Genomic DNA, 136291 nt, shown 5'->3' on the forward strand with positions numbered 1-136291 from the left:
TGACTGCTGTTTAGACGCTTGTACCCAGGACTCTGGCTGTGAAATGCTAAATCATGCATGTCTTCCTGGCAACCTCCCAGTCAGAGCATGGGGGGGGGAGGATTTAACTTTCCTCAGAGACCCTGGACAGGGCCTCATAACAACCCAGGAATAAATGCTGCCTCTGGCTCTCTGCAATTTTTGAGTGCTTGCCAGCTATGCCAACCCGAACATTGCGTGTCTGTCGCAAGCTTCTTCGCGCCAAGAGGCGTCGCGAATTGTTGAATTGCTGAATACAGTTGAATTAGCATGGCCTCCTAGAACCAGATTCGACACACCAGAAAGCACTGAGACGCCTGGCTCGGCACTGTTGAGCCCCAAAAAGAAGACATTAAGATAGCTACAGTGGCTCTCTGCCCTCAGCCCTGTACAATGTGCCTTAGTGAGAAGACCCCACTCCCTACCTTTTTTTTTTAAAAGCACATTCTTAAAACTGCCTGCATACCAGTCTCCATACCCAGAATGCTTCCTTTTCACCAGAAGTCTGCATATTCTGTCTGTCACTGCAGGAGTGTTTTGTTAGTGTTTTGTCTGTACATTTAGTTGGATTAAAGGTCTAGTATTTCCTTTTTTACAGACCCTTGATTGGAAATATTTTTTAATTTTAATAACATAGTACTATTGGTGTATGGAGGTTTCTTTGGTAACTCACACGCCTCTTGAAGCGTATAGCTGGCCCTCAGCCCATGCTACCTTAAAGAGCAGAAGGAAGTGTACCATTCCTGTTGTGTCTGTTTCACCTTTATGATGGAGATCACTATTGGTTTAGAAGTAGTATGGGACTGAGTAGGAGTTTAAAAACAACTACTCATCCCTTTATCTCTGCAGAGCCATAGTAATTTCGTCACACATTAAAATCAACTCTGAAGGAAGCTACACATTTAGATCAATCCCAGTTTGTATTGAGGTCTCAAAAAACTATGTGCTGGATTTATTAACTTCATCCATAGATCTTTTCAAGCCACAGGATGCCATTTATGGAAGCAGAGGCACCACTTGAAGATCCTAAAGCTTGGAGATACACTTCAGATCAAGTGGAGCTGGACAGAGATGAGCATACTCACAAAAGCCCCAGAAATGTCTGTACAATTGCTGCTTCATTTGAAGCTCAAAGTGGTCTACATCTTTAGGCGAACGTTGCGCTTAATAAATTACGAAATTACGAATACACCAGATCCCTAATACATGGTCAGGATAGAATAACCTGGGAGGCCACGGTGGCAACCAGGCCGGTTGTCTCTGGTTCTGGATTCAATCCTCCAAAATCCTGGTTGCCAGGCATGCTCATGTCAGAGTTGTGTGGATTAAAGGAAAGCTCCAGCTGCGATGCCGCAAGCACTACAACTCCCAGAGGGCTCTGTGAGGGCGCGCGTATGCACGGACAGGAAATGGGTTAAAAGGAGTTTGCACCCAGTCAAAGGTGCGATTGTTCCTGTTGCACGTCTGAGTTGGCTTTTCATGGCTGGGAAGAACAGAATCCAGGCACGGCGGTGAATGCAGGGAACTGTAAGGAAGGCATGGTATCAACAGTAAGACAGACACAAGTGACCACAGTTTAAGGGTGTTTACTGAACTTCAAAAAGGGTTGAAAACGCCTATCTAAACCTAAATCTAAAGATGGGAGTAAGCTACGACCATCAAATAATGATAACGCAGTCCTAGTGGTGTCTTGTCAAAATAAACATATTGCCAATCATTACCTCTGCAAATAGGGTGGAAAACAGTTTTAGCACAAAATTATATGTCAGGATGTTCACGCCGTTGGCCTCCCTTCCCCACATTTTCAGCACGGAACAAGGCAGTTCACTCGAGCGCAGCACAATCTCTGGCTTCTTTAGCACAATGATACAGTTCAATCATTAGCATCAGGGCCTTCTGTGCCCAAGTCTCTTTGCCTCTCAAAGCCTCTTCATGCAGAGGGCCTGATGCAACAAAACAACATTATTTTCACAAATAAGCAATTCAGGTGATTCACTACTCAGCCGGGCTCAGATCCTCTTTCACTATGTTTATAGGATATTATTTCTCGGGTGACTGACTGTTCACCCCGGATCCCCCTCAGCCGGGCTCAGATCCCTTTTTCAATTTACATCAATTATCAAAGACTTTCGAATGTGCACAGGGGTTTGGCTTGACCCGTTGCACGATCACTTCGATTTTACAATTCCTTGACTTTACCTTTTGTCACTTTTAGGTTGGATACCTAACAGAGACTTTCGAATGAGCACCCACGTGGTGCCAAACCACTCTGTTAATGGTATCAAATCTTAGCTTCTAAGTTCAGTCACTCGCTACTGTTTTAATTATATTTGCGTCGCTTGCCACATACACAACACACACTGTTCTCTTCAGTTTTCTCTATACAATGTTGCCACTTGCAACCTTGGTTCAACACAGCTCAGCTTTGCACAAGTTCTCTCAACACACCGGCTGTCTGGAGATACGTCTCCCTCGTCATGCTACAGCCTCTCTCGCTCTGAATTGGCATTTTGGCTTTGCGTTCTTCTCCGGTCTCTCAAGGCTTATTTTTATGCACTGTGGCTTTCTGGCTCCTCTCTGTATTACCGACTTCTCCCCAAAAGTTCTTAGGATTGTCCCTCCATCGGGTTCAGACCCCTCCTCAATGTTTTACACAAAGGTCTCCGTGAGCCGGGCTTGGACCACTCTCAGTTTTCACAAAGAACCTATTTTTTGGACTTCCAGTCCCGGAATGCATTGTGGTATATTTTGCTCCCACTTCACAGCTCCCCAAAATGGCATTCTATGGCTTTGGGAGCTGCAGGGGTTTCAATGGGGATGTGTATTGAGGTCAGGGTCTCATCGCTTACCTCTCAAAGACCTGGGCTCGCCTGCTTGTAGGCCAGGGTTTGATGCTGGAAATGCATTGGAGGGACAGGGCCTCCCTGTCCTTGTCCTGTAGTCCTTTTTCATTTGTGTTCTGTATGGTTTTCTGCCCAGGAGTCCATGTGGGACTCCTGGCATTGTAGCTCTTCCTGTTTTTGTTTGGTGTACAGACCCGTGGGATACCCTTATGGCAGCCATGGGTGGGGGTGCAACCCTGTGCCCCTAGTGTATGTTTTTGGGCACCTGTGTGTGGCCCACAGAGCAGGGTATGGGCTGGTGGCAGCTCCATGCTGAATTTGACAGGTGCTCTGAGTATCCTCCATTTTGGGATACCCAGGCCCTGCCTTTGAAATCAGTTGATTCCTGATAGGAAACAAGATGGCCCCTGTGGCCTTTTGCTTTCTAGTGCCCGTTACCTTGTTTTCCCAAAGTCCTGGGAAGCCCTGACTCTATCCCTTGACCCTGACAGGCTGTTGGGTAGAAGTTCCATATATGGTATTGTTGTGAAGTCCAGGCCAGACTGGCTGCTGGAGCCTTCCCAGTGACTGTATGTTGTGGGTACACCCTGTGGGCGGGACCTGGGTGAATGGAGTGTGTGACCAATATGCACTTCTTGTTGTGGATGTCTGGTTTCTGGCATGAGAGACAAAGACTGAGACAGTCCTGCCCAAAACTGGCATGAATGCAATGTGTAGTGTTGAATGGCTGTGTACTTGTCCCAATCCACATTCCTTGTTGTGAGTGTCTGAGAGGGAGGAGTATGGCCTGAATGCACTGTATGCCTGATTGGCTAACTGAATGCCTGAATGCTCTTCTGTACGATTGGCTGCTGAGCGTGCCCAGCAGTGTGGATGAGAGACAGAATAGTATATCTGGGGCCCTCTCACCACTGGAAATTGTTCAGAAGCTGAGTTGACACTTGAAGAGTAACTAGAACTGCTTATCCTCGACGCCCAGCTGGAAGAAGAAGAACTGCTGCTGCATTTGCTTCAACCTGATCCGAAAGCTGTCGATTTCATCGAGGACTGATCCGAGAGAGGACCTGGTTAGGCACCCTCTTCCCGTGCTCCGAGGGACCATCGAGCACCGCTAACCTTCGCCGAAGCTTCCTGGAAGTCAGACCCTTGAAAGGCTGCCGACCGGAGACGGGGACGGCCGAGGATGAACGAAGTAAAGCACCCGGACATCGACGCCGTCGAAGTCCATTGCCATCGACCAGGGTTTGGAGTATCGCTGTAAACGCTGGAGGCCCGTCGAAGCAGCGTTGCCCAGAGGAGGGGACCGCTTGACGCCGCACCGCCGACGACCAGAGCTGTCCGCTCCTTTGCATAAGACTGTTGAATCGAAGGACTCCCTTGTCCGCACCGTCGACCGCTTTATCCTGCCGGAGAAAGTCAAGGATGCCGAGGCGCCGAGGAGAATCCGCCGGTGGGTTTCCCGCCACCCAAAGACCACAGACTTCGACGACTCGACACCCTTGTCGGGCCACAGTTCTTCAGAAACTCTTTGCGGTCCTGAACTATCAATCGCTGAGGTGCCCCACACACCGCATCCTCGCAGGACGTCGCCGATGAGCACCGACTGGATCGACGCCGTGGTCTCGGTACCCTCAAACTTTTCATCAATGCCGTCGACGCCAAGTTCACCTTCTTCGACGATCCGTGGCTCCTGCATTAAAGGGAGTCACTCAAGAAGGATCCATCGACACCTCTTCGAAGAACTCTGCTCTACCAGGTACATTGGGGGGATAGAAACATTATAGAAGGAACTAAGACTTATAGAAAAATATATGGACTGGGCTTGTGTTATATCTTTATTTTACAGGTTTCCCAGGTGGGGGGAGGTCACCACACAGAACTGTCTAGTGGTAGGGGCCAGTATTCTGCCAATTGTTCTAACCAACTGCTTTCCTCCTATGTCTATTGTTGGTTGCCTTTATTAAGTGATCTGTGTGGCATTTGACCAGAGTATAGTTGAGGCACTTTAATGAGATCTGATAATAATTGTGGTACCACTTTAGAACTGTATATATTTACCATTGTTGATTTTCTGAGCACAAAGTGAGTTATTGTGATAGTGTACATAACCTTGAATATTAATTATATAAAGACTGTTTTAACTAATACAGTGTGAGGACATTCCTTTGTGGGGGCTTGGGGACTACACTGTACTTAAGAACCAGCCTGCATCAACCCCTGAGAAGCTAGGCCTTGATTGCTCGACTACGTTACCAATAATAGAGAATCTTGGCTGGGGTCCTCTGTGTCTCTCCTCTACCTTATAGAGAGCAGAAGTACAGACACCCCCACCAGTCTTTACACAGGGGAGGAGCTCTGCTGTGGGTACCGCCGGGCAACCCAAGCTGCCCCTGGTTTTGCCTTCTGGAGGTACAGTACCCTCTCCACACTGCAGCCTCCCCTGTACTCTGAGGGCCAGTGTCTGGGCAGTTTCCTCCTCCTCCAGGTCTCCCAGGGTGACTCACTTGGTCTTCCTCTGGCTTCTAGGCACCTTCCAGCATCCCCAGCTCGCTCAAAGTGTCCTCGCCTGCCCCGCCTTTTATACTTCCTGAGAGAGTAAAGTGGAGTCAGGTGTGAGTAGATGAAAAGGGAGGCCTGACTTTGCCCGGCCTCATTACCAGGACAGTCTGCTGTCAAAAAGGAAGAGTCTGTTTTCTGTGTCTGACTGTGTTTTCTGTCAGTAATCTTCATCCTCCCAGTCCGTCTCTTCCTTATCTCAGTGTTTACATGGAAAGGGGATGTGGGGGGGATGGGTGGGGCAGGGGAGGGGGTAGTTAAGTCAGCAAATCTTGCACAGTAGGATGGGGAAGAGATCTGAAAGGAAAGGGGTTACCTCGTCTAACCATTGGGTGCCTCTACCCTAATTCCTGAGGATCTCTCGCCCAGGTGATTGTGCCGCACTGGTCCACCTCCAGGAACTGGGATGCAACAGTGATGGCCGTGTCCTGGCCCCCTGGATGACAAATCCCCAGGGATCGGTATGTGAGACACGATCTGGTTTCTCACAGAACCCGGGCACATCGCTGAAATAGGGGTCTTGACAGCGGTCCAGGCCGGTGACTAATAGTGCCTTCCCCTGGGAGAAATAGGCAGCGGCGACTAGTGAGATCCCTGCATCAAGCGGATCAAAGCAGACTCAACTTGCACGCGGATTAGAAGGCCACAGACAAGTGCCTATGAATTCACATTATTCGTGGGAGGGAACACGCATGCAGAAGAACTTTTGATTAAGTCTTCATTCGGTTGTTTCAGTGACTGGAGTACTGCCATAATGTTTCAATGGCCATGATGGGTGTTACAGCCTCAGGTGATGCACATACCCCTGTACGAGCATGCACGTATTAAGTTCTAATAAAAAGGCTTCCCCTGCAAGATCTGGCTAGCCCCACTAACCACATGAGCCTATAATGTAGAGACAGTAAAGTGCATTCAAGAAATACTAATTCGGAAGCTGATTCGAATACGACTAAAAGGGTTCTGAACAAGAGAGCCATAGCATTGTTAGTGACCCTAACTGAATATCTCCTGATGAATGTTCGCCATTTATTGCAACACAAACAGAATCCTGTTGAGACGTAGCCAACGCCCAAAAGCGGAGGCAATTGTGTTTAAAACGCTAACCACACAGAGTTATTTGTTTCTCCTAGAGTCTGTAAATAATGTACACCCTACCATTCTACCTGGCTCTACGTAGAAGAGCTAATCCAGCCTAGATAGAGAATTAGTCCCTGTACTGCAACTAGCACAATATTAGAGTATTGCATTGTTGTTGTGTATGGTCTCTCCCTACCGAGAGGTATCTATTTTGAACTGTGATTGTCTATTGAGTTTTGGTATGTATTGATATTTATGTATTTTAATTAGTTTAAAATAAAGTGAATTTTTGGTAATTTTGTGTAATGATTCATTGCACCACATTATAGGCTATGGAAACGCTCTACCTCACTGTTTAATGTAATGGCTGTGGTTATAACAGATTTCGGATTGACCTCACAGGTCACACCAGCAAAGTGGTGTAAAATGTCCCTCACAATAAAAATGAGAACGGCAGAGGGTCTCATTATACCCAGATTGTTAACTAGATATATACACATAAAGCGTGTCCCACCATATTGACCTTTATGAAACACTGTGAACCTTTATTATTGGACGCAAGCCTTTTGCCTCGGGAATGCGTAGGAATTTTCGTCTCAACAGCATCGCGCATTATTTTTCGATTTTGATTAAACTTGATAAATACATACAAAGTCATGGCAGCGTGACACGGAGTGAGGCAGACCTCTGGTCCAGTTGGCTGTACCATAATAAATATGCTGTGGAAAGTCTGAAGCACTTCAGATAGATAGTGCCACTATGTGTCCGCTAAGAATGTGGTTTTATTTATTAGGACCAAATGAAAGAGGCCTTCTGTCAACGTGCGAATATGGGACAAGAAATCTTTAATATTTAGCTGTGGCAGAAACCTCTGGGAGACTAATAATCTCATTGGATGACTGTAGCACTGACACAATGGTTTACGCTTGACTTGACTTCTTTCTATTTCACTTTTATTTAATATTCAATTAGGCATTTTTTTTATTAACTTTTTTATTGTCCTTTTTACTGATCTACTGTGAAAGATTTGAATAAAGCAGAGACAAAAACGCCCCCACAAAAGTATAATTCTACTTGCATTAAGCAAACAACTTCTGCTATGACATGTTCTTCTCGTTGAAGAAATGTTCAAGGTTGATGTGCGTTTATTGTGAAGTCACATCTGCATTTACCCCCTACAATGAATTCCTTCAGGTTTAGGGTGTCGGGAATCAGCTACAGTCAAAACGAAGAACCCCAGATAACTCGGCATGATTCCATTTTCCTAGCTCCTCAAGGTCTATAAGAACGTCAGTGCGGCTTGCCTCGGTTTGAAACATTTTTAATGTGGCACAGAATGTCATTTCAACCAACACAATCTCATTCTCTAGCACCTCAGGGTGTTCCAGCATCTCACGTCAGCACACATTTCTAGCTCCTGTGTGTATGCCCATAAAGATGTATTCTCACAAAGGTCATTTTTCGCAGAAACATGCTGTTGTAGGTCGAAAAATGAGAAAATTGGATACCTGCGAAATCTGCACAATTCACAAGGTATATAAAAGCGCGTCCAATTATCTGAAAAGGCGTACCAAAGTGACTGGCCATGGCCAAAGGAGTAGCCAAAACAGGCAATACAAACGTAGGCCCCACTCAATTTTCTGTCCAGTCCACAAATGGCATGGTGATTCACAGAAATGAGTAAATCACTTGCTCATTTCCCCGCCAGGTCAGAACTTGCACCTAGCCTGGCATATGAGTTTCACGTTTTCCCTTAATAGTGTTTCACTTCCCCAACAGTTTAAAAAGTAGACAAGCATGTGAGAAAAGTAAATGTTTCGCATGCTACATTCCGACTGCATAAAGAATTGAAAGGACCCTTTTCCCACGATTGCACTGGGAAAAGTTATGTAAATTGCTATTCAGGCACATATTTGACTTACTTAAGAGGCATGAGCAATTGCACCGGTTGCCTCTTGAATCTTTTATCATATTTCTTTGAGAATCAGGACCTTATATGCTATTCGCCTCATCACATTGACGAGGCTTGGCATCTTTCAGTAACAGAAATATTGTTTACTTTCCATGGAGCTGAAAAGTACAGCCATTGTACTGGCACAGTCACCCTGTGGACACAATTCTGAAAGCTTCATAATTCCAGATAAAGCATAATATTAAAGATATGCCTTTTCCATATCTTCAGTTGACCTTCAAATTGAGGACAGAAAAACATTTCCATCAGTAGGACAACATTATGGTAGACTTCAAAACTGATTGGTGCTGTACAACGATAACCAGTATTACCAATAAATAATGTCATAAAAGTATATTTATTTCTCTTTTGTGCAAAGAAATGTGCAAATTCTAGCCCTCAACCCCAGAGCCTCTGGTCATATCTTGGATTTTTCTGGAGCACTTTTACATGTTTTCAATTTTCACCCATAAAATTGCAAGACCTGGAATGCGGGTACATATACCTGTATGCACAATTTGAATAACACCCTTGCTGGTTCCTTCAAACTATTCACTAATGCAATAACTATGCAGAATAAAATGATCATAATTGGTATCCAAGGGAAAATCTGCAATGAAAATGCAGTTTGACAAATGTTTTGAAAATAATGTAAGCTCCAGGTTGCAATATATTCCATATTTGGGATAAAGAATGTGGAACTATTTTATTAATAACATTTATATATTTAGAAACCACGTGCATTTAGTGGGCATGGTCCTGCAACTCTTTGGTTACAATAGAGAATGTCAGTTATTAAATGCCGTTGCAATGTCTCACTCAACAAGTTTAACTTTGTTGGGAACATACATAAAATTGAGGCAGGTTCGAGCTTTCCAGGTGCTGTATACAAGTTACCCAGCCTCACAAACCCAGAAAGATGTGAAACATCGATTCTTTTAATAGATTTAAAACACATGCTGCTTTGATCACTGAACGATTGTTGGTGGCAGTGTTTCTATCGGAACCTTCAAAGTGTATCTTTTCAGTTTAGGACAGTTCATCAGGAAAGCTTCCAGCACATCGTGTGTCACCATACAGTGACAATGGACTTCTTCCAGGCCTGCACATCTTGTGGCAAGCTCAATCAAAGAGGAGTTAAGCTCAGTTGTTGGAATGGTATACAAAACCAGCTTCTTTAAAGTCTGATTATAACTATTTGCAGCAAACCTCACCTGGGCCGCCATGCAATTTAGCGAATTTAATTCTAAAGTGGCAACAGGGATATTTTGTTTGAGAATATTGGGATTTTTCCAAGCAGGTCTTGTAGAGGCCAACTCCAGGTCCACTATCAATAAGGGATGATGAAGGGATAAAGAACTCCAACAGGCATCTGAAATGACTGGAATGTACTTATCCCAGCGCTCACAGAAAATGTCTAAATGGGCGAGGCGAGCTCTGTCTGGCTTCAGTAGTTCTGTGAATACATCCTCTGACAAGCTGGCATAGAAAAGCCCCAATGAAGACAATTTAGGGCAAATGGAAAGCACCTCTTTGATGGTTTCTGGCCTCACGTTACAAACTAGCGTGCGGTTGTTGATGAACAAGCTACGAAGGTTTGGGCTGCCGGTGGCGATCAGCATAACAAGTGCATCATCCAGAGTGATTGGCATTTTCCGTAAATCAATGTGGTGAAGGTCAATTTGATTGTCCCGCCGGCACACTTTTTTTATGCTCACCATGATATCTTGGCCAGAGTAGAACAAGGGGTTTTCTCCCTGGCATATGATACTAAAGCTCTCCAACATCTGGCTTTCATTCGCTAAAGTGTCTAAGACCCGAGACATGTTTCTTCGATTGCTCTCCTTGGACTGATCAAACAAAATCTTCAGATGCTTGACATGACCCAAAAATTGATACAACAAGACATCGTCTTCATCAGAGTCACAGCTGAAAGAAAGAAAGAAAAGAGTAAATTAGTGCAGTAAAACTATACTTTTAAATATTTCTATTGTCAAATGAAGGAGGACCCTGATAGCTTTCTAATGTTACTGGTGTTTTGGGGGCCATTAACATAATTGTTATGTTCCAAATTCCTTATAGATTAAAAGAAAAGGGTACGTTAGTTGCCATCTGCTCTTTAGCTAGAGTATTGGTGAAATATGAATAACATTGAGTGGTCGAATAGTCAGTTTAATGTTGTTTTTTCTTCATACCAGTCACTCCTTAATCCTGCCATAGCATAGGCCATTGACTGGCAACAAATATTTCTCTTGCCAAATCACTAGCACTCACAATTTACACGAAGACAGTTAACTGAAAATGAAATCGGAAAGGAACGTTCAAAATGTTACACATTCTAAATAAATCTCATCAATGTTGAATGTTTTCTCAAAAAGCCTGAAAGTCTCTTAAGCTTGTACAGTGTGTTTCGGGACCATGGTCCCTTTATCAAATGCTAGAAATAGAAAAAACAACGTTAAGTACATTACAACTACATTAAGTACTCTTAAATGAACATACCACTAAAAAAATGCTAAGACAAACAGCAATTCCAAGATCAGAAGGACAACAATACTGCTGGCCAATCATTAGATCATGGTAAAAAGCTCAGTTTTCAGTATTGAACACAAACCAAAGAACAACAGGAAACCCCTGTGAGAAGCATGACTTCAATGTAAAAACCTCTCATGAAAGGCTCAGGACTATTTGATTCCCAAAAAGCAGGGCCAATGTAATTGTTCATTCACGGCCCAGGAGAAAGAAACATTGTTTGTGTATGGGTTCCATTGGATCCTTTCAGCGATTATGCAGCATTCACAAACTCGCAACTCCATACTATGACAACACCACAGTGAAATAAGAAACTGATCTGTCACTTCCTTGAAGTCAAACACACATTCCGGTAGAAATGCTCGGCAGGTCCCTTCACACACCACTCTGACACCTCGCAGCAGTCAGAGCCCACCTCCAACCTGCCTACAGCACACAGGCCACACAGAAAGATCCTGCCAAGAAAAGACCCCATCTTTCTTTGAAAACGTCAAATATGCTGATAGAAACCCATATACAACATACAATTGTACATGGGTGACTATCAACCAAGGGGGAAAATGTCCACCTGAGGGTTCAGAGTGACATCATAGACAACTCGAGCTTCGCTTTTGTTGTCTAGCAGATGTGCCTTTGAACCCCTCAGTGGCAAACGTTCCCCTTCGACGATAGTCACCCACCCATGTACAATTGTATATGAAGTAATATATCCAAAATACTTCTCTTTGTGGTAGTCTATAAGTCATCATATTGAAGAGAGCCAATCTATTAGCACCTAAAATGAAGTGGAGGAAATGGGAAGAAACTTACTAAACTGTGCTTTGACATACAGCCCTGTGTCACATCGAACCTTGACCAACATTATAGGGAGGCTGAGAGTTGTTTTTGTTTGTGCTCCATATGTTGCAGTTTTGTAAGAATTGCTGTTTGTATTATTGAATTAGATTTTATTATTGATTATTATTATTGATTAATTATTATTGATTATTATTATAGATTTAGAAGTCATTTAACATTATATAGCACCAGCGGGTTGCCGCTAACCTCGTAACACCGTTTCCGGCACATTACAAGTCCCGGTGAACTGGGAAGTCAGGCGCTGCAAAATGTATTCCCCATTCCCATGGAGTACCATAGGACTCCATGGGAATGAGGACTCGGAAGCACCGGCACCGTTGCTGCCAGTGTTTCTGTGACAAGTCTGCCTACTGGGGCTGCTGTGCCCGGCAGGGTCAGACCTGTCGGGCGCAGCGGCCCCAGCCGGCAGACTCGTAGTGTGGAGTTCTCAAAACAAGGTGTCGGTAAGCTTACAGGCACCCTTGTTTCCGGACTGCCACACTTGTAATGAGGCCCAATGTGTTAAGTTGTTTTTTCTATTTATAGCAATTGATAAAAGGGACCAAGGTACTGAAACATTTCGTTCAATCTTAAGAGCAGCCCTACAAATAAGGGGTGTATTGGCCACTTTTACTCCCTAAAAATAGGCAAATACTCCCTAAAAATAGGGAGTACAATTACTCCCAAAAAATAATAGGAAATAGACACGTAGGACCTTGTGCCCCAGCTTTCACTCACACAGCTACATGGATATGTTTGGAAGAGTATTGCGCATAGTGCCACAGGAGGAAACTACCATCATAACTACCTGATTGGAAGAAGTAAACTTGTATCTTTTAATATGTATGAATAACTAGGTGCAAAGTAATTATTATTGTGAAAACATTTCCGTTTTGCAGTGAAAACATATTGCTTATTTGTCATGCCTGCGCCATGGGCGCATTCATTGGCGATCAATATGGAATAATTATTATTCATTTTTCTGCAGAGAACTCTTGGATCAACCGTTGTTCACTTTTTGGAACTTATTCCCCATTTGTGAGACTTTGGTGCTTTTTTATTTTACCCAACTAACTACACCTACCACAATGCACTTGGCGATAACTATCTATTCCTGGCCATTCCTATTCGTCATCATCAGAACTACAATCCCCAGAAGCCCTAGAGATCAGCGCTGCTTTCACCAGCTCAGGAACAGAGAGGGAGGAGGCAGATTGTATTCAGGTGTGCTGATCCAGGTGCGGCCAATTAGCCTGCCTCTGTGCTGCGCAGGGCGGTATAAAAGCTGCTGCCTGCAGGGGCTCAGTCTCTTGCATTAAGAGTCCTTCCAGCACCTTTTTGCTTCGAGCTACGAATCTTTGTATGCTGTACCTCCTTACTCCTGCTTTTGATTCCAGTGCCCTGCCGGGCTCTCTGCATTGCAGCCGATCACGCTCTGCTGCTTTCTACCCTCTGCCTTTGCCCTTCCGGGCTCCTGCTTTGCAGCCGATCACGCTCCACTGCTACCTTCCGCCCTAGTCTTCCAGGCTCCTGCCTTGCAGCCGATCACGCTCCACTGATACCTTCCGCCCTAGTCTTCCAGGCTCCTGCCTTGCAGCCGATCACGCTCCGCTGCCTTCTACCTATAGCCTTCGTCCGCTGGGCTTCCAGCCTTGCAGCCTACTTCAGTCCTCTGCAGCCTTCTACAGTCATCGGCCCTGCCCCTCTGGGCTCACTCCTTGCTGCCCGGCCCTTCTGGGCTCCTTGCCGTGCAGCCTGCTTCACTCCGCTGCCCTAAGCCCTTTCCCTCTGGGCTCCCTTCCTTTCAGCCCTGCTCCTTTGGGCTTGCTCTTTGCTGAATTGCTCCTCTGAGCTCTCTACCTTGTACCCTACAGTCCTCTGCAATCCACAACAGTTTACCTGCATTTATTACTTTCAGTTATTGCAGTCCCCCTGTTTTCCTGACTGCTGCTCCCTTGCTTTCTTCCTTGTTTTGAACCCTCTGTTCTTTATCCCTGTCCAATTCAGTTATACTGCTTTCCCTTCATTTCCTTCTGCTGGTTTGCTCATCGACTTCCTTTTTTCCTGCATTTGTCTGTTATTGTCTTCTCTTGTATTGTTTGTAGACCCCTTTGTACAGAGCTTGTCTGTTGGTTTCCGGCAGGCAACCTCTGCCCCTTCCCTTGTCTCGTTTCTGTGTTACAGACACCCACAGCTGTTGTTCCCAGCCAGGAGCAAACAGCGTGGGCCTCTGTTATAGCAAACTGTGCAGAAAGCTGGAGTTTTTCCTAAGGTCCGTGGAACACTCTTTCCCATATCTGCATACACCCCAAGAGGGAATCCATTCTGTTGTACCTTATTTCCTTGCTACACTTGCCTACTCTTTGTTCTCTTTTACTTTCAGCTGTGTGTGTACTTATCTGTCCACCTTACTTCGGCACAACCACCCAAACCCTACCTGGGTGCCCTGTGCCACTCTTAACAGAGTGCCATCCTTGACATTATTAAATACTCCCATTGGGAATTGGACTTTTTTACTCCCTAAAAAGTCATTTTACGCCCAACTTTAAAAATAGGGAGTAAAATACTCCCACTTCAAAATCTTATCTGGAGCACCGCATAAGAGAGCATGAAGCTTTTTAATAAAACCTAGAACATTAATGAAATGTATTTATAAACATTAAAAAAAACATCTTGGAAAGCAACTATCCAATTGCTATTAAGGTGTGGTAAACTATGCTACAAATCCCACCATAATCTTGCAGATAGCTTACCAGCTCTATAAAAGTACATGCTGCTGCACTTTAGGATTTTAGTAACAAAGGCTCCTCAAGAATTGATTGTGCCCTTCGCATATGTTATTCGTTTTTTTGAAAGGCACAATGTTCACCAACGATGTAGCTCCTTGGTGCACAAGGTATTTTGGTCAACTTAGGTCGTACTGTCCACCCATTTTGGATGGATGAGCCAAATGTGTATTGGACAAGGGCAAATAGCAGCAGTTCTCCTCCAAGCAGTTGGATGTTGCGTTACAATGAAAGGATACATGCGAACACTGACTAATCCCCACCCAATCCACCAAACCTAATCTTAAAATATGCAGGCTTACCTGATCTCTGTAAAGTGCCAAACAGAGGAAGTGAATACTGCTGCTGCCCACTGCAAGCACACCCGAGAGGCTGCATGTCTGTCCCTCAGTGACAAAGGACTAAAGATCTGGCAAAGAATTTCCTGAGGGACGCAACTCCACAGAACTGCCATGGAGTGTCATGCAGGCTTCACGGTAAACAACGTACTGAAAGACTTCTCTCGAAGACGTCTTACCCTGTTCAGAAATATAAATATCCCAGAAAGATAAAATATTTAATAAATAGCTACATTCATGATCAAAGCAACCTTTGCATCCACATTTACACATGTTGATGGTAGAATTCCCATTGTTCGGATGTTTCTGGCACATGAAGCACAGCCCAGTCTTGAAGTGCATCTGGGGACATGTTCTAGATCATTTCTTCCAGACCATAGTCACATCAGTAGCAAGATAATTATTCTTGCAGTAATATACTAGAAACACTATATATTTTCTCATCCACATTTGCTCCAATGGATTTGGTGATTGATAGACGCAGTACGTAAATTCCAATATACACAATTTACAAATGAAAAAGCAGTCAAACAAGACCTGCATTACTCACCGTAATAGCATTTCTGATTGTATCTGCTTAAATTCACATGCTGTGCATTTAGTGCAGCATCTAGTAGTAATCGCAGAGTATTGTGAGCACCACACAATGTGGGTAATAATAAGCAACGCTCAGATGCTTGAGGGTTCGTAACGCTATATAAATGCTAAATTATTATTATATCTTTCTTTCGAGGATCGAAAGCAGACGTCGACATGGGCGTGACTGTAACACTATCCCTAATGTGACGTGTAGTGTACCCAAAACCCCTCACACAGTGCACAATCTTTGTTCCGCCTCCCTCAAAATGATCAATGGTATCAGAGATGCCTTTTTTGAATCCTATTGATGCTTTGTTTGGTGTGACGGTCTCCAAAATTTGCTATATGCATATATGCAAGGAAGGGATCCTTTCATCAACAGCAACTTTGCCAATTTCTCTCCCTTCAACTCAACAAAAAAGGTGGTGGGACACACCATCAACAACTCTACCCCTCTTTGATTTCACACCATCCTTCTTTGACCACATCTCTGTCCAACTTCTCGTCTCCACCCCTCTTACTATCCCTCCTCATTTACCGCCCACCGAGCACTGTGACGAATCTGGACTATTCGTCCCTTCTTACCACAGCGGAATGTGATGGGTCAGAAATGAAAGCCGGACACAAAGTGGTCATGGTTTTGGTTAAGGACTTTTATTAACGTAAACTGGCTGGGAAAAGGCCCCTCTGGCCCTTCTCTAAGAGGAGTTTCCCTACCTAAAAGCAAAAACGAAGGATCTGTCTTTGTCAGGATGTTAGAAATCAAAAGCCATCCTTGTGTCCAAATGTTTTATCCTGACTCTCACACTATAAACAAAATGATAATGTTATATGGGGACTGTCTTTAACCTGATATTTGCAAAAAGTTGTCTTAAATAAAAACAAAATAGCTACAATGTAATGTTCTCCAATATGGAAAAGACCTTTGTTTCAGAGGGGATTCCCTTCCTCTGGATTCTTTAGTGGTATCACAAATGTATTTTCATCCAACAGTTCTGTGGGTCTTTCCTGGCCCACAACAATCCTGTTAGGTCAAAACTGTTTAGCCTTGTAAGTTCTTCTTTAGCAAAAAGCTCCTTCTTTAACACAAGTTACCTCTTTGTTTAGCAAACAATGTCTTTGCCACTCCTTGCAGGTTTGCAATTTGCTTGGTATACTCCCCTGCCAGGACTCTTTATGCACCTCCAACTGCCTGGTGTACTCCTCACCTGCCAGGACTTCTTTTGCACTCACAACTGCCTGGTGTTCTCTCTTGCCAGGACTTCTCTCTTCTCTTCTTTCAACTGCCTGGTATACTCTTGCCAGGACTTCGTCTCCTTCTTTCAACTGCCTGGTATATGCTTACCAGGACTTCTCTTGCCTGATATACCCTTACTAGGACTTCTCATATGTTACAGTTCCTCTTCATCTCTAAGCAGTATATACTGTTCTCAACTTGGTATATCTACTTATTTCACTGTTCTTTTAAGCTTTTCCCCTTTTGCATTTCCAGCATTCATTTCTTACTGGGGGTCAGGTTGGCTCTCTGCCCTTTTGATTCACAATCAATCTTCTCTTTATTTCAATTACTGCAATTTCATAATTTTCAAATTGTTTTTGCCATGATCGCCGAAACGCCCCAGTGTCCCCACTCTGTTCGGGCTGAATCACCGGCTCTATGTAGCGTCTTCGGTGTGACTCTCACTTGTGCGTCTTACCGATGCCGCTTCCCTCCCACTCTGGGCAGCTCCGACACCTCCTAGGCTCAGCTGCTTCACACCTGCTTCAATTCAGTTCCCGATAAAGACAACCCTCCTTCACAGAGTTGCCGGTTGCCCAGGAATCCTCTTGCGGCTCCTGGCGTTTCCACATCACACTCTGCTCTCACCACGTTACTTTCCTTTTCTACTCTGCCACAACAGCTCGTGACACCAGCCTTCGCTTGCCGTCAATGGAGATCTCACGTCTTCTTCCAAGCTCCCTCCCACAGTTTGGTTACCATTTTTAAAGGTCCTACACACAGGTGTCCTCACCAAACAACTAGCATGCTCACTGAGCTTGACGCTCCCGTTGCTCTGCAACAGTCCCTTCATCCTCCTCATCTCATTAATTAGGGGTTTGTGGGAATTGTAGTCCATTGATGATTCCAGATGCACAGCACTTGGAATCTTTCTCAATGTTTCCATTTGGAAGATGTGGGATGTATCAACCCACTAATCCAAGCCCTGCAACATTACTGTGCATTGCTGGCAGCAGAAACATCAGAAATGGCCACTGGAAAGCATGCTGCTCGCTAGCAATCACCAGAAAGTGCGCAGTGAAAAAGCTAAAAAATAGGCCGCCATCCACTTTTGCCTATGTCAGTGGTAACACAGGAGATCACTGCCAAAACCCATCATTTGGCTGCCCACAGATCGAAATCATTGCAAAAGAAACAAAGCTGTTTTCAAAAATCTGTTTTTATTTGTTGTCAAATTTGCAAAAATCATGGCTCACAGACCACCCAAAAAGATCCAACCTCCTTGTTGGATGGTCAACATCATTCTCCTTCAAGAATCTACATAAATATAAGGTCCACAGATGTGTTATCTGAACAAAGTCCACTTTTGAGTTTTGCTTGCTGGAAGAAATCTGTCAAAAATGGGTGTAATACCGTTACTCACCTCTATCAGAAGCCGGCTATTTAAAACCATCATGTGTAAAGTTGTACATTGAGCTCAAACTATGCCAAAGAAAGACTTGCTATCAGAATCCTAAGAGGTGGATACAATTCAAAACTATATTCTCAAAAGGCTTGAAGTAAGAAATTGTTTGATGTATTTGTGAAAAATGTGAGATATTTTAAGGCAAGACAATTTTTAGACATTGGGTTTAGGAGTTAAAGTTTCCCACACTGTGCTTCAAACAAATTCCACACCTCTCCCTGAACAAAGGAAACTTCCCCCTGCCCTTGGCTAAGAGAGTGACAGGCTGTTGTGAAAGGGAACTAGGAGGGGCACCCTGGCCTTCTGCTCTCAGTGCAGACAAAGGAATCATTGGGCTGAATAGAAATGCTAATTCGGGTGTGACTGACAACAAACTGCTGGCAGGAAGAAGGACATGTGACCTCTGAGTCAGCCCAGCTTTGGGGACGGACCAAACTGAAATGTGGATTTAACATTGGATTAAATATATGTTTTAGAAAAATGCTTATAACAAATTGCACTGAACTGACAAAAATGTGAAACTTTGAGATTGTTAAAATGAAAAATTTGCTCACAGTTTAAGACTAAGCTGGAATCCGTGCGATGTTCTGAGACTAAACCCCGGAATTTATTCATATTGTAGCTACTGTGTTTATGCTAGGAACGTGAAAAATTACAGAAATATGCCCAAATGGGATATGCATGCATGTATAAAAATTAGTGCAGAACTAATATTGAGAAACCCACCAAAAGCGCAAAAAAGTTGTCATTTACGAACCAAAGCTCATAGGAACATGGGACTTGAACAGAGACGTGCCTTAATTAATCTGTGATGTGTATATGTAATATTAACAAGTTGTGCATATTGTAAATGTTTTTTATGAAAAATAAGATATGCTGTACAGACACAAATGGGAGGGTTTCTCCCTAAGCCATAAACATGACACAGGATGATGCACTGCTCCTTTCTCAAATCAGGGGACAGGAAATTCCCTGACCTTTCAGATTCTTAGAGGGTTGGGCATAGAGAATCAGCCTCCCCACCCACTTCGGAAATACATAAATAGGGACTGCCGAGGACAGGGAACACACTCTTTCCACTTCTCAACTGATTTCTTGGCGAAGCAGCCTGCAGGAAGATCCAAGCTCCAGACATGGACCAGAACTTACAATCCAGACTCCAGAACTTTGAAGCAGAAAGGGCCAATCCCAAAAGCTGAACCCTTTTCAGCAGGCCTTCAGAATCTTTTTGCAACCTGATTCTAACCCCTAAACTTCCACGGGGCCTAACCAAACCATTCAACAGCCGGGTGTTACGCTCACCTGGTATCCACAGGGACGCCACCCAGCTGAGTTACTCGCTGGTATGCTTCTCAGCTTTGCCCTGATGTGGTCTGCGAAGAAGGTTCTGCCTGAAAATACAGGAGGACTGTGTTCAAGACTGACCGACTGGGGTAACTATCCTCCCTCCACCCCCGTATGCTTTCAGTCCCTCTTGTGCCCTCTCCTCACCTTGTGGTAGAATTAGGCATGCTCTCCGTCCTGCCCTCTTTGCAGGGGCGCGTTGTCTTTCATGGGCGAGTGCGGTCCAGTTACTTCACTGATATTGTTCAGGTAGGTCTTATTGCTTTTCTTTAGTTTTGTTGCTATCCTGCATGCCTTTCTTTGTTTTAAATGTCTCTTTTTTTCTCCCTTAGGTATGCGGAGCTTCAGCGCGGCGAACTGGCTTGGTTGAGCCCCGCTGGTAAATGATGGCGCATTAAGAGCGCTATGATGCGGTAAGTAAGCGCTATGCGCAGCGCTCCAAAGTCTTGCCTTTGCTAACCTGTGTTTTCCTTCCTTGTAGGTCGCGGTGTTCTTCAGCGCGAGTGGAATGTCCAGAGTGGTGCCTGCCGAGAGGCGACCAGCCAGGTAAGCCTTTTGAGCAGTTCGTAATTTGTAAATGTCTCTACAGCTTTCTTTAATGTTGCCTCTATCTTCCTCTTTCAGGTCGTTCTGTCCGGGAGGCGTGCAGATTCGAGGAAGCTGTTCTCAGTAGCTGCGAGTGTTTAAAGATGAAAACTGCAGGTAAGATGCTGCTGCTAATGATGTTCCTTTTGTCTCCTTGCCGGTTCTGCTTCTCTGAGGTTCGAGGGAATAGCTGGACACAGTGAGCATCACGTTGCAAGCTGCAAAGTAGCACGAATCATGTTCTGCAGTCAGGGTGTGGTTTATATAGCCCAGGGAAAGTAGTACCAGGGAAAGTAGTTCCAGGCCTGCCACACCCAAAACACTAGACCGAATAGCTTGGTTCTTAGGAACCAAGCTATGTGGATGCCTCAATGTTGGCTGACAATACAATAAAGTAGTTCCCAAGCACATTGTTGTTCATGGTGTATGAGCCTGGCGCCATGAGGGCTTTCAAAGAGGATGCCAGGCTCTAGAGGCCTGAGTCCTGACTCCACCTGGTCAATGGGTTTGCCAGAGGGGGGTTTGGGCGAGGGTCGTGACACCGGGCTGTGCTGTTTTGCTATTCTAGCCAAGAACCTTGCTAGAACCCAAGATCCAGATCAGTCCAGCAGAGCTGTATCCAGAACCCGTCAGATCCAATCCAAGAGGCTGCGCAGACCAGAGTGCCTGAGACCTGTCCAGTGGCGAGAGAATCCCAGCCAAACCCTTGACCAGATCTTTGACGGGGCCCATTCCACTCCATTCCAAGCCATAGGAGTCAGTATCCAGTCTAGAACTGTACATAACCAATCTCTTAGTTTAAAGTAACCCAATCTAACCATTTCAACCTATTCAGAACTGCCTTATAGAATCTTTTGTCCATCCTGAATTCCTCTCATTATATTGTCTGTGATAATTGTAGCAATAATCATCTTTGCGCTGATATTCTTCTGAAGAGGGACAAGTGTTTTGACGGACAGAGGTCAGGGCGGAGGCGCCGCTGTTCTGGTGGCTGCCCGTTGAGTGTCTTGCTTCTTCATTGCCCCTTAGTATAAATCCATATTGATTCCTAATCTTTAAAGCACAATCTTTCATTTTGAAATCTTGACTTTATTTCTGAAAAATCTACCTTCACAAAAACCTCTAACTTTTGAACCGTACGTCCTAGAACCGAAATTTAACTGTCATTTTGAAGCTAAGATCCCATTCCAATTCGTTATAGTTTTTCCGTAATCGCGTTTCCCGCACGCGGAAAACTTGCAGCGAATTGCGATTTAGCTCAATTTCACCACTTGTCAAAATAGCTGTTTCTTGTTTTCAACTGCTGAAATTCGTTTTCAATCTGATAATCATTCATGAATCATTGCTAGTGTTGACCTGAACCAATTCAAAGTAACTCTCACTAGTGCGGATTCCCATTTAGCAAATTAAAGTCATTTTTAGCATTTTTCACATTCATTGCAATCCCATTCATAAGCATATTGACCTGTGTAAATCATACCTGTTCTCTCTAAGCTTGCTGGGGGACCTGGGATTGAACTGCATCACTGATTGTATTCCTGAAACCTGTGTGCCCTCATTTCCATCTCTTTATATCTCTTTATATTGCATAGGGGGGGGGTGAGTAATAACAGGGGGAAAAAGTGATTATATTGTCTTTTGTTGAAATCATATCAAGTTTTATTTCTGTGTTGCATTCTTTCCTATCTTGCATTTCCTTGAACCCATACAAAGTATTCTCTGCTACCTTATCCTTCCTATTCCTACTCCTAACTGATTAAAGAGATTGTTGATATTGGAATATTACCCATTGCAGCTCATTGTTCATATTCATAAGTGTGCTATTCAGATATTATTCCTATTCGTAAAAGTGTGATATATATATATATATATATATATATATATTGTGAAATTCTTCAAATAAACCTTTTAATTTGCAAAACAAACCTACTTCTTGGCTCAGTGAGGTCGGGGAGATCCAAAGAGAGGGGCGTTATATAAGGGTTCATCATCCAGATTGAAAGAACGTTATAAGGATTTCTATTGGGCATCCTATACTAGGCATTGACTTAGTTGGAGTGCTGGATTGAAGTCACTTACAAAGATCAATTATATATAAAGAAAAGACAGATTATGGATGGGAGTTTGGCCTAAAGGGTGTTGGAAAAAGGTCTTCCTCATGGGGAAAATGGGGGATATCGCACCTCATCCAATGAAGCTATGACATCTCCCTGTTGGCTGTCTCCTCCCATATGATACTCCCTCATACATCCACCCGCAGGGACAGGATCAGGTTGCAGCTGCTGTCTCCTGGCTACATGGAAGGAGGTCACTGCAGGAAAAGAGTGATGAGTCGATCGGATTTATGACAGGAGCCACCCCTTTGAGGCTAGGGAGGTGAGCCCGCTCAGCAAAACCCTCCCTATGGGTCAGGGCAAGTGGGACCTCACTCGGAGTGTCACCCCTTCTTGGCGACAAGGACTCCAATTACGTTAAGGAACTCCCTGTTCAGAACACATCTGCCTACATGGGAATCAGAAAGACTGTTAGTTCTGTTTTGAACTCTTCTAATATTGACATTTCCTCAATCTCTTTGGCTTCAGGTAATGCTCTATCCTGCCTGAGGGACTAGCTACATGGGAAGACTTGTTTGTGAATAATAAGTTATTATCGTACTCTGAACTCAGTGACAACTGGGGAATAGATAAGGGTAATTTTCTCTTCTATGTGGAACTTAGAGGCAGGGCTTGAAAGATCGGCATGGGTCTGCCAGTAGAGCCAGAGTGCGGCCCCATGCTAACAGGGCTGCATGGTGTGTTTGAGGTGCGCCAATCTGTCGGCACTATATACAAACTGTTACTGGAGAACAAAAAGAAATCAGCACTTGAATTTTATGATTCGGAAAAAGAACTGAGAATGATAGTGGAATATAAGTGGGAGGAAGCGGTTACCAGTCAATTGGTCGAAAACATTTGGTCGACACCATTTGGTCGAATGCCAAATGGTCGAATTTTTTTTTTTTTTTTTTACCCCTTTTTTGGTTTTTTTGGGGGGGTCCCCCCCCCCCCCAACCCCCTTTTTTTTCTTTTTTTTTTCTTTCCCCACACGAAAACCCACAAAAAAAAATATAAATAATAAAAAAAAAATTCGCCCATTTGGCATTGATGTTTGAAAATCTTCTACAAGGGGAAAATAAATAGTCTTTAGGCTGCTTTCCCACAGGCCTGTTCAGCTCTCGTGCACAATTTTCTAGAACGAAAAAAAGCACAGCGTGTTCCAAAAATAAAGTTCAGCTAACTTTATGCAAGACGTGCCTTCTTCTGTCAGTTCTTTATTTTTATTAACCTTTCCTGTTCTGTAACAGATTTGATCTAGTGAACAATTGTTTAATTAATGTTCTTCCTTTTGTCTGGAGCAGACTTGGTTTTCCTTATTACCAAGTAATGCCAGTTTTGGTTTCCCGGAATCACTAAGACAAGGAAGTCATAGTCTGCAGGCTATCTGCTGTCTTTCTCTGTGAAGCTCCCAGGGAGAGCCGCGTTGGTTGCTCCGACACATAATTCACTGTCTAACGCTTCATGTGGCATAAGCGACACCAGCCAAAAAGAGTCTCTGCTCTCCAGACCTCCCCTTTTTCTATATGTCAGGTACTCGCTCTACCTCCAGGTACCCGGCCTCTGCCGTCCGATGTCGGTCTGAGGTGTTGCCGCAAGCGCCCTCCATGTGCAGACCGCAAGTTCCTAGTTTCCAGGGATACCACTCTGTGTGTGTCTCTGTTTTTCTTTATAAAACAGAGGCGGCGCCACTGAAGGGAGCCCTGGTTTCTGCTGGCTCTTGAGCTTCCACAGTGGTTTTCTGCCATTCTCGGTAATGATGTAACCGGACTCTCTTCCAGTCTCGGTTCTTGTTCACTCGGCTTTCCCTGCTTCTCCTGCCATTTCTTTCTCTCCACATTCTACGGGTCCAGCTTCTACAACTCAGTCCAGCACTGTGACTGCCACCACCACTGCTGCGGCAGCTACTGCTACTACTTCTGCTGTCACTTTTGTTTTGTCCCTCTTCCGTTTTTATTCCCAGGCCGGCTTCCTTCACAGCCAAACAACTGGAATGTTGCCCATAGTTCTCGTGTTTCTTCTGTGCATCCACATGGGGACTCCTCATCCCAGTACTACATGAATTTATGACTGGTGTTATTTGGGTGTCCAAAGCAGGGAAGTTAGAAAACCCGTTTTGACTTAATCAGCTTTAAAGATCATAAGTACCTAGACAAAATTGTCGCTGAAATCTCGAATCAGGATGATCAAGAACTGATTGCATCAAAAGGAGCTCAACTGCTCAACCTTGGGTTCAAGTGCTGGGCCACCACAACAACAAGGAAACACCCGGCGAGAAACCATAGGTCCGCTCGCACAGACGATCATCACGCCAACAACGAAAAAAGGATCAGAGATAAAAGAGCAGAACAATGGAACAGTCATGATCAACCCTTTAAAAGGATATACGATCTAGAGCTTTCAACTACAGAAACCATCTCCTCAAGAAATTCAGTCTATTCATATTCATAATAATTAAACAACACAAATTTTACATGGTCACTTTGTTCATGGAACACAAGAGGGAATCTTCACTTATACACTCAGCCATCAACTGACCTTGAGAACTTTCAAATTATATGTCTACAAGAGACCTGGATCACTGATACACCAGCATGCGACGGCTTCCTTGTTTTCCTAAATCCTGCCATAAAAAAAAAACAGGGAAGGCCAGCATCAGGTCTCCTTACCCTAATCAAAATAAATCCCTATTGGAGGGTACTGACCACCGAAAATATAAACCCTTGGATACAGATGACCATAATAACAACAAAAACCCATCAAGACTAAAAAGAAAATGAAACAAAAATCGCTATATTGAATCTTTACTGGAATCCTGCAGCCATCACAACTAATGAATTCATCGACGCTGTATTCATTACAGTCGACAACCTAGCTGACACCCACAGAAACTTGGAACTAATACTCTGCGGAGATCTAAACATCAATCTCGTCACACAAACCGGTGCCCCACGACCATCTGAACACCTATCGGCTAAAGCGTCAAGATGGATGAAAGAAATTCACACCCGAGATCTCAGCCTGCTAAACCATGCGAAAAACAACTCTACGCCCTTTATGCCAACATGGAGTAGAGCTTCCTCTGCAGCAATTATCGACTATATTTTTCTCTCCCAAACCCTGCAAGATTCGGTCGACATTGCTCAAACCATAGTTTGCGACAACAGCGATCACAACAAGCTAACAGTCCAGTCATACTTTACCAGACAACAAGAGGCATCTCTAGTACAACCTTTACTTGAACTGGACGGTACATCATCAAGACTCCGCATTCCACAAACAGCACTACCATTGCTTCCAAAGAAACTATTAACCTCTAAAAAAATCAGTCCTGGAAAAATTGAATTATGAATGGATTCTGCTCCCGTTCCAGCAAACAGTCGAAAATCGCTCACAAAGAACTCATCTGCACAGCTTCAACGAGGAAATAGCAGCAAAAAAAAAGGAGCTAGCGAAACGGATAAGACAGCTCAAGAAAAATAGACAACCTGAAAACATCATCCAGATTGCCAAACTAAAACAAGCCTACAACAACTGGAAAAAATCTCAAAAGGCAATATTACTACAAACAGATGCAGAAACAATAATGAGAACATACCGGACGAATAATACCAAAGAACTCTGGAATCTCTTGAATGAAAATCATCAAAAACAACAAAAGCTAACAGCCAATGGACCAAAGGAGACATGGGTCAGTCATTTTTCAAATATGTATGCAGCTCTACCTGATTTAGCTGAACAAGATGAAAGTAAAAAAAACACAAAATGGTCAGTACTCATTTCATATGAAGATCTTCTATCCATGATCAACCGACTTAACACCTCAAGAGCTCCGGGCCCTGACGGACTTTCGAATGCCATGCTTAAACAAGACCCCTCGGCATGGGCAAGCTTTCTGCACAAGATAATTGACATTATAAACTCACAAAATCAAATTCCTAGTACCTGGAAAACGGCAACAATAGTCCCCATACACAAGCAAGGCTCGCGCGACAATCCACAAAACTTCCGCCCCATTGCCTTACTGGACCCTTTAGGGAAACTTTTTGCATCAGTCCTACAAAAACAACTCACTGCCTGGGCCAACTCGACCGGCAGATTCTCAACACGGCAAACCGGATTCACTCCTAATCTTGGAACGAACATCAATCTCCTTCTACTCCATCTCATTAAACATGAAGCGATTAACAGCAAGACCAGGATATACGCCGCGTTCATCGACTTAAAGATGGCCTTCGACGCGATATCTCGGCAAAAACTATGGGCGAAGCTTAAGGCATGGAACTGCCCTCCGAACATTCTTGAGCCCATCAAACTACTTTACTCAGACACCTCAATAAAAGTCAGGCTCACAAAACAAGGAATGACTACTAAACCAATACCAACATCTAACGGACTAAAGCAAGGATGTCCTCTGGCAGCGACTCTTTACAACCTCTATACATCAGATATTGAACAACATCTGGAAAACAATAAAGTAAACTCCCCAAAAATCAATTCAACGCCTGTCTCCATAATGGCATATGCAGACGACATTGTCTTAATGGACAAAACTCCATCTGGCCTACAACTTTCACTCACAGCCCTGAGCAATTACATGACCCAAAATGATCTAACAATCAATATCACTAAAACAAAATCTATGCAATTGACGAAATTTCAACCTAAAGCAAAGCACCAACCCAACTTCAATATCAATGGAAAGCAGTTGGAAAACGTGACAACATTTAAGTATCTTGGTATCACGATTAACCAATCAAATACAGAAGCAGAATGGTTGGACAAAATTGAACAGAAGGCGCAAGCATTGGCACGCCAAGGCTGCATCCTACACAGAAAATTTGGAAAGTTTTCATTTAAACCGATAATTGCATACTACAGGCAAAAATACATTCCAATAATAACTTATGGCTCTGAAACAATGCTGAACGCACAAGAAGTAAACTGGATGAAATTTGAGTCCATATTCTGGCGTAAGATTCTATCTCTACCGAAATCGTACCCCATGCCACGAATAAGGTACGAACTTGCAACTCAATCTATCGCCTCCCTGGTACGATGGAAACATCTGGATATCTATCGCAAACTTCTGTCTGACGATAAGACGCCGGCAATCCAAATTTTCAAAACTAAAACGGGGAGCTTAAATATCACAGTTCTATCAAAATGGAAAAAATCTATTACTAAGGAAATGGAACAAGAAGAAATATCTCAAGAACTTTTAACGAAGCGTCCCCAATATGCCAAGGTCAAACTTACAAAATGACTGGATCAAAACCATTGAACAGAAAAACTCCTACAAGCGGACGCTACACTGCAACAAAGACAATAGAAAACTAAATGAACCACAACCGTACCTGCGAATATTTCCCGATCCAGTGATTAGATCAATATTCCTGAGAATTAGATTGAATATCCTGCCGAAAAACTGCTACTTAGCCATAACAAACCGGATCCCTAAAGCAAAGAACTACTGTCGTTTCTGCGAAATTGAAACCATACCAGAGACCATATTCCACCTAGTCATGGAGTGTCCGGCGCTGGCAGCTCAACGCATGCAATTTGGATCCCATTTCGATCTGGCTTCACAAGAAATGAACACAGATGAAAGATGGAATACTATCCTCAGCGGAACTAACAATAAATACATATTCACAGTTGTCCTTTTAATGTCTAACATTCTTGACCTCAAGTAAAGAAAATTGTAAAGCCCTTCTGACATCCTCTTTGCTCTTGTACAAGATTCACAATGATGCAAAAGTTTATCACTAAACTAAGACATCAAAAAAAAAATTAAAAAAAAAAAAAAAAGGTCAGGTTTTAGGAACTAGGGCAGTGCTTGCCGGTTGGTAGAAAGGTACATAATCTCAGAGTTCTTCACACTTCGTTTAACCCAGAGGGTCGCATGTTCTCAGACTGGAAGAGAGATTTACCTAAGTGGGCCAGGGAAGAATTGGCGTCATTGATAAGAATAGAAGCGGTATACACCAATGTAAATATGTCAAACCAAACAGAGTGGGCAATATTGTTGAACAGGTTACTGTACCCATCAGATTACATGCTGCTCCCATGACAGCTTTGTTGAATGTTTCTGTTCATTTGATATCTGTGATTAGAAGTGAGAGACTCGTCTGCTTGTAACGATGAAGTTGCGGATAGCCATATGCAGACCCCTTTGAGTAGTTTATATATTTGTTTGAGGTGTATCTGGGAAGGTGAAGGTGTAAGGAAGGCATGGTGTCAGAGCAGACAGACACAGTTCAAGGGTGTTTATTAAACTGTAAAAAAAGAGTGAGATAAACGCCTAATCTAAACCTAAATCTAAGATGGGAGCAAGCTACGCCCATCAAATAATAATACAGCCCTAGTGGAGTCTAGTCAAACAGAAAGGTCCTATACTAAGAAAAACCTATTGCCAATCCTTACCGCTATCCTACAAAATAGTGTGGGATAATGTTCACAAAGAAAGAAAGAAGTGTTCTCAAAATGATAAGTCAGGATGTTATGGCCGGGCTCTCATTTCCCCATGTTTGAAGCACAGAACAAGGCGGGACTCTCTAGCACAGCACACTTCTGGGCTTATCTGGCCTGAGTTTACACTTCCTTTTCCAATATTAGGGCCTTCTGTGCCCAAGTGTCTTTTATGCAAAGCCTCTTGCTTCAGAGGGCCTGATGTATCACAAACAAAAGTTCCTTCTATTAATCTTCACGTCGGGCGATTTGTCTTCACCCAAGGATCCCCCTCAGCTGGGCTCTGATCGCCTTAACAACGTCAGCCTCCCTGTGGACATCCCTCAGTCGGGTTCACGTTTGTCACCACAATGCAGTTCACCTAGCTTTTCAATTCACAGCATCTTGTAATATTCAGGAATCTTAAATGTCTTTTTAAACAATCCTCCGGGTTACCTTCTTCACTTTACTTGAGCCCCCCTCGTTCAGGCTCAGACCTTCCTCCCAAAGCATTTGCCTAGTCACAGAGAGACTTCCGAAGAGTGATTACGTCTTGCTGGGTCACTCTGTGATTCTTTGGTAAGTTCAGTTTTCACACGATCACAATTTCATGCCGTTCCCCCTCAGTAACACAGTTCACTTCACTTTCACAATGTGTCAAAGACTTTTGACTGTACAAGGGTTTTGGCTTGACCGTTGTATGACCACTTTCACTTCTCACGCCAGCCTCCCCTAAGGCCTCTTGGTTCTTATAGTTTTTCTCAATTCAACATTTCCTCCATGTTCCGGAGCGGGGCATTCGTTAGAGCCTTTCAAATGAGCACCCACGTGGCACTGGACCACTCTAACCACGATACCTCGTTTGTTCACAAAAGACCTTAGTCTATTATCTTCTTTTCTTTACCCAAATGTTGCCACTGCCACCTTGAGCTTAACACAGGCCAGTCCAAAATCAGTTTCTTCCGACTCACCGGCTGTGCTGAACTCATTGGCTTTTCTTCCACTGAAGAAAAGGACGATACCACAGCAGCAATCTCTTTTCTCCACCCCAGCTATCAGTGTGGGAGGGTCCTGTGTACGGTTGACATCTGTCACACCAATCGCCAGGTGCAATTCCTGGTCTTACTGTTCTTTTATCGAAGGCTTCACGGTTCTGGGTTGAAAAGGGCAAGCGCAACTCCCTCCTTGCCGTCCTTTCGGTTTCCACCGCCTTTCTGCTTCGTTTGAACTGCCGTCCCAGAAAAGCTACTTCCTTGTTCGTTCGGCCTCGTTCAAAGTGTGCTCTCGTGCTCCACCTTTTATCCCTGTGGGTAAGGGAAAGGGCCGTCAGGTGTGTGTATTTATCGGCAATTGCCTGAGGGCAGGGAACCTCTTTCTTTAGGATAGGGCTAGAGAGGGGTTATTCAGACCTGTTGTGTGTTAAATATAATACCTGACTCAAACTATATGAAACTAAGAGTCAGTCTGTGTTAAGTAGTTAGCAACCTAAAACCTGTCCTTGTGTCCAAAACATTCTAAACTGCCCCTCACATAAGAAACAAAAAAAAATTAAGGGTGCAAGGAAATGTCTCTGACTTCTGATTAGTGTAAATTGTTCAAAAACAAAGATTCATCCAAAAAGTGTTTTCCAAGGAGAAACCCTTGGAGCCAGGGCATGTTAACTTTGTTTTAAATTTGAAGGATTGTCTGGTATATTCCTTCACCAGAAATCCTCTTGTGGGTTTTTCAGGTTTCCTAGTATACTCACCTGCCAGGTATTTCCCAAGATGTTCAGAGATCTTTTACAGATTCAAATGCTTGGTACATTTGACTATCAGGACCTTTTATGGACTTGTTAGATCCCCTGGTATACTCCCCTGCCAGGTATCTTCCCACACTATTAAAGTATTTGCTCAACTTTGGTGGATTGCCTGGTATACTCCCCTGCGAGGAATCCCTCTCTGGGGTTTTATAGATCCCCTGGTATACTTTGCTGCCAGGTATCTTCACCCTTGAATAGCAACTGCATGGTGTCTTCTCTTTAACAGGACTTCTTATTGGTTTCATTGTCCCTTTCAATATACCACATCAGCACCTGCTTTGCTCTGTTCAATGTATTTACTTGGGGTAACACTTGTTTCAGGTGCCCCCCACATTGACATCTCATGCATAGGTATTTGATCAATTTTCACTGTTGCACTTGCTTTTGTCGGTATTCAAATCGGTTTCCTTTCAAGCATCGATTTAGCATTAGGTTTTGTCTGTGTTTAAATTGCCTTTGAGCAGTGTACTTAATATCAATCTCACGTACTTCATTCACTTGATTACATGGGTGTCGGTACGCCCCAGGGTCCCCAATGGCTCTGGGCAGACTCACCAGTTGTTTGCAGCGTCTCAGACTTATGGTGTGCCCTGCGGTAAAGCTCCCTCCCTGGGTTGGCTTCTGACACAAGGCAGACGTCTCCCTAGTGTTTCCTGCGGCACCGCATTCACTTGCCGATTTCCCTCTGTGGTCTTGACTGGAGATGCTGTTTCCCGGCACAACCGTACCTCCAAGAGCTCTGCTGTCTATCTTGGTGCCCCACAGTCCTTCAGGTATGGCTGCTGCACTTTCCTCCTTCACGCCACGCCGGTATGTGTGACTTGCGTTCACGAGCTGCTGCACAGATGTGCCAGTCTTCTCTCTGTCGGCTTTCTCCTGCACGGTTGTGTCCCGCACTGCTCTGCTTGATATTGCGAATGCCATTTTTAAAAGGTCCCAGGCACTAGTTTCAACAGAACAACTAGCCTGCACGTTAGTCTTTGGGTTCGGGTTAGTTTGCATCAACTCCTCCCTCCTCTTCTTCGTCGTCTCAGTACCTGAGGCTTTATGGGAGTTGAAGTCCATAGATGTAATTGGATTTCTAAACTGATGTTCAGAAATCCCACATAAACAAATGCCAGCAACAAAAGATGTTTTATGTGTGTTGTGAATGTGTGAGATGTACATTGAGTTTTGACTAAATTGACAGTATGCCATTAGAAGTTGGGTATCATAGGGTTTTCTTTGAGGAAAAGAGGAGCATGCGGTGTCTCATCTAAATTGAGTCATCCCTTCTCCTTGGTAGTCGTCACCTTCCATGTGATCCTCCCTCATATACCACCCCCGGGGTCCGGATCAGTTGGCGGCTGCCGTCCCCTGGCCACATGGGAGGAGGTTACAGCCAGGGAATCTGTGATGGCTCCACTGGATTCATCGCATACCCTTCCCCTAATGTCACTGGTTCTCACAGCATCATTTGGAAAACAGGAAAGGAAATCTACATTGCCTTGTTCTTTTCCTTTCCTGTGCTCCACAGAGAAACAATAGGGCTTTAAATCCAGGAACCACTGCATGACTCTTGCATTAGTGTCTTTGTGGAGGCTCAACCAAATTAATGGCGCATGATCAGGGACGAGTCGGAATTTGAGGTAGATTATAGCCCACTTAATGGGCAGGGTTTCAAGTTCAAGGGTTGCATAATTAATTTCTTATGGAAACTATTTTCTGCTTATATAGAGGACGTGATGATCTAGACCATCATGGTTCTGTGAGAGAACTTCTCATAAATCTGTATGTGAGGCATCCGTTTGGAGGATGAACTCCCAGTTGAAGTCTGCCACCTTCAACCCAGGCTCAATACACAAAATGTGTTTGAGTTTGTCAAAACACAATTGATCTTCAGGATGCCATTTAATTCTCTGGGGATCAGCATGTTTTAGTTTGTCTGTGAGAGAGGGTGTTAGAGGAGAAATTAGGAATAAACCGTCTATAATATCTTATTAAACCCAAAAAAGCTCTCAAATCTTTGTCTTTGCAGTAGGGGTTTTCTTTACTCCTTTAACCTTTTTAGTTTGTGGCTTAACTAGTCAATTTCCTACAAAGAACCCAAGATATTTTACTCCAGGTGACATTTCTTTGGGTTTGCTACAAGTCCTGCTATTCGTAGAAGTCTAGTATCCAAATATAGCTGGTATACATGGTCCTTCCAGGATTTGCTATGGGCGATAATGCCATTGATATATGCTCCACAGAAAGAGACGTAGGATCGGAGAATTTGTTCCATCAACCTTTGAAAGGTACCCGGGGGCCCCATGTAAACCAAAAGACAACACTTTGAATTGAACAAGTCCTAAAAGTTGAAAAAAGCTGTTTTCGGTGTATGTGCTGGATTAACTGTATTTGCCAGTATCCCTTAATCAGATCGTGGAGAGATAAACAGCAGTTCCCAATCCGTCAATAAGATCATCAATTCTAGGCATATGATAACTATCAGATTGGGAAACCTTGTTCACCTTTCGAAAAACAAGGCAGAAGCTCCATGATTGATCTGGCTTTGCGACTAGCACAACTGGGGAGAGCCAAGGGCTTTGAGAGGGCTTGAGAACATGAGCCCTTAACATAGTTTCTAACTTCTTGAATTATTTCCTTTCTACTGTCAGGTATCCAATAAGGTTATAGATGAGCAGCTTTTCCTGGAGGGGTACGGATATAATGATACATCCCTTTTACTCTTCCATGTTCTGTTCGATCAACATCAGGGAACTGTTCCAAGAGGTCTGTTAAATGTTTTTTTTTTATTCAGAGCCAAATCTTGAGTAATTAAAGTGTTTCCGTTGATTTAATCAGTTAACAGACTAGTTAACATCACTGAAGTGTCTTCAATGGGATTTTATCTACATTCTTTGAGAAGATTCACATGACAATTGTGAGTCTTGATCTTTCCGTCTGGTTGTGAGACTTGATTGCTAGGTCTGGTCTGTTCTATAATCTCATAGGGACTGTGCCACCTAGAGGGCATTTTATTTTCTGAAGAGGGGATGAGGACTATGACCTTTTGACCGATAGAAGAAGATCTTAACAAAGTTTTCTTATCATGATACTCTTTCTGTTGTTTCTGGGTCTTGTTCATGTTAGTCTGCACTATGGACCAGACTGCTGCCATATGCTCTTTTAACATTTGAGCAGTTTGAGATAATGGTAAGGAGGCTTTCTCTTGTTCTTCCCATGTTCCACGCAACATAGCCAAGCCATCTCTTGGTTCTCCTCCATATAAGAGTTTGAATGGGGGAAATCCTGTGGAGGATTGTGGTGTTTTTCTAATGGCAAAAAAAGGGACAATGGTGTCATAACATCCCAATTTTTCACATCCACTTCAATAAATTCCTTTAAGAAATGTTTTAGGGTCTTATTGAATCGTTCACCTAAATGATCAGTTTGCAGGTGATATCTGAAGAATCTCCTTTAACTCAGACATAAGCTTACTTATAAAAGTAGATCCCTGATCTGTTAAGACTTCCTTTGGAAAACCAACTACTATAAAAGTTGAATTAAATGTTTTAGAATTTGTTGTGCAGTGTTGTTCTGCAAAGGAAAGGAAAGGCTTCAGTATAGCAAAAGGCGGAGGGCAATATTACCAATATGTATTGGTATCGGTTGCATTTTTAAAAGGTCCCGGGCACTTCAGTTTCAACAGAACTAGTCTGCACATTAGTCTTTGGGCTTGGCTTAGTTTGCATCAACCCTTCCCTCCTCTACTTCAACTCAGTACTTGAGGCGTTATGGGAGTTGAAGTCCATAGATGTAATTGGATTTCTAAACTGATGTTGTTCAAGAATCCCACAAAGAAATGTCAGAAACAAAATATGTTTTATGTGTGTTGTGAATATTTGAGGCATACATAGAGTTTTGACTAGATTGACAGTATAACATTAGATGTTTGGATATCATAGGGGGGGGGTTTTCGGGAAAAGGGGAGAATAACGCGTCTCGTCTGATGGAGTCATCCCTTCACCCAGGTAGTCGTCCCCTCCCATGAGATCCTCCCTCATATAGCAACCCCCAGGGTCAGGATCAGGTAGCGGCTGCCGTCCCCTGCCCACATGGAAGGAGCTCACAACCAGGGAAACTTGGGCATACAGGACAAAAAGGATTGACAAAATGCAATCAGGTTTCCGTAGAAATGTTATAACTTCCCTGAACAGCCTGGTTATTACAATATTATGCCAAGATACCTGCCTAAGGAAAGGCACTCTATATGCAGCTTTTAGTGACCTGACAGTCGCTTTCGATAAAGTAAATAAAGGCTGTGGCAAAAACTAAAGACCTGGGGATTTCCGTTATCAATCCTAGGTTCCATTATGGACCTTCACACGGATACATCACTTTACGTGCATTTGAACATAGAAAGCTCCCTTTCTAGTAAAGTATCCACCTGTAATGGTTTACGGCAAGGGTGTGTTCTGCCCCTTTTTTGTTTAGAGATATATATATATATATATATATATATATATATCAGATATAGGAGACATTTTAAATAATAGAACAGATTTTCAACCCAAAATAGGCAAAACTCTGATTCATTGGCTACTGTATGCGACAATCTGGTTATCCCAGGCTTCATCCCAATAGGATTAAACTGATCATTTAAAGCTGTGAAGCAGTTTATGGAATTGAATGATATGGAAATAAATGAGGGGAAATCCCAAAAACTGGATTTCCAATGGTAGAAAGAAGATCATGAAATACCCCTTTGAGAGATTAAGACATAGTAATTTGCAAATTGTTGAGGAATTTAAATATCTAGATTTTCTCATTTTAGGAACTCCTTCCTCTATTCCATTCGAACAAAATTTGATGTTGTACCTAAAAGTCCTTGTGCCTCCCACATGTTCCCTGTATGAGGATATCAAATTGGGCTATGCACGATCCATCGTCTAGCTTTTTGCGTAGTTGGAGTCAAACCATATGAAATGAGGTTGACATATCTCTGCATATATGTAAAAATAATCAAATTCTAGCTAATAATGTTTTGATTGGTTGAATACATTATCAGAACCGAAAATGGTTGATGTGCAGTTAATGTTGGAAAGAGCATCTGATAATATACATATACCAGGATATCTTTTAAAATTTCCAGATCGAACTTAGAGACGTAATTTTATGAAACTACGTTTTAACTTGTATCCAACACTAGAATTTCTGAGAGCAAGATCGAGGATTAATAGAGCAGACAGAACATGTAGGGTATGTCAAGAACCCGAAATCGAGACCCTGAAACACCTTACTTTAGAATATCCACCGCTATCACATCAAAGAAATGAGTATTTTGGACAATTTGTTCATGATGTCAATAGAATGTATTGAAACGTGTTCTGGGCTCGGATACTGGAAGAGTTCCCCAACTGCTTTGATATTGGCAGCGATTTGTTATATAGTATGGATTTTTACAGAGAATGAACCAAACTTGAATCAAATTTTATAGTGATTGAAATTTAAATGCGATTTTTTTGTAATCTTTCCAAATTTTAGGTAAAATGTAAATGTTATGTACTGTAATTGTATAAGGTTTGTCTTGTGTCTTGTGTAAACCAATTCACAATAAATACAATTTTTGATGGCAGAGGTGAAGCGTGACCTAAAGAGGTGGTCGGATTTGACATTGTCATTGACAGAGAGAGAATGACAGTGGTAAAAATGAACGTGCTTCCAAGGTTTTTATTTTTATTTCAGATGCTCCCGACCATTCCCCCTGAGGGTTTTTTGAGGGAAGTTCAGAACACGTGTATTAGTTTTGTATGGCAGAACAGTAGTGCGTGGATAGCAAGGCAGACTATGTGTTTACCAAAATCACAAGGGGGGTTTGGATTTCCAGATTTCTTCCTGTATTTCAAAGCGGCGCAATTAAGAGTAATGTTAGAGCACATGTCGGAATCGTTAAGAACGTATTGGTCATATTTGGAAGACTGGGCCACCTTCCTGATGAAAGTAAGGGATCTCGATGGGGGGCACTAGAGAGCCCGAGCAAGTTGGCAGCAAAATAAAAGAGCTCCTGTGGGTGGAGACGAACGCAACGGCTCTCTGCCCAGAAAAAATGCATACAATCGCTTACAGAAGGGGGTAATACCCGGCGGAACATATGAACAACAAATAAGGGAAGTTTGGAGGCGATATTTGCAGCAGAACCGGAGCAATGTACAGCCGAACTCCAGACCGCTGTAGGTGCCGCGACCGGCTCCACTGAAAAAAAGGTGTGAACGCCGCAAGTTGGATGCCGGAGACCCTGCCCGATACCAGCCCACGCCAGCCGGGCCGCTGTACGGTGAGTAATCCCGGCTGCATTCTGGGAGCCCATCGCTCCACCAGGGACCGAAGCCGCCCTCGAACCGGATCGCAGAAGGCGGACGAGCCCTATGACCCGCAACCCCCAGGTCATGGAAGCGCAGACAGAGGCGGAATCGGAGACTTTCCACCAGCGGCGTACACTCCTCCGAGGAACAGGCGGCTGCCACTGCGGAGGCCCGCTGAGCTGCCCAGGGTGCCACATCTCATCACCCGGGCTGGTGTACAACGCACCGCCAAGTGGACTGCAGAAGTAGATAGTGAAACGTGAGCAGCAGCACCTGCCTGGCAACCGTAAGCCTAACCCAGTCGGGGTCTGTAGACAACGCTAAGTAAGTCAATGGTACAGTATGACGGGGAACAAAACGGTGGATCTGTTGCAAGACAAGCCCTACTGGAGGGCCAAGGATCGGGCCCAAGATCCTAGAATGCTGAGGTGCGTAGTGCAGCAGCCCCAGACAACAGCATTGCCATTTGTGTGTCCGTGCCAGTACCCCAACGGCAGACACTGAACGCACGCCCCGACCGGGCTGAAGCCAGTTAGCCCAGAACGGTGGGCACTTCGCGGTCAGGGCCCTTCGCTGTGGGAAGCACAATGACCATTTAGGCCTTCACCGGCGGCTGGTGGGCCCAAGCTTTGGGGGGGGGGGGCCACACACCCTCACGCTGCTTTCTGGAGGAAAAAGAAGAGGTGGACCTGACGCCACGACTCATTGGTAAGGTCACCAGGCGGGGCCTATATCTCCCACCCCCTCCTTATCCACCACCGCAAGAGCTGGGCAGGGGAATAAACAGCCTCACTTGCTGCAACGCAGCTCACACCTCAACAACTGGGCCATCCCAATCGAAGAACCATACAACGGGGGGGACCAACACTTCAGCCCTGAACATCTGCATGAGGGCCCCCACCCAGGCCTCAAATCTATTGGGAAACAGATCACAGGGGTTCAAAGCACGTGCAGAGGGCATGTTGAAAACAGAACAAATGCATCCCAGACCTAGCGCAAGAGAAAACATTGGCCCCCGTACAGACAATCTACAGGCCGCTCATAGGGAATAGGACTGGCGCAGCTACCAGTCAACAGGCAAACAACAGTGCCTGGTGAACACGTCGCACATGGAAGCGTGAGGAACCAAAGGCAAACAAAAGACCAGGAAAGACACGAAAGGTAAAGGGCCTGATAACCGCGAGAGCCGACCCCCTTGAATCTCCCTAAACGAGGTGCATGCAAACACCCTATCGCACTTTCGAAGTTGCTACCAAGGCCGCCCTTGCAACATTGCCGTACATGGAAACAGGCGCTGAAGGGCATTCAACAGGCTGCACAGAACACAGAGCCGAAAAATCACGCAGACAATGAAAAGCCAGGAAGTCTTCCACGGCGTTCAGCGCACAATAAAACCGACATGGATGTCGAAGTGCAACTACAGGCTATTCTAGCCGAAATGGAGCTAATCAGCCAAAGGACAAAAGAAACCAACAGCATGGTCCAAGAGATCAAAAAAGACCTCCAAGATGTTCAAAACCAGCTAGCCACACAAGCGGAACGGACCACCGACAATGATCAGCGCATAAGCGCGCTGGAAGACAACCAGGTAACAATGGAAACCAACTTGGATGGGGTCATGCGGGAGGTGAAGAGACTGGGTGAAAAGTTGGAGGACCAGGAAAATCGCTCCCGTGGGAACAACCTAAGGGTGGTCGGCATTCCTGAAAACACATAAGTCGCAGACTTGGAAAGCTACATCTACGACCTCTTGCAAAATGATCTCCATCTCCCCAACGCTAGAGACCTTATAGAAAGAGTCCACAGGGTGCTGATCCAAAATCCGGCGCCAAATGAACGCCCCTGAGTCATCACCATGAGGCTCTTGAACTTTCAGCACAAAGCCCTCGGACATTAAGATATTCAGTGATTACTCAATAGAAGTGTCTAGATGAAGGAAAAGCTTTAATCCCATCTTTGAGGCGATAAAAACAATGGAACACGGACACGCCTTGGGATTTACTGCAACATGGTGCATTCACCTAGAAAGACAATGGCATTCATTTGAGGATCCGGAGGCGGCATGGCATTTCTTGCAACAACACAACATAGTGACGGTGGGAATTTCCCTCATCTGTATCGGAGGAGACAAGGTCACCACGCACCATGCCATCCCAAAAGGACCAACCAGGACCCAGGGGGTGATGGCAGAGGGCAGGTAGGGGACCAAGAGGCTGGAATCCGGACCATAAGAATCGCACCAACAGAACATGAAGGGCATCTGGCAAGGCCCTGAGGAGAGAATACAAAGTAGATTCCCCGGTACCATAGGACCTGGTGCAGAAGAAACACAAAAACAAAAACAAAAAAATGAAGGTAAAGAGACCACCGAGAGCTTAACAATAAGGGACTGCACTCGCGCTCCAAAGTCAAGAGAATCCCCCCCATCCAGCCGCAGGGGCAGGGGGCAGAGCCGCAGTGGGAAGGTCAAGTGCCTCCACACCCGTTGAGCTTGCGCTCCTTGCCACCCCTATACTGGTTTCATATGACATATGGGCAACGGTGACGAGCCAACTGCTCTCACCTGTCTGCTCCATATATGGGTAATTCAACCCAGTATTGGATGCGGGCCGAATGGCAGGCCTACCCAATGTTTTAGCAGGTTATAGTTTGGACCAAGGTTCTGTTGTTCAGGGGGGGGGCAACACCCCTACAAGTTAACCCTTACGAACCCCACACATGTTCCAGATAGCGATACCAGAGGACACACAAGGTGCTGATTGCAGGGCATGGCCCACAAGACAAGCCCCCTCCAAGACAAATGGCTAAAGTCACCCTGGCGACCCTAAACATACAGGGTCTGGGCCACCCCATCAAACGTATGCATATGCTAAATTTAATGAGGAATATGCAGGGAGACATCGTCTTCCTGCAAGAGACACATCTAAACAGAATAGAAGCAGAAAAACTAGCTCTGGGATGGGCATGAGCAGCAGCACACTCAGCGCACCACTGGAAATGCGGGGTATCAATCCTGATCCACAAGCGGATTCCGCTACAGATTCAACATACGGTCAACGATAGAGCAGGCTGATAAGTCCTAATCCAGGGCCAGATATTTCAACACCCAATCACCCTAATAAACCTCTACGCACCCACTACAGACTCACCATCATATTTTGGGGATACTTTCGCAGAATGCGCCAAATATATGAGCAACCTAACTATCATAGGGGGGGGATCTTAACCTGGCCCTAGGGCCAGACAGAGACCGCAAAGGACCAGGACTGGCAAAAAAAACTAACACAAAAAAAAGACTAGCCCTAAACACCCTAATGGCCGACTTACACCTGGTAGACGTTTGGAGACACTCCCACCCCAACAAATACGACTACACTCACTACTCACATTCCCATGACAGCTACTCCCGCCTGGACTATTGGTTAATGCCCGCTAATACTACTCATATCGTCACAAACTGAGAAATACAACCGACCACTATATCAGACCATTCTCAGATTACACTTTGCCTCACGCTCCCGGAAAGCCCGAGAGGACTTCACCTTGGTGACTGAATCTTAGAATGCTACAATACCCAGACATAGTGGAACACCTGACGGATGACGCTGATAATTTTTGGACTGACAATCTAACACTGGAATATACACCTCACAGATGCCGGGATGCCTTCAAGTCCTTCATTAGGGGGCAATGCATCTGGCGCTGGGCTCACAGACACAAAGAATGGGGGGAAGAGGGAGGCCAATTTAACAAGGGAACTCAAGCTGCAAGAGGGAAGTCACAAGGTGACGCAGGACCAAATGCTCCGACCCCAGATAGCAAAAGCAAGGAGCAAGATTAAATACATCGCCACAGATGGAGCACAGAGAGCATTTACCAGTTGGGCACAAAGCTACTACCTGGAAGGCAACAGACCCTTACGCAGGATGGCACTCACCCACAAGCAACGCCAGGTCACGCAACAGATTACCGCCATCAGGAATAATGCTAGAATGTTGGTAGAGGGGGATGAACATATAAACGCTAGGTTCGCCAAGTTCTATAGCGAATTGTACACTGCCACAGACACATGCACGCCTAAAATAAAATAGAAGCATTCTTGGACTCAGTGTCCATACCCCGTATCACTGTGAACCAAGCAGCAACACTGAATACTCCCATCGCACTTGAAGAAATCAACCAAGCTATTCAATCCCTAGCCAAAGGGAAAGTGTCAGGTCCTGACGGAATCCCGATAGACCTATATAAATGCCTTACAGAGGAAATTGCCCCGAACCTAGCAGCAGTATTTGAAGACGCGTTAACCCACAATCACCTACCCAAATCCATGCTATGTGCCAACATTATAGTATTTCACAAAAAAGGAAAAGATCCAGAACTGTGCGGCTCCTATAGATCGATCTTGCTAATAAACTCAGACACCAACATTTTGGCTAAGTGTCTGGCCCAAAGGCTAGAAATTTCATGCCACAGTTAGTGCACAGAGACCAGACAGGCTTTATTAAAGGGCGACATTCCAGAGACAAAATTTGCAGATTACTACATATAATCGCAGGAGAGAGGGACCCCTATGACGCTATCATAGCGGTAGATGCAGAGAAAGCATTCGATAAGGTGAGTGGGAGTTCATGTTCAGAGCCCTCCAAAAATACGGCTTTCCTGTCAGACTGATGCAACTAATTAGACTCCTCTATACGGAACCCACAGCAACCGTGGTCACGAACGGAGTGGCGTCAGAGGAATTCACGTTACAGTCAGGCACACGCCAGGGCGGTCCATTATCGGCGCTCCTGTATGCTCTGTCTATAGAGCCCTTGGCAATAATGATGCGCACAGACCCAGCATGGTCGGGGATCCATCAAAGTCCGGAAGAACATAAAGTCTCATTATACGCGGACAACCTCTTAATCTACATCAGTAACTGCCCTAAAACATTCCCATACGTTAGATCCCTACTACAAAATGTTGGCCCGATGGTGGGCTATAGAGTAAACTGGAGCAAATCCAAAGTTATGCCCCTCCGGCGGGACATACCATGGGACCCCTGTGGTGCAGCACCGTTCACGCTCCAGCCACACTCCTTGAAATACATAGGGATTTGAATAAGTGCGTCAATAACGGAACTCAGAGATCCCAATTACCCCCAGGTGCTAAATAGCATATGGAAGGACCTCAAAAGGTGGGATACACTGATGCTCTCCTTGCCAGGAAGGATAATTGCTTTAAAAATGAACCCTAAGCTCATATATATCGCAATGATGCTGCCAGCCGAACTGACGGCACGCATGTTAAAAGACACGAACAAAGCCATCAGCATTTGGCGAGGCAAGAAAGCCTGGGCCCGGCTCTCAATCCTACAAGCCCACAAATCTGTGGGAGGGCTGGAGGTTGCCTCTCTCAGGGCATAATACCAAGCAGCCCAACTGGTATGGACGAAACGGTGGGTCAGTATAAACAAAGACACCAGCTGGCACAATATTGAGAAGTCCTTAATGGCCTCAATTTGCCCTACCGAAATCATGGCGACATTGCTCCCAAACAACATCAAGATGCACCCTATTTTAAGACCAACCGTTCAACAGTGGCACAAGCTTCGGGTGGCACAAGGGGCACAGGTGAAATACCCACCAGCCTGGGCCAGTATAAGATCGATCCCGATTTATGGAGCGACGCATGCATTGCACCACCACTGAGCAAACCCATGGGCCAACGTTTGGTTAATGGACATTATGGACGAAGGAACACTAGCGGGATTCCCGGAATAAACTGGGGATGGGGCCGGGTGGCTGGTTAGATTACCACTCTATCCAGGAGGTGATACTTCAACATACCACAATTGAATGCAGACTGCAACCCCCCACCCCATGCGAGCGGGAAATGGACCATAATACTGATGCTTTCCCATGCATCCGCACCTTCTATTCGATGGTAATACCAAATCTTCACAGACTGAACGCATTCGCGGCAGCATGGACGGAAGACTTGGGCACCCCGGTGAGCGCATCAGACATTCAAAGAAGCTTTGCAGCTATTCCAAATGCCTCTCTCAATCTCAGAAATAGGGAGATTCAATTTAGAATACTACAGCGACTATACTATGCCCCCGATAAGCTACACAAAATGGTAATCCGGACCACAGACCTATGCCGGAGAGACTTCAATGGCACTGGGACTATGGACCACGTGCTTTGGTCCTGTCCTTTCGTTGCTGCGTATTGGCAGCAGATCTTTCAAACTTTAAGCAGCATTGAAGGAGCCAACATCCAGTTCAACCCGCTCGCGCTGGTATTGGGAGACGATGGCACTGACTGGCACGAGGACTCGCTGACCCGCAAACTGATCTCCCTCATCATGTTTACAGAGCGGAAACTCCTGATCATACACTGGAAATTAGCTACACCACTGACAGCCGCCAAATGGTCACAGTCACTGTCCAAGACCTGTCAACTTGAGCGAGCAGCCTTTAAAAGACAAATGGTCTCTAACCCCAGTAGAGAACACCGCTTCGAGGAGATTCTGGAGGCATTAATTTGACTTATCCAATCCATCCTACACCGATCAGGTTAAAGCACCCACTTGATCGACCCTATCCAAGTATGCTTCTGCATCAGGGAAGCGAGACAGGGGGGACTCCAGACATGGGTGGAAAATGAGGCTCTGGTAACTAACTCGGGGAACGATGGGGTAGGGACAGAAGGGACTCAGAGGGAGGGGGCAATGGCCGGTCCTCTGTATGAACTCTTGAACATGTGGACATCATGCGATATGGACTCCCGGTAGTGGGAACATTGTGGCCGGTTGTCTTGTATGTATGTTAATGCGGTTTGTAAGGTGGAATTTATTGATGTTTGGTTTATGTGAGGTTTCCTTGTAAACAAATATTTGAAAACAATAAATAGACGTATTCCTATGGAATTGCTAAACCACCCTGCGCTAGGTATTTTGTGGATGCTATGGTCAGACTTGAAGGAGAAAAGGGAGCTATCCACATGGCCCTCTCCTTTGAGGTCATTGTGTGGTCACCCCTATAGACTGGGAGACTTGCACTTTCGGTGAGCACAGAGATGGTCTGACCTAGGCTTGGAGAGGGTTGCACACCTGTTACAAGGGGGAAAATTCAAGGAGTTCGAGGAGCTGACAGATATGTTGGGTAGAGAGAACTTTGGAATTTTTGAATATCTCTGACTCAAGGCGTTAGTGATGGACCCAAAGTGGAGGAGTAAAGCGGCCAGAGACCTTACACCGTTTGAGTCGGTCTTAGAGACAGCGGGGTCGAGAAAGAGCATTATCTCAAACCTGTTTAAGGCTCTTATGGCACCCTGCATGATTGTCATGAGGACCTTTAAGGGTTATTGGGATAAGTTACTGGGATGCCCGTGCAGGAGAAACTTTGGGATAAAATATAAAGAGTAACATTTCACAAGAATCTTTCTACCCATGCCATTGAGCATAATTGTAAGATCCGCCATGGCTGGCACATGGACCTGGTTAGTGTCTAAAATGTTTCCTGGAGTGTCGCTGCAGTGCACAAGTGGATGTGGGGAATTGGGTATGCTGTCGCACATTTGGTGGGACTGTCCACCTATTAAGTTCTTTTGGACTGAGTTGCTTAGTTGGATAAAGGATATTATGGGGAACCTATACCGTTGGAGCCCTTGGCGGTACTCCTAGGTATTCCCCCAGAGAGCTACTCATCCTATAGATTGGTTGTAGGTCATTTGGTCGAATCAAAATGGTAGACAGGACAAAAATGGTCGACACCAAAAGGTCGCATTTTTTTTTTTGTTTTTTCACATTTTTTTTGGGGGGGGGGGGTCCCCCCACAACCCCCTTTTTTTGCTAAAAAACCCTTTTTTTCCCCTAAACGAAAACCTAAAAAATATATATATAAATTAAAAAAAATTCGATCATTTGTCCTGTCGACCAAATTGTGTCGACCATTTGGCTAGACACCCTATAGATTGCCTAGGATGTGGAAAGCCCTGCTCCGAGCAGGGAGAATAACAGTAGTACAGAATTCGGAAATTGCCTTCACTCCCGGGACACAGGGACTGGCTTAGGAAAGTGTGGGAAGTTTTCCCGATGGAGAAACTCACCTACATGGCTCATGATGAACTGCCAACAATAACCACTTGCTGGTAAATGTGCCAGGACACTGCCAGTAATGACACAGTAGTACAAAATGAATGCTCTTCAATTTGCCAGGATTGTGCCGGTAACACTGGGATGCAGTTCAGTGTGCTAGGTGGCCGAAAAATGTTTGAGTGTTGCTCAAACATATCTGAATGCTGCTTAAAATATACATGGGGTAAAGTCTGGCAGTATCCAGGGTGATGCAAAGACGATCAATGGGCGGCCAGCAACACCAGGGTTTTGCACCATATGTTAGAGTGTTTTAGTAACACGGTTGCTTATATATAGTAGTGTTCATCAACACCTGGTGATGCTTAAATATAGCAGTGCTCATCAACTCCAGGGCACTGATAAACAGAACAAGCAGTGGCAAGTCTAACAGTTTTGCCTTTTGCGCAGGAAATGGACAGGCATTTCCCAGGCACTGCCATATGGTGCTACCTGTCCATAAGATGCAAATAGCTGCCAAATGGTGTTAGTAACTGAATATTAGGTCAGTGCCAGGCAAGTGCCTATCTAATGCCTATGCAAGAGCCAAAACTGTTGGCTTTTCCACTGCTTGTTTTGAACTGGAATTCAAAATAAGGAACAGGTGCAAGGACAAATGTGCAGGAACAATGCACATATATGCAAATTAATGTTGATGGGAAATGGAAACGTAAGTGCATTTAAATGTAAGTGGAAGATATAGGCAGAGATTTTTAAAACAAGATTAGGGGGCTCTTTAATAGTGTGGCGGTAAAACACCTGGAAAAAGACCATGCGGAAAATCTAGGCACATCGTACGATTACGCCCTTACCAACATCAATGTGGTAACAGTATTTACCTGGAGTGCTTTACCACTTACAGTAATATCGATACCGGAACCAGAAATGCACCATTCCAGGAAATAAAACGCGTCTGTGTGGCCATTACTGCTACTCAATCCACCATGTATCCAAGTTCAAGTAGGTCGGCCGTAATAAATGAGCAGCAGACAGGAATCTGGGGACCCTGCAGGTGGAAAGGGAGGTGGTGGGAGGCACAGGAAGCTCAGAGTACTTGCCAAAAAGAGCCAAAGAGGTGCTCAGGCCGGTGAGGCACCTAATAGGGAAAACTGCCCCAGCCAAACCTCTCCAAATATCTTGCTCTTTGGGATCGTGTGCATGACAAAGTTAAAGAGTGCCTAGGTTTGCTTGGCTCCTCAAGTGCTTATTGAGAAGGTTAAAACCCTCCTTAGTGAGGTCCTAGGATCTTCGGCCCTTTGCATTGAAGTCACTGTACTGAGAATGTTCTAAACATCTGCTGATAAGGGGACAAGGTAAGAGTTGGGGATTGCTTAGGGACTGTGTGCTGTTCACTCCTGTGTTCACACTGCAGTCCTGCTATTAAAGATTTACCAATCTCTAACCTCACCCGAGATTCGAGTCAGGCATCTATTTTATCCAGCAACACAGATTGGATATGTTTCATGTGGCTGAAGAGACATTTGGTTAAGACATCTTTATTACATCAGGAGGTGGTGCACAGCTAAAATTAATCCATTAAAGAAGACAGCTTAGATATAACTTCAGCATACCCTTAAAACATAGAGCTAGCTCAAAAAGAGCTAGGGTGGGGCAGGGGTGATTTGGATGGGGAGGGACAAGTAGTAGGTGGGAATGATCAGAGGGACTAGTATGGCAAAAGACGTATTATGTGCATTTGCCTAAACTGACTCACTGCTTGTTTTCCTCTGCTAATTAGTGCCTTCCTTAAAACTGCTCTCTAAGCTTGCATTACATCAGTGCACCCTCCATTTCTGTACTGCATTAGCACTTTTTGGCAACTTCAAATCTAGGTGTACTTTGCTGCATCCTCCATTTTGTGCTGTATTTGTGCCTTTTGGGGAAATATTTTCAATTGTGTACTGTCTTCCTTTGCACACGACCTCCTCTTCACCTGCATGGCTGCTAGGCTGCTAGGCCACTAGGTGAGTTTGCGTGCACTGTGCAGTTCCCCTGCTCATCTCTCTCCCCCTCCACTCCAATGGCACTCACCATCTCTCTTATTTATTCCAACTGCTATTCTATCACTTATCTTACCTCTCTCACGAAGCCTGGAAGAAATAAACTGAAAAAAGCTCTACTGGACTCGAACCCGGGCCTACCAATCTCTGACACATTACATTACATAATTTGTATAGCGCACTGTGGACCCTGAGGCATAAAGGCGCAGACATTTGGGACAGACACAAATACATGGAACAAATTATTTTAATCGATTTGTTTGTTTTCCTCATGAAAATTGAGGGCTCTAAAGCCAGCGTGCAATATGGGGAGCGCTTGACTTATTCAAACAGGTAAGTTTTAGTTTTTTCTTAAAGGCCTCCATGGAACATTGGAATCTTAGAGTAGTCAGTAACTGGTTCCGCCGTTTTGGGGCAACCAAGTGGAAGGCCCCCTTATCTGCTTAACAGTTCTACTTCTAGGGACTAAAAGCAGGTTCTGTCCACAGGATCTCAGAGCTCTGCCATCGACTTTGTCGATAATATAGTCCTGCAATTATAAATGGCATGAGGCCTTGTCTGCATTTAAAAGTTATGGTAAGAATCCTAAACTTAACCTGTGCTTCTATAGGGAGCCAATAGAGCAACCTCCTAGTTTGCGTAACATGATCTTTGAGCGACAGGTTCATCACAACTCCTACAGCCCTATTTTGTATGGTTTGGAGCCTATGCACATCATGCTTGCTAAGGCCCGCCAATAAGCTACCACAGTAGTCCATCTTTGCCCCGATGATAGCTCTGGCTATTGTTGCTGCACTATCCTGTGTAATTAGAGGCCTGAGATGATAAAGCAATTTCACATAGTACAAGGATGCCAAAACAACGCTAGTAACGTGAGGACTCATCGATAGCGACTGATCAAGGGTGACCCCCAAGATCTTAAGTTTAGGAACAGGGATGATATGTTCCGCCCCTAACCTGAAGGAACACAATGTACTATCCAATTTGCTGAAGGCAGCTGGACTCCCCACAATCATAAGTTCTGTTTTGCTCTTATTTAGTGCTAAGTTATTATTGAGCATTCACTTTTCGATGAGGTCAAAGACTCCATTTAGCTCTAGTTCATCCTATGAGAAGCAACCTGAGAGTGGGATGACACATTGAGTGTCATCCGCGTAGTTTGAAAATATAATCCCCTCTGACTCCAAGTCAGAAAAACAGGGGGCCATACAAATATTGTAGAAGCACAAAGACGTGTTAGCTCCCTGTGGAAAAAGACGTGTTAGCTCCCCAAAAAGAACTGGGATGGAGGAGGCCTCTGCTATATCAGAGCAGACTCTACTGTGATTACTCTCCAGAAAGGATGCTATCCATGTAACCACCTGAGGTGAAAGATTAGCCACTTCTGATAGTCTAGTCATCAAAATTGAATGGTCGATCAAATCGAACGCCGCCGATTGGTCATGAGAGATTAGCAAGGATAATCACACTTTATCTAGGCTATCCAACAGCTTTGACTTTAACTCGAGAAGAGATGTCTCTGTGCCAAAGTTTCCCCTAAAGCCTGATTGATGCGCATTAAGGATTGGGTACCGATTTAGGAGTTCTGCAATCTGACTGTCTGCCACCTTGTCTAATATTTTTAGTAGAAAGGGAGTATTAGAGATCGGGCGATAATTCAAAGGGTTATCCGTAGCCAGCCCTACTTTTTTCATTATAGGCGTGACCATGGTTTTTTCAGATTCTCTGGAACATTGCCTTTGCTCAATGATACACTGACAAAGCAGCAGATTGCCTTTACAAAAGGTGCCGGGGGGCAGGTTTTTATTGTTAAAGAAGAACAGGAGTCCCCTTTACACTGATTAGCTTTTAATTTTTCTATAACTTTTTGTAGAATCTCCTCAGTAATTGGGTGAAAGGAGAATTGAGCCACCTTAGACTTGCACCATGGGGGCTTCTTCGGCTTACTGATGGTCGTTAGAGGCAAGTCCTTCGGTTCCATGTGTTAGACTCACTGCAAAAATGGCTGTGGACACAAAATATCGCAGCAAATAGGCTGTGGTTTTGCCGCCGCAATCCATGTAAAGGATGCGGGGGATACCCCCCGCAACCCACAGACCCATTATACCATTTAAGGGGAGCGGGGCACCCCCTCGCTCTCCTTAAATGGTGTAATGGGGTACACCTTTAACGGGTCAAACCACAGTATTTTTGCCGCAGTTTTTTGTACAGGCGACATTTTTGCTGCAATTTTATCACTGCATACCACTCCTTCCTGCGTTCCAACATTCCTGCCCTTATGCCTAGTAGTTTATTTTGCATGCCGTCTTGTATACACTGGCACCAGGTGGTATCTCTTATCTCCAGTTGGTCAGATGGAGGAGGAACTACCTCCTGTCCCTTAAGGATTTTAAAGATTTTCTTAGCATCTGATGCAACGTCATCTATTCTAATGTTATGGAAATTCTGCTTAGCTTCCAAGATTGCAGTTTTGTAGTCTTTAACCAAGATTTTGTAGGATTGCAAAAGGGCCGGAGAGGGCCCTGCTTTCCAGGAGAAAAAAGCCTTAAGAGTTAAGGCTTTTAGTTTTCGTAGTTCAACCATAAACCATGGTTGACTTTTAGTTTGTGTTTCTTTGTGTTTTTTAGTGGTGCTAATGTGTTGGATATACTAGCTAAGCTAAGAGCTAACCCTGAAGACATTTCTTGGCTCGGCATGCCTAAAGGTAAACTGATATTACTGTCTAGTAAAGACATTATATTGTCCAAAATAAGGCATTTCAAATTCCGTGACAAAATGTGGCCTTTGGCCAGATTCCGCAATTTCACAGGAAACAGAACAGTAAGTGAGAAATGTATAAAGATGTGATCTGACCATGGGCAAGAGATAATGGAATTCTGTTGTACCTATTACATATGTATACTCAGTACACCATATACTTTTAACAACACTTACTAGGGGGCCGTCACTCAAAGGAGGGATATGGGACCCCTAGTGTAGAGGAAAGAATAACGGTGACTAATTCCGCTTCTCACAAAGACAAAACACAATTGTTGAAAATCAGACTTAGTGTTTTAATAACAACAATTAATGAGAACAATTTAGAAAAAAATGGGGCATTTTACATTAGATAATGCCCGATTCTAGATCTTTTTAGGGCTTTCTATGCATAACGTTGTGTATTGTTTTATTTAATTAGACAGCGTGATGCTAGCGCCTATAAAAATCCTACACCTATTACTGATATAACACACTTAAGGATCCTTACCAATAAGGTCCTTACATACATATAAACACAATAAAACAGACCTACACCTCAGGTCACTTTAAATTCTTATTGACTATGTCAAATTGCTTTATAACATAGGTCATAAAAAAGCATGAGACCAGCTCATACTATGATAAGGTCGACCGGTTTCATAACCACACTTGTTTAGGTCATCTTCTTCAGGACGTATGTTTCAAAAGGGGGTAACTCCCTGATGGAAAAACATTTTCCAAGTATGTGTGTTCTTACTCCTACAGGAAGTGAGAAAAAAGGGGATATATCACTCCTCTAGTCCCTTAATTGCATTTATGTGCTAATTTCCTCTCAATACAGTGCTTGAAAAAAGTATTTCTCAAAATATTAGCTAAAAGGTCAATTTATATACTAAAGCTGCTGTTTAGAATTCAAAACGCCACCTTAAAAGGCACTTAACAAGGGAAGGGGTGGGGAAGGGGCGTGCCCAGAGGTGCTCCTTGTGATCCGATTCATTCATGCATAATGGGCTCTTGTTGGTACACCTTATAGCCCTATTGTGCAGCGAATTACAGATATTTTTGTCTTACCGCCATGTTCAAACTTATGGCGCTGACTTATATTGCCTGTCCATATGCGCGTTGCGCAATTTGTCTTGATCCCTGCAGCCAACAAGGAAAACAATGGAAGGATCAACTTCCATACAGCACTTTAACTGTGTCATAAATCGTGTACTTATCGTTAGCACAAATAAATTTAAAGGATATGTTAGGGGTGCTTACCAGTTCTTTTTTTGTGCTTCTAATACGCGTTTCTCATCATGTGCAAAAATAGAAGGGTGAAAGCGCCGTGGGATCGACTCGGGTAGCGGCTGTATTGCTGCTTTCCTAAAAGGAAGAAAGCCGCGGGTACGCCAGCGTTATATGTAGCTCTCTGTTACAGGAAAGTGGTTCTGTATTCATGCCATTGTGCTGTCTCAATGGGGCAGCAACAAAAGAAAAGAAAAAGGTGCAAGGGCTGCTAATTCATACCTTAGATCCTAGCGTGTGTGAACACTGTCGGGTCCGCTGCTCTGGTCGCTCTGCAGCTGCTGTTTGTAACGGGCTGTCTAGGAGCAATCTCCTATTTTAATTACTTGCGTCCATAGCCTCTCTATGGTTACGACGCCATGTTGGACAAGGTGGACTCAGTCGCCATCTTCAGTCAGGCAGCTCAAAAGTAACCGGTATGTTTGCAAAACTAATTGAAACCTTGTACGCTTATTTTTCACAATGGAATGTAGATACATTTTTATGAGGACTTCCTGTCTTTTCTACTCTATTTTCTTTTTTCCAAGCAGATAGTACATGCACACAAATGGCTTGTGGACGTATACTGGCGACCCTGTCCGGCCCATATCCCAGTGTTCAAACATTTATCTGTACAAAAAGAGATGAAGTAATGGCTAGTTCTGTTTAGATAGACAGACCCTCGTCATCGGACAATTTTGACAACGGGCCTCATTACAACTCAGGCGTTAAGGGTTAACGCCGTCGTTAACCCTTAATGCCTGATTCTGATTTTAACGGCTGCTTTTAGCAGCCGTTAAAATCCATGGCGCTAAACCGCCTTGGTGCGAATTACGCCACCGTAATTTACGGTGGCGTAATTAGCGCCTTCCCCACTCCCATTATGCCCTATGGGGCAAAAATGGGAATGGTAAAATGGGAAATGGGGATTTACCGCCCCACTCACCTTGGAATGGGGCGGTAAATCCGCCATCCACCATGGTGTAAACATAGTTTACACCATGGTGGTAAAGTTGGCGTACTTACCGCCTGGGTCGTAATGACCCCCAACATCTTTAAAGGCAATAATATACATTACGTATTCAATAGTGTTTAAATTAACAAAGGATTGTAAGTGATACGTAACGGACAAACACATCCTGGTTCCACAAAGAGTTAAACATATTTGAAAGGGGAAAAGGGGGAGGGGAGGTGGGGGGTTATTATTTGGATCCACCAGTCCTATTTGGTAGGACATCCACTCATCACATGGTACCATCTCAGTGGCCAAAAATTGATACATTGACACATAAACCCGTATTGCAGCTATTTTAACAAACAGTATGTTTTGTACATCACAGAGACACAGTGGCAAACTCAGGGGATCAATTGCTATCATTAGGGGTGCCTATCTTCTAGAAACTGTGGCAACTGCTATACCGGGGGGGTCAAAGACATAAGTGTGTCCGCAGGAAATTGTAATGACATTACCAATGAATCAGCGTGGGAGAACTGCCAACTCATTCCATTGGATTTGTTCATTCAGACCGCTCTTATGCGTATTAAGTCTAAAAATCCAATTTTGTTCCCTCCTCAAAAGGATGTTATGGTAATTCCCACCTCGTTTAGGAAATTGTATTTTTTCAATGACTGTCCATTTAAAGTCTTCAGGACCATGTTCTTTTATTATAAAATGGTTGACCATTGGAGCTGTGAGTTTTTTAGTTCTAAGGCACGACCGATGTTCTATCATCCGTTTTTTAATCGGTCTCATTGTCATGCCCACATACTTCAAATTACATGGACAAACTATCAAATAAATCACTCCTGATGTATTACAATTGGTAAGATGTCGTTGTACCCAGGGAGTACGTAATCCCAGGTCTATCTCTTTTGTGCGTGCCGTTTGTGGGCACATGGAACATGACCCACATGGGGAGTGTCCTGTCGGATAGCTACTTTGCCAAATAGTTGCAGTCTGTTTTTCTTTATCTTCACGTAGTGTGGTTACTAGTTTGTCTCTAATATTAGTTCTTCTTTTTAAGGCAAATGTTGGTTCTTCCAAGTTGTGTTGTCCAGTATTCAGAATTGGCCACAGATTCTTAATTTCCTTTTTAAGTTTATTCGCCATAGGTGAATAACTCAGAACAGCCATTATATTATCCTGTTGTGGTGGTTTAGGATGTTGCTGAAGAGTAGTGCTCCTAGGAATATTACGGGCTCTCCTATAGGTAGAGTCAATGATCCTCCTTGGGTAACCTCTATTGGCAAGTTGTTTTTTAAGGTTTTTGCCTTGTTCTTCAAAATCAGTAACTTGAGTGCATGTTCTTCTGTAACGAAGAAATTGGCCAAAAGGCAAATTGTCTTTAAGTGCCTGAGGATGGTAACTTGAGTATGTCAAAAGTGAATTTCTGTCTGTTGATTTTTTATAGACTTTGGAACATAACTTGTCTCTATTACCATAATGTCAAGATCTAAAAAATGTATTGTTTTCTTGTTAAATTCCAACGTGAATTTTAAGTATGGATTCTGTACATTAAGCCAGGTATGGAACTCTTGGAGATCTATCTCTGAGCCTGTGAATATCATGAAAATGTCATCTATATATCTTTTCCAGAGTTTGATATTTTCTAGAAAAGGATTGGAGACTGGATAGATGGCATCACATTCAAATGAGTTAACGTATAGGTTTGCTAGGCTAGGCGCAAAAGTCGCTCCCATTGCGGTACCAGATATCTGCTGGTAAAAGATATCGTCACATATGAAGAAATTCCTGGTCAGGGCTATTTCTGCCAGTTGGATTATCAGACCTGGTGGTGTATTGTGTAATGCAATACCTGATTCCAATAACTGTTGGACCATAGAAAGAGTCGCTCGTTGTGGTATTTTGGTGTATAGTGACTCTATGTCCATCGTAACCAACCACTCCGTTTCCTGGTTGAATACAATGGTGTCAAGTAAATTTAGCATGGAAGTCGAGTCCTTAATGTATGCTCGCATTTTTGGAACTTCTTCTTTGATGAAATAATTCACAAACTGCGAAGGAGGTTCCAAAATGGATTGTATCCCAGACACAATAGGTCTTCCAGGTGGCGGATTAATACACTTATGTATTTTAGGGGTAGCATAAAATGCTGGTATCCGTGGGTGTGCTGGTGTTAAAAAAGCAGCCTCTTTCGCACTTATGTATCCCTCTGCTTCCGCTTCCTCGATGATACTGTTGATTTGATTTTTCAATTGATTAGTTGGATTTCCTGGCAGGACACGATAACTTGGATGATAGAACATCGGTCGTGCCTTAGAACTAAAAAACTCACAGCTCCAATGGTCAACCATTTTATAACAAAAGAACACGGTCCTGAAGACTTTAAATGGACAGTCATTGAAAAAATACAATTTCCTAAACGAGGTGGGAATTACCATAACATCCTTTTGAGGAGGGAACAAAATTGGATTTTTAGACTTAATACGCATAAGAGCGGTCTGAATGAACAAATCCAATGGAATGAGTTGGCAGTTCTCCCACGCTGATTCATTGGTAATGTCATTACAATTTCCTGCGGACACACTTATGTCTTTGACCCCCCGGTATAGCAGTTGCCACAGTTTCTAGAAGATAGGCACCCCTAATGATAGCAATTGATCCCCTGAGTTTGCCACTGCGTCGCTGTGATGTACTTAACATACTGTTTGTTAAAATAGCTGCAATACGGGTTTGTGTCAATGTATCAATTTCTGTCCTTTTTTGGCCACTGAGATGGTACCATGTGATGAGTGGATGTCCTACCAAATAGGACTGGTGGATCCAAATAATAACCCCCCACCTCCCCTCCCCCTTTTCCCGTTTCAAATATGTTTAACTCTTTGTGGAACCAGGATGTGTTTGTCCGTTACGTATCACTTACAATCCTCTGTTAATTTAAACACTATTGAATACGTAATGTATATTATTGCCTTTAAAGATGTTGTCAAAATTGTCCGATGACGAGGGTCTGTCTATCTAAACAGAACTAGCCATTACTTCATCTCTTGTTGTACAGATAAATGTTTGAACACTGGGATATGGGCCGGACAGGGTCGCCAGTATACGTCCACAAGCCATTTGTGTGCATGTTCTATCTGCTTGGAAAAAAGAAATTAGGAGTAGAAAAGACAGGAAGTCCTCATAAAAATGTATCTACATTCCATTGTGAAAAATAAGCGTACAAGGTTTCAATTAGTTTTGCAAACATACCGGTTACTTTTGAGCTGCCTGACTGAAGATGGCGACTGAGTCCACCTTGTCCAACATGGCGTCGTAACCATAGAGAGGCTATGGACGCAAGTAATTAAAATAGGAGATTGCTCCTAGACAGCCCGTTACAAACAGCAGCTGCAGAGCGACCAGAGCAGCGGACCCGACAGTGTTCACACACGCTAGGATCTAAGGTATGAATTAGCAGCCCTTGCACCTTTTTCTTTTCTTTTGTTGCTGCCCCATTGAGACAGCACAATGGCATGAATACAGAACCACTTTCCTGTAACAGAGAGCTACATATAACGCTGGCGTACCCGCGGCTTTCTTCCTTTTAGGAAAGCAGCAATACAGCCGCTACCCGAGTCGATCCCACGGCGCTTTCACCCTTCTATTTTTGCACATGATGAGAAACGCGTATTAGAAGCACAAAAAAAGAACTGGTAAGCACCCCTAACATATCCTTTAAATTTATTTGTGCTAACGATAAGTACACGATTTATGACACAGTTAAAGTGCTGTATGGAAGTTGATCCTTCCATTGTTTTCCTTGTTGGCTGCAGGGATCAAGACAAATTGCGCAACGCGCATATGGACAGGCAATATAAGTCAGCGCCATAAGTTTGAACATGGCGGTAAGACAAAAATATCTGTAATTCGCTGCACAATAGGGCTATAAGGTGTACCAACAAGAGCCCATTATGCATGAATGAATCGGATCACAAGGAGCACCTCTGGGCACGCCCCTTCCCCACCCCTTCCCTTGTTAAGTGCCTTTTAAGGTGGCGTTTTGAATTCTAAACAGCAGCTTTAGTATATAAATTGACCTTTTAGCTAATATTTTGAGAAATACTTTTTTCAAGCACTGTATTGAGAGGAAATTAGCACATAAATGCAATTAAGGGACTAGGAGTGATATATCCCCTTTTTTCTCACTTCCTTGTAGGAGTAAGAACACACATACTTGGAAAAAGTTTTTCCATCAGGGAGTTACCCCCTTTTGAAACATACGTCCTGAAGAAGATGACCTAAACAAGTGTGGTTATGAAACCGGCCGACCTTATCATCGTATGTGCTGGTCTCATGCTTTTTTATGACCTATGTTATAAAGCAATTTGACATAGTCAATAAGAATTTAAAGTGACCTGAGGTGTAGGTCTGTTTTATTGTGTTTATATGTATGTAAGGACCTTATTGGTAAGGATCCTTAAGTGTGTTATATCAGTAATAGGTGTAGGATTTTTATAGGCGCTAGCATCACGCTGTCTAATTAAATAAAACAATACACAACGTTATGCATAGAAAGCCCTAAAAAAATCTAGAATCGGGCATTATCTAATGTAAAATGCCCCATTTTTTTCTAAATTGTTCTCATTAATTGTTGTTATTAAAACACTAAGTCTGATTTTTAACAATTGTGTTTTGTCTTCGTAAGAAGCGGAATTAGTCACCGTTATTCTTTCCTCTACACTAGGGGTCCCATATCCCTCCTTTGAGTGACGGCCCCCTAGTAAGTGTTGTTAAAAGTATATGGTGTACTGAGTATACATATGTAATGGGTACAACAGAATTACTTCTCCATAGACCGTGATTGAGTGCTAATATGTATTTTGAATACACGGTAGGAATGTAAGCTTGACCTTCCAGAGGTCAAAAAAAGAGAAAATACCCTTCGTGTTACAACAAGAGATAATGGAAACATCGTAACAGGGGGTATTAAGAGTTGTTACCCATTCAAGAGTATGTCCGAGTACATGTGTGGGTTCAGTCACTTGCTGAGTAAAGCCTAGATCGACTAATGTCTGTTGTAATTCTAAGGTTTGAATATCATCAGCACGTATGTCAATGGCACTTCCAGACAGACTTTCACGGACATACTCTTCGCTGTCCCCTCTCCTGGACTATGGACCCGCCGCCCCTCCCCCATCTGGTCTCCACTCCTTAGCCTTTATCCTCCTCACCCATTAATGATGGCACTAGGTGGGGAGTACTCCTTGCATACCTCTCATCCTCTAGGTGCATCATTAATGTCTGGCATAATGGCACTATCATGTGTTCGGGAAATTAAACTATCCCCACCCTCCCTAGGTGCTTTAGGGCGATGCAAATCCCATGAAGAAACCCGTGATGTGCCGGGGGTGTGCTAAGAAACCCTGCACGGACATAATATTATACGGACTGTAGATGTTTAGACATTTTGTAGCTGTGGCAGAAACATTGGGCCTGCATGGCAGTGCAGTAGACAAAGGCCAAGAACCTAATGAAGAAACCTGAATAGGCCCAATCGCTGATATGAGAGAGAGAGAGACCCGCGCTATTAATTTCCACAGAAACCCTCATTTGTTCTACAGCTGTTGCCAATAAATGTTATCCAGAGAAAGAATGTGTCCTGCAAAGCCACGAGATGGTGCTAGGCGTCTCGCTGTATGCATTATCCCCACCAGGCCAGAGCAATCCTCCGACCCCCCACACAGGCAACTACAATTTACAGCCCCTACAACTGTCTGAGCCCCCAGACCCCCTGAAAATTCCAAGATACCACCGACCATAAACCAGACAACCATAAAAGATCATCCTATCTGTATTTTACAATGGCATGATTTGTAATGCAAGGTGCGGGGAGGGATAAATCATAGTCTATAAGCGAGGGTGGAAGCCATGGACGCCAGACAAAGCAACTGGGAGGAGTGAAGTGTGCGGGTGACAGTGACCTCAAGCCTCCCCCTGTACTAGCCCATGATCATGCCAGGTGCCCTGTGTAACAAAGTGTAACACTCTTATAATAACACATTTAATTGTATTTTCAACCTTGTTTCCCTGGAGATGATGAGCCCAGCTGAACCCACATGATGGAAGATGGACGGACGGGACCAGGGTTCCATCAACCAGCCGCGCAGGTTTTTACTGTGTTCTGATAACGCTGTGCCCCTTTTTAGGCTCTTGCTTGCACCTTTTTTGCTCAGAAAGTCCCTGAGCACCAGAGTTCTTGGCTTGCCCACCTATATTTTGTATAATTAAAACTGGTTATCCTTGCAAGGATCTCTTGGCCTTTTTTCCCTAGCGGGTTGTATTTTTACTGGTGTGAGCGTTTAGGAGCGTACCTTCAATTGGTGACCCTGGCATGATCCCAGCCCCCCCGTACCGGAGATGGTGTTCAGGCAGCTTCTCCGAAGGAGCCGCACCCACCTTCAGCAACCAGTCCCAAAAAGACGTATTCCACAGTGGCCCTACAAGAGTCGTCTTTGCACAATTCCTGCCTGCTCTTTGTGGCGGGCGTGGCTCAGAGGAGAGTGCAGGCCAGTGTTGTTGGAACCCAGTGACAGAGGAGTTCGGGTGAACACACACACTTGAGTATTGCCTTGCAAGTGATAACAAGTAGGGGGTAAATGTATGGGAGAGTGGGAAGAGCGTGAGTGCACAGAGAGTGAAATTGTTGGTGTGTTATGTTATTGCCTTGTTTTATATTTTGGCATTATTATTTTTTTAAAGGAGAATATTAAGGAAAGGAAAATGGAATGATAGGGAGCCTCCTGTGAAGGGAGAAGGTGGTACCACAAACATTGTATAATGGAGGAAAAAGGAAATGAATAAGAGCCCCGTATAATTAGAGGGCTCGGGAACAGTAGTTGTTCTTATTTTAGCTTGTTTTTATTGTGTAAAGTGAAGGCCCAAGGAGGGGCACTGTGTAATTAGCTGTCGGGTTTGAGTGTTTGGAGTGCGCAAGCAGGAGTGTGGGAAGAAAAATGGGGGCGGGGGGAGTAGAGGAGTAGTATATTTTTGATTTTTTGACCCGAGGGAGAGGATGAAAAGTTAACTTTTTTTAAACAAACAGTAACAGTGTGTGAAGCGCATTAGCAGAGGCGTAAAGACAGCAAGGGCACGACCATCACTACCATGGGAGGAGAAACCCCTATAGAGTATATGTGTAAGACCCTACCTCTGTATCGAGACAGACTTGAGAAGTACCATAGCAGTGGGTGACGGAACCAAAAGTAGGGGGGATGCTGCGCTCATGGCCAGAGCAAGGCCCCCATAATAAGGGTGTGCCGGAGCATATGCCCATATTCCTAGCAGATAAATATAGGGGGAAACAATTACAAAAAAGGAAGGAAAAACTAGATCTTTGGAAAACGTTCGAAGACATGTAAGAGAGAGGACGGACTGGACGGTAGCCAGGACCACTCTCAGGGAGAGAGGGCAGGGCAGCGATGGAGCGCGGAGGGATATACCCACGGACAGCCTGCTATACTAACCCAACATATGTATCCACAGCAGCGTCATCCCCACCCCCATATGTATCCCCTCTGAACACCCCAGCACATGCCAATGTCAATAAGAGGGATTTAGAGGTGGCATTGGCAAGAGCAGAATTGAATAGACTGCGAACAGTCAAAATGAAGTGAAGACTGACAGACAAGAAGAGCAGGCACCAGATGGATGGAAAGCAGGCACAGGATAGATAATGCACCCATAAAAAACATACATGTAGAAAAAGAAGGGGAAAGAAGTGAAGGGGCTTACAACCTAGGATATGACAATGCTGACGGGTGGAGTACATTCAATGAGTCTGAGGGTGACGAGGATGAGGCGGCAGAACAAGCGCCTGAACGGACTGCTCAGGTGGAAAGCTTATGGGATGGGAAGTTAAAGAGCAGATTTGGCCGGATGGCGTTAGCAAAGAAAAAGGGAAGTGGGAAGAAGGCCAAGGGGTACAAAGTATGAATGCAAATGCCTCTTATACATAAAGGGGCCGGCAGGCCTCATTATGTGCCATGGGCACAGATGGACATAAACAACCTAATAAAAGTGTTCCCGGCCCATACGGCAGGCGCGGGTAAGTGGACCTATGCATTTGAGAAACAGACAGCAGGAGTGCCCCCAGCAGTCAGAGACAACAAAGGCCCATTGGTAGCTACAATCGGAGATCAGGCTGCCGATGTGTGGGTAAAAGCAGGAAACACGGAAGTCACTCTGGGAAATGATGCACATGATGGAGCATCCTTTAATAAGATTCGAGCGAAGATATGGAACACACTACGACAAGCATTTCCTGACACACCCGACTTACAGTCTATCATGCAATGCACTATGGGCGATGATGAACACCCCCGCTCAATTCATTCTTAAAGTTCAGGAGATGTGGACAGCGGGGATGGGTAATTCATGCGATCAATCAATAGCCCTTTTCTACTTTATTGTTAAAAAGGGCCTACCCAACGAGGTGCAAAAGGCACTAGACATAATTGTGGGTGTTGAAGCTAAGGGGTGGCCTGAAATAGAGAGCATAATAGTACACCATTGCAGAAAAATCAAGGAGCGTGACAGGAAAACGACTCGGAGGTGGCAGGCAGAGAAAGTGAAACTAGTACAAAAAAATTAGCTAAAGTAGCTGTGGAGGTGTCAGTATTGACGCCAGCACAGACGGAAGTAGCAGGATATACTTGAATATCACCAACACTAGAATAGCCGGAGTGTGGTCGGAAGGAGGACAAGGACAGTGAGGCGGGAATGGACAGTACCACGGCCCACAGTGGCAAGCAGTTCAGCAGCGAGGAAAAGGTGGGTTGCGAGGGTCGACGCAGGGGGATTTGGAGGAATAGGACCCGGGGGGGGAGGGCGGGAGGGAATTGGGCCTTCACAATGTTGGAGCTGTGGAAGATGGGAGCATTTTTCAAGGGAGTGTAGGAGCAGACAGGGAATGGTGACAGTTACGGTCAACAGAATTATGGTCCACCACCCAAAGGGCTGATGCTCAGAATGACCTCTACACCCCACAAAATACACTAGGCATACACTACATGCAGCTGCCCCCACAGATCCCAGGCCCACCCTTGCAGCAGCAACAGCAAGCGATGCAACAACATGTACCCTAGAACACTTTCCAACAGACAGGTGGCACAAACCCATAAAATGGAACACCGAATGGTACGGTCGCCCCGTTTGAAGGGGCAACTGTGGTGGGGGTGGAACCCCTCTCATTTCCCAGGTAAAATACATATCCTGACTAGGACAGCCCACATGACACTCTTGTGTCTTGTCCTGTCAATGACACTTAACCCTGAAGAGGAACCCTTGGTGGGGGCAGGGATAGGAAACAAACAATTAATTTTTATGGTCGATTCGGGCGCTGAGAATCATGCATCAGTGAAGGGGACTTCCTATTATCTGGCAAAACTCTCGACACGCATGGATTCTCTGGGGCTATTTCCATACACTACAGATTTGGATGTACAAGTAGGAGGGAGGGTGGTGTGCACTCCCCTATTGTACTCAGAGTTCTCCTGTCAACCTGCTCGGCAGAGATCTGCTTAGTAAGTTGAACATGGATCTCATTTACTGATCACTGCATTGTTTGTGCCACGCCAGGAATGTGCGCAATGAGAGTGATGGTAATAATACACGCAATGGCAGGTGAGGTGGTGGTCGAGGGAATACCTGTAGACCCAGACATGTTCATTTACGGCATAACAGTACTTATGAAGGCGGTGCCACAAATTGTCAAAGGCTGTTGGAGAGTGCCAACAGATAATTTTTTTGTCCTGTAGTGTCCCCAGAATTGGTGGTGGGTAGAATCTTGTCTCTAGTCCTACAAGGGTTGGTGGTATCAGCGGTGCGAATGGCGTACAGTGCTTTGCATCGATCCCACCCTACCCCTCAATGAGGAAACAGACTCAGAGCTTTTCGAAAACAATGACAATGATAGAGAGATAATCTTAATATGTATCCCCTGTGAGATCATAGTGCAGTACAGAAAGGTACAGTGCCCCCTGATGGCCGATGTGGCGCCACCTCCGTTCATTGAGGCAGACTTACAGTATGTGTCAGTGCAGTTGTGGACACCCCATCCACATGGCATTGGGCTTCTAAAAGAAGTGACCCCAGTAAACATCACACTGAAGGCTGGAGCAGTATTACCCATAGTGAAACAGTACCCACTATCAAGAGAGGCGGAGGAGGGAATAAAAGAAACAATACAGGCCCTACTCAATCAAGGGATAATGGTGCCATCTACTGTGTAATACTGCAATCTACCCTGTCAAAAAGGCCACAGGGCAATTGGAGAATGATCCAGGATTTACGCCTCCTAAATGATGTGGTACAGAAAGAATGTCCTGTAGTTACGAAACCGGTTACCATTTTGTGTAGTATCCCCAAGGATGCAACCCCTTTCACGGTGGTAGATTTAAAGAACGCCTTCTTTTCGATACGCCTGTGCCCTGACTCACAGTACCACACCGCCTTTACCCATGGCAGAAGGCAGAGCACTGCAAACACACTTGTTTGCCCCAAGTATACATGCGAGAGTCCAAGCATCTTTAACAGAATACTACCTGCTTATCTAGGTAACATCCAGGTGCCCAGCACGGCCATCCAGTACGTGGACGATTTGCTGATGCTGGTGTGTAGCGACAGTGAGCAAAACTGCGGAATGGACTCCATTACTCGTCTACAACATTTGGCCCGCAAGGGGTACAAGGTTGACAGGGCCAAACTCTAGTATTGCCAACTGCAAGTACTGTACTTGGGTCTATTAATAATTAGCAAACGCAAAAGAATAATACCAGACAGAACGGCATCCATGCGTACCATGCCCAGACCTGTGACAGTGAAGGACATGCAAAAATTCCTAGGGTTGTGCAATTACTGCAGAACATGGATTCTAGACTATGCAGTGTACATAAGGCTGCTCCTACATGACCTCAAAGAAGCACAGAACGGTAATCACAAACTCGAATGGACAGCAGATATGGTACAAAATTTCAATGATTTGAAGGAAGTGATACCCACAGCCCCAGTTCTCGCCACCCCAGCCTATACCCAAGAATTGTACATATTCACACATTGAAGCGGCAAACTTATGACCACTGTACTGACCCAGAAAAGTACAATGGCCCACAAGCCATTGGCCTATTACAGTGGTACACTCAATTCAGTTATGCAAGAGCAAGTTGCGTGGGAACAAGCACTTTCTGCAGCTGCCTTCACAATCGGGGAAAAAAGTTCCTCAATCAGGATGGGATGCTCAGTAACTTCGCCATTCTAGAGATCGAAATCTACCCTAAATACACAGAGACCCTCGGCATATGAGATTATCCTCTCCAGCCCAAACATTCATGTTGTGCGCTGCAAAACAGTGAATCCCGCCACGTTTTGGACAGAAGTGTACACAGATGAAGACTTGAAAATACACGACTGTGCCACATATGAAGGGGAGGAGGATGATATTCCCAAAGCAAAGGATACCCCCTTGGAAGAGGGGAAGGTGTTCTTTGTTGACACGTCATTGAAGCGCTACATGCTTCACAAGGTTGCCACGTGACCATCTATTTGGACTCGGCATACGTCACTACAGCAGTGCATTCCAGGTTGTCACGATGGAAGAGGAGAGGTTTCCGGAGGGCAGCCAGTTCCCCAGTAAAACATGCTACACTGCTAGATACATTGATTTCCACATTGTTGCAACCCTCTGTTTTGGCGGTTGTCAAACGCGCCATCCACACCAATAACACAGACGAAATTTAATTGGAAACGCTACGGCAGACACTGCGGACAAAATGGCTGCCTATCTTCCTGTCCAGTAATTTCCGAGTATGTCCTGATGACACCGACACATCAAGACATACTGTATACAGCATTGCCTGTTGCACAGCTCATCGAGCTGCAAGGCAAAGCACCAAATGAGGAAAAGCAACTGTGGTCCAAAAGAGGGTTAAACAATCCCCGACAGATTTGTTATGGCGCCAGGAATGCTCTGGTAAAGCAGTAATGCCATATGAGTTGCTAGCAATAGCTTTTGACCAACTTCAACACCCCACCCACAGCTCGAAACAACACATCGCAGCAGACATACAGGAGGGTTTGTCCCCAATCTTCAGGAGCACCTCACAAACATGATCATACATTGCACCAGGTGTCAATGTTTTAGCACAGGCATGATGCTCTGGACCCTACGAAGCACCTTGCCCCGCCCTATTGGACCGTTCCGCGAGCTACACATAAATTATGCCGACATGGGAGAAAGATGCAACGGGTCGCGGTACTTGATCTTTGTGGTTTGGCCCTTCTCACGGTGTGTCGAGGCAGGTCCTCGTGCACACCCGGGTGCCAAATGTGCTGCTAAATTCCTTGTCCGTGAAGTTTTCCCCGATGGGGTGTGTGCAATGTGTTAAGGTCCAATAACGGCACACATTTTTTCAATGAACTCTTTAAAGATATCACAGCACTACTTGGCATTAAGCACTGGATGTGTTCAATTTACCATCCACAAGCCAACAGCGTTGTGCAGCGCATCAATGGTCTGCTCAAAAGCAAACTATCTAAACTCTGCATTACGTTGAAAAATAACTGGGTGCACTGCTTGCCCTTGGCCCTTTTCAGTTTGCGCACACAGCCTAGCAAAGACCACCATCTATCACCCCATTAGGTGGTTACTGGTTGGCACATAAACACTCCCATCTCCCCTGACAGGAGAGCATCAGATGCCCATAAGGCAACAGCGGTCCTAAGTGAGGAATTTAAGAGTATCTGACAACCGTAACACGGGCCAATAAATGCATCTCAGGACAAATGACACCGCCCGGGACAGAAGACACAACAAGTACCTCACACACAGCAGTGACAAGCTCCCAGCCCACCCAACCACTCATGCCAGCCCACCCAACCACTCCTGCCTGGAGAAATGATCTACGTGCGTAGCTTTGTCTGAAAGTGGAACAACCCTAGATTCCATGGCCCATACGAGGTCATTTTCTCAACCCCTCTTGCTGTAAAAGTAAAAGGGCTCCGTTATTGGATACATCTTTCAGATATACATAGAGCCAGCACACAACCACCTTCAGTGCGTCCCCATGTCCCTGCTCTCCCACCTCAGTTTCATTTATCAATTCAGTCAGCTCCTATAATAAAGTAAACAACTGTTATATATTGTCAAATATATAATATAGATGAAATAACACAAGCCTGTTATTCAATAAACCATTTGTAAATTGATTCTCTCTCTTTCCCTCTTTCCCTCCCTTCTTTTCTGCCCTTTTGTGTGCATTATTTTTTCCTTTCAGGAAGAGGACAATTGAACCAGCATTGTCGAATACATCTGTTTATGCTAGGAAACCTGTTAACTATCAAACTGCCCCTAGATGTTCCTATTCAAATACATGTGGGTTTAATTTTGATGTTTGCACTGGGAATTTATTGGGGAGCTTCTTTTACATGTGAAGCTCATATAAAAGGGGGGGCACATTTGCAGGAAGCACATTTACAAACACCACCAACAGAACTGTAAATATGTATATCACCAGTAACCAGCATAATAACAGCTATAATGAACTAACAAGTCCACCTGCATCTATTAGCAAGAAATTATGCATGATATTAAAACATCTATTTCCATTTATTTTTTAAAATGTTCTGCATAACATAAGCATTTATGATGACACTAGTAGTGGAAAGCATGAAGGGTGCAATATGACGCCTACCACAGGCTTGACCTCGATGCCATTGAGGATGTACGACATCCGGAAATGTCAAACAGCTGGTACACAGACATGAGTGTAGTAGGAAGGCAAACAGCAAATGGCAGCTGCTACGTCTGCCATCTAATCCCACATGCGTTAGGGGCACCCAAGGAATTAGTACCACAGGAAGTACCAATTATAGAGGCACACTGCCTGGTTCATCTTGCGTTATGTAGGATTAAAAGGCACCTTCCAGGCACAGACAGTATGAATAGAGCTTGTTGATACAGATTCCCTGCAGTCTAACAAACACCCAAGAGACATTAAATGCCTGTAGCAGCTGTACTTGGTTATTGAAGGACTACAATATTAAAATAGCTATTGGCAAGAAATTACACTTACATGTCTGTCAGAAGGACTATTAGGAACTTCTGGCCCAAATATATGAAACCTGCACACAAATTTGGACAGAGAACATTGCCAAATTGACATGGATTGCAGCAATATAGAAACCAGGTAAAGTGCATTGAGAAGAAACATATGAACTTTGTTTCCACAGTAAAGGACCTACCTTTATCGGTTCAAATGAACTAGGGGCAGTAATGGATTACTACTGGCTCTGTGGCCAACAAGCATGCTTACACCTCCCACCATCATGGAGGGGCTATTGTTCGCTGGCCGTGCTGCACTCAGCACTACTAGTAATCCCAGAAGAACACTTGAAAGGGGGCCTATAGCTGACACAGCCCCAACAGGTTTTCCTGCGTTAAAAGAACACAACCCAGTGCCACCACCAGAATTACACATCCTCCCTGGGAAAAAAGTATGAAAAACTGCGAAGGAAGAAGAGATCATCAAACTATCTATCAAAAGACTCAGACGCATTGCTTGGGGAAATCCCTGAAGAATACTGATTGATAAACTCAGATGAATCCTTTTTCGCCTTGCTCTTGCTCTCTGGCGTACAGGTAGCTGCCAACGCTAAATGGCTGCAGATAGTATGTTGGGAACTGGTCCAGTTGGCAAATGACACTGAGCATGGGTTGAAGGTTGATGACAATGTAGAACCGCTACGTCCTCGATGTGCGGTCGGCAATGGAAGGAGGTGTGTGCCGAAAAATCTGGGATTCATGCTGCACATTTGTGCCTCCCGAAGATGCCGAGAATGGATCATGATCTCACATAATAGCACTAAGTACATAGTCTGGGAGTGCGCATGAAAAAAGAAGCTGGAATCTACGGTGAAAATTGGTTTGACATCGCCTTCGATTGGGCTACATCCTGGCTAGCAGCCATTGTGAAAATGCTGGTACTTGTCATCAAGTTCATCTTGGTCATCTTCTGCACTTGCCAAATGGGACTCTGGTATTGTGCCAAAGAAATACATAGTAGCGCAATGATGATGGTTTCAATTGGGGCTCCAAAAGCACCTTGCAATACAAAGGATACTGAAATACAAACAGACCATGCCAACCCTCGAATGCTTCCTATCCCCTATGGAGACGAAGTAGACTGCTTATACCACACCATCATTTTCCCACCCCCAGGCCCTGAGAATTATGAGGAAGTATGGGTTAATCTAGCAGGAGATGGGGATGTATTTATATGACATGCACACCCGAAGAATATGCAAAAGCAGGAGAAAGTTTACGGTCAGTATGTAGGGCATGGTTGCCAATAAAAGGGAAATCCACCATATGAGGCCGCAGTGAGACGGGAGAATGGAACGCATGCGTATGGGTGAGTTTGTTTCTGTAGAAGTAACGAAAGGGGGAATGTTGGGAAGGAAATTAACCTATCCAACCCCCCTCGGCGCTGAAGGGAGAGGCAAATCCCATGAAGACACCTGTGATGTGTCAGGGGGGTGTGCTAAAAGACCCTGCACAGACATAATAGTATGCGTATTGTAGATGGTTAGACATAGTGCGCGCATAAAAACAGGTGCCATTTTGTAGCTATGGCAGAAACATTGGGCCTACATGGCAGTGCAGTAAACACAGGCCACAAGCCTGATGAAAAAACCTGAAAAGTCCCAAGCGCTGACGAGAGAGAGACCTGCGCTGTTAATTTCCACAGAAACCCTCCTATGTTGTACAACTGTTGCCAATACGTTTTATCCTGAGAAAGAATGCGTCAAGCAAAGGCCATGAGACGGTGCTAGGCGCCTCGCTGTATGCGTTATCCCAGCCAGGACAGAGCAATCCTCTGCCCCCCCCCAGCCAACTACAAATTATAGCCCAAACAACTGTCCGAGCCCCAAGACCCCCTCTAAGATACCAGCTGACACCAGGCCCACCAACCATAAACCAGACAACCATAAAAGATCTAAACAAATGCTCATCCCATCTGTACTTTACAATGGCATGATTTGTAATGCGAGGTGCAGGGAGAGATAAATCATAGTCCAAAAGCGAGGGTGGAAGCCTTGGATGCCAGATGACGCAACTGGGATGAGTGAATTTTGAGCGGGTCACAGTGTCCTCAAGCCTCCCCCTGTACCAGTCCATGATCATGCCAGGTGGCCTGTGTAACAAAGAGTAGCACTGTTATAATACCACGTTTAATTGGAATTTCGACCTTGGTTCCCTGGAGACTAGCCCAGCTGACCCCACATGATGCAAGACGGACAGAGGGGGCTGGGGCCAATGGCCTGGCATCCCCTATGGAGTAGGCTGACCATGCATAGGGTCGCACCAACCAGCCACAAAGGTTTTCACTGTATAGCGATGACACTATGCCCCTTTGTAAGCTCTTGATTGCACCTTTTTTGCTCAGAACGATCCCGAGCAGTAGAGTTCTTTGCTGTCCCACCTATGTTTTGTATAATTAAAACATGCAATCCTTGCAAGAATCTCTTGGCCTTTTTTCCATAGCAGATTGTATTTTTTCTGGTGTGAGCGTTTAGGGGTGTGCCATTACATAGCCCAAGGTTCTCAACCTGTTCTTATCCTTCGACCAGCGCCTGCCTTCTCTCATAAACTTCCTCCCTTCTCCTGCCACCCCTTCTTCCTGTCCCCTCACTTCTCTACCACCACCGATGGGAGTACCTCGCCCCTGTACACCCTGCCAAAAACCTTGAAAAATGTGTTAACCAGCTTCACTTAGCTACTCTGAATGCCTGCTCTGCTGTCAAACACTCCTCTGACATCTGTCTCCTTCTCAAAGACCTTGACTTGGATGCCCTCACTCTTACAGAGACATGGTTCTATACTAGCTCCTTCCTGCGGGCTACAAAATCCTCTCCAAACCCAGACCCAACAGGTCCTGATCTTCCCCGAGTGGGACCCTGCTTCCATCATTCCTACTCCTCTTTTGAATGCCTTGTCTGTAGGCTTGTGGTCTCCCCTACTCTCTCCCTCACCCTTTCCACTATCTACAGGCCCCCTGACCTTATCTCCCTCTTCCTCTTGGAATGGGCTGCCCTTGCCTCATCCCTTTCAACCTCTTCTTCTATACTCCTCAGTGACTTCAACATTGACCTCGACTCTCTTGAATCATCCACCTCTCAGTTCCGGGACCTCTGTGACTCCCTCTCTCTTACCATTCTTTCTTCCAAACGACCCACTCTGCCGGCAACACTCTTGATGCACTCATCTCTGGTGACATCCCTATCTCTAATCCGGGCACCACCAGTCTCTCCTGATATGACCACTTTCTCTTTTCCTCCCACCTGGGTCTCCTTGGCCCTCTATCCGAGCCCCCGCCTACACTGCCAGCCTACTTCGCCGTCATTCGACCGATGAAGCAAGTGTCAGTTGCTGCTTTTGCCTCCACCTTCATCCCCCCTCCCACACCAGCTCCAGACTCTCCCTCTGACTGGCCAAGCATGCATCTCCGGAGCCACTAACAACACAGCCGAACTTTGCAAGTGGATTGGTGAGTTCCTTGCAGATTTTGAAGTCTTCACCGCTCTCCTTCCTTCCGAGGCTCTCTGCACTACCTTGGCCTCCCACTTCAAATCCAAAACTCAGGACATCCTGTCCTCACTCTCTTCCACACCCATCTCCTCTCCCACCCCTGCTCCCCTGCCTCACCTGGCCCCCTCCTACCACGCTCTCACTCTCCTAACTCCTGCCCATAGCACTGAATAAGGTCTCTAAAGTGGTCAGCTCTATGACGGCCTCCTCCAAACAGGTGCTCCTCCAGAACCATTATGGACAACATCTCCTCTCTCGCTGACTTCTGTAACCATTCCTTCGCCACTGGCTCTTTTCCTCTATCCCTCAAGCACTCCCTTGCACACCCTTTCTAAAAAGCCATCTGCTGAGCCCTCCTGTCCGGCTAACTATCACCCTACTACCCCCTTTCTCTGTAAACTCTTGGAAAAGTTGGTCCTCCCTCAACTGAGCCACCACACTGATCTTGTTGGTTGCCTTCATGACCAATAATCTGGACTCCGGGCATCCAGCGGCATGGAAACTGCTCTCCTAAACGCCTGTGAAACCATGCTGCAAATCTGACTCCAATTCTCCTGTCATCTTCATTCTCCTTGATCTCTCCTCTGCCATTGATTCCATCCTCATAAAACAACTCAGCGACACGCTCAGCATCACTGACCGGGCACTGGACTGGCTGACCTCTTTCCTGACTAACCGCCCTTCCGAGTTGCAATTGGGCCCTTTCCCCTCCACCACCCTCTCTACCTGTGGCGTCCCCATGGCTCTAACATATCACCATGTTTCTTCAATATCTATCTCACCCCTCTTTCTCACCCGATCTCCTCCTCCTCTCCTCATTTCCAGTGTTATGCCGATGATGCACAGCTTTGCTTCAAAACTACCCTCTACCTCCACTTCTCCCTTTTCTCGCATCCCTGTGTGTCTGCCGTTCAGGCATGGTGTGCAGCGAATGATCTCTGTCTCAATGCCAGTAAAACAGAGATCCTCCTCATCGGGACACCTGTGCCCTCTTTTCCCCCCATCCTCTGGCCACCTTCTTTGGGCCCTCTAGCCCCACCATCTTGTGAGGGCAAAAATCTCGGGGTCATCTTCGAATCTGCTCTCCTTCACCCTTCACATCATGGACCTTACCAAAAAGTCCCACTTGCAGCCCCACTGCTTCAGAGGCATTCATGCTTTTCTCACCTTCCCCCAGAAGCTCATGGTCTCCAGATCTCTGATCCTCTCCAGGCTGGACTACTGCAACCGCCTCTTAATCTCCCCCTCTCATCCCTTCAACCCCTCCAGCTAATCCAGAATAGGGCTGCAAGACTCCTTGGCCTCCAGCCCAGGGACTGTATCTCTAGCCCTAAAGTCTTTCCACTGGCTCCTGATCAAATTCAAGACCCTCTGCATCATCCACAAGGCCTTCAGGGGCCTGTAACCACGCTATCTCCAACTTTCCCTCCCTAAATACTCATCCGCTAGAGCCAAACGCTCCTCTAACTCTCTGTCAAACGCTTCTTCAAGCAGAGGGTGGGGGGTGGTGCAAGTCTCGATCTTCAGCTGGTGAACAGCCTCCCTGTCCCTCTCAGACACCAGCTGGACCTCCTTAAGTTCCGGAAACTGCTCAAACCTCCGTTCTTCTCTACCTCTTTCCCTTCCCTGTTAATCACCCCACTGCCGCTGTGACCGGAGGCCTGATCCTCATGAACCTTGCAGAATCTCAGGCCCTTCCTCCCAGTCAATACCAGCACCCCTGTCCCCACTGCACTGCCCTGCGGGCCTTTGCCTGATGGCTCCACATACCACCCTTGAGAGCCGCCTGTATTAGCCCTCTGACCCTGCACTTCTCTTCAATGCACTTGCACGACCGAATGCCACAAGCACTAGTAGGACCGTGACTGTATATATATTACTGTTCCCTTCCCATTTAGCCTTCTGGTACTTTGAAACATAATTCTGTTGCATAAAGCGCCTTACAAATGCTAAAAAAAACCTAAAAAAAACGCCATCAACAGGATGTGCGACCCTGCCCTCCGCCCATCCCAACTCTATATTCACTTTCCATGCCAACAGTTTCAGTTTATAGGCAAAGCTTACCACGTCACCTAATAGCCACAACTAAGAAGGGCACTGCTCTGCTAAAATAGGCCAGGATTCAGCTTAATATGTTTGTTGCTAACCAATTGGCCTGAAATGCTGCAGAAATAAGCACTGGCTCTGATAAATGTGCCTAGGTGTACTTAAGGCATGTCACCCAGTGCTACTCAATGGGTTAGGACGCTGCTCAACAGAATCGGTTCCATGTAATAATGTCCCCGCTAAAATATTGCCATGCCAAAAAAATAATCGCTGAAAAATGGCCGATTTTTGTGGGGACATTATTACATGGAACATGCGGGGGTCACCCCTACAACACCCAAACCTTTTTTTTTCTTCATGGGGAGCGGGGGACACCCCCGCAACCTCCGCTGCCCCTGTCCCTATATATATATATATATATATATATTCACCCAAATAATATCGCCACAACTTTTTATTACGATATTTACGGCGACCATATATAGGGGGATAATATTACCTGATACCACAGAATCGTGGTGCTGTTCAGTTTTCCAGGGAATTATGCAAACTGCCAGCTACTGCTATGTGTCAAGATGTTGCTCCCAGGGCACTGCTTATTCAGACCCTCCAGCTTATAGCGATTTTGCGATCCCGCAAAATGCTGCAAAAACGGCCGTTTTGTTTGTGCAAAAACAGCATCTTTATAAAAAAATATATATTTTTTTTAAACATTTTTTTTTAAGTAATCTGCAAAAATTACTGTTTTAAAAAAAATAATACTCAGGGTGCCAGGTTCTCAACTTTTTTTTTTACACAAGAAATGAAATGCGCTAACACATCTCATCACTTGCGCCCCAAAAAAGTGCAGCCCAATCCACAAGGGACACATGAATGGGCACATTTTATATGCACGCCCATTCAGATGGCCTTTTTCACCTCCTTGATCAAATAAAGTGTCGTTTCTGTCAATTTAAAGTGCATCCCTCATTTCCAAGCAAGATGCACTTTTAAATGTGCAGAAATTGTAGGCAACCCTACGCGCACAGGATGTGGGGCTGCCACTGCATGACAGGGGCCCTCATTACAACACCGGCGCTAAACCATGGCGCTATTAGAACCATGGTTGCTGCTGGTATTGTAACGAGTCCGCCATGGTGAAATGGGGAAGTACCACCCCATACCAAGGTTGGCGGGGCGGTACTTCCCCATTTCACCATGGCCCTTCCCCATTCCCATTTTTGCCCCATAGGGCATAATGGGAATGGGGAAGGCGGCAATTACGGTACCGCAAATTGCGGTACCATAATTAGCACCAAGGTCCCTTTGCCGGTCCATTCCTTAACGGCTGCCGCAAAGGGACCTCGTAATCAGGCGCTAAGGGATTACCGGTACCGGTAATCCCTTAGCGCCAGGGTCGTAATGAGGCCCAGGGTCTTTCCTGACCCTGTCATGCATTTCTTTTAAAAGTATGAACTGCTGCTGTCGCTTGCATTTCTGTTCCTCAAACAGGATAACAATGCATTTTTTGGGTCGCATTTTCCTGCGGCAGGCACCTGGAGGGCCTTCCCCTGTGAAAGGCGCTGGGAGCTTGTAGAACACTGTCGGGAGACCGATTCTATTCAAAGTACTGGCCATTTTGATGACAAAAATCTGTCGAATGTTACAATTTAACCTATTTCGCCCAGTTCTATTCAATCGATTTTGATAAATACTGAACATGTGTTGCGGGGGTGTCACCTGCTCCCCATGTTCAGTATTTTTGGTCTAGGGTGGTTGCAGAAATGTTTTCCCCTTTTTCCTCAAAATTGGAGGTGGGGACAGAAAAAAAAGAAAATAACAAAAAAGGGACCCTGCAGAGTCGGATCCGACCCGCGTTCGAGGGACGGATCTGGCACCGCAGGGTTGCAGGGGAAGCGGCAGCGACCAAGCAGTTAAGTAAGGGAGGGAGTGGGGTGGTGGTGAAAGGTACATTTTGGGTTGTTTGGCTGAAGTGCAAATCAATTCGCAGCGAAATTGACTACGGTCAATTCCGCCGCAAATAAATTACACTTCGGTCAAACAACCCAGAACACCATTCAAGGCAGCTAGCCAGCGCACAATTTGCGCACCAGCTCAAGCCTGTGGAAATGCGCCGGTCACCTTTGAGAATAAGGTGACCTGCTCATTTCCAAAAATGGGTTGTCTAAAAATAGCATATCCTCCGTTCTTTTTTTAAATGCCCCATTATTTGAGGAACTGAGTCAAAATCTACATTTAAAGAAAATAAAAAAATGGTTACACTATGAGAGAGAGGGAGAGTGATGGGTGAGATGTGAAGTGATGGGCAAGAAAGCAGAGGGAGAGCAGTGGGTCAGAGGAGGAAGCGCTGCACAAGAGAGCAGAGGAAGCAGTGATGCGGTGGGCGAGAAATCTGAGAGTGAACAGAGGTACAGAAAGTAGAGGGAGCGTGTGGTCAGTGAGCCAGAAAGCAGAGAGTAAGCGGTTGGCCAGTAAGAGGCAGTGAGCTGCAGATTGGGAAAAAGGATGAGGGAAGAGTGCGATAGCATGGGAGAAAGGATGCAAGATGCAGAAGCAGCACAAAAGAATGAAGGACTGTATATTGCGGGAGGAATTGTAGAGTGTAAGGTGTGAGTTGGGAGTATGATTTGGAGTGTGGCAGGGGCTGAGCAGTGCAAATTGTGACTTGACAGTGTGACCTAGCACGTGAGTATTTGTATGACAGAGTGAGAGGTTAAGTATTGTAAGTTGTAATAGAGAGTTGGTGAGATGTGTGTTGGTGAGAGAGGTGTGTGGGTTTTGGGGGGATTGGAGAACATAGAAGGGGAATATTTTCAGCATTACAATTGATAATGATCAATTAGTTAAATACTATTAAATAGACATGAACATTAAACCAGAAATGTAGCCAAATCAAACACTTTTCTGCCATGCCAGAGACATCTTGGACTCTTCCTATTAAATTAATACAAAAGATACATAATAATGATACCCTGGCTCTCTTGTAGCCTTGCACTCTGTCTATTTCCTGCAATGTGGCAATTTTACACCCTCCAGTTAATACAAAATGTCCTGCAAAAATGCTGCAATAAATAAAGGTTTGTGCCGCAAAATTTGCCATTTCATGCCGCAAAATTTGCCATTTCATACCGCAAAATCCTGGACGGTCTGTCATGTGTTTCCACCGTCGCCTTTCCAGGTGCCGGGATGGGATTTGAATTTGGTTTTAAAGTTCCTAATGGGAGCTCCATTGGAGCCCTTGCATTCTTGTCCATTGAGACCATTGAGTTGCAGGCACTTTCCGCCAAACCACCCTTCACTGTGTTCCATAAGGACAGGGTTGTTCTTAGGGTACGGCCTTCATTTCTTCCGAAGGTTGTGTCGGAATTCCATCTGAGCCAGAAGGTAATTCTTCTGGCATTCTATCCTCCTCCACGTCCTGGTAAAGAGGAGGAGAGGCTCCATAGGTTGGACCCTAGGAGAGCTTTGAGTTTCTATCTCTCACGGATGTCCCGGGTCAGAGTGGACGATCAGCTCTTTATTGGTTACACTGGAAGGTGTTTAGGTCAGACTGTTTCCAAGGAGACCTTGTCTAGATGGATCATTTTGACAATCTCTTGAGCGTTATCGTTTGGCGGGAAAGGACCCTCCAGTAGGGTTACGGGCTCATTCTACTAGGGGTATGGCTGCCTCCACAGCACTACAGAGGGGTGTTCCGATCCGCAATATTTGCGAAGCAGCCACATGGGCCTCTGTCCATACTTTCGTGAAACATTATTCCCTGGACTCTATGCATGGGCAAGATTTGGCCTTTGGGAAGGCAGTCCTCTATTCCGCAATTTGATTGGGCATTCTAAAAAATTCTAAATTCTTTTCCCACCTCCTTATGTTGGTACTGCTTTGGGAGTCTGTCTCAAGATGTGGAATACGTCGGAGGGCACAATCCCCTCGAAGAACAAGTTACTTTCTTACCTGGTAACGTTCTTTCAATGGGATGTTCCTCCGACGTATTCCACATCGTACCCTCCCTACCTGCCCCTCTACAGAATTTCTTATGCGATTGCAGCTTCCGTTTCCGCAAGGCTTTCTGTAGTAATACTGGCAGAAGATTGGTGCCACACGTTCTGGGGGAAAAAACTACAACTGAGGCTACGGGCGTCGTGCGTCCTACATATAACATCCGGTGACGTCGACTGTCGGAGGAGGTCCTCGAGGGAGCGTATCGATACAGGACGCCTACGCCGAAAGTTTTCCGAAGCAGCACAGCTGTGGTAATCACTGTCAAAAGATGTGGAATACGTCGGAGGAACATCCCATCGAATGAACGTTATCAGGTAAGAAAGTAACTTGTTCTACGTATAAAATTAATTAGTCTATGACTTCCATTGCCCAAGTGGGAGTGTGTACTCCTGGACCAGCATGCTGCATTCTGTAGTTGGCAATTAAGCTTTTAATTTTGCCTTACGACACATCAATCGTTCTCCGCCTCTGACGTTACCTGGTCTGCTCATTTGTCAAATGACTGCAGTTATGTTTTTCCTATATGAACTGCACCATTTGTGTGGATTACTTGGCCCACAAGTGTCCCAGATGACTGAAATCCTATCAAAGCATTACACAGGCGAAGGGGCTGTACAATCTCACATTTAGATTTGGAATTTTCCACTGAGATCTCCTGTTCAATTTGCCTTCTCAGTTGTGCTTGGTTGCACTGGTATGGCAGAAGGGTTTCATGCCATCATGTGCCTAGTTTATAGTATACAACCCCAGCAATCACAGTGCAAAGTCCAGAGCTCTGTTAGAAAACACAATCTTTTTACAGCAACGAGACGTAGAACCAGCCCTGGATACATGCCCAGTGGTGAGGGAAGAAAGTGGGCAGGTGATGAAAACAGGCCTGCAAGAAGCAGTGACAAAGGTAGTGCTATATTACATTGTAGTGGGAGTCTAGGACAGATTTAAAGATATTAATAGGCAGAACTAATGGCAATGATCTAGGCGGAAAAGTGGTCCTTGATCAAGACATTGATATCTCAATTGGGATTTTATTATTAAGAATCTGCTGAGGATTATGGCGCTCATTTAAGGTTTCTCAAGTTGAAGCCCTTTGGTTGGCGAACCCATTAAAGAATAAAACAAAGCAGGTACTTAGCATAACATTTTTTTAAAAAAATCAGAGCCGATTTGTTCCTAACCATTAATATTTCTTCGGGCGGAGTCAGTTCACAATCCATACATAGTTATGTTATTGTGATGTATACTGTGCAGTGCTGTATTTTCATGGTCTCCAGGTTGTGACGAATCCAGACAATTAGTCCCTTCTCCCTAGTGGGGAGCCACCCTCTTTGAGGCTAGGGAGGTGAGTCCGCTATGCAAGACCGTCCATATGGGTCTAGTCAACTGGGGTATCACTGGGAGTGAGTCCCCTTTTGGGGATGCGGACTCCCATTCCGGAATGGAACACCCTGTTCAAACCACCTTGTCTGCATATATGAATATGGAAACAACTTGTATACCTCCTGCAACCACAGTATTCTACAAAGATCCTTCTTCACCTCTCTTGGCTGCAGGGAATGCTGATCACATCCTGAATGCTCTGGTCAACAAAAAAGGTCACTGTTTAAATTGCTTCTTTGATGTGTATAAGAAGTGGACGGATTGTAAAGCAAAGAGAGACTCCTATGGAGGCAATGGGATTGTTAGGCAGAGGCAAGCCTCTGCAGTATTGACGTCCTGGAAGGGTGGAGCCACACTGGGCCGCAGAGCCAGCAGAAGCAAGGAGGGCGAGCAAAACATTAACCAAACGCCTATGGGTTGGCCGGCACGGGAGCAGAGACGAAAAGAAACCAGTCTAGTGGCGTGAGCATGCAGGACCTGTGGGTGTTCCAGGAGGCCGGTAACAGATGCTGAGACTAGACTGTATGAGGCAGCTTGGATCCCCACGCGCTGTGCACGTCGGAATGTAGCTACAGAGATACATAGCCACGGGGAAAGCCAACAAGGTTTCGGGAGTCTGGGAAACCCGGCGGAAGACATACTGCTACATGGTACGAATATTGCAAATAATGGCTGGGGAGCATATCCAGGTTATGAGAGCCTCAGACAGACCTTCTAGGATTTTGCGGCATGAAATGGCAAATTTTGCAGTACAAACCTTCATTTATTGCAGCATTTTTGCGGGACATTTTGTATTAACTGGAGGGTGTAAGATTGCCACATTGCAGGAAATAGGCAGAGTGCAAGGCTACAAGAGAGCCATGGTATCATTATTATGTATCTTTTGTATTAATTTAATAGGAAGAGTCCTAGATGTCTCTGGCATGGCAGAAAAGTGTTTGATTTGGCTACATTTATGGTTTAATGTTCATGTCTATTTAATAGTATTTAACTAAATTGATCATTATCAATTGTAATGCTGAAAATATTCCCCTTCTATGTTCTCCAATCCCCCCAAAACCCACACACCTCTCTCACCAACACACATCTCACCAACTCTCTATTACAACTTACAATACTTAACCTCTCACTCTGTCATACAAATACTCACGTGCTAGGTCACACTGTCAAGTCACAATTTGCACTGCTCAGCCCCTGCCACACTGCAAATCATACTCCCAACTCACACCTTACACTCTACAATTCCTCCCGCAATATACAGTCCTTCATTCTTTTGTGCTGCTTCTGCATCTTGCATCCTTTCTCCCATGCTATCGCACTCTTCCCTCATCCTTTTTCCCAATCTGCAGCTCACTGCCTCTTACTGGCTAACCGCTTCCTCTCTGCTTTCTGGCTCACTGACCACACGCTCCCTCTACTTTCTGTACCTCTGTTCACTCTCAGATTTCTCGCCCACCGCATCACTGCTTCCTCTGCTCTCTTGTGCAGGGCTTCCTCCTCTGACCCACTGCTCTCCCTCTGCTTTCTTGCCCATCACTTCACATCTCACCCATCACTCTCCCTCTCTCTCATAGTGTAACCATTTTTTTATTTTCTTTAAATGTAGATTTTGACTCAGTTCCTCAAATAATGGGGCATTTAAAAAAAGAACGGAGGATATGCCATTTTTAGACAACCCATTTTTGGAAATGAGCAGGTCACCTTATTCTCAAAGGTGACCGGCGCATTTCCACAGGCTTGAGCTGGTGCGCAAATTGTGCGCTGGCTTGCTGCCTTGAATGGTGTTCTGGGTTGTTTGACCGAAGTGTAATTACTTGCGGCGGAATTGACCGTAGTCAATTTCGCTGCGAATTGATTTGCACTTCAGCCAAACAACCCAAAATGTACCTTTCACCACCACCCCACCCCCTCCCTTACTTAACTGCTTGCTCGCTGCCGCTTCCCCTGCAACCCTGCGGTGCCAGATCCGTCCCTCGAACGTGGGTCAGATCCGACTCTGCAGGGTCCCTTTTTTGTTATTTTCTTTTTTTTCTGTCCCCACCTCCAATTTTGAGGAAAAAGGGGAAAACACTTCTGCAACCACCCTAGACCAAAAATACTGAACATGGGGAGCAGGTGACACCCCCGCAACACATGTTCAGTATTTATCAAAATCAATTGAATAGTACTGGACGAAATAGGTCAAATTGTAACATTCGACAGATTTTTGTCATCAAAATGGCCAGTACTTTGAATAGAATCGCTCTCCCGACAGTGTTCTGCAAGCTCCCAGCGCCTTTCACAGGGGAAGGCCCTCCAGGTGCCTGCCGCTGTAAAATGCGACCCACAAAATGCATTTTTATCCTGTTTGAGGAACAGAAATGCAAGCGACAGCAGCAGTTCATACCTTAAAAAAAATGCATGACAGGGTCAGGAAAAACCCTGGGCATCATTAAGACCCTGGCGCTAAGGGATTACCGGTACCGGTAAGGGTACCGGTAATCCCTTAGCGCCTGATTACGAGGTCCCTTTGCGGCAGCTGTTAAGGAATGGACCTGCAAAGGGACCTTGGTGCTAATTACGGTACCACAATTTGCGGTACCGTAATTACCGCCCTCCCCATTCCCATTATGCCCTATGGGGCAAAAATGGGAATGGGGAAGGGCCATGGTGAAATGGGGAAATATCGCCCCGCCAACCTTGGTATGGGGTGGTACTTCCCCCATTTCACCATGGTGGACTCGTTACAATACCGGCAGCAACCATGGTGCTAATAGCGCCATGGTTTAGCGCCGGTGTTGTAATGAGGGCCCCTGTCATGCAGTGGCAGCCCCACATCCCGTGCGCGTAGGGTTGCCTACAATATCTGCACATTTAAAAGTGCATCTTGCTTGGAAATGAGGGATGCACTTTAAATTGACAGAAACGCCACTTTATTTGATCAAGGAGGTGAAAAAGGCCATCTGAATGGGTGCACATATAAAACGTGCCCATGCATGTGTCACTTGTGGATTGGGCTGCACTTTTTTGGGGCGCAAGTGATGAGATGTGTTGGCGCATTTCATTTCTTGTGTAAAAAAAAAGTTGAGAACCTGGCACCCTGAGTATTATTTTTTTTTAAAACAGTAATTTTTGCAGATTACTTTAAAAAAAAAAAAAATGTAAAAAAAAAATAATATATGTTTTAATAAAGATGCTGTTTTTGCACTAAACGGACTTTTTTTTCCGGCATTTTGCGGGATCGCAAAATCGCTATAAACTGGAGGGTCTGCTCAGACAGCCAAGTGTGCAAACACCCTATAAAAGGAAGGGTGAGAGTAATACGAACGTTGGGAAATATTGCTGGAAAAGCTATCCAGGTTACAGGAGCCTGAGAAACCGACAGTAAAAAAGGGGGACAGAGAAAAGTACTAACACTAACAATAACGGCAGGAAATAGCTATACAGGGTACGGGAGCCTGACAAACTCTAGTATGCAGCTAACACATGAAAGGGGGGAAAGAAGGAGATATGAATAGTTGAATTAAGGCTAAGAAAGCCAGAAAGACTGCAAAACGTGGACCAAGGAGGGCAGAACACCACCCTATCCAAAATAACTTTTGTGAAAGAAAAGAAGCTGTCTCAGGGCTACAGAACATTGGGGAGTCGCAGCGCCTCGAAGGAGGAAAAGACATACTTTTTTTGTACGTGTGTTTCCAAGCAATCCTGGAGGAATGGAATTGTTTGCATTAAGAAACTGTTTTTATATTAAAAAAGATAGACTGCAAATCTTAATTTGGTATCAAGGATGGAAAAAATATCCTGCCAAGAAAAAGGTACTTAGAAAGACTGAAACCAAGTCAAATATAACCTGTGCCAGACAGAAGCCTTGCTGAGGCTTGTGTAGAAAGTCTTCACTTTTAGTTAGGTGTTTTCAATTGACGTAGGGCCAGTTAGCTGGATACGATTCAGACTAAAAAGCTTTAATTTGGACTTTAGCATCCACCGTTAGTTTTTGTTTGGTAGGGAACTTTCATCATATAACTAGGGCACGCTAGGAGCTGGATTCCTTTCTTCTAATAAAATCCTTGAAACATGACTCGCAGTCGTCATAAAAAGTTCCAGGTGGTCCAAGGTAAAGTACATATTTTAAGTATCGTTTGTGAAAATGTAACAACATTGAGTATTTGAAAGACTAAACCTGGGGCACTACTTGCATAAAGCAGTCAATGCACCCCAGCACTCTTTGCCACATGCATACATGGCAGATAACTCAGCCATTCGAAAACCAGAAAGTAAATAATCTCTCACAGGGTCCTTTTAAAAGTGAGCAGAAAAATTAAAGTGCATAATTGGCTTTACGCTTTAATTTTCTGCTCCAGCTCATTATACGGCTGCCCTAAGACATAGGAGGACAGCAAAAAGGACATATGTCTCTGCTTCGCTTTCCTTCTCAGTCTAAGGAGAGCACAATGTTTTACGCATTTAAGAGATTTTCATGCAGGTGCAAAAGGAATGGATTTCTATGGAAAACCCCTCTGAGCTCATTTACATTGAGCAGTAACCTAAATGAAATGCTCAAAAGCCATGCATAAGGCTTTTAAACATTAAATTTAACGTACAGCTAATTTTCAACAATTTGCATGATGGAGAGAAGGGGCGGATCGTAATCGATTCCACCTCACTCTTCCCCTCCGGTACCGCCATGCAAATTCTTTCGCCCTTGCTCCAGCATGAATTTTCATGCTGGCGCTAATGTCGATTCCCATAGATTCTTCCTGCTTTTTACACCAGCAAAAAGCAGGCGGTTTTCATAGGAATCTATGGTAAACGCAGCCTGCCATGCCCGCATAGTAGGCAGTGTTTACTCAATGTGCACGTCAGGGTGCAAAAGGATGGCATACAAGCATGTACACCACCATTTCACACTCACCTTTGCACTCTGCTGTGCAAATGAGGAAAATTACGCATCAGAGACCGATTTACTCAAAAGTGTAAACCGGTCACTGACAGGTAATTACAGGCAGAGCCGGCCTTAGGGGGGGGCCGAGCCGGGCGACCGCCCGGGGCGCCACGCCCCCCAGGGAGCCATATGCCCCCACCACGCCAGGTCGGGGGGAGTCTTTCAAGGGCTCCCCCGAGCTGGCGTTGTGGGAGAAGGCGCGGCAGGCAGCCTTTTGCTGTTAAGAGCACCCGTCACCTAAGGGTGCCTTTAACAGCAAAATGCGCCATTAGTCCCCACCACGCCAGCTCGGGGGAGTCTTTCAAGGGCTCCCCAGAGCTGGCGTAGTGGCAGAAGGCGTGGCAGGCGCCTCATTGTCATTGAATGAACCCGTAGTAGCGGGCTCATTCAATGATGATGGGGTGTTAACGCGCCCTATTCACACTATTACCTCTCGCAGAGCGAGGAGGTTTAAAAAAAAAAAGTGGCTCCTGGCACACCCCCCCCCCCTTCAGTTAACCAGGGGCGCTGCTGCCCTTAAGGCCGGCCCCGCTTACAGGGAACTACAATATGAGCTCCCTCATATTAGGAGTAGCGCCTACTAATGAGATGGCAGATTCCATTGTTATCCATTATAAAACGCCACCTATAAAGCGTAGTTTGCAGGCAGCGTTTTATCTCTCATATATCGAGAGTAAAAGTGAGGAAGTGGCAATGCATTAGCAATGCAGCACAACACAGGTTCGAATCCCAATTATTAAGCCTGTTACAAACGAACAATTATAATTATAACAGCAAGGCCGGTGTTCAGGGCTAGGCATTTGCCGATTTTGTATTCATTTTAATTAACATTAATAAATATGTTTTTCTTTACATCGTTCCTCTCCGCTATAGCCGAAAGCCGCAATATCTCTGTAGTCTGTTAATTATTGTTAACAATTTTAGAATTAACTCCTCACACTGTGCAGGGATCCACCGCCACGACGCCTTCAGCCTACCTCAGTTTTTCAAACTTGGTGGGCCGGTCTTGTGCACCACTGTCTGCTACTATGAACGTGTGAACTGCTGGCGCCTGGTCTTGGGGACTTTTTGCAAGACCTCACCCTCCATTTACTTACAAAGTAGCTGACTGGGGCCTTGAAGTCACAGAAGAGGATCTCAGAGAAGGTTGCTGAAGCATGTATAGGCACGAAAGGGGCTTTCCAACTGTGTGGGGGAGGTGGGAGTTACAGGAACGGGGTATAGAGTAGATATAGAGGCAAAGGAAAGGCTGCTGGCAGCAGGAGGGACAAGGAAGGGGGACACAGTTGAGTGCAGTGGCATACACTGGAACAAGTACGCGGCACATCACCCGAACAAATAAATAGGAGCTGCACATCTGGTGGAAGGCAGTTCCGGCTAACACCACCAGTCTACGTGTGTTACGGTTTGTGGTGAGGCCTCCCCTTTGCGCAATGCTCTAAGGGGACATACAAACTGGCAACAAGGTGGGTGCTGCTGCCGATACTGATGATGATGATAAAAACAAGTCCATGCTGCTCTTTGATGTAGGGAGTGAAGTGCATAAACTGGCTAAAACACTCCCACAAGGTAAAGGGTCAGGTGAAGCACTCCCAAACTACTTCATGCCAACTGTGAATATAGACTGAGCGGTTCAGCTGTGCCAGGCGGCACAGGGACCCAACGAGTCGCTAGTTTGGTTCTACACGCGACTGACATCTGGCGGGAACATGCTCTTTACCAGATGAGGAAGGTGAGCTGAGGGGACCAATCATCCAAAACATTTTCTCCTATCAACTCATGAAACAGATCCTAAAGGAGCCTGGTCTTCCCTTGGAGTGCATTCTCAAAATGCGGAGAGCACAAGAGCTGGTGACGGCCACGCAAATGGAAGATGTGATGAAAGGCTTGAAGGTGGAGGAGGCTCCAATGGTGAGCACGATCCCTCAATGCAACAGTGGTGCCAGGGGTTGGGAAAGAGGATGGACAATGCCAAGAGGGTCCTCAAGAGACATCATACAAAACCCATGTGAGTCCTGTGGTAGAGCGTTACGGCATGCCCAGGAGTGCCCGGCTACAGGCAGAGAAGGTGGATGTTGTAGGAACATAGGTCAAAGGCCCAGTCCGTCGCAAAGAGGCAAGAGAGTGAATGTAGCCTTGCTCACTGAAGGTATGGAGGAACAGTATGAGGCAACGGTTGATGAAGATGCATTCTTCACCTCCAGAATGTCGTTGGGTATGCAATCAAAATGGCCACAGCCCTGATGGAAGGTCACCATATTTACTATGCAAGTCCCAGGGCTGATCGACACAGGGGCATCCATAAATGTGATATCAACCGCCCAATTCAGGAAATTGACACCTGTGCCACAATTAGCAACTTGAAGGATACAGATTTATGCGCATGGAGGTAAACAACCCATCCCGCCGGAAGGTGCCTTCCATACCTAGGTGTTCCATGACAGGATGTCCACACCTGAAACCTTCTACGTTACACCAGAAGCCAAAGACACCCTGCTCAGTTTTCATAGGGAGGAAACTGCTAGGACTGGTGCATTTTGCCTAGAATGTACATCAATCAGATGTGGAAAGGCTGTGTGAGGAGTAGCAGGACTTATTCCAGTGGATAGGCTGACTAATAGATCAAGTGGTATGGCTTCATTTCAACCAGACAGTTCAACCTGTAGCACTGCGACACAGCAGGATACAGTTTCATTTGAGGGAAAAGGTTGAGGAGGAGCTATGGCGGGTGGAAGAGGTGGACATGATCGAGAAGGTTGGTGCTACACCGGTGTCACCCATTGTCATTGCGCCCAACCCAAACAGCCGGGGGGGAGTTACACATTTGTGTGGATATGCATATTCCAAATAGGGCTATCAAGAGAGAACGACACCGAGTTCAATTTTTTGGGTGGATTTACAGGGAGCAGCTGACTTTTTAACCATCGACTTCTGGGGGCGGGGTATTGTCCAATTCCTCTCCACGATGACTCAAGAGTGATTGCGGTGTTATTGACCCACACGTGGTTATTCAAATACAAGAGGTTGAGCTTTGGGGTGTTGTCAATGGCAGAGGTATTCCAGCACACAGTGCAAGGAGTTCTCACCGGACTCAAAAGGAGTGATTAACATCAGAACGGAACAGCAACACCTGGCCTTGGTGGAGGCGGTCTTTTGACGGCTGCGTGCAAAAGGACTAATGTTACATGAGCGCAAATTCCAGTTCTTACAACTCAAAATGTAGAACTTTGGTTTCATTTTCCAGGGGCAGGAATTTCGGCAGATCCCCAAAAAGGAGCAGCCATAAAGGACTTCCTGTATTACAGTAATCCCTCCAAAGTGAGCAGTTTCCTGGGTATGATCAACTTTTGTGACAGGTTTATACCCAATCTGGACACCATCAAAGAACATCGAAGAGCCCTCACAGGATGCCGACTGTTTTTGGAGCACCACTGGAGAAAAGACGTTCACGGATGCTAAGTATCCATTGCACTGGAAGAGACCATGGCCATCTTCAAACCGAGGAAGGAGTCTGAAATCTTAGTGGATGCCAGCCCGGTGGGCCTGAAGACAGTACTGATACAGATGGGTAAGAATGGAGTGAAAAAGCCCATAGCCTTTGGAAGAAAGCGCTGACGGCAACCAAAAGATGTTTCACCAAGATTGACAGTAAGGTGCTAGCCATGTTTTGGGGTTCTAAACACTTTCATCTGTATATATTTGGGCACCCCATCAAGGTGGTGATTGACCATAAGCCGCTGATGCCCATCCTGCAGGGTTCAGTGTTGAGTCTTCCTCTGCGTTTGGAACGACGGATGCTCCAATTGCAAGACTATGGGGTGACACTTCTGTTCAGAGCAGGTGCAAGTAATCCAACTGATTACTTCTCCTGACACCCGGTAGATGCAGATCAGGGGTCGCAGGTGATGGAGTGAGATGCTGAGGCAGTGGTGAACATGGTCAGTGCCCAACTCCATGTCTCTAAGGGTGATTGCGGAGACTACAGCGAACCACAGTGGGTTGCAAAGGATCATTAATCAACTGTGAGGGGGGCCAATGGAAGTCGTTCCCAGTGGATCAGACACCATACATGCTGGACACCAGGTCTTTTCTTCAAAGATTAGGCAGAGTGCGTGAGGAATGGGAGGATAGCTCAGGGGCAACGCGTTCACCTTGGAAGCAAGATGACACGGAGCAACAGAGGTTTGATCCCTCGGTCCGCACTTAGAAACCTCTGGGTATTAAGCGCATTATAAATAACCTATCATATCATAACATGGTCAGTGGGGATGGATGGTGTCCTACTGAGGGGTTCCCTTTGTGGAAGTACTGGAGGAATTTTCGAGATATCCCGAGGTGTGCTTTGTCCAGTCGACAGCAGCTGAATACGTGATACCAGTCTTGATAGACATCTTTGCTGCACATGAGCTACCGCTGACTCTCGGGTCAGACAATGGATTGCTGATTCAAGAAAAGAGCTTAGAGGAGTTCACAACAGCACACAAGATGAAACATGTTAGCAACATGCTGGGCTGGCCGAGAGGAAATGGCGACGTGCAGCGTTTCATGAGCACTTCAAATAAAGTGTTTCAGATAGCGCTGGAACTAGGAACGGCATTGGAGAAGGTGCTGGTTACATTTCTGGCAGGCATACCACACTACCCGACACACAGTGGTGGGAATAGCCCCGGTGGAAGCATTGAATTGTCAGATGTGGAGGTCAGCCAGGAACTCCCAGGTGCAACCATGGAGAGTGAGGCAGTGAGGGGTCCGGAAACAAAGACAGGAGTAAAGCCAGGTACCCCGCAGAGAAGATAGAAGAATTCCGGCCAGGCTGCAGGATTACCTGCTCGACTCCCCTGCAGAGTGATGAGGAGGTTGGACATGGACGAGAGCTTGGTATCACATGAAGAACATGGTGCATAATGTAGCTCCACAGACATCTTGTGGTTGCATTGTTCTGCTGTTTGTATCATTTTGGTTGCATGTTCTGCGGTTTGTTTAATCCTGATTGAAAAAGGGATGTGGTGACGTACATCTGGTCACGTACATGTGCCGGCATACCACACTTCACCTGAATGAATAAATAGGAGCTGGCATGCCAGTGGAAGGCAATTCCGGCTAACACACCATCAATTTCCATGTTTTACTGTTTGATTGCGGCAAGGCCTCCCCTCTACGCAATGCCCTGAGGGGCCATAAAACACTAAGAAAATGTTCTGCTGTGCATGCATCCAAGGTTTCCTCCTGGTTCGAAAGGGCAATGCAATGCACACACATGTATGCTTCAATTATTGAAAAAAAAGACTGCCCCTCGGTACTTTGATGAGCTTTGAAATTAAATCCTGTTGAGTGAATCCAGCACTGTGTGGGAGGACAGAAGAAGGAGGAAGACCAATATGTTCAATTTCAAAGGCGGTTTATTGAAACAATAAAGAAAATGCCTAACTTTCCCTATTTTAAGGACTTCCCTACCTAACAACTAAACTACGGTGCTCGTCGTCTGGTCTAAAGCCAAAGTAAGTCTGTCCTCCATCCAAAAGCTAATCTTTACTGACCCTACCAGTTATTTATCATAAATAACTAAAGACCAGGAGAATGACTTCCTTCTCCAAGGGTTGCTTTGCCAGCAATTATGTCTCAACCAACACAAAGACATGGGTCGGACGATTCAATAAGACAGGGGAAGCATGATTACCTAAGAGTAATGTTTTTAGTTCCATGCGAAAGGAAACCAAGTTCTCTACCAATCTTACATTTGGGGGAAGAGAGTTCCACAACTGGGCTGCCCTGATGGGAAAAGACCTTCCCAGGCCTCTTGATTTTTTGAAAGCTGGGCGTGTCATCTGTTTAAGGTTAGAAGAGTGCCGCGGTCTGGCTGGTGTATAGGGAGTAATGGCAGATTTTAGGCAGGATGACGCATTGCCATGAAGACAAATTAATGCAATCTTGTACTGGTAGCCAATGGAGGCCTGTCCTGTGTTTTCGAGATGTGTTCATTCCATGGAATGTTCTTAATTATCCATATAGTGTCTTTCTGAGCACATTGACATTTCTTACACAAACAATGTTGGACCCAAGCAACAGGGAGCTACAATAATCAAGCTGTAACAAAATGGCGGCTCGGGCAAGGGCAATGGTGGTGCAATTCTCTTCTGTTAGAAAAGACAGAATGTTCCTTAAAAGGCGAAGGTAATGATTACAATTTCTGTTAATCTGGTTGGTATATTCTTCGGCGTTAAGAGAGGATTCCACTTTGCTCTGTACAGGGATGATTTTGTCATTTATGAGGACGTTCTCATATTCAACGTCCAGGCTGGACCTGGCCTGGGTCGAGCCAAAGATCAAAAGTTTGTTCTTTCCTGCATTGAGACACATCCAATTGTTGGACATCCATGACTCAATCAGGTTATATACAGGAAGAGGCTTTGATGAGTCTTGGGAAAAATCACCACTTAGTTCTAAAACCAGCTGCGTATCTTCTGCATAGTTCGTAAAAAATAGGCTTGAGTCCTCAAAAAGAGCGCACAGGGGCCTAACATAGATGTTAAATAACACTGGTGATAGACAGGCACCCTGTGGCACACCACTTAGAGTGGGAGCTGGAGTGTATTCTTGACACTCGGTGTGTAAAGAAGGCGTGAAACCATTAAATTGCTTCTTTGGAGCAGTTTCCTGTGGAACCAGAGTGCTCAAGAGACGTTGATGATCTAGCAAGTCGAAAGGTGCAGAAAGGTCAAGAAGGACCAAAAAAAGATTTTTAAGAGGAGGTTGCAATTTGTGAATTGTCTAAGGTTCGCTGAGCCTCTGGGTCACCACCTGTTTTTTTTGGGAGGGTGGGGGGTAGGTTCACTGTGACTGCTTTAATAGAGGCAGGAATAAGCTTGTCACGAAAGGAAGAGTTGAATATACGAGTAAGAATCCATGCAAAGGCGGTTCCATATTCGAGAATGACTTTGGGAGGAAGAATGTTTTCTGCACATGACGTGGGTTTCATAGAGGAAAGTAACTTCTCCTTGTCTGGAATAGAGATTGGTGATAAAGAGAATTGTGGACAGGTTGAGTGATCTTGTAGGGATGTTTTAGGATTGTCACACATTTTAGGGATGTTTGGGCAATTGAGACCTTATCCCTTGCCTTGGCAATTTTAGCTTCAAATGCTGCCTGAACTTTAGCACAATCTAGTGCTGTAGGAAAGTGCAAGGTAGATAGCGCTTTGGGCTTTTCCAATGATTTAAAGATCTGAAAGTTTACCCAGTTCGTTAGACGGTTTTAACATTTGTGCATTATGAAAGTTCTTTTTTGTGTCTATTATTTGAAATTTATAGTGTTTATCCTGCGCATTCCAAAGTTATTTATTTTCACTAGTTGGGAGTTTCAGCCACTTGGTTTCAAGAGCGCGGTTGGGTTTCTTAAAAATCACACAGTTCAGAAGTAAACCAGCTTTGATGTCTAGGATTGGTTCTAACTAGCCTAAGTTGAAGTGGCATCATTTCCTGAAACATGGTTGAGTAAGAGTTTACTAAGGATTCAACTGTGTCTAAATCCGAGGTGGATGTAAACATTGAGTCTAAGCACGTTTGAATGTCTATGAATCGAATCTTTTTAAAATTCCAACTCATGGCCTTCTGTATGGTGTTAGAGGCTTTGGCGCAATGAGTCTGAAATTCTATAGAGAATTCAATTGCGTGGTGATCAAACCAGATACACGTTTAGTATGTTATTTTTGTCATTTGTCTGGTCACTATTTATGACATGGTAATTGAAGTTAAGTAAGGCTTGTTCCAGATCAATGCCGTCTTTGTCCAGAATGTTTCCTCCCCAACGATTTAAATCACCTAAGAATATAGTGGAGCTATAAAGGCCATTATATTTACCCAGAATTAGAGTCATTTCTTTGTAAAATTCCAGCATTAAATGAGACGGTGGATAAATCAGTATTCAATTAATACAAGATTGATTGGTTGGTTGGAATCATTTTGATGTGCAAAATCTCACAGCCAGAGCAGTCATATGGTGCGGTAAACATTTTGATTAAGAGTTAGCGATAAACGCTGCTCTACCCGCTCTGCCCTGCTCTCTATTTTTGCCCTGCTCTCTATTTTTACAGAAAAATTAGTAACCTTCCGGGACAGCTAAACTTATCATGGGACCACTAGCCTCATTAATCCATTTCTCAGTGAGAAACACGATATTCAGCTCCCTCTCCGTTATAAAATCGGAAATGTTTTGTGCATGGTTGTTGAGTGATCTAGTATTCAAAAGGGCAATTTTTAGAGTTTTATGAAAGTTGGAATGAGAGGAAACAGTTCTCACAACTTCCATATCCGGTTTATTAACACAGAGGGAGTATCATGGGGAGAGTTAATCATAGGAGCGTAATGAGATTGGCGGAGGTGGCCGTGGAGGGGCCTGTAGGATCTTGGGTAGTAACTTCTTTAACAATTAGGCCTTCTTCCACGGGTGCCTTTGGGACTTTATCAGAATCACCAGGAACCGCCATGTTCGTATTAGTAAGTGATTCAGAATTCACCATCTGTGAAGGTTTACTTTGCACTGGTAAAATAGGAGGTAGGCAGGTGGAAATTAACTGGAACTGGATGGAGGTACTAACAGATTACCATTCGAGACACCGATCGAAGGCTCAGAAAGCTCCAGTTTCATTTGAACATAATGGTCTACAATAGCAAGGCGCTTTGGTCTCTCAGTGGCCAATAGCAGGTCAATAGAGGCAAGGCAACCCATGGTAGAGGTAGGATGGTGCTTGAAATAAAACCAGTGTACACAAGGCAAAGAAACTAGACTATTACTCTGTTCCTCTCAATTACTGTTGGAAATTGTTCTTTTCCTGACACCAGTTCCTCCAATTTTGTAGTTCCTTGATTATTACTGCGTATCCTATCTTCACACTGAAGTCTGTGTAATGTACCTAGTGACCAGTTTCACTCCTTGTATAGGCTTTCCATTCACTGGGACAAATCAGTTGAGTTCCTGAACAAGTCTCACTTTTCTTATTATTTATACAATGACTGGGACAAGTATACTACTCCCTGTGTGATCCTCACTCTTCTTAATGTATTCACATTCACTGGGATGAGTAGGCTAACCCAATTCCTTATATCCTCTTCCGTTATTATTAAGAGGGGTATTCTTCCGCCTCTTTTTATATGTGCCTTGTCCCCAGGTATGTCGCTCTCCCAGTTACCTGCAGTGTAATAGGGTTGCGTCACCGGGTCGGAACTCGTATTTGGCATTCCTCCGTAGTTCATCGGAATGGCTTTTGCACTTGCTTCATCCCTGTGTGGTTTCGGCGTGGAAAGGTGTTGTCATTCCTCTTCCTTCCCAGCCACTACCAGGTAAGCACTTTCACTCAGGGTCCACTGGAGGTTCGGACACTTCCCAGCCGCGGCTTCTCACCTATGTGATTGAAGAAATGTCCCAATCCCTCCAGGGACTGTTACAAGTTTGGCAAGCGTCCATGGACCTGCCACTTGCGCAGTGCAGCTCGGGCACTGCTAGGTTCTAGCTGCTGAATAGCGTTGAGAATAGCATGTTCTCCCAGTTACCAGCTTCCCTCCAACTGGTTTGAAACTCCTTGGTCTCCATCTCTGGATCTTCCCTTTTTTATGATGCTGCTCTGGGGCTTCCCCAGTTTCCAGTAGCAGGCCTATCTTTGTGTCGGAATTAAGCTCATCATAACTCCTTTGGGTTTCTTCATCCCAGTGTCAGGCAATTCCTTCCTTACTCCTAGGGTTTTACTCGTCTAAGTGTTAGATGAATATGTATCTTCTGCAGAGGTGTTGCAATAACAGATGTAGGAGGATTCTGGTTTTACGATACTTGATATAGCCTTAGGTTGTTTCTGTGTGTAATGGAAAGGGAGTTCCACATCAGAACGGCAGTCCTTGACCCCAGGAGGGGAGTCTCTCCCTGTGAGGAACCGCTTGCCGACACCCCTAGGTGAAATGTTGCGTAGAAGCTCACCTGCCTAGCCGCACAAGGAAAGGTTCCCTCCTGGGAAGAAGTGACTGAATCCCTCAATGTGTCACAATTGCCAGCTCTCAGATGGAGCGCAGGAGGAAGCTGCAATATTGGAGATTTGCTTGGTAAACAAGTAAGAATGTATCAATGTTCCTATCCCAACCCCCACATGGGCGGGCAGGACTCCAAGGAAGGAGTCCCTTTTCTACTTACATTCTTAAAATATTTATTGAACCCTGGAAGAGTAGTGCAGATTGTTTTAGCTGGTCTGCGAGGGGCTATCATTGGGGATCCTGTCCAGGTCTATAATGTTCCTAGACAGGAAACAGAGCCGGCTCACTCATGTCCCCCATATTCTGCCTGGCAGTGCACTTTCTCCTCCTCATTTTAATTCTTATCCTAACACTCCTCTGCTCTCAATGCTTTGCCAACATCTCTTTGGGTACTTTTCCCAATTTAACTGCACCTCATATCGGCTGGCGGGTGGGGATAAGGTGATTATAGCTGCTGTTAGGCTGCTCCTGCCCGCCCCCACAGACATTCCCATAGTGAGCCCATATACGCAGAGGCTTGGTCGGGGTCAGTCGACAATGAAGCTTCTGTTAATGATTGGTGCTGAGAATAGAGAGGCAAATGTGGCAGTGAGTAATTTGCTGGAAAGCAAGTAATTTCAACTGCAAATGTGAACTCCGCCATGCAAAAAAAATGCAGCATTTCCTACCTTGCAGCAATTGGACACAAGCATGCGAGCATGGCAGCCAGCGTGTACAATGGAGTTGCCTGATTTATCCTGGCGCATAAAGCTGACGGGTTTCATAGGGATCCCCAGCATTTGAGCAGGCATACAAATGCATGCCAGTGCAAATGCTGGGGTATTTGTATGGCGGAGAGGAAGGGAGGCAGCAGAAATGCATGTTGTGTTCCGCCCTCTCATCTCACCATACAAATGGACAAAATGTGTTCGTGGCGTAAATGAAAGGATGAAAAAGCCTTACGCAAGGCTTTTACACCTTTCAGTGACGTTATGTCACAGAGAAAAATGAGATCCTATTGTTTTTTTCCAATTCCTGCTGCAAAAATGTGCTGTAAAATGCGCAAATTCGATCCGGTTCCCTCGCTTTGCTTCATTGCTTGCTCATATTCATGGCATGACTCCATGGTGAAAATCTAAGATGGCACATTTGCAGTTAATTACATTTCTCTACATGGGTTGAAAATGTGAGAACTAACAGTGCAGGAGGGACTCCTGCCACCAGTAGCATCTGTGGATTTGAATGTGTGTGCTAAAATGTTTTTTTTTAAAAAAAAGAAATAAAGAGATGCTTCTGGGATTCGTGAGGCCATGTGTGCCAAAAGGCATGCATGGCACCCTAATTTGACAGACGATGGCATCACAGGAAGTGACATCAGCCTTTACTACTCGGTAGCATCACATAAAATTAAATTAAGAGAATAAGCCAAACAAATGTGTTTGTGATATGCATATGAATGGTCACTTTTATTATTATGTATCGAACAACACCACATGATTGAGGCTTTTTTGGAAAGCATACACTGTAAACCGGATCATTTGAACAGATTTGTAGTTTCATAAGGAACAATAATGGGAAATGACTTGCCCATGGACACACACACACACTTCAGTTAAGTGGTGCAGCTTATGTAATGGGAAAAATATGTAATAAAGCAACCTGACAAATATATAAAACCTTATCGATAATCCGAAGCAAAAAGAGGATTGCCACTATGTCAAGAAAATGTGATGTTCCTAAAAAGAAAACAGAGCATGCGCATACATTTGACAATTTAAAAAAGGGGCAACGGGGTAATTATCTTGAGAGAATACACAGATTTCAGTAGCCATGTGGAGCTGTGTGGGATCTTTCAGATACGAAACCTCCATCGGTTCTTGTTGCCCAAAAATGAAAGCTTGTTTACAGAGACTTGTTGCAATCCACTACCGGTTAATGTACATGGACATGTTAAAAAGAGTTTTCTAATCCTATCTCCAAGAGTTACTGGAATGGTGTCTAGACCAAGGCACAGCATCACCCTAATCACCGAGCAGGGGCAGCAAATGACTTCTGCCGACTGTGGGTAATGTGACAGGGTCAGGGAACTGACCCTGTCAAGAGGGGATGGGGACCCCTCTAAAAACGGGGTGGGAGGCTTACCAAGTATCTTCACTAGAGCCAATCCTGCCCCAGCGGCAGGCTGTAAGAGTTGGGAGGGCCCCAATGTCTTCTGTCCCTTCAACCTGTGTCTGCAAGACTGAACTGAGTATCATGTTTTCTTGCCTCATACCCATTTTGTACAGCACTGGCCAGCCTCGTTCTATTTGCCCTGTAGGATATTACCCAGAAGGCCTGGCGGTTGGGGAGCGAGCGAGCAAGCAACCCAACCAAGAAAGAGACTGTGAGGAACTGCAGAGCTGAAAAGCCATCAGCACAGCAAGCAAACAAGCAATCCCTGCACTCTTCGTGAAATGAACAATGACAGTTATCCACAGCCCAGCCGGGTGCCAAGGCAGAGAGCACAGAAGCAACGCAGACAGGCGAACCAGCACCAGAGCAGCACCACGCAGCAACCGCAGAGGGTCCGGTACTGGAGCCGCAGCGAGAGGGTGGCCAGCCTGGTATGTAGCTGAGCGAAACCAATATGCCATGAACTGACTTTTATTAGTTTAAGCTAAACCTTTAAACATTATTATGGCTATTTCATCATTTTCCATAAATGTGAGAAGCGTTAAGGAGAAGAGCAGATGCACTAGCACCCTGAGTTTTTTGGCTAGCCAGAATAGTGATCTTTATTTTCTATCGGAATGTGCCATCCCTTATTCCCAGTCCTACAGACACCTGGAGGACCAGTGGACTCTAGGTCCCTCATATTGGTCGGAGGGGGTGGGAAACAGCACTAGGGCTACAGGTGTAGCCATCTTAGTCAGAGGGAAGCGTTTCACGGCCAACTCCGTCACCGAGCTTGAATGCGGCAGAGCTCTTGTCATTGATGGCTCGTGGGCGGGGGAGCCGGTGAGGCTCATAGCTGTGTACGCCCCCTCTGACGTAGATGAGCGGATGGAAATTCTCCAGCGCCTGAGGCCACTGCTGGTCACCACCAGAACAATATTGATGGGTGGGGATTTTAACTGTATCTTGGAAGAGGGAGGACGCATAGGCCTGAGGGCGGGTTCTAGGGGGGATGGATGCCGCAGCAAAGCTCCTAGCGGAGATGGTGCACGAGGCATCCTTGAAGGATGTAATCGGGTCAATGGGGCCTAACGACAGGAACTCCTCCTGGAGTTCCCCAGATGACTCTCTGCACTCTAGGATAGATTTTGTCTTCACCTCCCAAACAGTGAGGGGGGGACAGAGTACTATGATACCTGTTCACTTCTCTGACCATCGAGCTATCCACTTCCAGGGTGAACTGACGGGCAAGTTCCTAGCAGGACCGGGATCCTGGAAGTTGAACAGCTCCCTGCTGAGAGAAGAGAGACTGGAGGCCGACCTCAGGGAGATGTACAGGTTGTGGCAGGAAATGAAGGACGGCTTCCAGTCGATAGGGGAGTGGTGGGAATGGGTCAAGGGAAGGGTTCAAGACTTTAAGAATGCGGGGAGGAGGAAAGCCCAGTGGAGGAAGAGGGAGTGTACAAAACTGCAGCGAGAGCTGCAGGAGCTGCACGGCCTCCAACTCAAGGGATGGGACCTAAGGGGTCCCCTGGAGGAAGTCAAGAAGGGGCTGAGCCAGTACTTTCGGGATGAATCCAGGGGCATAATCTTCCGTTCCAAAGTGGAGAACCTTGAGAAGGGGGAGAAATGCAACTCCTTCTTCAGGAAAGTCTACGCTGCGCACACCCCTCTGGTTGAACTGCGCAACAAGGAGGGGAAACTCTGTAACTCAAGGGATGGCATAATGAAGGTGGCGACCGACTTTTATGGGGACCTCTATGCAGAGAAGAGGTCAGTGGGACACCAGGCAGAAAGGTTTCTGTCGGGCATCCCAAGAACGGTCTCCCCAGCAGCGCAAGCGGCACTGAATGCTCCCCTCACACTGCAGGAGCTGCACCTTGCGACCAAATCTTTAAAGACAGGCAAAACACTGGGAAGTTACAGTCTCCCAGCCGAATTTTACGTCACTATGTGGGACATAGTAGGACCAGACCTACTCGAGGTGTACAAAGAGATGGTCGTAGGTGGTAGCATGCCTCAGTCTATGAGAGAAAGTATCATCACGCTCTTGTACAAACAGAAAGGAGAGAGGTGTGACCTCAAGAACTGGAGGCCCATCTCTCTCCTAAACGTGGACTTCAAGATTCTGGCAAAGACAATGGCGACTAGACTCAGGGGTGCTATCGGTGAGATTGTCCACCCCGACCAGACCTGCGGGGTCCCTGGACGTAGGGTCGCTGACAGCCTCGCCCTGATCAGGGACACAATCCAGTATGTCACGGACCACAAGGTTCGGGCAGCGCTGGTGTGCCTTGATCAGGAGAAGGCCTTCGACCGCGTCTCCCATGGACAGGGTCCTCAAAGGGTTTGGTCTGGGGGAATTCTTCTGCAGTTATGTTAAAGTAATGTATAAAGACATATTCAGTTCAGTCATGGTGAATGGTTGGAAAACAGACCCCTTTCCAGTAAAGTCTGGGGTTAGGCAGTGCTGTCCTCTCTCACCCCCTCTGTTTGTTTGCATTATGGAGCTCTTGGCGGAGTACATCCGGAATGACCCAGACATCAGAGGCATCCCGGCACCAGGAGACGCGAGAAGAGAGGTAAAGTGTTCGCTCTACATGGATGACTTCACCCTCTTCTGTGCAGACAGTCAATTGGTGTCGGAGCTTCTGAGGACCTGCAAAAACTTTGGCCAGGCATCAGGCGCAAAGATAAATGCAGCAAAATCCCAGACCATGCTGTTTGGATACTGGGATAGCAACCAGGAGCCCCTTCCCTTCCCAATCGAGAAGGACTTCATCAAGATCCTTGGGGTCTGGTACAGGAAGGAGGGGGCAGCGCTGAAAAGCTGGAAGGAACGCCTGGCCAAGGTCAAACAGAAACTGGGTCTCTGGAGTCTCCGCAAACTGAGCATGGAAGGGAAAGCTCTGGTGCTGAGAAATGATGCGCTGCCTGTCCTGCAGCATGTGGCCCAAGCGTGGCCTCTCCCCGCCAGTGAGGTGCGGGCCATCAACGCCATGGTCTTCCACTTTGTTTGGGGCTCAAAGATGGATGGAGTTAAGAGATCGTCCATGTACAAGGAGCCTCGCAAAGGGGGGAAAGGAATCCCGGACCTCCCTACGATACTGCAGGCCTGCTTCGCCTGCACCTGCGTCAGAATTTTCCTGGGCAACGCCAACAAGACCCACTCATCCTACCTCCTTTTTCGCTTCTTCCTCACACCAACATGGAGGAGGCTGGGCTGGGACAAGTGGGAAAACTCTGTCCCGTACAACTGGTCGCTCCCTTGGTACTACAGGGAGATGGAAAAGTTCATAGCGGATTTTGGCCTTCGGGGGGTGGTGCCTGCATTGTGGAACCCGAGGACGATCCACAACCTGATCAGGACACCACAGACCCCACTGAGGACCTGCCAGCAGCCACAGTTACCCAGGTGTGGGAAAATGTGGAATCGAACAAACTCCTGAACATTCACAAGGACATTGCCTGGCTGACGGTGAAGGGGGCACCATCTGTGCGAGCATTCATGAACAGGCGGGGCCTCTGCCCACACAGGAGCTGCTCAAGGGAGTGCCCGGCAGAGGAAACAGCGTACCACCTCTTGTGGGCATGCCCCTTTGCAAGGAAACTGCAGAGGGCCCTGAACACTGAGCTGAGCGCTCACATCCCGCCCCAAGACATTATACACCAGTCTGTGCTGTATGGACTCTTCGCACAGACACACATGTAGAGGCAATCCAGAACTGCTGGAGGATCCTCTGCTGCCTGAAGGACATTCTCCTCTACGCAAGGAAACGCCTGGTCCTCAATGATGAGCTACTGACAACCGAGGCCTGCCGCAGGCTGGTCCACGGCCTGCTAAGAGACTACGAAATCAGAGACAGCCTGGAAGATGGGGGATCTGAGTAAAACCCCCAGCCCAGGCAATCCTCCAAAAAAAAGACTCTTAGCCTATTCAGGCAAATACACGAACATTGTGTAAACCACAGACTCTGAAAAAGAAAATATATATGTACCCACCCAAACGCCAAAAGTAAAACTGAAACCACCCCTTCTGCTTTGAGGGGGGAATGTAATTGCCATAAAAGTCTTCTTATTGAAATTAATTTATTACCCTTGTATCATCTTTAAGCACTTAATAAAGATATTTTTACACAAAAAAAAGAAAAATGTTCATACCTGCAGCAGCAACCCAGATGAAGGGCGCAATACGAACTGCAGCAGCATTCTGACCTTCAGCAAGGTCGCAGAGCGAGGCCCACATAAAACCGCTATTTCAGACGCTCTGGTAGTGGAACAATGATGGGAGTTTGAGAGGGCCATCATTTCAGAATGCAGGCACATCCTGTAGGAGACAGTGCAGGGCTTAAACTCGCTTTATGTGTTTGCTTACCTGTAACACTTCTCCTGGTAAAAGGAAAGCCAGCTGTTGGCTCGAGGAACCAGTTGAGGAAGAGAATAAATGAGGGTGTGGGGGCGGGGGGTGAGGATAAAGAGGAGCAGGTTGTTCAGATGAGGTCAAGGGAGAAGGGGGACCAAAGGACCAAGCAGAAGAAGAATGGTGCCTTGGAGCACGGAGTATGCTTGCTGTATGAGTTTCCAAGGTGAGGTAGTGCGTGGTGGGAGAAAGTGGTATTTGGGTCCGAGTGTGCGTGTAAGGTGCGTGAGTGAGGCTAATAGAGGGAGATTCGGAATGGATAAAAGATGAGTGAGCGAGTGAAAGGCGAATGACTGAGGGAGAAGGTGTGGGTGGAGTATAGAGTAGCAGAGTGAAGAGGGTAGAGTAGTAGTAGTGAAGAGGGTAGAGTAGGCATAGTGAAGAGGGGAGAATAGTAGTGAAGAGGGTAGTAGAGTGAAGAGGGGGAGTTGTAGTAGAGAGGAGAGTAGGAGTAAGAAGGATAACACTGGAGGGACATAGGGGAAGAGAGGGCGACATGAAGAAGAAAGGGAGGAATAAAGAGAGGAGAGGGGGAGAAAGAAAAAGAGAAGAGTATAAGAAAAAGAGAAAGGATAGAACATCAGGGCAAGGAGTACAAGAGTGTGCTAGAAAAGAACTAAGTGAGACCTGAGTGTTTGGAAGGCACCTCGTCTTGTACTAACTGTACTATGGGACCTAAGTTAGGATTCACCTAGATTGGTCCAAGGGTTATGGATTAGACAGTGGGGTTTAGCATCTCCGATTACCATCCTAGGGTTGAAGGACACCTGGCCTAGGGAGGGAATCATCCAGGGAGATGAGAGAAAGAGAGAGCTGGCCCTTAGTGAGCCCCTTCTCAAATCCTTCAATAAAAAAAAACCTTTAAATATCTTCGAGAGTTGGTGTGCTTTTGTGGTCATGTGTGACAGTAAGCCTCTAGTGCGATTCACCTGTAACTGTCCTCGCTCTTGTAAAATAGTTCTTTACTCCTCAGCATCACCATACTCTTGGGCAGTGCTGCTATACTGTGGGCACCATCATCAGTGTTTTAGCATGGCAATACTGGCATATGTTAAAGATTAAAACATAACTGTAATGTAACCATAAACAATGAGCGCAACATGAATGTAACTGTAACCTTAGCACTGAGAGTAACATGTATGCAACCGGAACTTTATGCAATAAGAGTAACCTCTATGAAGCAGCAAGTAACCTTATCCAAAAAGAGTAACACATAACTGAAATGTAACCTTAAGCAATGAGCACAACATGAATGTAACTATAGCCTAAGCACTGAGAGTAACATGTATGAACCCGTAACCTTATGTCATAACAGTAACATGTATGTAACAGTGCCTTGATACCTAGGGTTTAGTGCGCTATACAAGTGCAAAAATAAATAAATACATTAATTTGGTTTCAGGTAACATCAACAAGTGTTTTACAGTGGCATTACTGGAATATATTTGGACACAGGCAGCACAAAAATGATGTGCAATGCCAGTGTACTGTTGGTATTTCGCATGTGTTCCTCCACAGAACTGTTTGTAAATTGGCAATCGAGATGTTCAGCCGCATGATTAGCTGTGCTGGAGGGAGCTGGGGGCCTGACGGACGCAGGCATGCTGCAGCAGCCTGGAACCACTGGATGAGGCGGTGCAGCACCCAAGGTGCAAGGTAACTGAGCGGCGGCAGTAAAGTGGTCCGGGAGGCCGCTCATGCTGTGCTCGCTGATCGCAAGCTGACAACTGCTTTGTGGATTTAGGGTGGGTGGCCCCTCGATCACGTCCCGTCCTTACCGCCGAAGCTTGTGTGGCATTTGCTGGTGCCAGAGAGGGTGCTGCAACGTGTGTGCTAGGAGTCGTCGTTTGCCATTGTTGTGGCGATCCGCAAATTTAGCTCAGCTGTGCCCCTCTCATAACATTGCGACTGCTGCAGTTGATACAGATACCATTCCTGGCCCACGCCAAACCTAATGACTTACATCCTGCATCGAGCACCGGTGTAACGTCACTTTTTCCTATCTGTCAGAAAATCCTATCTTGCTGACTGAGCATGCGTGCGCATGCTCATTCAGTACTTAAAGGATAGGATTTTTTGACAGCAGGAATGTGGTGTCCCTGTGTTTGTGGGGTCCCAGGGGTGCCGTTTCTGTAACTTGATGTGAGCCAGGCTCACTGAACTAACAGAACACGGAGAAGCCCTGTTAAGAGCTACTCGGAAACGGACGCAAACCTCACGAATCCACCGGACGCCGGAAGATAAACACAGCGGACACTGTGTTTCATAAAGTCCCAGGATTCTAATAAGCACTAAATGTGCAAAACATATGAAAGTATACATAACAAATATATATGTACGTGTATGTGAAGTAAGTGCATCATTATCACGTTAATAATGCATTTATTTCACATACACATACATATTCGTGATAAATCCGGCTGACTGCGCATGCTCAGTCATGACTTGTAGTTTTTGTTTTTTTTTTTCCGGTTCATTTTAATTCCAGCATCTCATGTCTCAGTGTTACTTTTATCTTGTGACAATGTGCCAGAAATTGCAGTGGATAGAAGCCCCTCCATTGGCATGCACCGTAGTCGGGCTTTTGTTGTGGGGTGGAAGGGGGGGGGGGGTCTGCTCGTTCGAAAAAATGTCAACGATGGCTGCCACCCGCTCGAAAAAGGGCAGACTTGGCATCTTTCTCTGTGATTTGTAGCATGGCTTTTATGTGAAAGGTGAACTCGCTGCACTGGCTTTCAATGCAAGGTCAGAGCCGTCCTGGCGTTCAGTGACTTTCGGTGCACGTGCCGTGGACCTGGCCAGCGTTTTGATCTAAAATGAACACACTTGAGCTGTAAAATAAGTGGACGTTTTGTCAGGGTAGATGATCTGACCATAAAGGGCAGCCACCCTTGCAAAAGATGCACTGGAGTGGAGCAAAGTCTGTCGCTGACAGGTGTTCTTCGCAAAGTGCCTGTTAAAGGACCATGGTTTCAGGAATCTCTTGCCATTTTAGGGGGGGAGGGGGCAAATGTTTCTGCAATGACGTTCCAAAAAATGTATGCAGGCTGTCCCCACATTGCAATGTCCCAGGGCGCAGCTACAAATGCGAACGGCCAAGGGCTATGCTATAAAGTGGCTCCGATTCTCCTCGTAGATTTTAGGCCTTAGATGGCACTACCTGTTCTTCCTGTTGCCCGATCATTACAGCTCAGCAGTTGGCACTGTAGTTCCCTTTTCATTTAATCTATTCACGTTATGCCCAGTATGTTTGCCAGGAAGCTAAAATGGGAAGCCTGTTTATCGGTGTTAAATTACAGGATGTTTTGGATATAGGTAGGTGGTGTTTATAACAATCGGAGGTGCCTAATGACAAATCTGCTACAAAGCCCAGAATAGATAACTTTAAAAATGCCAGAAAACCACCCAAGGCTGGGTTCTCATTATTTTGAGCGGGTGATGATCGCCCCCCTCAAGAGACTGACGGATGACAACAGATTTTGTGTTTTTTGTGGGTTTTTTTGGAATATATGTTGAACATCCTCTTCCACCCAGGTCGTTACCAAAGTACTTAATAGGAGCGTGCACATAGCCAGACCCGCCCCCCTCACTCCCGTGGCAAGCTATCTGTTGACATGTTCGAATGGGCATGGTTTCTTCTTGGGACCACGGTAGAGTGTTTTGTTGACCCACAACTTTCACCACGTTTGCAGTGAAGAGAACTTCCAGAGAGGAAATGCCCCAGGCAACTATTGCGTGCAGTGGATTACATTCAATAAGCGTTGTGCTAAAAGGTGAGCTTAGAGCGAAATTGCATATGGAAAAAGTTGGAAGCTTGATCCTCATTGACTCATTCCAGTTCGCATAATATTGGGCCCGCGTTGGTGGCAAAGCTCGTTAATATCCTAAACCATACGTTTATTGCTTTTTGTTGGTTTGCAACAAACCGTATTCAATTTCTAAAGCGATTTCATGTTTACGTTTCATGGGACCTGAGTTTGTTTATTTATTTATTTGTATTTGATGAGCGCGCAGCAGCCCGAGGGCATCGTGGCGCTCGTTACATTGGGAGAACAAAAACCTATTTACACCTAAAAACACATATCAGCATGATTAATGTACAATTGCAAAGGACAATTGTCCAACAAATAGTAGTGGTAGTTTTAGTTGAAGTGAGAAGTTTTTTGTTTTTTCCAAAGGCAGGGAGAGAACCTTCTGCTCTTAGGGCAGGGGCAAGCTCGTTCCATAGTTTTGGAGCTAGGTATATATATATATATATATATATATATATATATATATATATATAATATATATTTGCCTCCTTAGTGTCTTACCTCCTGTTGATACTTTCTGAGTCTGACAGTGCTTCCTTTGGGCAAGTTGACCGTGCTTACATGCTCCCACAAATTTGGGGTTGAACGAAATGTGAATGGAGAGGTAAACGTGATTGTTCCTCCAGCACCTGCCTGTACGTGATATATATATATATAAAACCTGTTACTGGACCATAAGCAATAAGCCATAAAGACAAACATAGGGCTTAGACAAGGTTGTGTATTAGCACCAGTACTGTTTAATATATGCCTAGCAGATATGGCTAAAACCCTTGATGAAACTCCACTGTGATAGGAAAGGAAGAGATCAGATGGCTCACCTATGTGGACAACACTGTGGTCCTGGATAGCAGTCCTATTGGCCTGCAGCGATCCATTGAAACATTGCACACCTATGCTATAGAAAATAATATGGAGATCAATTCAACAAAAACAAAGGTGATGGTAATTGGAGCACCTCGAAGTAGTAAATCAAAGTTTAATTGGGGAAATAAATGGGAAAGTTCTTGAGGTTGTCATCATATGTATAGCTCAGCATGAATACCTTTGCTAACCCTATTAAAACAGTACGAACAAATAAGGAAGTAGAATATTACCAAACAGTTCCTTGCTAGTACGAGTCGCCATTCAATAGAAGGCTACCTTCAGATATACAGGACTGGCATAATACCAAGCATCTGGTATTGGCTTGAGGTGCTCAGTGAAGACCACATACAGTGGTTTAACCGATTAGATGTGGTCGATTTTGAGAGTACCCATAGAGGCCATTAGATGTGAATTGGGCCTCATATCTGTAAGGGCTCTGTGGCAGGTCTAACAGTGTAAACTATATATTAAGCTCAAGATGCAGGATCCAATAGAGGATACAAAGATGGGTTTGATGGAAAGAGATAATAACCCTTAGCATGTGCTTACGGTAATTGAGTGGAGTTATTTAACTGCCCCTTTCCCTCATCTACCAAATCACATGTTCTTGTTTTGTTGCACATAGGATATAATGTATCACAGACTGAGAGCGAAAGACTGAGAGCGGCTGAATGAGAGAGTCCGACAGTGAGTGAGTGACTGAGACTGACAATGAGAGCTTGTGAAATGGGATCCGTCTGCAAGAGGCCACTGATAAGATTGTGGGGTTGCAGATTATTTTCCCTTGTAAGGCCTACTCCTTCCTTTCCCTGACCAATGGACTGCCTTCTAAGCTCTCCTACCACATTACAACCCACCCCCCTCCCCAACAGACCCTTGCCACATGCCTACCCATTAGCATATCAACATTAACCAAAACATGACTAAACTCTCCTCTTTAGTCCCTTCACACTCTTCCACATACGTGGCTAACCAGATCCAAAGCACTGTCTTGTTGTCTGTCGGGTAGTAGGCTGCTCCCTCTTGGAAAAGCTACTCCCTGGTTTCTCCACCAACCCTATAGAAAGAAAGCAGAACGGTACTTCAACCTACACCTATCCACACCACAGGTTTTGCACCTGCCTCTCCCACACTACTTATGCCCCCCTCTTTTTTTCCTTACAGATCCACATGCAGTGCGGCCACCAGTAGTTTTAGAAGGACAATCTACAAGACCACTTACATTAGAAACCTGCCAGGAACAGACCTGCTTCACCTGTATTCACTGTTCTTTGTGTCTACAGTTTTTCCCTCTTCCTTTTGAAAAAACACTGCTCTACCCCACAAGCAGTGACCATAACCAACATAAGTGGGAACCAACCCTACAGATAATGTTTTCAGACACTTTTAGTCCCTAAAAGAAAATATGTAAATAACCCCCAAAAAAGAAATGGTGAGTAAAAGTGCTCCCAACAAAAAAAATAAGAAACTTGATACATAGGAGCCTCCTTTCCTTCACAGTCTGCAGTTTTGTTCAGATCAGTAGTACACATTGAGCCACGGGAAGAAGCGCTACTAATATTAGGGCCTGTTCTAAGGAGGTACAAATTTACATTTTTAATGTGCATGAACAACTAGTGCAAAAGATATTTATTACAATACATTGGTTTTAGAGTGAAAACATTTTTACTCCAGTTTGGATGGAACTTACTTTTTTTTCTACTCCATAAAAACAATTTGACCCCCCCACCCCCACTTTAAAAAGTAGGGATTAAAATACCACCACTTCTAAATCTTATCTGGAGCACTGGTGGAACCATGAAATCCCATGTCGGGGTTTAGGAATTACATCCAGAAAATATGTGGGGTACCTGATGCATGGTCCTGATTTTCCAGGGGTATTGTACTAAAGAAAATCGTAACAGTTTGAGGACCTGACAAACTAATACATGGTTTAAAATTAAAATTCAATGAGCAGGAGCTAAAACCAGCTGATGGGTGTCAGGCATCACCCAGTAGGCAGGAGCTACTGCTGGGGAGCCAGAAGTGAGTACACAGCGCATCGCAATTCTAAGTTCGACAAGAGAGGCAAACTTTAACTTTTTGCACATTACGTATGATCCTTTTTGTTTAAATGGGTACTGGATGTGCAAGGCATACATTTTATTTGTTAAAAATTGATTAGCAGAGTTTACTAATTAACATTTTATTGATTAGCAAACACACCTGTTTGATTAGCAATGTTGTACCAATATTTTTAATGTCACCAGAAGTTATTTGCATCCAAAATATAAATCTAGCCTCAAAACATTATTTTTGTGTACCGCTGAAGTAAGATAGTGAGACAAATCAGGCCTTGCAAGTTCTTTATAATTCCAATACAACTGCAGGTTAAGTGATTTAGTTTACCTACTCAACCTAAAAGAATTACACTCGAACCATAGAAACGGGTGACAAAAAAATGCAAAAGCGCTTTCTGTAAAATGGTGCATGTCTCCACAAACCAACTTTGTTTGGCACGCTGCTGCCAGCTATGTGCAGGGGAACCTATTTGACATTTACTGCAAAAAAGTAAATGTCACATCCCTTATTAAAAAGGCTCTGAAAACAGTTTGGCCAGCTCTCTCCCTGGGGGGGACGGGGGGTGTGTGTGTGCGTGTGTGCGTGTGTGTACAGTGTGTGGTATTACATTTGATGTGTCGATGTACAGCCTGGACGAAACAGTTGCTTGTTCTTTTGCGTAATCATCTAGTTAGCCTAGTGTATTCATTATGTAAGAGGAATGAAAGTAAGAGACTAAGTAGAGAGAACTGGTCAAACTAGGTGGACTCTTGTAGTTTGCTGGGATCTCACTTTCAGGGTATGTGGTATAAAACCGTTTCTGCGTTGAGCGCCAGTTGCACAGAATGCAACCGACAGGTCACAGAATTAGATTTGCCCTTAAAAGCAGTTAGCTGTGTGATCATGTACATTCTCGTAAGTGTTAACTCATTAATGTGATGCATCTTCCCCTGCCCCTCCCCCAGCAACAAAAATCTAGTTAACAGTATGATATTCAGATACACTAACCTTGACTTTACTTTAAGCCATGGAGACTATGCAGTGTTTTACAGAGGCAATACTGTAGTTGTGCATTATGCAACAACTAAAATTGTTAGGAATGCAATTGCATGATTGTTTTTAATAAAGTTACACACACTGGTCTTTGCAGCAGTGGATATAGTTAGCTTAATAAAAGTATTAGCCAGATACTTCTGGTTTTCAATTGTTTGAAAAAGAAAAAAACATCTTGCCTACCACTCACAAGCGTGAAGGAGATTATTACTATTGCACTCTCTCTCCATTAGTCCCTTTGAACTTGCAGTGAACAGAGAAGAGGGTGGCAAGAGCTTTGAGATCCAGAGAGGAATTCAGGGTGAGCAGTGCTTTCATTGAACAGGGTAACTTAAATGGTTAACTTTGGTACACAAGTATCAATTTAATTAGCAAAACTACAGGATTTCATAGAAAATTGCTGTGTGACGCTGCTTATTTTATGCCTTGATGTGCCTAATCATTCTTCATTAACATACTCAAAGTTAACATCACATATCTGTTTGCAATGCACCAGTTGGCCCGGGGTGCCAAAAGTAGCTGTTGTTTTCAAGCTACCCATGCTTCCCTTGGCTAGAAGCAGGAGCTAAATAACGCCCAGCAATTTTGAACCCTGAAGAAATATCATTTTATCTCTGTATGTTATCCTCGTATAGAGTCAAACGCTACAAATTCTGTTTTATAGGGTAGCTATCTAGAACATCCATACTGCACAAACAAAAGTACTCTGAAATGACAGCTAATCATATCTACGTTGGGGGACGTTATGGTTACAAGTAAAACTGAAAAACCCCAGAAATTCACCAGTTATGGTAAGCTAAGCAACCATAACTGGCACCACCACCATGCACTGCTAAGAATAACACCCAAGACATCGAAGATGACAACACAAATGTCATTGATGACATCACATGTGAAATTAATTTTGATTAAAAGTCCCTACAAGAGACTAACAAGGGGTGCTAAAAAAAGGATTTTTATTCCGACACCGGGATACTTGTGGCGTCCCCGTATATAAAGAAAAATCCTTTTTCCAAGATGGCCAGCATAGAAAGGGAAGGCAGGTTTCCATACAGGGCCCCTCTTCGCTTTCCATGGCAGCCTGCAGAAGGCAAAAAGAGAACCCTATGACCATATTACCACAAGCACATTTTTCTTCCCTTTCAAACCTATCCCAATTTCGAATAACTTTACCAGAAAGCCAGTCCCAGTTGGACATGTCTACTTTAACCCCATGTGTTGTCCCTCGTGGTTATGGCCAGTAGGCCAGATTGTCCGGATCATGACTTTATTCCATGACCTGGACAATCTGGCCACTGCCCATGGCCACAGGCTACACCTCTGTCACCAAAGGTATATCACTATTTTTTGTACCTACATTATGACACTTGTCAAAAAATAAAACCTGGGCACATTTGCAAAACCATGCTTTCAGGTCCTTGCCAATGCTCCTTACACAAGTTTGCTGGAAATCCACCCATTTTATATTTTTTCAAATGCGTCAAAAGTATGCACATACAATAGTCATATAAACTAGCCCCCACATGACAAAATCCAATCAGACTTTACGAAAACATGTATATCTAGATCTAAAATCTTATTGCAAACTTTTGTGTAGATTTGTCAAATTGCACCACATTTATAAGCCTTTACAATAGTTTTGGAACCCCCCTTTAATTTTGCCCCCTCTCAACAGAATCCCACCAAACCTTGCAGACTCATTCGGAATCAGGTCAAGAATATAATTGCTAAATTCCATGCAGTTTCATGAAGTGGCGCCAAAGTTATAAGCCATCAAAGAACTGTTTTTCACCAACCCCGTAATGCAGATGTGTCCGCGAACTACACAGGACTGTTTGCTGACTTTTACAGCAAAAAACACCTGCTTTTTTGCTTCCTGCAGCCATATACCATCCCATCCTCATCACCCTTCACCTCCCCAGAGATTATTTGATAAGTTTGACAAGTGCAATGTTGTGTTTTTTAATATGTTTTTACTGCAATGTCCGCGGACACCGGCCGCTGTCCTCGAATCCAAGATGGTGGGCGTTTCCAAAAATCTGACGCACTTTGCGCTTTTCATCATCCAATCAGTGGGCGCTCCGATATCCGCGGACACCACGTTGCCTTCTAAGCCAATCAGAGGCCAGTACACGGACCGAACAGGGAAGTGTGTCCGCAGACCGGACACAGATATCACACATTTTTTGTACTTACCTTTTGGTCGTTTAAAAAAAAATACTGGACGGATTTACACCAAATTAACAAAAGAACACTTTCGGCACCAAGCCGCCGCTCCTGCCGCAAATTTGGTGAAAAATCGTCCAGCGGTTCGGGCTGTAGGGGTGAGCAAAGTTTTTTCTCATTATGTCTATGGAAAAAATACTATAACTTTGCCCCTACCCTTGACGAAACCTCACCAAACTTGGAAAAAAAATTCTGAGCGGGTCAACTACATTTTTTTGCAAAGTTTGGTGAGGATTTGTCTCGAGGGACGAAGTTATAAGCCACCCAAAAAGTGCTCTTCCTATGGGTTTAGCAACGTAACCATCACTACTGGGCTGCTACCGCAGGCCCAGTAATATATAATTTTAGTGATTTTTATTTTTAAAAAAATGTATTTTTATTTTTTTAGATGCTGGTATCAGCTTTTATGTGATTACTAACAATATCTTCCTGCTCCCCCCCTAATAGCATTAAAACACCATTGCGTTATGTCTTCACTGCCTCTTGTGTGTTAATTATAGCTCCATTTAAAAATAAAATATATACATATATATTTAAAACATAAATGTTGTGTCCAGGCCTCAAAATCTGTACTCGCCAATAGCGTTTGGCGAGCAATATTTGGCAAGTAGGAAATTGTGGGACAGGCCCCCCAGTGGGTGGAGCAGTAAGGTTTGGGCACTCCGCGTCCAGATTGGCACATCAATGTGCCTCTCTGCACCAAGGGGAGTTGTGTTACCAAAGGAAAAAAGTGTAAAAATGGTGGAACGCTTTTTAGGGGGGGCTGTGGGGCACCCCAAAGGATACCTCACATGTGTGGGTGCACCTACTGGGGGCGCAAAAGGAAAAGGGTAACCTGCTGGTAACCCCAAGCCTTTCGCCACAGCACAGTTTGTTCATGTGGGCAATCTACAGATTTGGGCCTAGGGTGTCGAAGCCAGCAAGGAAAACAGGGAACCACATCCATTTCCCAAAAGAGGAAACCCCTGGGAATCCACAGAGGTCTGACTTGCGCGAAGCGGCACAACATTTATTACCCCCAACCCCAGACAAAGTGAAAATTGTGTTTTTTTTCGCACCAAATATCACACTTTGTCGGGGATTGTGGCTAATAAAAACTGGGGCAATATGCGCAAGGCAGACCTCTGTAGATTCCCACGGGTGTCCTCCTTTCAGAAATGCATGGGGTTCCCCGTTTTCCTTGGTGGCTTGGACACCCCGAGGCTCATATGTGTATGATGTGAGAGTGTGAAATTCAGGTGTGAAAAAAGACTTGGGAGTTACCTGTGTTTTAGGCCTTCCCCTTGGCGCCCACGTAGGGGCACCCACACATGTGAGGTACCGTTTTCATCGGGACAACTGTGGGAACACAGAAAGGTATAACATTTGTTGTGTTTGTGTGGTTTTTATAACGTTTTGACCCATTTGATGGTGCCCTTTGTCACACAACCCTTTAATTTCCGAAATGTGACCTGCATTTAGTCGCTGCTTTAGGCACCATACACTTTTGTAACCTGCACAAGTCACATATTCTTGAAAAGGTCTGCCTGTGCTCTTTCAAAAAATGTATGCTTGCCGTTCCTCACCACATTGGTTTTCCCGATTTGCTAAGTGCCTCTGTTCAGGCCGTGAGCATAAAACTCCTGTGTACCATGGCTCAGTGTTTGGCTTGTGGTGTTGCTTGTTTAGTAAAACACTACAAAAAATGTGTGCTTTCCTAACTGCAAGAGTCGGGGGAATGTAGCGGAGCATTGCTTTTCTCAAAATTCATAGAAGCCATTGCTGTACCAAGCCAACCATGTCCAACACATACCTTTTTTTCGGTCATTTTTCCGCTTTTCCCCCAATCTATGGCATTTTCCCCTACCTACTTGTTGCCTGACCTACGCAAAACACCCCTTCCTAAACTTGGAATTTTGTCTACTTTTCAGAAATATATGCCTTTCTGTCCTCCAATTCGGCTTTCCTACCCTTTTCTTCCATTCCGTCCAGGCATGTCCAATTGGCAAAAATGGCCAAAATCGCCTACCTCTCACAAAACAGTTGATAACCACATCAAAATAATGATGTTTCGTTTCCACTCAACCTGTTCTTGAAAGCCAGGAAATTGGGGAATTCAGCACAGCAAACCATTTGTTCCTAGCTCTTACAAGGAAAAACCACAGGCTTCTTTGTACATTATTTTATGGGCATTTTTTGAAAAAACCCAAACTTTTTGCCCGTTTTGCTTATTTTCTCTCCCCCCTCCCCCCTACAGCAATCTAGGATTCCTGTGGGAAAAAAGGAGCCAAATTTGGCCGAGATATATCATGTAACAAAAAAGCTACAAGGATTTGAATGGCCACATACCGAAATCACCAAAAAAGGCCTTGGCACTGGGGGGAAAAACCCATGGCAGTTAAAGGGTTAAATAAAATGACAAGTAAAATAAACGGAAATCACAAATTATGATAGTGAAAGCAAATGATTTTTCAGGGCAGCACAGGAGCGATGAAAAGAGGGGGCTGAGCAGATAGGGAGAGGGAGAGTTCCAAAGTATGGGAGCAAGTAACAAAAATGAGCAAAACCGGGATGGAGCCCAGGGGATTTGCGGACAGAGATACAGAGAAGAGGTTCAGAACAAAGAGAACATGCAGGAAGGTAGAGAGAGTTAAGAGGGCAAGATAGGAAGGAGCAGGACCATTAAGGCCATGAAGACCGTGCAGGGAAAGTGAAAGAGAAGTTGGTTGTCAAATAAAAGAAGGAAATTGGAGCATCAGTGACTGCTAAAGGAATCATGAGCAGGAAGAGAAAACATGAGATGAATAGAGGAGTTGAAGACTGAGCGGAAGGGACGGCGAGACAAGAGACCAGAAGGGACGGGCACGACAACCTGAGCGGAAGGGACGGCGAGACAGGAGACCAGAAGGGACGGGCACGACAACTGGTATAAAGGCGATAGCGGCCGCACAAGCAGACGTTGCCAGAACATGTGCAGACTTGAAATCCACCGCTGCAGAAAGGAAAGGGCCAGAAAAAAGTATTCTCTGCCTATGCCCCAAGACTATGGAACCTCCTCCTCGTTAGCATCAGACTCACCCCCACGCTCCTACAATTCAGAAAGGAACTCAAGACCCACCTCTTCAAGGAGTCGCTCATACTCAACACCTAGGCCATCACATCGCCCCTTGCACCACCTGACTCACTAGATGGCGCCCGCCCCTCTCCTCAACACCACCCGGTACAGCTGTACTCCTCCTCTGTGCTCCCATGTATCCTACACCCCGATGTATATCTGTTCTGTTGTTACCTCTGAAAAGCACTCCGTTATGCATCTGTACTTTTGTATACCTCTCTAAAGAGCTCCATTATACATCTGTACTGTTGTATACCTCTCTAAAGAGCTCTGTTATGCATTGTATACCTCTGTAAAGAGCTCCGTTATGTATCTGTATTGTTGTATACTTTTGTAAAGTGCTCTGTTGCTTCTCAAAGCTAGGTCCGCCTCAATAGATACCATCATATCAATAATAAAAGCAGTAGTAGGGATTTGAGTAGTGAAAGAGAGTGAAGACTCAAAGATTACACCAATATTTCTCACAGTAGAATAAAGGGGATTAAAGCAGGTGGGAAGGAAATACCAGAAGGGTAGGCAGAGGGTGATAGAGTGGAGGAGGGGAATAAATAGAAGCTCGGATTTTGACTGGCTTTAAGGTGAAGAAAGTGAGTGTGGATTCAGAGTTTTAATAGCTGAGAAGCAAGCAGAGACATTGGCCTCAAGGGAGTCAGAAAAGTTAGACAGAGAGGAGAAAATGTTGGGTGTCATCTGCACAGAAATGAGGCAAAGATTAAAGGAAGATATGAGATAGGAGAGCGGGAGTGTATAAGGGGAGACGACAAGAGGGACAAGCACAGAACCCTGCAGGACATCAAATTGGAGAGGACAAGAGTCAGGTGTAGAGCCAGACCAGGATACCAAAAAGATTGATACGAAAGGTAAGAGGTGAACCAACGAAGGACAGCACGAGAGAGCAAGTGAGGCAAGGGAAGACAGGAGAGTGGAGTGATCAGCAGTGTCGACAGCCGTTGACAAGTCAAGAAGGCTGAGAACAGAAGAACGTTAGTTGCGCTGGGCAGAATGAAGAACGTGGCATGAAGGAGGGCGGTGTCTAGTTTACCTTAGCACTGAAACCCACTCACTCTAGATCAGCCCAGTAGTGAATCCCAACCATCCGAGCACACCCCAGTCCTATGTTATGTTATGTTACTTGGTATTTATATAGCGCTCTATATATCATTGGTATGACCTCAAAGCACTGGTAGGTTGAAAGCCCTCGGGAACCGTAATTCTGGTCAACAATTTACCTGCCTCAGCTTTGCCCTTCCTCCATCCATGTACCCTAGCACATGCCAGTCTAAAGCTCACCACACCCCACCCCACCCCACTTCATCCACCCAGCCTGGCCCAACAACCTCACTTCACCCTAAACCCTCACCCAGAAATCTCAGACCAGCCACAATCACCCCACTAATACACCTAATTCCACCCAACCACCACCTCTCCTCAACCAAACCAACCCCCCACTACCTCACATCACCCCATCTAGAGCACCCATCCAACCATGTCACCTGCTCACCCAACCTCATCAAATTAGCTCGCCTCATCCAACATATCACCCCACCACCTCACTGACCCCACGACCCCTCCCACCTAGGCTTACAATCGCACATATACGCTTGAGGACCCTAGCTTACCCTAGCACAATACCCACCTACCCTAGCTCATCCAGGCACAACAACTCATTTTTCATAACTAGCCCCAGAACACCATAGCTCACCCCAACACCCCACTCACACACGCTAGGTCACCTCAAAGTAACACCACCCACCCAACCCAGCGTGCCCTGCAACCCACTCAGAGCTCACCCCAGGAGTCCACCCACCCAAGCATCTCAATAGCTCACCCACACTTGTTACCCCAGGATCACACCTAACCCTCTACCCACTCTTCCTCACCTAGAATCCCCCCTGCTCGTTGCAGCACCACACCAACACACACACCCTAAGAACCCACCCAAGCTCACTTCCATACCCTAGCCCACCCCATACCCTATGACACCCTGATCACTCCCAGCCCAGCTATATCACTGCAACACATGTGGCTCACCCCAGCACCCCAACCACCCTGGCGCACCTTAACAAACCCTAGCTCACCCCAGCAAAACTACCTCACCCCAACAGAACCAACCACACCCAGGAACCCTAGCTCAGCCAAGCATTCACCCCCAATGCAAATGCAATAAAAACAAGCACACCTCATTCAACATAGCTCATCCCAGCAGCCCACCTCTCCAACCACTGCCAAAGCACCCCAGAAAATATGAGTTCACCCCAGCGCCCCATTCTCCCCAGTCACACAACCTCCCTCACACCTCATCCGACCTCACACACCCCACCAAACTTCAACAAACCACTTTGCCGCATCCTACACAAGCTTACCCAACAACGTCACCCCGCCCTAGCTACCCTGCATAACACCGACCCACCCTAGCTCACAACATAGCTCACCACAAAAAAAAACATTCCACTCACCCTAACTCTTACTAGCATACAATCTACCCGCCCTAGCTCACCTGTGCAGTACAACCCCAACCGTCACTTTTTCCTACCCCTGGGTGGGTTGCCCAAAGCTAGCTGTCGGTAGGATTTTCTGACGGGTAGGAAAAAATGACATGTCAGGCTGTCAGATTTTCCTACCCCTTCACTTTTTCCTACCTCTGGGTGGGTTGCCCAATGCTAGCTCTCAGTAGGATTTTCTGAAGGGTAGGAAAGAATGACAGGTCAGGCTGTCAGATTTTCCTACCCCGTCACTTTTTCTTACCCCTGGGTGGGTTGCCCAATGCTAGCTGTCGGTAGGATTTTCTGACGGGTAGGAAAAAATGACAGGTTAGGCTGTCAAATTTTCCTACCCCGTCACTTTTTCCTACCCCTGGGTGGGTTGCCCAATGCCTGCTCTCGGTAGGATTTTCTAACGGGTCGGAAAAAATGACAGGTCAGGCTGTCAGATTTTCCTACCCCGTCACTTTTTCCTACACCTGGGTTGGTTGCCCAATGCTAGCTGTCGGTAGGATTTTCTGACGGGTTTTTTTACAAACGAGTGGCTGTCTTCCCCGCTGGTTCTTCTTCTGCATCAATCTTCTCTTACGGGGATTGGTGGACATAAGAGGCTCCCAAGGTTTCCATGCTGGTGTGCGCCCCCTCCTATTAACACTGCGTGGACTAGGGTTGTGGTTCTGGTTGTGCTGGGTAGCTGAGGAGCAGTGTGGCAGGCAGGGTCCGCCATGTTGTGGTGAGGGATTGAGTCCACTGAGGGAACGGCCTGGCTCCTCCAACTAAGGCCCTATCGCCCCTGAAGGCCTGGGAACTGACTCATGGCTCCTTGTGGGCCTAGTGTGAAACTGAGGGGAGCCTGCTGGAAGGCCCTGTAGTTTGCCTTGTGGGTGGGTGCCTTCCCTTCCCTAGTGGTGGGGGGAGCTGGTGACCACTGCTTTGCTTTAGTACGAGCTAAGCAAGTGGCATCGTTTTGTGTTTAGTGGGTCATTCTGCATGGACAAAGCACTCTGACTCGGCTCAGGCAGCCCTACAACCCAAGAGGAAATCATCTTATTTTGTAGGGACCATAGACCTCAAACCTAAGGCCTATCGCCTGCAGCATCTTCACATCTGACCCATTGGTGGGAGACCTACTGGCCTGCGTTGGCCCCGAAGAGTCCGGGGAGGACACATTCTGCACCTGACTTGTTTGCAATCTGTCTGCTGCTGGGCCACCTGTTGAGTTCATCATGCTTTTTGCAGTTCTCAGTCTCTCTTCTCTCTCCCTCCATGGTGCTCTCCGTCTCTCCCATTTACTCCAACTGCTACTCTATCACCTATCCAACCTCTCTCTCGAAGCCTGGAAGGAAAAAGTTCAAAAAAGATCTTGTGGTCTCGAATCGGGGCCTGCCCATCGCCGACACTTACGTCAATGCTTCTTACAGGCAGACTGTCACTAAACCTCTTTTTCGCTCCCTCCCCGAACCAATGGACTCCCCCCATATGGTCTCTATCCCCTCTCCTTTCGCATCACCACACATTAATGGTGGTACCAGATGGGAAGTACTCTTGGCAGGCTTCTCATCCTCTAGGTGCATCATTAATGTCTATCAGAATGCCACTGTCATGGGCAAGGGCTCTCAGCCTAACTTTCCCCTTCTTGATAGGCGTCTTCCGTCTCGCATCAAGTTCCTCCCTTCTCCTGCCACTTCTCTGTCTGCCTCCCCTCTTGTCCCTTCACCACTGACGGGTGTACCACATCCCTTTATCCCTGCTCAGAAGACCTTCAAAAAGGTGGCAACCAGCTTCACCTAGCTACCCTCAACTCTGGCTCTGCTGTTAAACACTCTTCTGATATTTGTCTCCTTCTTGAAGACTTTGACCTTGACGTTCTCGCTCTCACTGAGACATAGTTCACTGCCAGCTCTGTCACTGCTTTTGACACGCTCCTACCTGTGGGCTACAAGATCCTCTCAAAGCCCAGGCATAACCGGTCTGGAGGAGGAGTGGCCTTGAATTTCCCTGATTGGATCCCTGATACTAACATTCGCACTCAGACCTACTCTTCCTTTGAATGCCTCGTCTGTAGGCTTGGTGTCTCTCCAACCCTCTTGTTGACTCTCGCCACCATTTACAGGACTCCTGGTCCGGTCTCCCTCTTCGAGTGGTCTGACCTCACCTCTTCTTGCCTCCACCTCCAAGCTTCTCCTCCTCTGAAACTTCAATATCCACCTTGACCCTCACGAGGCAGCCACTGTACTCTTCCGAAGCCTCTGCGATGTCCTTTCCCTTACCAATCAACCCTCCAGTCCAATGCATGCTGCCGGACATACCTTGGATGATCTCATCTCTTCAGACATCCCCATCTCAAACCCTCTCACTGCACCTCTCTCCTGGTCTGTCAATGGTCTCCTGTCTTCTCATCTAGATATCTTAGGTACCCTGTCTAAGCCTCTGCCTGTCTCCGTCTCCGTCATTCAACCGATGAAGCGAGTGTCAGTTGCTGCTTTTGTCGCCACTTTCATTCCCCCGTCCACTCCTGCCACGGACTCCCACTCTGACTCTGCCCTTGCTAATCTTCACCTCTCTATCACCAACACCCTGGACATCCTTGCCCTGGTCATGAGGATCCGAATGAAGCCTGCCACCAAGTGCAACACCTGGTAGGACTCTGACCAAGCATCTCTGAAACACAAGTGTAGAATGGTTGAGCGGAAATGGCGGGCTTCAGATGCATACTATGGCCTGCTGCCTGCACCTAAGGAAATATAGACTTTCCATTCAATCAGAGTAGAGGGCCCATATCCAAGCCTGCATCTCTGGGGCCATTAAGAACTCTGGCAAACTGTTTAAAATCTGCAAGGAACTCGCCAATCCTGCTGCAGTCTCCACCTCTCCCCTGCCATCTCTGACTCTGTACTTCATTGGCCTCTAACTTCTTAACCAAAACTCAGGACATTCTGTCCTCACTCTCCTCTATTGATATGATAGGTTATTTATAACACGCTTAATACCCAGAGGTTTCTAAGTGCGGAACCTGGGATCGAACCTGTGCTGCTCCGTGTCGTTTTGCTTCCAAGGCGAGCACGTTGAGCTATCCTCCCAAGACAATTTTCCCACCCTCCTCCACTCCCAGCTCTCAAGCCTCCGTTGGCTCCCCTATCTACATGCCTTCTACTCTGGTCTTTCTGGCGGATACTACCGGATAAGGTCTCTAGACAAGTCCTCTCTATGAAAGTCTCCTCCAAACAGGTGCTTCCCTGCTTCTCTAGAACTATCAAGGACAACATTGCCTCCCTTGAGCCTTCCTTGGCCAATTTCTGTAATCACTCCTTTGTCACTGGCTCCTTCCTGCTTCCCCTCAAGCACTCCCTTGTGCATCCCCTCCTCAAAAAGCCCCCTGTCGACCCCTCCTGCCTGACTAACTACTGCCCTATCTCCATTAGCCCCTTCCTGGGAAAACTCCTTGAGAAGCTGGCCATCGCCCAACTGATCCAACACACTGAATCTGTCGATTGTCTCTGCGACCACCAATCTGTCTTCAGAGCAACCAGAGGCACGGAAACTGCTCTCCTGAACACCCGTGAAGACTTGCTCTCAAACCTTGATTCCAACTCTCCATCTGTTCTTTTCCTACTGGATCTTTGTTCTGCCTTCAACACAGTCAATCATGCCTCCCTGACAAATCGGCTCCATGACACATTTGGCATCACGGGCCTGGCACTGGACTGGTTGACCTCCTTCCTCTCCGACCATCCTCCCCAGGTTCAACTGGGCCCTTTTCTCTCCCCTATCACATTCTCCACCTGTGGCATCCCTGAAGGCTTTATCCTCTTCACTGTGGTGCTCCAACATCTACCTTGCCCCTTTGGCTCACCTGATCTCCACCTCCTCGCCTCACTTCCAGTGTTATGTAGACGACACGCAGCTCTCCTTCAAGCTTCCCTCCACTTTCTCCTCTTCCTCCCTCAGTCAATGTGTTCTGCCAATGATATCTGCCTTAATGCCAGTAAGACTGAGATTCCTCTCAATGGGACCCCTGCTCCCACCGTCCCTCCCACCTTCTGGGTGCCCTCTACGGGTCCCCTCCCCTCAACCTCCTGCGAGGCAAAAAACCTTGGTGTCATCTTTGATTCCTCTCTCTCCTTATATCAAGGACCTTGCCAAGAAGGCCTACTATCAGCTGCCACTCCTCTAAGCATTTTCCCTTTCCTCACCCTCCCCCAGAAACTCAATGTCTCCAGAGCTCTGGTCCTCTCTAGGCTGAACTACTGCAACAGCCTCTTCCTCAATCTTCCTCTATCCTCCCTTTGCCCCCTTCAACTAATCCAGAATTAGATTGTGCGATTTATCCTTGGCCTCAAGCCCAGGTACCGCTTATCTCCAGCCCTAATTTCCCTCCACTCCTCCCGGTTGATGCTAGGATCAAATTCAAAACCCACTGCATCATCCATAAGGCTGTCTGGGGGCTGGGAACCCGCTACATCCAACTCTCTCTCCCTAAATAGCTCCTTGCTAGAGTCCTTCGGACTGCTAACGCCAACTCTCTGCAGATCAGACGTTTCTCTGATCAGAGAGTTGGGGGTAGATCCTCCGTAGGATGTTCCCTCTGTAATGGTCTCCCTGCCCCTCTCAGGCTTGAGCCGGATCTCCTTAAGTTCCAGAAGCTCCTCAAGACCCTCATTATCTCCTCTTCCTACCCTCTCCCCGTCCCCTGCTAACACTTTGTCTGCCTCAGTGACTGTCTGCCTGGTTCCCTCCGAGTTCTACAGGGCTCCAGGCCCCCCTTCACAATTCACCCCGCTTCATCGCACTTCTCATGTGGTCCTGCATCACCACATTCACTGGCACTTGCACCTTATCCTCTTTAGCCTGCCTTTCCCTTCCCACCCTGGCACTTCTCATATTGCGCAGACCAGTACCCCCCCCCCTCTGCCTCACACTTTTTGTTCTGCACTTGCACGATCCGAATATCACAAGGGCTAGTAGGATCGTTATATCTTTTCCCTGGACACCCCAACCCTCTTTATCTTGTGGTGCCTTGAAACACAATTATTTGTATAGGCGCCTTACAAATATCCAATAAACAAATAAAATAAATACATTAAGTGGCTTCTTAACCAATTTGTCTGAGGTTTGTGCTGTGGAATGCACCACTGCACACGCTCACTCAGGGAGGTCATTTATCCCCATCCACATTTCAGGATTCTCCTTCTCACGCTGGGCTTACTTCTTGTTGGGCTTGTTGGACACATCTATGTGTGTGTTGCATGAGGACAGACTTGCCTTGGATCGGATTGTATTTTGTGGACAGACTTGCCTTGGTTTTGGTTCTCAAGGGTTGCAAGTGTGGGTTTGACTCCGTTTTTTGCAAGGAACTAAATAAATTGCCATGGCTTTTCCCGGTTTTCTCTCAAAACAGTGCATGCAATGCCACTCCACCACCATCTTCCAAGGTAGTGTCTTGTAGGAAGCCACTGAACTCCTAAATATGGGCATCGGTTTTGTTTGTGTGCTACTTTTGTTTTGTTGCCCATAGTCCGACCCGGGATCGGAATGGTCATATGGACTATCTTGGGCATGGGTGGTCAATGTGGGGGTAAATAAGCAAACAACACTGACAGGCTGTGTGTCTCCCCTCACAGCTCATCTAAATTTGCTTCTCGTGACAATATTTTTGTCTTACATGTAAAGTGCCTCTTAATAGCCAAAACTAAACATTTTGAGCTTTTGTTGCATAGCCACATTCGCAAAGGAATTGCATCCTTGATAAATTAATTGTATCATCCGATCTTCTGTCCCTAGCCTGTGCAAAGGGGTGTGCCTTCCGTACCCCAGGCCAGGGACAGACCCCACCATCCCCCAGACCAGCTGGATGGGAAGGGGCGCTGCACCACCTGCAAATAAAAATGTTAAAAAAGAAGATGGACTATGCCATGAGCCCTTGCCTTCTTCCTTCAGAGGAAACAGACACCAAAGAACATTTTTTAGGCATCCCAACATAGAACCCTTCTAATAAAGCTCAATATAAGACTTTATAAATCTTACCCACTCTAAACCCTTTCTTCTTGATTCTGCTGGTTTGATTTCCTTCTGAGGGATCTGCCCTTTCATCCCATCCTCCCTTAGAGGGGCCAAATGTAGACCCTTAGGGCGGAACTGAGCAAACAGACCCTTCCTACCTGACACTACTCACTGTTGGGAAAGTCCAGTATATAGCCACTATGGGTTGTTCCTGCCCCTATGCAGCCTATGGTAGGCCACGACATCCACTTTCCCTCTCACATCAGTGAACACGAAAACACCTGCGTGGGAAAATCCTTTTAAATAACACATACACACCCAACATTAAATAAAATATTTTTTTCTACAGCCTTGTGTCTGTAGGCCAGTTCCTCACAACTTTTTTGCTGTTTCACTTGCGCCAAAAAAAGGTGCAGCCCAATTCACAAAGGGCATCTGAATGAGCACATATTCAATGCTTTTTGTTCCCTTTTTGCGCATATAAGCGGGTGCAAAACAGTTCACAAACGGGATGTGCTTTTAAATGCCCTGAAATGTGGTTCATCCCTGTGACAGGCGCAGATTAAACCTGTCACTTTTCCATTCCCCAAACAAGAATGGAAATGCTTTTTTTTCCTCAGTCATTTCAAGAGACTGGCTGGGAGCCAGACATATATAGTGACGTGGTGTGTGCACTCCCCACACCAATGTATGCAGGGGAGCTGGACAGGGAATCTTTACTCTATTGTCCAGCCCGCCCCTGAAATGTCTTCTCTAAGAAAGGTGACCTGAGCATTTTCTGAAAGCACTGCAAATGAAACGAGCCCATCCACCGTCCATTCATTTGCGCTGCTTTTTGGGAATCTAGCCATGTCTCCTTTATTTCTTATTTTCCTCAGGGGACAAGAATGCAAGCTCTACCTAGCCGAACTCAATTTGGGCAAGGGGTTACACCATGATTTACATGTTTCGCACTTGAAACACTACGTTTGAAAGCACGTAGGAATGATCCCTGTGTTACAGTGAATGCATCAAAACATCTGCAAAGTAGTGCCTTGTTGTGCATGTGTCACCTTCAGTTCGTCCGATTTATAAGCCACAAATTACTTTGCGCGCTGGGCTCCTGGGAGCATTACTTTTGTTTTTCCAATTACATAACACAATTTGAGAGAGTGCGCCTAGCTTAAATGACAGGAATGCACGAAGGCAATGCATAGGGTCGCAGAATCCCTTCCGCAACGAACGCACGCCATGAAATAAGTAATGTAAATAATCGGCTTGACTAGTTACTTGACCTTAGAGGAACCGTACCTTGTTACACTGCCACTGACTCGCGGCACCGTTTCACTGCACAGCCCTAGGTGTTTGGGTCTTCTATTTACAACTTGTAGATGATATCTCTTCCTCTTTGGTGACGTCGGTTCGGTTACCCAGCAGTATTGGCTGAGATGAGCAGCTACTCTGAGGAGCCAATCGTTGCTTTCCTCTATGCTGGTCTCACAAACACACGGTTTGGATCACTTTATCACATAGGGCAGGGGAAATGATAGAAGCAACCAGTCAATGAATGAACGTTTTTAGTTACCACAACCAGCTCTGGCCAATGGAGCCGGTGTTATGTAATGTTTGGTATCCTTGATAACGGAAAGGAATGGCTGTTCTCGTAGCCGAATGTAGAATCAGACTGAAGCAGCTGCACACCTAGCTGCGATCCTTCATATACCAGCTGTCAGTGTGCAGGTTAGCATGCAAAATTAGCATCGTTTACCTATATATTTGACAGCCGTGTGCTAGTTAGAATGAATTTTTTTCCTCCAATATAATAAAGGCGATTTTGAAAGTTGTGCAATCAAATAAGGACGGTTTCTGAAAGCTGCTTATTGCGCTTTATCGCCTTTATTATATTGGAAAAAAAATGTCAAACGAGCACACGACTGTCAAATATATATGTTAATGTTAAAGGTATTTATATAGCGCACCGTCACCAACGTAGTTGGTGTCCAGGCGCTCAGGCGGATCTGTAAAGAAAAGGTGGACAGGGTGGGTTAGTGGGTGAAGAGGGTGTAGGAAAGTGAGAGATGGTGTACTGTTGGCAGCTTCTGTTCGGTTTTCACCGTGCGCTGGGCTTGGGTGTGCAAATAGGATCGAAGCGGGGCCTGCATGCTGTTCTTGCAATCTATGCATACTTGGCAACTTTCATACACAACTGGGAGGGAGATGTCTAAAGAGAAATCGGGAGACAACAATTTCCCCATAGGAATGCATTGGGGAAATAATTATTTTAGGCGGGAGAACGTGAAAATAGCTGTATTTTTCACTGAAAAATCGGGAGTCTCCTGCCTAAATTGGGAGGGTTGGCATGTTTGATCTATGTGTTGGTTGGTCTCCCGCCTAAATTGGGAGGGTTGGCATGTTTGATCTATGTGTTGGTTGTTTGTTGTTGTGGTGTGGTGACGTCCATGCGATTTGCTGTGAGAGAGGTGGTTGTGTGGGTTTTGTGTGAATTAAGTAAGCATAAATTAGAGGTTTTGGTTAGTGGGTTGTATGTTTCATAATCCCTGTAGTTTAGTTTATGTATCAGGTAGTCATAATGGGTTGGTATATTCTCTAGGTTTAATGAATGTCTAGTTTCTGTGGTGATACTGTGGCTAGTTCAGCCGATTAATTGGCATAGTACCCCAGGTTCGGTGAGCATTGTCCGTAGAGCGATATTGGGGTTTTATTATCATTACCCAACTTCTTCTATCTATTTACTGTGGGTAGTCCATTGGGTGGTATAAACGTCTCTTCCTTTCTGGGGAAGAGGTTGGCCTCCAGCTAAGCTATTGAGTTTGGTACACCCAGGGAGCGTGCATATACCTGCTTAGGTAGTGGAGTTATATTATCTCTCCCCATTCTTCCCTATGCATTACTGTCAATGGTCCCTTGCTGCCTGTGCCCCTGAGGTTGTCAGGTGCCATTGCTGGGTGATACCTTGCTCTCCCTTCCAATTGAAACGGTGGGTGTTCTATTGTAGTTGGTGAGGATTGTTTTTAATTGATAAGAGGATATGTTACATGTCCATATATCCTTATTGATAAGGGTTGATGATTTGGGGAGTCAGGGTAGGCTTTTCTCGGCCTAGTTCCTCAGTGTATGTCCTTATGGGCATGCTTTCTGGTGGGGTGAAGCGCCATGATTTGAGAAGTTTCTGAATTGTAGGTGATCTCTTGCGTTCCATGTGTTCTTTGGTAGTTTGTTCCAGGTTTTTGGAGCAAGGTGAGAAAAAGAGGATCCTCCAAGTTTTCTCTTTTTGTATGATTTGGGTTCCAAACGGATGTCGCTGTTGGACCTGAGTGGCCTTGTAGTGTGATGTACGTTTGGTTTTCTTCTGATGAACTCTGCACCTTGGTCGTGGATTGCTCTGTGGGTTATGCACATTGATTTGAACTTGATTCGCTGTTTGATGGGTAGCCAGTGTAACTTTTTCAGTGCTGGTGTGATGTGTTCTCTTCTAGGTAGTTTAAGGAGTAGTATGGCTGCCGCATTCTGTATACATTGGAGTTTATTTAGGAGTCGTTCAGGCAAGCCTAGATATAGGCTGTTGGTGTAGTCTAGTCTGGACATGATGAGGGCGATGACAGCAGTTGTTTTGTTTGTGAACGAGCGGTATGGTAGGATCCTTTTAGCCGATCGCAGGAGAAAGAAGAATTTCTTGATTAGGGTGATTACTTGTGGCTCTAGAGTGAGTTTGTTGTCCATCAGGACTCCCAGGTTTTTTACAGTTGATGATGGGGTTGGGTTTCACCAAGTTCAGTTGGCCATGGGATGTAGAAGTTGTCTTCTCCGTTTTCTGTGATGATAATTATATCTGTTTTGCCTGGTTTGAGTTTAAGGTAGTTTAAGTTCATCCAGTTGTATATTTCACAAAGGCAATTCTCTAGTGTCGAGTTGTCTTCTTGTAAGTCTTGTATTTTGTAGATTATTTGTGTGTCGTCAGCGTAGTTGTAGCAGGTGAGGCCATGTCTTTCGATGATGTTAATTAGCTGTGACAGGTAGATGTTGAATAGAAGTGGCGATAAGGATGATCCTTGTGGGACTCCGCATGATGATTCTCGAGGGCTTGATTTGTAAGGTTTCATCCATATTGTTTCCGTTCTATTAGTTAGAAAGGATCTGACCCAAAGTAAGGCGTGGTCGGTGATTCCGAATTCTTCCAGTCTCATGATGAAGATGGCGTGGTTGACTCTGTCGAATGCTGGAGAGATCTAGAAGTATCAGAGCAGTGCTGTTGTTTGTGTCTGCGTTCGCCTTTAGATCATCCCAGATTGAAATAAGTGCTGTTTCTGTTCCTCTCATCGGTTTGAAGCCTACTTGTGCCTGGTTTAATAGGTGATGTTCTTCTATGAAGTCTTGGGTTGTTCTGTATATGTGCATTTCCAGGAGTTTAGCTCGGTAGGGGATGTTGGAGATGGGTCTGTAGTTGGAGGGGTCCTCTTTGTTTCCTGTTGTGTCCTCGAGGAGTGGTTTGGTGTATGCTGATTTGAAGGCTTGAGACACTGTTCTTTGTGCAAGGATTGATTTGTAGATTTCAGGGGGGCAGGGATCTGCGGGGGAGCCAGATTTGTTGCTTTGGTTTACGAGTTTGATGAAAGTCTCCACTGATATGTGTGTGAAGTTTCGGATTTTGTTCTGCTGTTCCTTGAATTGGTCAGTGTCTCCAGTGTAGTGGTTGCATGGTCTGTTTTGTATGGTCTGTTGGATGGTCATGATTTTATTTTTTAAGTGGTCTGCAAAGTCATTGCATAATTTATTCGATGGTATTGGAGTGTTGTTGCACCCGGGTGGGTTTTTTATTTCGTTTGATTTTAAACAGTTCTTTTTGGGTGTTTGGTGCTTTGAGGATTCTGTTGTCGTAATATTTCCTTTTTGCTTTTTGTATTTCCTTTTTGTATGAACGGGTATGTTGTTGAAGTTTGAATTTTTTTCTGCAGTCTTTATTGATCCTCCATTGTAGTTCTAGTTTTTGTTTTTTGCTTTTCATGGCGCCTAGTAGTGGGGTGAACCATTTTGCTGTTGCTATTTTGCGGGATGGATTGAAAGGTTTTTCTTTTGCGATCTCGTCGATTGTTGTGGTGATCCAGTTGTGAAGTATATTTATTTTAGTGTCTCAGTCAGCTCCGCTCATGGTCGTTGTTTGTGGTTTGGTGATCTCCAGTTGTTCCGTTAAGTTGGAGTTTTTAACGGTTCTCCAGTTTCTTTTCATGATGGTTGGTAGTTTTTCTTGTTTCTTGGTAAATGGGGAGGGCAATGTGATTACGAATGGGATGATGAGGTGGTCGCTCCAGAGGATCTGAATCGGTGGTGCTGTGGTAATTAGTTTTCTGTTGGCGAAGATTGTGTCTAGTGGTTGTCCAGCCGTGTGGGTCGCTCCTTTGAGCAGCTGATGTAGTTCCATTGTTGTTGGCCGGAAAGCGATTTTTGGGAGGTTGTGGTTTCTTCATCGAACCAGATGTGGAAGTCTCTGAGGATAATCAGTTGGTTACGTTCGATGGCCAGGTTGGTGATTGCTTCTATGAAGTTGTCTATGAAGGCTGCATCGTACGTTGGTGGTCTGTATATCAGTATGAATTTCAGGTTTGTTTTGGGATTAGTTGATAGACGTGTGATTAGGGATTCACATTTGTTAATGTTTAATGGGTCTTCCACTTTAATTTCCAGGTGTTCCTTGTGGATGATTGCTAGTCCACCACCTCTTTTGGTTTTCCTGTTTACTTGGATGGACTTGAAGGTATCGGGCAGGCAGTTATTGAGGGTGATCTTGAAGTTGTCATCTAGCCATGTTTTGGTTACGAAGAGGATGTCGATGCCTCCGTCACTCAGGAGGTCGTAGATCTCGGTGGCGTGTTTGGACATTGACTGTGTGTTGATTAAATTGCAGTGGATCTTTTTGGTGTCATTAGGTTTATTTTTTGTTCCCGGTTTTGGTTTGTGGGTGTTCATGGTGTGCTTATGTTGCCTCCGAGTGGTAGAGGTTCTGTGAAGGCGGCTTCATCGTTGAATCGGTCTGTGAGATTGATAATTGGGTCATTGACTTCTATTGTTTCTTCATCTCTTGTTATTTGTTGTGGGTTTCGATAGTGCACATCTGTTCTTGTGATGTAGGAAGTAAAGGGGTTGGCGTCATCCCATTCTCTTCTCTGGTCCTCTCTTCTTTTGTTCCGTTCTGGTGCTTTATTTATCCATCTGGTAGCGTTGGTGTCGTTGGAGTATCTAGGTTCTTTGGTTGGTGCGAGGTACGGTGTAAGGTATAAGGATTTTTCTCTTGTGAAGTTGGCTCTGTCTATAGTATTGTTTCGCGTGGTGCGTTCTGTATTGAAGGCGTCTTCTGCTGGGGCCGGTTGAGCTTGTTTCTCTGTGTTGCTTGTACCATGTTTCTTTTCTCTTTGCGTCCAATTCTGCGTTGGGTCATTTTGGTCTTAGTTGGGAGGAGTTGGTCTAGGTGTTAGGTTTATTGGGGAAGTTTCCAATTGTGGTTCTTCGTGCCACATTAGTGTAGAGGATAATTTTCAATTGTTCCGTCTGATAGTTTCCGAGAGTGTGTCTTTCCTGTCAATTGGGTATTGGGACAGTGGGACTTTGTTCTTTCAGTTGTTTCTAATCCTCTTAAGTTGTTCTGTCTGGAGATTTTCGAGGGATTGTCTTTGTTCAGTCAGTTGGATATGTTGTTCCTATTAGAAAGAGAGGGATGTCCTAGGGTATTGTACGTTAGAGGGAGGGGGTATGGATTGGGAGGAGGGTGCAGATAACAGTGGAAGGGATTATGGTGCTAGTTACAGTCCTCGGGGCTTCCTGGATGTGCAGGGGGCCAGGTTACTAGGATTCAATAGTAGCAGCTACTGATAATACCTAGATGACTACCAGACAAGAGGTAGAGAGTTCCGAAATTTTACAGGCGGTTTACAATGAGATTGTATCCTGAGAGAGGGGTGTCAGTCCAAAGTGATGTAGGTTTCGGCTGGGATCCAAAGCTGCTTGAACGGTTTGATTCTGATCCTTACACAGCAGTGGGTAGGCTTGGTTCTGCAAGACAGGCTGTGATCAAGATAGGGACCTTTATTGGGAGGGGTTCGGCTTTGCAGATGGCAGGGGGGTCAAGAAACAGGTAGGATATGCCTAGGTGAAAGGGGAGGTATAGGTGTGAAAGAAGGAAATGGTAATTAAGGCCAAATTGACGCCAGGATATCGGGAGGAAGGTTCAAGGCTCTAAGTGGCAAGCAGCAATTAAACCTAGACTGGGAGACCCAGGCAGCAATTGAACGCCTACACTGGAGTACCTGGATAGCAGGAGAGGATCTGGCCTCACAATGTGGCAGGTTTAAGTTATGAGATGGAGGTGGGCACACCTAGAGAAGTCTTTCAGAGTGCGCTTTGACACAGGAGGAAATTGGACCCGAGGTTCTAGTAGTGAGGTGGAGAGGCCTAGGTTTCAGGGTGTAGTATATTACAGGAGAGCACACCGGGATTCGAGAGTCCTGTATAGTGGGAGAGAGGCCCATTTTCAAGCAGGTTTAAAATTCAAATGAAGTTACAATGTAGTCTCAAATATAGGGAACACACTTAGAAAGGCACTGTGTAGTGGGAGAGGCCCAAGCTTAAATGCTATAACGAATGCAGTTCAAGGTGCAGTTTGAACAGTTTCTGGGCACTTGCAAATATAGGGGGCACACCTAGAAGGGTCCTGTATAGAGGGAGAGAGGCCTAAGTAGAAATGCAATTGAGATGTGATACCAAATGCAGTTCAAATGTAGTATAAATTAGTTTCAATGCACTTTCAAACACAGGGGGCACACCTTGAAGGGTCCTGTATAGTGGGAGAGAGGCCTAAGTAGAAATGCAATTTCGGATGTGATACCAAATGCAGTTAGTTCGAATGCAGTATAAGAGCAGTGTCTGTGCACTTTCAAATATAGTGGGCACACCTGGAAGGGTCCTGTATAGTGGGAGAGAGGCCTAAGTAGAAGATGCAATTTTAAAACAGTTTAAAGCCTAAGAGGCCTAGGTTTCACAATGCAGTATGGTATAAGAGGTTTGTATGATGGTGTCAGCATATGTTGAAGATAGAGTAGACAGTTCCTACCTTATCTGTAGATGATTGGATGATGGCAGCCTACCTGTCATGGGTCTTGTCAGGGTGCTGTGGCCTGTCGAAATTCTGGTTTGGTCAGGTGACTATGCAGCCACTTTTAGATCTCTGTAGTAGTGGGTTTATGGATACGTCTTTCACTTCTTAAACAGGGCTAGCTAGTTGTAGGGCGTGCTTCTTACGTGGAAACCACAGGAAAGTGGATATTCTTGACAGTGTTTGAGGGAGGCCCCTGGCTTCCCCTGCTGACACCTGCAGACACCAACTGGAGCTGCTACTTCAGGCGCTGCCCTTTGTCTAGGATCTTCGCCGGAGGGCTGCACGGGTAGAGGGCTGCCCCTTGAGGCAGTGCTCAAAGGGAGGAAAGCCAATCAGGTGAGGGGGCGTGTAAAGACTGGAGGGGGGTGTCTGTACTTCTGCTCTCTATATGGTAGAGGAGAGGTACAGAGGACCCCAGCCAAGATTCTCTATTACGGTAGCAATGGACGAGCAATCAAGGCCTAGCTTCTCAGGAGGTGATGCAGGCTGGTTCTTAAGTACAGTGTAGTCCCCAAGCCCCCACAAAGGAATGGAATGTCCATACACTGTATTACTGAAAACACAGTGTTTATATAATTAATATTCAAAGGTATGTACACTATCACAATAACTCACTTTGTACTCAGAAATCAACATTGGCAAATATATACAATTCTAAAGTGGTACCACCAATATCATCAGATCTCATTAAAGTGCATCAACTATACTGTCAGAATGCCACACAGATCAATAACAAGGAACCCAGCAATATAAATAGGAAGGAAAGCAAGATGGTTAAACCAATAGGCAGAATTCTGGCCCCTACCCCTAGACACAGTTCTGTGTGGAGATCCCCCCACCTGTGCAACCTGTAAAATAAAGATATAGCACAAGCCCAGTCCATATATTGATCAATAGTCTTATTTCCTCCTATAATGTTTTTTACCCCCCCCCAATGTACCTGGTGGAGCAGAGTTCTTCGAAGAAGCGTCGATGGATGCTTCTTGAGTGACCCCCTTTCAAGCAGGAGTCACGGATCGGCGAGCGGTGTCGAAGAAGGTGAACTTGGCCGCAACAGCATCGATGAGAAGTTTGAGGGTGCTGAGACCCCGGCGTCTATCCAGGCGGTGCTCGTCGGCGACATCCTGCGAGGATGAGGTGTGCGGGGCACCTCGGCGTTTGATAGTTCTGCACCGCAAAGAGTTTCAGAAGAACTGTGGCCCAGCAAGGGCGTTGAGTCGTCGAAGTCTTTGTGGCCTTCAGGTGGCGGGGAACCCACCAGCGGATTCCACTCGGCGCGTCGGCGGCCTCGACTCTCTCCAGGAGGATAAAGCGGTCGTCAGTGCGGAAAAGGGAGTCCCTCGATTCAAATGTTCTTAGGCAAAGGAGCGGGCAGCTCCGGTCGTCAGCGGCACGGCGTCAAGCTGTCCCCTCTTCTGGGGCAACACAACTTCGACGGGCCTCCAGTGGTTACACAAACCTGCGAACCCTGGTCGACGGCAATGGACTTCGACAGCGGCGAAGTCCGGGTGCTTCACTTCGATCTCCTCAGCGGTCCTGTCTCCGGTCGGCAGCCTTTCGAGGGTCTGACTTCCAGGGAGCCTCGGTGAAGGTCAGCGGTGCTCGATGGTCCCTCAGAGCACGGGAAGAGGGCGCCTTACCAGGTCCTCTCTCGGATCAGTCTTCGACGAATTCGGCAGCTTTCAGATCAGGTCAAAGCAAATGCAACAGCAAGTCTTCTTCTTCCAGCTGGGCGTCGAGGATCAGCAGTTTCAGTTACTCTTCAAGTGTAGACACAGCTTCTGAACAATTTCCAGTGGTGAGAGGTCCCCAGATATACTATCCTGTCTCTCATCCACACTGCTGGGTCACACTCAGCAGCCAATCATACAGAAGGGCATTCATGCAGTCAGTCAGCCAATCAGGCACACAGTGCATTCAGGCCATCCTCCTCCCTCTCAGACACTCACAACAAGGAATGTGGATTGGGACAAGTACCCAGCCATTCAACACTACACACTGCATTCAGGCCAGTTTCGGGCAGGGCTGTCTCAGTCTTTGTCTTTCATACCAGAAACCAGACAGCCACAACAAGAAGTGCATATTGGTCACACACTCCATTTACCCAGTTCCCACCCACAGGGTGTACCCACACCATACAGTCACTGGGAAGGCTCCAGCCAGTCTGGTACTGGACTTCAAAACAACACCATATATGGAACTTCCACCCAACAGCCAGTCAGGGGGAAGGGACAGAGTGAGGGCTTCCCAGGACTTTGGGAAAAGAAGGTAACAGGCAATAGAAAGCAAGAGGCCACATGGGCCATCTATTGTTCCACCAGGAATCAACTGATTCCAATGGCATAGCCTGGGTATCCCAAAATGGAGGATACTCCGAGAACCTGTCAAATTCAGCATGGAGCTGCCACCAGCCCATACCCTGTTCTGTGGGCCACCCAGAGGTGCCCAAAAATATACACTGGGGGCACAGGGGTGTACCCCCTTACCCACGGGTGCCATAAGGGTATCCCATGGGTCTTTACACTAAACCAAAAACAGGAAGAGCTGCACTGCCAGGGGTCCCACATGGACTCCTGGGCAGAAAACAATACAGAACACAATGAAAAAGGACTAAAGGACAAGGACAGGGAGGCCCTGTCCCTCCAATGGATTTCCAGCATCACAGTCACCCCCCCAGACTGAGGTTAGGGTGCCTAATCTCCCACGAGATAGACACCCTCATCCAGACAGTCAACATACCTTCTGGAAAGGCAATCTGCATTATTGTGACTCTTCCCTGGTCTGTGCTCTATGGTGAAGTCTAGCCCTTGCAGGCTAATGGACCACCTGAGCAGTTTCGGGTTTTCACCCTTCATCTGCATAAGCCACTTCAGGGGCTTATGATCTGTTTGGACCTTGAAGGTAGACACCGTAAGGTAGCGCCTAAAACACCTAAGGCTCCAAACTATACTGAAACATTCCTTCTGAACAGTAGCCCACCTAAGTTCTCTACCCTTGAGTTGTCTACTGATGAAGATGATAGGATGTTCCCTCCCTTTGTCATCTACCTGGGACAAGACAGCTCCAATTCCGGTGTCGCAGGCATCCGTCTGGACGATAAAGGGTCGGCTGTAGTCAGGCGCACACAACACAGGTGCCCTACAGACTTTCTTTCAAGCCATCAAAGGCCCTCTGACAGTCTTCAGTCCAATTAACCTTCCTAGGTTGTTTGGGTGAAGTCAGAGCTGTCAGGGGTGCAGCTATGGTTCCATAGTCTGCCATGAAATTGCGATAATACCCAGTGAGGCCCAAAAAGGCTCTCACCTGGGTTTGAGTAGTGGGAGTCTCCCAGTCCTGTACATCCTGTACCTTACTGGGGAGAGGTTGGATTTGACCCCCTCCTACCTCATGACAAAGATATGTGACTTTCTCCTGAGCTATCTGGCACATGGTGGCCTTGATAGTGAGGTTAGCCCTTTTTAATGCCTGCAACACCTTGCCCAGATGTGTCAAATGCTCTTCCCAGGTGGAACTGTAGACGGCAATGTCGTCTAGGTAGGCCACACAAAAGGCCTCCAGCCCACTGAGCGCATAATTGACCAATCTCTGGAAGGTGGCAGGGGCATTCTTCAACCCAAAAGGCATGACTCTAAACTGGTAGAGTCCCTCTGGTGTTGAGAACGCCGTCTTTTCCTTGGCATGGTCCATCAGAGCTATTTGCCAATAGCCTGAGGTGAGGTCATAGGTGCTCACAAATTTGGCAGCACCTATGGTGTCCACGAGCTCATCAGCCCTGGGCAATGGGTGCGCGTCAGTCTTGGTGACAGCATTGACTTCTCTGTAGTTCACACAGAACCTCCAATCCTTGGTACCTGCCTGGGAACTTGCCTTGGGGACAAGGACCACGGGACTGGACCAGGGACTGGTTGAGGGTTCAATAACAAAAAAAGAGAATGTTTTCCTAATTGGAAAGCTTCGTCCCCTGCACACTATCTAGAAGGCCAGAGGCTAATGGTAATTAGAGAGTTAGGTGTCATATAAGACAAGTTACCACCCTTAATTATCAAACATGTAAAAACTTTTTAGGTATCTTAAATATATTCGGAATCTCACCAAAGAATTCAATTTGACAATTTCAAAGATATATTAAAAAACAATACAATTTATTATTCATACAAAAATAGTTGGCCCAACGCGTTTTGAGTTGCAAAGACTCTTCATCAGGGGCATGTTTTCTTTATCTATGACATTTCTATAAAGAAAAGAAACATTTTTAATGTAAACAATGTATTAAATTAAAGTTTTCTACTAAAAAAAAAGCAATCTTCAAAAAACAACTCAATTTTGAAGGCATCTCAGAATTACAGAATGTCACCCAATTTCCTAAGTTACAAACTGTGCAGTACATAGTTTTTATGGACTTCATAATGTAGAAATTCCCTTATCCAGAGGTACCCTGCCTTTAAATGAATTTTATTCTATGGCTTGTGCATAGTTAAGGCTTCCTAATCTATAACCATCAGGTGAAAGTCTCAGTGTCCTAGTTATTTATCTTGCTGGTGCATGAAAATCACCACTCAAGGCTGATGAACTTAAATGCGCTAAGCCTTATTAATACCAACACAAGGTTAGGTGAGTAGAACATGTCATAACAAGTGATTAAGTTACATAATCCCCTAGGGATCTGCTTATGTATATAATAAGCTGTTATGAAATCTTACCGCTTTAAAAATAGCCAAGGAAGATGGAATATCTTGAGTGGCCATTGATGGTGTTTGACTTGTGGTTGCTTAACAACGCTTTTCATTTATTCATGACTTGGAGAGTTTCATAGTCTGGATAGCTAAGGTCAAAATGAGAGAATAGCTATCAAAGTACATTAAAAAAGTGTTGCTAATAGTCAGACCTAAAAACAAGTGGGAGACACTTACACATCATGGGTCTTAAAGTGGTCCAGAAGATGTAATGACCAATCAAGTGTCACTGAATCTCCTTTCTGATTTACAGCTCGTTCTGCAGGACTGTTCATAAACAGTCAGCATCCAAGGAAGCTACCCTGTGGAGCCAAGGTGGAGAAGGATAAGTATTAAGTGATTTAAGGTAAACTGGCAAAAATATATTTTTGACCATATTTCAAATTTTAGCTGTATAGCCAAAGGAGAATGGGTAAGTGTTCTATTTTGTTTATATACAAAAGGAAAGTGCAAGTTTAAAGGTTCGTGATGGCAAATGAACTTACTTTTGTTTCTTTTTAGTAGATCCCTCTCGAGGAGCGGCTTCTGGTCGGACTGAAGCTGACGACGCGTCTGCCATTTTGGGACAACAAGTGTCTTTATATACGATTGTGTCATATGACGTCACTCGCGCATGCGCGAGTGACGTCACTGTCATTTTCTGGGACGTGTGACGTTATTCGCGCACGCGCAATCATCGCTGTAGTGTTGTAATGGGCAACCGTGGCTCACAGAGAAGGATGGAGACATTCCTCTCTGTAGGCTGTGCCGCTCCTGAATTAATGTGCACTACTGCAATTAGATGTAAAGAAAGCGGGCCGCATTTGGAAATAATTCAAAACTTAGTGACGTCAGTCGCGCATGCGCGAGCAACGTCATAATGGTTTTAACTCGTGGGGGAGTGAGAGCCACTAATGTGAGAAAACCAGTAATGGTATAGTGTATACCAGAATTTAGCCGGGATCTTCCATTGATAACCTAACAAAAAATATATATGATGATCTTTGAACAATTGTCTGCCTGATACAGATACGTCACTAAGTCTTGAATTATTTCCAAATGCGGCCCGCTTTCTTTACATCTAATTGCAGTAGTGCACATTAATTCAGGAGCGGCACAGCCTACAGAGAGGAATGTCTCCATCCTTCTCTGTGAGCCACGGTTGCCCATTACAACACTACAGCGTTGATCGCGCGTGCGCAAAAAACGTCACACATCCCAAAAAATGACAGTGATGTCACTCGCGCATGCGCGAGTGACGTCATATGACACAATCGTATATAAAGACACTTGTTGTCCCAAAATGGCAGACGCGTCGTCAGCTTCAGTCCGACCAGAAGCCGCTCCTTGAGAGGGATCTACTAAAAAGAAACAAAAGTAAGTTAATTTGCCATCACAAACCTTTAAACTTGCACTTTCCTTTTGTATATAAACAAAATAGAACACTTACCCATTCTCCTTTGGCTATACAGCTAAAATTTGAAATATGGTCAAAAATATATTTTTGCCAGCTTACCTTAAATCACTTAATACTTATCCTTCTCTACCTTGGCTCCACAGGGTAGCTTCCTTGGATGCTGACTGTTTATGAACAGTCCTGCAGAACGAGCTGTAAATCAGAAAGGAGATTCAGTGACACTTGATTGGTCATTCCATCTTCTGGACCACTTTAAGACCGATGATGTGTAAGTGTCTCCCACTTGTTTTTAGGTCTGACTATTAGCAACAATTTTTTTATGTACTTTGATAGCTATTCTCTCATTTTGACCTTAGCTAACCAGACTATGAAACTCTCCAGGTCATGAATAAATGAAAAGCATTGTTAAGCAACCACAAGTCAAACACCATCAATGGCCACTCAAGATATTCCATCTTCCTTGGCTATTTTTAAAGCGGTAAGATTTCATAACAGCTTATTATATACATAAGCAGATCCCTAGGGGATTATGTAACTTAATCACTTGTTATGACATGTTCTACTCACCTAACCTTGTGTTGGTATTAATAAGGCTTAGCGCATTTAAGTTCATCAGCCTTGAGTGGTGATTTTCATGCACCAGCAAGATAAATAACTAGGACACTGAGACTTTCACCTGATGGTCATAGATCAGGAAGCCTTAACTATGCACAAGCCATAGAATAAAATACATTTAAAGGCAGGGTACCTCTGGATAAGGGAATTTCTACATTATGAAGTCCATAAAAACTATGTACTGCAGTTTGCAATTTAGGAAATTGGGTGACATTCTGTAATTCTGAGATGCCTTCAAAATTTAGTTGTTTTTTGAAGATTGCTTTTTTTGAGTAGAAAATTTTAATTTAATACATTGTTTACATTAAAAATGTTTCTTTTCTTTATAGAAATGTCATAGATAAAGAAAACATGCCCCTGATGAAGAGTCTTTGCAACTCGAAACGCGTTGGGCCAACTATTTTTGTATGAATTATAAATTGTATTGTTTTTGAATATATCTTTGAAATTGTCAAATTGAATTCTTTGGTGAGATTCCGAATATATTTAAGATACCTAAAAAGTTTTTACATCTTTGATAATTAAGGGTGGTAACTTGTCTTATATGCCACCTAACTCTCTAATTACCATTAGGCTCTGGCCTTCTAGATAGTGTGCAGGGGACAAAGCTTTCCTATTAGGAAAACATTCTCTTTTTTTGTCCTTTATCTCCAGCCTAGGTACCAAGGCTGAGCACCTCTCCCCTGCACCTTGACTTAACCCAACATTTGTTACAATCTCTTGATAAAATGTATACGACTAATACGCAATAAGATTATCCACAAAAAGGGTGTGCTTAGTGTGTTATCCATTTCTTGAGGTTTCAATAACACCCAGATCCAACATCTTGGCGACCTCAGCCTAGATGTCGTTCTTAACAGTATCTGACATACGGTAGCTCCTGCTTTTGACAGGCACACTGTCACCAGTATCAATCTCGTGCTTACACCACGGTGTAAGACCTGGCGTCAGTGAAAACAGAGAGGCATACTGTTGGAGCAAAGTCCTGCAGGCCCTCTGCTGCTCTGTTGTCAAATTGGGAGAGAGATGCACTCCCTCCACTGAGCCATCCTGAGGGTTGCTATACAGCAAATCAGGAAGGGGCTCACTCTCATCCTCTTCTTGCTCTGAAGCTAGCAAGAGACATGAGACTTCTGCTCGCCTGTGGAAAGGCGTGAGCCTGTTAACATGGAATACCTGAGGGGCTACCCCTGGGATTCCCATGTCAACCAGATGTCATGACCCATAGAACGTGCCCCTTCTGGACTTCCTGGTCCTTATCGCAACGGGGCTTGTATTCCTTGTTACTCCCAACATGGACGTGCCAAGTGACTTGCCTCGCACCAGCCTTCACGTCACACACGGCACGTTCTATAAATTGGCCACGCCCCCGCGGCCCCGCGCGTCTCAACGCTATCATTAGGTAGTGAC

At 45.4% G+C, this 136291-nt stretch overlaps 1 protein-coding gene across 3 annotated transcripts; it reads right to left on the reverse strand.

The window, feature by feature from the left end:
* Positions 1-8784: 8784 nt before the first annotated feature.
* LOC138528359 (F-box/LRR-repeat protein 8-like) lies at positions 8785-121436 on the reverse strand. 3 transcript variants are annotated; one of them, XM_069639910.1, is made up of 4 exons: positions 100201-100407; positions 98164-98329; positions 14903-15118; positions 8785-10374 (listed from the first exon to the last, which is right to left on the reverse strand). In XM_069639910.1, exons 3-4 carry the CDS (start codon positions 15052-15054, stop codon positions 9414-9416), a joined length of 1113 nt encoding a protein of 370 aa, XP_069496011.1. In that variant the 5' UTR covers positions 15055-15118; positions 98164-98329; positions 100201-100407; the 3' UTR covers positions 8785-9413. The 3 variants fall into 3 exon arrangements, with proteins under 3 accessions (XP_069496011.1, XP_069496002.1, XP_069496021.1); XM_069639901.1 differs by lacking the exons at positions 98164-98329; positions 100201-100407 and adding an exon at positions 121285-121436; XM_069639920.1 differs by lacking the exon at positions 98164-98329.
* Between the last annotated feature and the right edge of the window lie 14855 nt (positions 121437-136291).

The sequence above is a fragment of the Ambystoma mexicanum genome, chromosome 1q, assembly GCF_040938575.1.
Source record: "Ambystoma mexicanum isolate Mex_15411 chromosome 1q, UKY_AmexF1_1, whole genome shotgun sequence".
Lineage (NCBI taxonomy): Eukaryota > Metazoa > Chordata > Amphibia > Caudata > Ambystomatidae > Ambystoma > Ambystoma mexicanum.

Excerpts from the sequence above, each read along its gene's own strand:
- LOC138528359 (XM_069639901.1), bottom strand. The coding sequence starts at position 15,054 with ATGGCAGTTCTGTGGAGTTGCGTCCCTCAGGAAATTCTTTGCCAGATC. Across the intron at positions 10,375-14,902 it reads TGGCACTTTACAGAGATCAG|CTGTGACTCTGATGAAGACG; the intron begins GTAAGCCTGCAT and ends TCTTTCTTTCAG.